Source organism: Colias croceus, chromosome 9 (assembly GCF_905220415.1).
Source record: "Colias croceus chromosome 9, ilColCroc2.1".
NCBI lineage: Eukaryota > Metazoa > Arthropoda > Insecta > Lepidoptera > Pieridae > Colias > Colias croceus.
The window spans coordinates 9,774,490-9,887,949 of NC_059545.1; the positions used below are offsets into that span (position 1 = coordinate 9,774,490).

General features: G+C 32.5%; 11 protein-coding genes, 2 long non-coding RNA genes and 1 other non-coding gene across 23 annotated transcripts; 9 read left to right on the forward strand and 5 right to left on the reverse strand.

Moving 5' to 3' along the window:
• The first annotated feature begins 1,729 nt into the window (after nucleotides 1–1,729).
• Trnat-cgu lies at nucleotides 1,730–1,801 on the forward strand. The gene has a single exon. It is a non-coding gene; the product is annotated as a tRNA-Thr (tRNA).
• A 2,525-nt stretch (nucleotides 1,802–4,326) lies between these two features.
• LOC123694148 (39S ribosomal protein L52, mitochondrial) lies at nucleotides 4,327–5,496 on the reverse strand. Its single transcript, XM_045639466.1, has 3 exons — nucleotides 5,326–5,496; nucleotides 4,943–5,091; nucleotides 4,327–4,559 (listed from the first exon to the last, which is right to left on the reverse strand). Exons 1-3 carry the CDS (start codon nucleotides 5,363–5,365, stop codon nucleotides 4,380–4,382), a joined length of 369 nt encoding a protein of 122 aa, XP_045495422.1. The 5' UTR covers nucleotides 5,366–5,496; the 3' UTR covers nucleotides 4,327–4,379.
• A 2,347-nt stretch (nucleotides 5,497–7,843) lies between these two features.
• Nucleotides 7,844–26,975, forward strand: LOC123694149 (protein lifeguard 1-like). Of its 7 annotated transcripts, none has more exons than XM_045639468.1 (9): nucleotides 7,844–8,023; nucleotides 9,954–9,969; nucleotides 10,102–10,148; nucleotides 18,827–19,017; nucleotides 22,056–22,151; nucleotides 23,875–23,981; nucleotides 24,252–24,411; nucleotides 25,080–25,209; nucleotides 25,502–26,975. In XM_045639468.1, exons 3-9 carry the CDS (start codon nucleotides 10,118–10,120, stop codon nucleotides 25,732–25,734), a joined length of 948 nt encoding a protein of 315 aa, XP_045495424.1. In that variant the 5' UTR covers nucleotides 7,844–8,023; nucleotides 9,954–9,969; nucleotides 10,102–10,117; the 3' UTR covers nucleotides 25,735–26,975. The 7 variants fall into 7 exon arrangements, with proteins under 7 accessions (XP_045495424.1, XP_045495425.1, XP_045495427.1 ...); XM_045639474.1 differs by lacking the exon at nucleotides 7,844–8,023 and adding an exon at nucleotides 9,711–9,883; XM_045639469.1 differs by lacking the exon at nucleotides 9,954–9,969.
• A 2,107-nt stretch (nucleotides 26,976–29,082) lies between these two features.
• LOC123694252 (protein lifeguard 1) lies at nucleotides 29,083–34,164 on the forward strand. Of its 3 annotated transcripts, none has more exons than XM_045639639.1 (6): nucleotides 29,083–29,145; nucleotides 29,453–29,548; nucleotides 30,937–31,043; nucleotides 31,718–31,877; nucleotides 32,347–32,476; nucleotides 32,850–34,164. In XM_045639639.1, the coding sequence occupies exons 1-6, from the start codon at nucleotides 29,137–29,139 to the stop codon at nucleotides 33,077–33,079; spliced, it is 732 nt and encodes a 243-aa protein (XP_045495595.1). In that variant the 5' UTR covers nucleotides 29,083–29,136; the 3' UTR covers nucleotides 33,080–34,164. The 3 variants fall into 3 exon arrangements, with proteins under 3 accessions (XP_045495595.1, XP_045495596.1, XP_045495597.1); XM_045639640.1 differs by lacking the exon at nucleotides 29,083–29,145 and adding an exon at nucleotides 29,174–29,289; XM_045639641.1 differs by lacking the exon at nucleotides 29,083–29,145 and adding an exon at nucleotides 29,259–29,285.
• Nucleotides 34,165–36,366: 2,202 nt separating this feature from the next.
• Nucleotides 36,367–43,337, forward strand: LOC123694597. The gene is made up of 9 exons (XM_045640069.1): nucleotides 36,367–36,526; nucleotides 37,338–37,451; nucleotides 40,118–40,237; nucleotides 40,517–40,665; nucleotides 41,424–41,585; nucleotides 41,775–41,881; nucleotides 42,110–42,221; nucleotides 42,742–42,892; nucleotides 43,076–43,337. The coding sequence occupies exons 1-9, from the start codon at nucleotides 36,368–36,370 to the stop codon at nucleotides 43,274–43,276; spliced, it is 1,275 nt and encodes a 424-aa protein (XP_045496025.1). The 5' UTR covers nucleotide 36,367; the 3' UTR covers nucleotides 43,277–43,337.
• A 1,471-nt stretch (nucleotides 43,338–44,808) lies between these two features.
• On the forward strand, nucleotides 44,809–48,711 carry LOC123694665 (beta-alanine transporter). Its single transcript, XM_045640159.1, has 8 exons — nucleotides 44,809–44,897; nucleotides 45,323–45,522; nucleotides 46,114–46,309; nucleotides 46,582–46,840; nucleotides 47,088–47,337; nucleotides 47,457–47,842; nucleotides 47,997–48,175; nucleotides 48,358–48,711. The coding sequence occupies exons 2-8, from the start codon at nucleotides 45,323–45,325 to the stop codon at nucleotides 48,670–48,672; spliced, it is 1,785 nt and encodes a 594-aa protein (XP_045496115.1). The 5' UTR covers nucleotides 44,809–44,897; the 3' UTR covers nucleotides 48,673–48,711.
• A 599-nt stretch (nucleotides 48,712–49,310) lies between these two features.
• On the forward strand, nucleotides 49,311–52,115 carry LOC123694237 (probable cytosolic oligopeptidase A). Its single transcript, XM_045639615.1, has 2 exons — nucleotides 49,311–49,509; nucleotides 49,930–52,115. The coding sequence occupies exons 1-2, from the start codon at nucleotides 49,421–49,423 to the stop codon at nucleotides 52,016–52,018; spliced, it is 2,178 nt and encodes a 725-aa protein (XP_045495571.1). The 5' UTR covers nucleotides 49,311–49,420; the 3' UTR covers nucleotides 52,019–52,115.
• Nucleotides 52,100–55,430, reverse strand: LOC123694238 (dynein axonemal assembly factor 4-like). The gene is made up of 4 exons (XM_045639616.1): nucleotides 55,241–55,430; nucleotides 54,197–55,052; nucleotides 53,772–53,971; nucleotides 52,100–52,358 (listed from the first exon to the last, which is right to left on the reverse strand). Exons 2-4 carry the CDS (start codon nucleotides 55,029–55,031, stop codon nucleotides 52,125–52,127), a joined length of 1,269 nt encoding a protein of 422 aa, XP_045495572.1. The 5' UTR covers nucleotides 55,032–55,052; nucleotides 55,241–55,430; the 3' UTR covers nucleotides 52,100–52,124.
• On the forward strand, nucleotides 55,429–58,249 carry LOC123694239 (phosphotriesterase-related protein). Of its 2 annotated transcripts, none has more exons than XM_045639618.1 (6): nucleotides 55,429–55,707; nucleotides 55,905–56,156; nucleotides 56,501–56,758; nucleotides 57,073–57,237; nucleotides 57,530–57,574; nucleotides 57,931–58,047. In XM_045639618.1, exons 1-6 carry the CDS (start codon nucleotides 55,686–55,688, stop codon nucleotides 57,933–57,935), a joined length of 747 nt encoding a protein of 248 aa, XP_045495574.1. In that variant the 5' UTR covers nucleotides 55,429–55,685; the 3' UTR covers nucleotides 57,936–58,047. The 2 variants fall into 2 exon arrangements, with proteins under 2 accessions (XP_045495574.1, XP_045495573.1); XM_045639617.1 differs by having other exon boundaries at nucleotides 55,431–55,707; nucleotides 57,530–57,747; nucleotides 57,931–58,249.
• Nucleotides 58,250–59,134: 885 nt separating this feature from the next.
• LOC123694530 (zinc finger CCCH domain-containing protein 15 homolog) lies at nucleotides 59,135–62,996 on the reverse strand. The gene is made up of 7 exons (XM_045639990.1): nucleotides 62,757–62,996; nucleotides 62,264–62,465; nucleotides 61,841–61,941; nucleotides 61,269–61,403; nucleotides 60,746–61,012; nucleotides 60,138–60,362; nucleotides 59,135–59,347 (listed from the first exon to the last, which is right to left on the reverse strand). Exons 1-7 carry the CDS (start codon nucleotides 62,829–62,831, stop codon nucleotides 59,171–59,173), a joined length of 1,182 nt encoding a protein of 393 aa, XP_045495946.1. The 5' UTR covers nucleotides 62,832–62,996; the 3' UTR covers nucleotides 59,135–59,170.
• Nucleotides 62,997–63,616: 620 nt separating this feature from the next.
• On the reverse strand, nucleotides 63,617–64,340 carry LOC123694414. The gene is made up of 2 exons (XR_006751805.1): nucleotides 64,039–64,340; nucleotides 63,617–63,653 (listed from the first exon to the last, which is right to left on the reverse strand). It is a non-coding gene; the product is annotated as an uncharacterized LOC123694414 (long non-coding RNA).
• A 1,211-nt stretch (nucleotides 64,341–65,551) lies between these two features.
• On the forward strand, nucleotides 65,552–93,927 carry LOC123694162 (transmembrane protein 64). The gene is made up of 3 exons (XM_045639498.1): nucleotides 65,552–66,273; nucleotides 82,885–83,040; nucleotides 93,446–93,927. Exons 1-3 carry the CDS (start codon nucleotides 65,734–65,736, stop codon nucleotides 93,569–93,571), a joined length of 822 nt encoding a protein of 273 aa, XP_045495454.1. The 5' UTR covers nucleotides 65,552–65,733; the 3' UTR covers nucleotides 93,572–93,927.
• Nucleotides 93,928–102,996: 9,069 nt separating this feature from the next.
• On the forward strand, nucleotides 102,997–112,994 carry LOC123694163. The gene is made up of 7 exons (XM_045639499.1): nucleotides 102,997–103,182; nucleotides 103,260–104,060; nucleotides 108,587–108,701; nucleotides 109,019–109,298; nucleotides 111,095–111,157; nucleotides 111,332–111,405; nucleotides 112,269–112,994. Exons 1-7 carry the CDS (start codon nucleotides 103,002–103,004, stop codon nucleotides 112,321–112,323), a joined length of 1,569 nt encoding a protein of 522 aa, XP_045495455.1. The 5' UTR covers nucleotides 102,997–103,001; the 3' UTR covers nucleotides 112,324–112,994.
• On the reverse strand, nucleotides 105,082–105,834 carry LOC123694164. The gene is made up of 2 exons (XR_006751777.1): nucleotides 105,654–105,834; nucleotides 105,082–105,481 (listed from the first exon to the last, which is right to left on the reverse strand). It is a non-coding gene; the product is annotated as an uncharacterized LOC123694164 (long non-coding RNA).
• Nucleotides 112,995–113,460: the final 466 nt, after the last annotated feature.

The window sequence follows — 113,460 nt, forward strand, 5'->3', positions numbered from 1 at the left end:
ATTTGCGACTTCGATTAGCAAGTCTGAAATGGTATGTAATGGTATAAGAATATTTTATTTCTGAAGCAAGTATGAAAAATCAATGTAAGGAAATGGCCTGGAAAGGAGTTAGTCTGTGCGTAGATAATGTAACGTGTAATTTTTTAAATTGCATTTTGTCGTTCTTAAAGGATAAAGTAAGTAAATTAAAATTAAAAAATGAACGAAGTAGCAATAATAAGTCCAGATAGATAACAATTATGTACGGTCTACTTAAAACTCAAAAAGCTTTACAGTACCTACCTTCCATGCAAAGATAAAATTATATCTACAAAATAAATACTAGGTATCTACCTATATATATAAAACTCAAAGGTGACTGATATAGTAATCTATCAACGCACGGCCCAAACCACTGGACGTATCGGGCTGAAATTTGGCATGCAGGTAAATGTCATAACGTAGGCGTCCCCTAAGAAAGGATTTCCCGAAATTCTTGCGGGAACGGGGAAAACGGGGATGCACGTACAAAGTCGTGGGCGGAAGCTAAGCATAAGTATAAAGGCAGATACTTCACGATAATAGATATTAATAATTTTATAAAGATAGTAACTAGTAACTACCTGTGTACGTTGAAATTAAATATTAAAATTTTGCATATATCGTTATATAAAAATTTCAAACGAATATGAAACAAAATTGAACCAGAAGTGAACTTGTTAAGGATAAAATTAAATTAATTAGAAGCGAGAAACTGCGCAAAGTTGGCTTGCAAAAGGAATGTCGCGGCGGAAAATTGCATTCTGAAATTGTTGTAAAGTTCACTGCAAATAAGTTCCATACGTGCCTTATGCAGTTGAACATAGAGTTCAAAATATCTATCATTATGAAAAATTACGAGTGTGGAATGTTATTTTGAACCCTTTTTGAAAGTTTTCATTAAATATTTCTAGGGTTGCCTGTATACGAAATTCAACCATCTCTGCTAATGATTCTAGACTGCGTTCCACTGCACGTAGGTATACTTACCTAGCAATGAAATAGGTACGTCATATTATTATACAGCAAACTGAATTGCAATGCGAGAATAATTACGTACGACAGTTGGTTTAGGAGACATCTAATATTTACATTAAAGAAATAAAACATTTTTATTAGATACATAAGTAGGTAGGTATATAAAATGTTAACACAACGAAAGACATTGCTTTAATTCAGCTATAACACCTTCGATGCATAAACAAGACTCAAATGCAACAAAGAGATGCAGAGGCTAAAATATTCGATAATAGAAGCAGGTACATTACAAATTCATTTACTATCAGTTCTCTTAGCAATATTAAACTGTAGAAATATCAAGGCCAATTCGAATCCAGAGCATATCCACTGAAACGAATTTCCGAGATCAGGTGCTCTTAGCAAATTGGTGAATTAGAATTTCGCTTCAATAGAATATTCTAGACTTCGTTAGAACGTTTCAATATATTTGTTAAATTACGCATGTTATTGATTATTATTATATGAATGTAATTTTATATGTAATTTTTCTAATTAAAATATTTACTCAGCGCCACACATTCGAAAATCAAGAAAAGTTTTTTTTAATCGTGATACCGTTTTGCATGACGTTGTTTTTTATCAATTTTAAACAGTAGCACCTAGTACACCTCAGTAAACAGTAGTACATGGCTCTTAAAGCAAAAAATGTAACCCATATACAGTGTTACGTAATTTGGGGACCCCATTCATAGCCTCTTTAGCTCAGTGGTAGAGCACTGGTCTCGTAAACCAGGGGTCGTGAGTTCAAACCTCACAGGAGGCATTACGTGTAACGTTTTTTCATTATTTTTGAAGTATAAAGAAAGAATGGTAACTAGTTTGCATCCAGTATCTTTAAAAGTACGAAAGTCTACTAGTCTCTACTTACTTATAAATAATTGTTGTCATACAAATAAAATTTTATTGAATAAAAGAAATTATTACTATACTAGCGGTCCGCCCCGGCTTCGCCCGTGGTACATATGAAAAATAGATGTTGGCCGATTCTCAGACTTACCCGATATGCTCAGAAAATTTCATGAGAATCGGTCCAGCCGTTTTAGAGGAGTATGGTGACTAACATTGTGACACGGGAATTTTATATATAAGATAATAAATTACTCGACAACAATTGAAGGATAAAATTAAGATAATAATATTATACAGATTGTAATATAGGTACTTACCTACTTAATAATCTTATTTGCATAGTAATGAAATCAACCTCAAGAGTTTTAAAAGCTTTTGGATTTATCAATCTACGCACAGCTTCAGTTTCTATATCCAAGCTGTAATAGTTAATTGAAGTGAGGCTTCTAGCAATTTCAGTGGCATCGTTTTAATGGACTGGTAAATGATTTACAAGCCACTGAGGGCATTTCAGAGCGATCTGTGAAGGGATCATCAAAGGTACGAATTAAAATCAAATTTTGTGACTACAGTACAGTACTCCAGTGGTATTTTCATTAGTTACTACGTTATAGGGGAAACTTGCCTAATTCGTACCACTTAAGGAGAACCTCAAAAATTTTGGAAATGAACAATGATACACAGTTATATAAATTAAGTAATTATAATTTCACTAATGTTCTATTAGTATTTCAACAAAAAATAACATATATCTTATAAACTTCTGAGAAATAAACAATTTTCAAAAACTTAAAAAAAGTACGATTTAAGACCATTCATCTTAAATCGTACTAGTATATTCTTAAATCGTACTTTGAGATCCTATCATTGGTTTACAGTCTTAAAAATCACAATCTTAATAATCTTCTCCTCTTTTTCTTAATTTTAATGTACCTAGATTAATTCTTATTAATACAGCGGATGGTCTTTGCCAAATCCTGACAGTCATCGCAGTAATAACATTTTGTTTTTTTAGTTCTCCCTGCACATAGCTCATGTAGGTAATTGTGAAGTATGGGTAGGTACCCATACTTCACAATTACCGCATTTAATCATGTTTTCTTTAACGTCTTCTTGACATATTTTGCAATACCAACTGTCATTTTCATCTTGTTCTTGTTTCTTTTTCTTGTTTCCTTTTTGAGGTGTTTTCGTTCGTTCGTACAGGTACGTTTTAAGAAGTTGCTGCGAGTACGAAATAGGCACAAGTATCAAAAGAATTTCAAATTTGCCGCAATAAAAACTGTCAACGAACAAGCCGGCTTTACTATGTGAAATATATTCACAAATATACGCATAAATATAAAATAAACAGTTAAACAACTTATGAACGGTATACTTGGAAGACAGTTCTTGTGAAGTGTGCGAAAAAATTACTCAAAAAGTAAGAAAAAACTTACTTGATAAATATTTTAGTCGGGAGCAACGTAACAGGTATTTATTTGTCACATGGCAATATGGCCGACTATTATTGACATTTTATGCCACCAGAGGCGCTGGTAACTATTACCCAAGCCGAGATATAGACGAGGTACGATAAGCGCAGGTACGAATTAAGCAAGTTTACCCTACTATACTACCTATATATACTAATACCTTCATCAAGGTTTCTACGATTTAGCAATATTATTAATCAATTTGAAGATGTTTTTTGTTCTTTCAGGGTATTCAGCAGCTTCTAAGACATTTTCACGAACAACATCGAAAGAACATCGAACGAGAGGTGTATTTCGTATTTCTTTGTAAATTAGGGTATATCTAGATTTTTAGAAGATAAAATAATGAAATTGTAGGTCCTTAGAACGCTCTAATTACTCACTTGCGTGCAAACATTATATTGTACGAATATTCACTCATTTACATTTATGCAAAAAACATTTGCAATTGTGAAATGTCGTCCTTCACTTGTGAGGGTTTGCGTATTCGTGCGAATGTAAGTGACCGACATTACACATAGATAATACGATGAAACTCAAAACACGAAAGTTACGCCGCTACGGCACACTAGGAGCGAAAATTGTACGAAATTTTATACAAACCGCTTACTACAATCGCTAGCGAGTATCGTGTGCGTAAACTCATGGTAGAGCTATTTAGTATGTTGTTTAGTATGTTAGTGCGTAAACTCATGGTACAGCTAGTTTGTTAAGGCATGGTTTATCAATTGAATGCATGGTTTATAAGTGTTTAATCCTGTTATAATGATTAAGTTTTGCAGTTGTTTTGACAGTATTTTTCCTGGAAAATTACAAATTTTCCATTTCCAGTTTTATTAATAAATTGTATAATGTATTAATTCTCATAATAATGAACAAATGAAAGTGAAAATAGGGTCAGGTATCTAGGGATATAATATGAAGGAATTATCAAGGGTCAGATGTCACCAATAAAACAACTACATAAATTACTTTAAACATTTATTAAACTACTTAAACTACACAATAATCTACTAATTATTTCTTCAAAAATTTGCCCTTTGGTTTCAATCTATTCTTTATAATATTATCCCTTTCTTCTTGTTCCAATCTAATGTTGTCTTGATATCTAGTCTTGGCAAAATCTAACTCAGACGTGAGTTGAACAATTTTTGTTGCATAGTCCTGTTGTTTGAGCATTCTGAGTTTTTGCTTTTGCTGAAAAATGAAAATTAATATGTAATTTATTTTTATTCACTTTTATAATATTTAGATGAAAAGTATGAATTTCTTATGTATTATTGAATGGAAAACAGGATACTGAAATTTTTGGTATGTATACCAACAAAACAATTTTTAAGATTTTGTTTATATTTTTTGCAATTATAATATGTAATTTTTATTTTTATACTATCCTTGCTTCTCACTCATGTTTTAAATGCAAAACTGTGTTTGTTACGATCTTTCATGTTGAATTGAGCGATTTTATAATATGTTTGTACTTTGTAGTGACTAAAGATAGTTAAGAGTATAATGCTTGTTTATAAATACTTGATTTGATAACAGAATAACATTTTCAAGTTGCTGATTATACAGTTTACCAGTAAAGGTGTTGGTCTTCCGTCCAAGAATGTGTAATCTGGTCCATCGGTTAGAATACCTTCGGCTGTTCGATTTGCTGAGAGCCCTTGCGATATACGCCACTGTTTTGATTGCAGAGCCGCTGAGCAGCACAAGGAACGTGAAACCACTGGAATTTGATATTATATACTTTTATAAGTGACTGTTACATACAGTAGTTTGATTGAAAGGTACAATATAATGATTGCTTCTTGATTTGAATTAAGAGAAACTGCCAAAAGGGGCAACTTATAATGATGTCAAGGGTTATTAATTAAGTTTTCAATTTCTACAAATAAAATATGTAAATTGTAAATTTTAACATTCAGAATACTTAGTGTATTTTATAAAAAAAAATACATACCATTCATTTGGGTGCTACGCAGTATTTGTAATAAAGCCATAATTTCCTATTTCAATCACACCAGGACTTAGGTCATAAGTATAAATTGGAAACATAAATTATTGTAGACTGTTGTATTTTTAGGTTTGTGTTAGGTTAGAATTGTTAGAATTTAGAAATTGTTTCTTTTTTTATCTTGACAATGACATCTGACACTGACAGATTGTAGCTTTTTTTTATAATGGTAGATCCACACAATCAAGCCTGAAACCATAGAGAAAATGGAGAAATGAAGAATTAAATTTATGAATGAAAATGATTCTAAAATATTATGAATATAGTAGGTACAAACTACAAATAAATTTATTTATTAAGTACCTAAGTTTAAGTTATCAAAATATTGTTAGAAACTTCATACAATCAATAAATTTGCGTTTCGGGCACAGATATTTAAACATTACTATATTTGGATGTCTGTGGTTTCGGGACTTCCCTATTCTATTACAATTTGTGATTATAGTCTAGACAATGTAAGAAACAAGAAAAATTGGAAAGTATCTAGCTGTAAGTACCTTTTTTTTGTAATCTTAATTGGCTCATCAATATAATATTATGAAATGTTATATTTTACTCTAAATATGGCTGTGGATGTGGATTACGGATAAATAAACAAATTAAATTAAATTGAACTTTAACCCCTTACCGCATACAGAGCCATATATGGACGACGAAGTTTATGAATTTTTTATAGGCTAACTATAAACAATATCTAAAAAAACTACCTTACATCTTAAACAGCATTTCATCGAGAATTGGAATGTAATTAATTTATACAGTGTAAATATTATCCATCAGATATATTATAGATTTAGTCTAGGGCGTGCGACGGTTTGGGTGCGCGGAAAAAACCGTGATTTTCAAATTAAGATTTCAATATCAAAAAGGTGAGTAAAGCCATGAAAAAAAATATTTCTTCATTCTTTAGTCTTTCTAAAATAAGGTAAAACATTTGGTTAGGTTGTTTTTTTTGCTTTAATCATGTTTTTTTGTACTTTTCCAAATCTGTCATATTTGGCTTCGTATGCATTCCGTCCAAAATATATTATGTCATATGTGGCTGGGTATGCATTCAAGCACAGCATTCAAGGATACTTTCACTGATTGTTCCAGTATCGATCCTAGACACTTTTATCTCACTATGCTAAGCATGTAAATATTATATCATCATCAATAAATACAGACTCATGCTATATGCCACTGTATGATTTTTAATTAGCCGTTTCAGAGCAAATGCGAAAGTCAGGGAAAGCTCTTATTACCAAAAGACGTGGTCGTCTCTCAAAAACTTAGAAACATCGGCATCTCTGGAGTCTCCTCAGTATTTCTGACTCGCCAATTACCGCAAAAAAGCTACGAAAAACTCCTGCAGGACATCTAGATTTTCACTTTGATTCTGTACGGTCTGATGGGATTAGTCATTACCGAATTTGGAAGAAGAACGCCCGTCAGCTATGCCTATATTGTTCCAATTTCGTTCCTTCACGTTATGTGAAAAATATAACGTGTTTTTATGTTATAATGACAAACGTAATTGTTTTAAGCAATTTCACGAAGTATAAGTTGGCTGTGATTCTGGGTGTTATTTAGGTATCCATATAAAGTACTAACATTTCGCCCGCGGCCTCGCCCGCGTTTTCAAAGAAAACCCCGCATAGTTCCCGTTCCCGTGGGATTTTCGGGATAAAACCTATCCTATGTGTTAGTCCAAGTTACCCTCTATATTATGTGTGCTAAATTTCATAGAAGTCGGTTCAGTAGTATTTGCGTGAAACAGTAACAAACAAACACATACACATACATCCACCCTCACAAACTTTCGAATTTATAATATAAGTAGGATAGGATTTATGTAAAGTATATGTAGCATATCAGTTGACTAAGCATTCAGGATACAAGCTTAAGTTTAGTTTGGGGCTTAGCAACCGTGTGTGTGAAATTAATCCGGAATATGTTTTTATTTTATTAATTAGTTACTTTTTTCTAATTGCATACGAAGCCATATATGACAGAAAAAATACAACAAACACTGCATACGAGTCCATATATGGCGCCGTTATATATTTTCTATAATATAAGTAAATAATTTTTTTTTTCAATTTGATCTCATAATGTAAGGTCTAATAAACACTTTTTTGCAAAAAAATAATTTTTATTTCATCTCCTTAATAATTCATGCAATAAGGGGTTAATTTATCATTTGTCTCAAGTGTTCTTAAAATTGCATTTAACCACAGCATTTAATTATTTAGTTTTATTAGTTCATCGTTTCACATTACCATTACTATCACTATACTATACTATATAATTATAAATTCAAGAATTATTAAGAACAAGTAAGACGTAAGACCTAGAAGTGTAATCCAATTTCGTATTAAATTGTAAATTGTTTAGAATCACAATAATTTTAAACCCAACCATATCTGTGGCCAAGCGGTGACTGGCAACGTCATGTATGATTCATAATCATAGACAATTTCATACTGTATTGTTTTGTTTTCACTTTTCAGTGCAGTGAAAATCCTGTTCAGAAAGTGTTGTGCAAAGTGTATTTCCGCGTCGAATAAAATTTTTTGGTGCTATTTTAGGAGCATCCGTTGACCGTTCAGTGATTTGTAAAGCGTTATATATTTTCGGAAGTGTGGTAGTGCAAGGCGTCAAGGTAAATACTATAAACATTTTAATAGTCAAATATGTTTCAAAAATCGTAAGTTGTAACGCGGCAAGGTCGGTCTAGCACATTCTAGAATCTAGAGTGTTTAGGGAACATTTGGCCGTAGATAACCAAAAAGGATCCAACCCACAAAATGTTACTTTTGAGTTATTGAAGTTTGAAGTTTAACCTGTGTTTGTTCATATAAAGACTTGCTTGTGTTAATTGCTTCCTAAGGAAAAGTGTGTGTGTCAATGTATATTTTATTCTTACAAACAAATTTTATTGAATTTAGTTTTATTTCTTGAAATATTCAGCTAAATGTGTGTTAGGATCCTTTTTGATAAAACCTATTTTCAATTATGATAAGTGAATTTTCATTTCGCAAAAACGATTGAAAGTAGCTAATTGCTACTAAGATCCTTATTTTTTTTTAATTTCATAAATAAAACAACTAACTTTCAATTTTTTTTTCATTATTTATATAAAACATATTAATTCTATCCGATTTACTATTCTTCTTCGTGTGCGAAGTCCGGTTCATCGCCATATCTACATCGACATGAAGTCTTGGATTGCCCCCTTGATTGATTTATAGAAATCCAGGCAGTATTTAGATAAATAGTCAAAGATTGACTCCAAATCGTCTAATTGGGCGGGCTTTTCTTTAACATTTGGCCATAGTCATTGAAAATCATTATCAGATACCTCCGAAGATTTACCTTTCGAGCCCGCCCATACATACAACTTTTGCATCGACTAAACTGATCTGTCGAGCTGTATTCTCCTCTTGAATTCAACATGACTAAACTGTTTAGTCGATGGAGGTGCGCATACAATCGATTTCAGTCTTAATAATTTATATCCCCAACAAACCTTACAGTCTTCTATAGGCAATTCTTGAATGAAGGTAATAAAGATCACATGAGCGGGTGATCGATAGTTGTGCGAGTAATTTTTTGTTACTTCGACATATTCGTCAGCTTCGTAAATTTTTTCAGGTATTTTCAAAGTGCTTCTATTTTCGAAAAATCGGTTTAAAAAAGGCAAAGATGTGTGACCCGATCAAGATACTTGGAGTGTGAACTTAATGCATGCCTAACGCCTCAAGCTTTAAATACAATACAATATTCAGTCTATCCAAATGTTCTGAATCGTTTTTGTTATTAAACCAGTATACATTTCTACAAAATTCAGTTTAACAAAAGAGATCCATGCTTTCTGAATCTTTTTAGTGATTTATCTATTGCATCATAATATCATAAAAATTAAATATCTAAAAGGATCCACATGCTTTGGATTTTTTTAAACATTTTAGTTTTGTGTTAGTTTCTTAGACTGAGCGTTTTACAATATGATCCAAGAAGAATGGATCGTTTTTACGAAACTAAAATATGGCTTCTCCATACATGTGGGTTGGTACCCAGTGTCAATTTAACGTCAAAATATTCATATTTTACTTGGATTGTTTTTGCTAATCGAAAATATAGACCTAGACGAGCAGTTTGGTATATTTAACTCATTTTCGGTCATGTTGTGGGTTGGATCCTTTTTGCTTATCTACGGCCATTTCAGAAACATTACTGATTTAAATATAGATTTAATCGCTGTATTGTTCTTATTGCTTTCATCTTTAAATCCAACGTGTGACACTTCTATTTATGGGCAATTTTCTGTATTGCATCACTATTTAATTCGTCATACACAATGGCGTACTAATCGATACAAAAAATAAATTCACAGGTGTATTGTTTGCAAATGTACACACGAAAGTTTTTTATTTCATATCTGTTGAATTTTACGTGTTTTGGGTATTTTTTCACAGCTCGGTACTTTACTACGCATTATTCATCCGTATTACTTTCTCTTGTTAGACCAGTGAAATTTTTTATATAGGGAATTACCGTAATATATTTCAAGACATTTTTTATTCTTCCAGCCAAACAAATCAGTTCGTAAGTGGTGTGAAATTTATTCAAAACGGCATCCGAAAAGATAAACCCTTCTGAGCAGCCGAACTACAACACAATGTGTATGTATGATGTTTCGTATTATATATATTAATGCATTTCTTTTCTTTTGTGCAGCAAAAATCTGTGGACAATGTTCCAGAACCCAGGGGTGTATCCAGGAGGTTTTTATTTTCCCTTCTTAGTTTGTTTTCACAACAGTGTTTTCTACAATAACATTGAAATTATTAGACTACACCAGTGTTGTTAAACTTAATGTGTTTTATGCTTATACCATTGCACAACAGTTCACAAACATTTAAGTGATTAACTAATAGATATTAAGTGTAAAATTATACCATTGCACAACAGTTCACAAACATTTAAGTGATTAACTAATAGATATTAAGTGTAAAAATGTGTACATTATAATGTCTCGCTCATACTACATACTCCAAGAAGCCAAATGTTCATAAATTGACTATATTATATTATACAAAATTTGCTAATTCCATAGAAAACACTGTTGTTATATTTTGATTGTTGTTTGTATATTGTGTAGCTTATTGTATTAAAATTTTGAACCAGCATAAATGTTACACACATTTGCACATTACAAGGCCATGAAAACGTCAATAATTAACACAAAGCAAATTCTATTTAAATTTTGCTATAGGATATACATTTAATGATAGTCTACATGTATTGCCTAATTAAGTTAATATTTCTGGCTAATTGACTTAGTAATCATGTTTATTAAAATTTTAGTATAATTAAATCTATCTGTTGAAATAATTGTATATTGAAACACAACTTGTGGATGCTGATAAATTATCTTTATTTTTATAATACTTTATTACAAACTACATTGTGCGCACACGACATTACACCACGAACCACAGAGACAGGAGGAGGGCAAAGACAATTGCAGTTTACAGTGATACCATGCAGACTATACAATAACCAAAATACAGATTATAATATTTGCCTATTACAACACTATCAAGTATTGATTATGTGGTAAGCACTAAGCTGAACAAACGTTAAATAATTTAATTTTATATGAAAGTAGTTTTTACTCTCCAATCCTGCATTCGTTATGAATAACTAAGGTCTACTAAGAAATGAAACAAACAAACATTAAAATAAATTACATAGTAATTATTTCTACTGGAAGCAATATAAATTATGATAATGTTGGAAGCCAAACTGTCTAATCCAATTAGATTTTTCTAGTAACTTACTTATTATCTATTTAGGTAATAAGAAAACAAAGATAATGTCATACTTTATCAATGAAACAGCTGTTTTGATAGAATATTCTTAAATTATCTATGCAATATACTTTTGTTTTGGAACACAAAGTAGTCTGCTTTTGGCTTATCAGATAAGAGATGAGAGATGAGATAAGAGAAGGAAAATATGTTATACAGTGACGTGAGATTTTCAACATTAATTTCTAACTAAATGAATTCTAATGTACAATTTGCAAGCATTGCTCTGAAAAAAGGTTTTCATACAGAAATTTTTTTTAACACTCCCAGTTATATAATCTTGAAGAAAGTTATATAAATCACAACAAATACTTCCAATATTTGTATTATAACCTGACAGACCTTGTAGTTATTGACTAAACGTCTACACTTCTATTAGATAAGCTGCAGTTTCCATATACACTACTGAAATAATGTGATGTCCATCAGTTTTTGTTTGTTTTCTATTTTCATCATACACTTTTTCTTTATAAAATGTAATATGATAATATAGCATACTAGCGGTCCACCCCGGCTTCGCCCGTGGTACATATTTCGCAATAAAAGGTAGCCTATGTTCTTTCTCAGAGTCTAAAGATTGTCTGTGCCAAATTTCATCAAAATTGGTCCAGTAGTTTATGCGTGAAAACCATACATACAAACCTTTCCTCTTTATAATATTAGTATAGATATAGATGGCATATCCATAAACCTTTGATATACCTAAATGTAATTACCACCTTTTTACCTTATAGTTAAGTATCATTGAGAAACTAATGTAGTTCAGCACATTATTCAATTACATGCAAGTTGTACATTATATCCTCATAATGTGAATATAATGCTCGTCATATTGTGACTCATTCACTGATGTTCACATTCTCTAGATGGTCTATTTTTATTTTGTCTGTCTGATAAAGATATGTATGAACCTGCGTGCAATGTTTGATAAAAGAGTATTTGTGTGTATTGATATTACACTAATAAAAATACATATGGTAACTGAACAATCATGCTGTATTTTTATATGGCTGCCTTAAAGAGGATTTATGGTTGTTACGGTAGTTTAACCTAACCTTTTTCGATCTTTTTTCTCATTGTTATTTGCTAGTACATAATATATTAATGGCATAAGCTGGGAAAAAAAAAGCAATGTTACATTGTTTGAGCCTGTTGGCTTCTCTATGGTCTTCTTGCCATAGACATTAGACACTGGATACAAGTTCTTTTAAAAAAAAAACAATCTCTCTTTGCCATGAACCCTGTATGAGGACTCAATTTGATACTTATTTGCATGATTATTTTGTATCATGAAGTTTTATCCGAGGCATTTATATATTCTTGTTCTTACGATTTGTTTTTGAACAGCTATTACATCACATTCAGGTTTTTCATGTCTCGGGGCAATGAAATGTTACATCACTAAGGAGTAATAGCCTAGGTTATATTTACAATTTTAATATTTTCTATTATAACACGACAAGGCTAAATAATACGTAATTTATAAATAGCCTTGAAATAATTCACAAACGTACAATATTGTGTGAGTTTTGATTGAGTCGCGTGTAGGCGAAAGCGGACGTCATACAATAATTAGCGTTTTTATTGTAAAGGATTTTCTATTTTATTTAATGTCGATGTGATTGCTTTTACTATGGTAAAAACGTGGTTCTGTTATACGCCTATAATTATGCTGAAGTAATTAAAAATAATTCACATGCATTTTCCTCATGTTCTTATTGTTTGAAATCCTTGTGAGCTAAGTGGCATTCTGAAGCCCTCATCGTGTTTCTGCCCCCAAACCATAATGTATTTATGCAGTATATTGGAAAAATGATACCTAGTATAGCTAAATAGGTATAGGTCGTCTATCGCCATCATATTCCTACACTGGAAATACTACTAATATAAAAAATCATGGTAACCCCTCCTACTTCCTGGTCAGTCTTATCTAATTTTAAAAATCTATCTGTTTTCGATTTTTTTTATTCGTCGGAAATTTCAGGTGCTTAAATCTATAAATAAATTGGTCGCTATAATTATTTTTGCTATATTCTCTTCTAAATCGTATCAACTATATAATTATTCTTGCTTGAACACTGGTATATTACATTATATTTACCGTGTCGTGTTTATAAAATGTCGTCCAATTAGCAGTGTTAATTTACCACGAGTATAATTTATTATTGAAACACAATTGTATGTTGATCGATACATTTCAAACTTTCTCTTGACGCATGGCTTGGTTCAATTCATTCATAACTTTAATAAAAACTTTGTTACATTTCAAACATTAGTAATCTCTAATTATAAAATGCAACTAAGTTACAGATATCGTTAAAACTCAATTAGTTTATTTTTTCAACTAGGTAGAGTGATTTGAAAGCGTTTTTCCATCTTATTCTTACCAAACAAAGGTTTCGTAATGGTCACATCTACCTACATTCTTGCATATAAAAAAGCTTTACTCATATACAAATAAATGTATTCTAGTAGATGTCTCAGTGCATATTAGGGTGGAGCGTAATATTTTTTTTTGGAATTTCGAAATGGAACTATTGCCAAAAGTTGTCAGATATGATTACATTTAAAACTGTATATTTAAATTTCTTGATATATTTATGGAAATACTGCCCCAAGCCCTCTGATATTTTGAGAAAATACACTTTTTAGACAATATTTAGATGTTTGATGGAGATTAATAAAACAGTAAATTTTCAATAAAAATTACTTTTATTAGCTTAGAAACTACCCGTATTATCATAATTATAAAAACATGGAACTAAATTATGGAAAATTATAACTGGTGTTTCGACAAAAAATAAAAAAATCAATGTGTTTTGTAATCTTTTTAGTAAAGTAAATTTTTCTTTTTTGTAAGTAAATTTTTTTTGTTTCAAAAACAGGCATAATTTTACGTGATAGAAGGCGGGTTCGTATGAATCCATCCCTTCTTATTGGACCACACACTGCAGCAGAGGCTTCTGTTACTATTTTAACACACCTCTCTGTAGCTTGGGTGTGACAAGGGTACTTTTTTAGAAGAGGTATTATAAAATGATCAATTTTTTCAGGCGTCTCAATGCACTCGAATATTATGCTTGTGCTTATGTTTTTTTCAAATTGGAGGCTCCGTGACGACCACATCATTCCAAATGACGATGTCAATGTAGTCAACAGCATTGAAATTTAATTGAGGAACCTAAAATTCACTCACGCCCCTAACTGCTGAATCACGTGCCTTATGGATCTTACGTAGTGCCAAAACTCTTATATTTTTTCTTTCAACAGCCAACATAGCCAACAAAATATTCTCTGTATGACCAAAGAAACCATTTCGTTGTATGACTGGATCTACTATCATTTTCAGGTGTTCGGGGAGGTACCTCGAAAGAATAATGATTTTATGCATATGTTTTGCACCATAAATACATGTTGGTTGTTTCAATGAAAAACCACATAGGCGCGTAAACATTCAAAATAAATGTTACCAAGTGTATTTAGGTTTTCCGTAGGAGACGTTGTCGAAACGTATAATCTAAGTAGTCTGTTTGCCATCGTGAGCCACCTGGAATGAACAATTTTGCCAGGATTCTTTTTGGATAAACTTATACTACAATGACCGCAATTAATAGCCATACAAATATCATACAGGTATCTACTGTTGATCGGAGCTCAAATCTTGTACGTTAGAAATATCTGGCACAATGGTCGACGCGCACTGAAGTTTAAAAAATTTCCGTTTTTTGCCAGTAACTAGCGGGACCGCGGGGGTCGCGGGGGTGGTACTAGTGATGTCCTAGGCGATAATATTGAAAGATTGACTTTTATCTAACCTAAATTGTATTACAAAGTTTTAGAAATCTTATTAAATTATAAAAAACAAAGGGAGAAAAATTCTCGAAATTTTTGAAATTTCTCAAACTTGAAGTTACTTGGGGCAGTATTTCTAATTGACCAATTTCAAAAATATTTTGGCTATAGAAGATCTATACATTAACACAACTTTTGGTAATAGTTCCATTGCGAGTTAACAAAAAAATTTTTTTTTCATACAACGACACTCCACCCTAGTGCATATTATCTCAAAATTATAAAACCGGCCCTATCAAAACCGACTGCTCTATAGATGGTATCTTGTTAGTGGTTCAAATATTGTGATCGTAAGCAGGAAGTAGCTTAATAGAACTTGATGGGTGATATCGAATTTGAAACTAAATTCTCGTTTTAATTTAAAAGGTTTTTCCTTAGGGCTTAGGTCGCTCAAGTGTTGATAATGTGAATACTTACCTACAGTGGATAGTAAATCAAAGTTCGACATTGGACATTATATTTTTCTCAGAATATTGTTACATTACAATGCACTTACATAAATTAATTTATCCAACAATCTACTAGATACTTGATTTCCAGTAGTTTGAAGTTTGGTTTATCCTCCCTTTTTCCTTTTATCTCGGGAAAATCTTTGCCACTTTTAAATCCTTTCCTTATTTGTCTCTAAAAACGCGTAAGCATTTTAACTAAGAATAAAACTTGTTCATTAAATTATTAGTTATTTCAAAAGTATAACGAGTATTGCGCCATCTGCATCGTTCCACTTCCGAGTAGGTGTAGTATATCACAGCTTATGTAACATACGGATAATATTCTCCTCTTGTAATTTCATTTCGTAGTTTCTGGTCTTTGGATACATTAATACTGTATTCATTATAGTAGGTTTTAACCAGGATAGGAGAGAATACCCTTAATAATGTTGTGTCAATATTTTTAGTGTTATGAATATTTTATTAATTTTCATGGGAAGGAAGGACAGATTATCTTCTTTCCTGGACGGAAATCATATTTCGTGTAGATAACTACAGTTGAAAAAAGACTATAATTATTATGAAAGAACGTATAATATTTCTATATGGTTCATTTTGTGACTCAGTTACATTAACTATAATTCACATTAATTGGATTATTATTACTTATTGATTGAATACTTAATGTCTATTATCGCTGCTGATATGGCCTCTGATTTATTAAATTTGTGACTGATTGTCTCTGGTTTTATCAAAATTGTTATTCATTGTCTCTGGTTTATATCTGTTAGTGGGGATTCCCTCGCAGGGAGATGTATGTAGGTATGATCTCATTTTGGCGAATATCCAACTGTTCTAAGAATGAGTCAACAGTTTTATAGATTTCTAGCTAAATGCGCATTGTAGGTCTGTGGGTCGTCAATAATCGCCTTAACTATAACGAAAGGTTGGTTAGTGAGGAAAATACATGTATGAATGAACTATTCTCATACAAATAAATATAATATTATAGACAAAAGACATGTAATACAATTTAACTGTTTTAAATATTAAGTAGCCAGTGATAAACTTGATGCTTATATAAGAATGTACAAGTATGATTAAATTTAAATAAAACATTATCACATCGCATCGTTATTTGATTGATCAAAACCGGTTTGGACGGATTCCACGTTCGAATAAAAGACCTTTAAAAACACGCACACCTATTTTATATGCAATAACATTTTTTTTTTTTTTTTTGGAAAAACAGGTCATATTTAAACCCTCCATCTTTCACGATAATATCGAAAAATAGCAATAGCCTATGTTTTCCAATGACTACATAAATAAATTTAATATAATATGAATAACGTTGTATCTTTTTTGCTATTTGAAGCAAAAAATGGCCACTGAATTAGCTCCATTTCAGCGATAATGATGCGCCAATTGAACTAATGCGTATTACATGATGGAAACTCTAATTAGGTTGTGAATTGCATTCACGTTTCGCACAACCATTACACTGTATCCCTTGGTATCAGTTGGTATCTAGTACGCATGTGCATGATGCTGGGCGAGGCAATATAACCCTTATTGACGGGGAACAACGTTCGGAGAAACCTCTGAATCTATCTAGAATGTGTCAGTCAGGATCCGAAAGCCTTTTGACTTAGGTGTTGTGTCTGTAATTTTGGGAATAGTGAACAAATGATGAATATGCAAGAGAAAGGTATTTGTTATGGAATTAGTTATTTGTGTAGTAGCTCTGTGTTTGTGTGTTTTTATGGGTGTATCAATTGTGAAGAAAATGTTGTTTTGCTTAGCTCCCTCTGTTTTGTTCTAGAATAAATAAATAACAACTTGGTAGAGAAGCTGCATTGTTTGATAAATGTTTGATATTCATATCATATTGATATAAAGTGCAATTCTCAGAAGAATGCGTATGTAACGTCTTGTGCAATAACGAAAAGTTGCATATTATGGCACATCTACTTTCAAATATGTACTTAATTGAAAATGTTTTTGCTCCTTGAACTCTTCAAGTATTTTGATGCATTAAATTTAAGCTGGTATTCCAAAATTGAGATTCCAGAATTTTAAACTAAACAAAAAATTTTACACGAAAATAGATAATCGCGCAGCTGCGAACAATAAATTTTCTTATTACATATACTTATATATGTAAAGTTTAAATGTCTCGAGGTCAAGTAAATTTGCACTAAGGTATTTCACATAAATATGCTTCTCTATCTTTCTGGAACTAATAATAATTTTCATGTTTACATTGGTTAGTCTTCGTAGTAAGATTTAAAAGTAAGGGAGGTTGTAGTTTTCGATAGATTTGCTTTTTAGGGTGGTTTATCGTCGATCCGTGATATGGAAGGGAAACAGCGACCTATGCTCTCCTTTCTGTTTAATTCTGATCTTATTATGAGCATATTCATTTTATTTCAAAGATTTCGTTAAATGGACAACACAGCACACTACACACATGAATTAAATACATTATTGTTAAGTTACATGCTATTTCTGACTTTAGATTCTGATTACAGTCGATTATTTCCCTGAAGCCCATAATTCGATACAGGATGTTCTGAATATTTATTCCTAGAAAAGTCAATGTTTACATTGCCTTCAAACATAAACAGTGACGTCATACCGGCGACATGGTGTCTCGTCCCGATCGAAACAGTGACCTTAATATTTATACCGTCGAGACTATGGAGGGTGGCGTTTTATTACTTTCGATAAGTTTGTAAGGTTTTAGATGGTATTTTGTTAAGAGATTTATTTATTTCAATAATTTTTGTAGAACTTATTTCAAAGGGTGTACAGAATGAAAAAAATATTTAGATTATAAATTAATTATAACTCATGTAACGATTATCCATCATCATTGATACAGAGATACAGAAATATTGATTTACAAATAATACTTCACCGCAAAGTATATTCACAAAACACCGCTAATAATAATAGATTCAAGGCGATTACCACATAAATGTAAATATTAACGAGTGAAAATGAAACCACCAATGCACATATTCACACCAATACATTACCTACACATAGCTTTAACCAACTTATTAATATTTATTGATTGCAATTTGTAGATGCAATCACAAATAGCAACGAAAAATCTTAATGAATTAAAAATATTGCAAAAAAAAAATTTAAATTATTTATACATCGATAACACAACACATCACAAAAATTATATTTATGACGCAAGCTAAGAATACACAATTGCACTAGCGCACGATATATCACAACGCACCACATAAGTCAAAGAAAATTCATCTAACGTTTTGTATACGATTTCAGATCAACAAGGCGGTTACCCGCAGGGCGGTTATCCACAGGGCGGTTATCCGCAGGGCGGTTACCCGCCACCGGGCGGTTATCCACCGGCGGGCGGTTATCCGCCAGCTGGCGGTTATCCGCCTCCGGGCGGTTATCCACCTCCTCAACCGGGATTTCAACCTGCGGGCTATGGCGGCGCGGGTTATGGCGAGGTATGTTAAACGAGAACTTAGCTTCTGCGAACGTAGGGTAGTTTTATTTGACTCAGGGCCGATTTTTCAATGCTTGGATAAAACTTATTCGTCGAATAATGTATAAAACTACCATTTTAAAAACGTATTCTAATTGCCTGTATTTGACTGTTTACGTGACATTTTAATATTGTCGTGTAATACTTTATTGGACGGATAAGTTTTATCCAAGCATTGAAAAATCGGCACTCAGAAAAATGAGGCCAAGAGTTCGATTATAGACAAATTCAAATTAGGTACATCTATTTGCAAGAATATAGTTACAAAAATAGGTGTTATTATTACAATGTTAAAGCGCCAATATATTCTACCCATCTGGGTGTGCAAATATTTAAATGGAAATAAGTTAAATTACACTTATTCTTCGCGTCAAAAAATTGTTAAACGTCACCAATTCTTCCTTGCTAGTTGCTACAGATACCGCAATGTAATAAGTTCTTGAATGTCATAAAATTGTTTCTCCATAAACCACTTCATCAGTTTCTTCTTAAATATATTTACTGGAAGATCCTATTACATATTGTAATAGTCATATCACAATACATGCTATATAAAAAGTGATTAAATAATACATACGTAATATAAAATGCTCATCCTATTACAATAAATGAGACAAAAGAGACACATAGATTGATTTGAAAAATATGATAATTTTTGGTAAAAAGTATCATAATGGGTATCGACTGAATTAAACTGCGTATGTTTGCAGTTTAATTTTCACCCATCAATATATATTATTTTGAAAGGTGCAACTTTCATGTACTGTCACTTTCGCGAAAACGAGTATGCCATGTTTTAAGAAGATTGTGGATAACTTAAATATTAAATATTATTATGAATATTTGCGATTATGGATGACTGGTTTGGTGGCAGTTCTAAAGTAAGTTACACTGCACGATGAACTTTGTTAAAATAAAATATAATTTCATAATTGAATCATTCAAAGTAATAACATGAAATCACAGACCTAACTAGTGATAGTGTTATTTAACACTAGCGTGCCACGCGGTTTCACCTGCGTGGCTCCGCTCCTGTTGGTCTTAGCGTGATGATTAGCCTTCCTCGATAAATGGGCTATCTAACACCGAAAGAATTTTTAAAATCAGACCAGTCATTCCCGAGATTAGCGCGTTCAAACAAACAAACAAACTCTTCAGCTTTATAATATTAGTATAGATTTATAATTTTAATTTGTCTCTACATGGAAAACAAGTCTCGGACACCCAATACTTTATTCGGCTATTCTCTGCAAATGTAATTTACTTAATTGTTTATTAGCAAAACATTTGTGATTCAGCTTTGTAGAAAGGCGGGCCCAATAAAATTCAAATACATAAAAGCTTATTAATTTTTAGTTTTATAGAATTCAAATCCATACTAATGTGCTAATATTATAAATGCGAAAGTAACTCTGTCTGTCTGTCTGTTACTCAATCACGCCTAAACTACTGAACCAATTTTCATGAAATTTTGTATGGAGATATTTTGATACCCGAGAAAGGACATAGGCTACTTTTTATCCCGGGAAAATGACGCAATCCCGGAAATCCCACGGGAACGGGAACTATGCGGGTTTTCCTTTGACTGCGCGGGCGAAGCCGCGGGCGGTAAGCTAGTAGTTTATAAATAAGAAAGTTTAAAAGAAAAGAATGAAATAGCTATTAGCTATTCCCAATAAGTTTTTCAAATTCCAAATGAAACAATATATAGATATTACTAGATTTATAAAACATTCATACTAAACACCGCTTATAAATAAAATAACATGCACTAAAAAGAAGCGCAAAGAAAAGTTCGAATAATTATACCAAAAAATGCATAACTCCATATCCATAACTGGTAACTACCTGATGTCGTGATCGATCAATAGCGGTTATTTTAAAATTTCATGTTAATGGGTATTTGATAACATCTAACAGTTCTAGGTCACTTGATAAGGTAAAATAGAAACATAAAAAATGTGGGATATCCTGTCAATTAGCGTATGGGAAAATATTATATTTCATGTTTCATGGACCATTTTATGGACAAGTAGGTAATTATTCTGTACCATGTCATATTACGCAGGAGACAGGTTTTTCCAATATTATGGCAATTTTTCCGACACGTCGTGGGCTGATTCTCTGTTATAAAGAAACTTGATTGATTTTTCCACTGAAAAATGAATTCCGAAAAATTGTAATTGTTCTCGCTTTTTATAGGACAAAAGTTATATCGTTTAGAATTCAATTTCAGTACTGGCAGTAAGTTACATGACACAAGATTTTTATCAGAATTGTTCATCAGTCTATTCTTTATTTCTACTGCAGGGAATGCATACACATTAAGTTTTAGGACGTAATGCAACAATACGCTGCAATTACTAGTACAGGTGAAGGTACACTTCACGCTTTGCGTCGTCATTCTTAGTTCGAACCGCCAAGGAGTGGAACTCCCTGCCAGCGTCTCTGTCTTTCCGGAGAACTAGAATAAGTGTTCCTTCAAGAGGCGAATAAATAGGCATTTTCTAGGTAGACATGATTTACCACCATAGACCGCGTCACCGCTTTCCATCAGGTGGGACTGTGGTCAGATGTCTATCTATCCGATTTAAAAAAAAGTACTACGTTGTTGTGTCTGTGGTGCTGTCCAATTTTTTTTCTATAAAGCATTACCCGATTTCCTTACAAATTTTATGTTTTATTTACTTGTCCTTTCTATTCAGTCCAATATTATATTTTACTAGCGCTACTTCGCGGTTTCACCCGCGTGTCTTCGCGTAATGATATTATAATATAGCCTATAGCCTTCCTCGATAAATAGGCTATCTAACACCGAAGAAGAATTTTTCAAATCGGACCAGTAGTTCCTGAGATTAGCACGTTCAAACAAAGAAACTTCAGCTTTTTAATATTACTATAGATATGTATTTTTAACCGATTTAAAAAAAAGAGGTTCGGCCGGTATATTCTTTTTTATTATTATTTATGATTTTGAATGTTTTTTCTTTTACATTACAGCCGGGGTACGGTGGTCCCGCAGGCCTCGGTGACGATGCGGACGTCAAAGGGTTCGACTTCAACGAGCAGAGCATCAGGAAATCATTTATACGAAAGGTGAGTGGCTATAGAGGTAGAATGCAAAGCTGTGGAGGCTAAAATATTATAGAAAAACAAGATTTACATTTTGCTTTTACAATTTTTGTTTAATCGGTGGTAAATGTTAAAAATACTTATGTAATGACGATTCGAAAGTGCTACTAAATAGTAGTCTAATTGAATAAATGAATGTTTGAGTTTGAGTTTGAAAAGGCGATGTAATTAATTGCTGTTTTAGTTAAAAAAGTTTGTGTGCCGAGCACACGTGTCAGAAGTGAAACTTCTTTGGCAAGATTCAAAGATACCAAAATCGTCGCCTTACTCCATGACGTGACGATATTGCCATTGCTTACAACGCACTATGTGTTTTTAGGCCCGAAAAAGTTTCAGTCTTGTTTTATTGGAAATATCTAAAGAGCTTCTCTTTTTAAATGCAAGAGTAGAACACCCAGAGTTTTATTTCAAAAACACGATTTTTAAAAAAATATTTAAAATATTGGAATTTTCGCGGCCGACTGAGCTAAATAAATTCGTATAAAAAAAATAGATACACTAGATAATTTATTATGTTGCTAATATATGAAGTGATTACAGGCGCAAATTATCCCTTTTTGAAATTTTCGATATTGTCGATAGAGGCGAAAGTATTGTAATTTTTACTGATTTTCGTTTTTATTTTTTTATATTATATGCAGGCGTTAGTAGAATCTCTGTTTAGTACCAAAAGAAGCCTTGAACTGAGGTCTACATGTGACAAAAATACCACATTCTAACCACGAAGTTATTACGAGATATCGATTTTCAAAGAATTCAATGTCAGGGTTGAGCAGAGCTTCTACTAACGCCTGCATATAATATAAAAAAATAAAAACGAAAATCAGTAAAAATTACAATACTTTCGCCTCTATCGACAATATCGAAAATTTCAAAAAGGGATAATTTGCGCCTGTAATCACTACATATATTAGCAACATAATAAATTATCTAGTGTATCTATTTTTTTTTATACGAATTTATTTATCTCAGTCGGCCGCGAAAATTACAATTTTTTTAATATTTTATTAAAAATCGTTGAATAATATTAAAATATCGACTATAACTAACGACTTAAACCATAAACAAAAACTTGGTAATAGATAGACGATTTATATAATTGTTAAAAAACAGCTTTGACTTTTTTTTATTAGGGACAACCCTGACATTGAATTCTTTGAAAATCGATATCTCGTAATAACTTCGTGGTTAGAATGTGGTATTTTTGTCACATGTAGACCTCAGTTCAAGGCTTCTTTTGGTACTAAACAGAGATTCTACTAACGGCTGCATATAATATAAAAAAATAAAAACGAAAATCAGTAAAAATTACAATACTTTCGCCTCTATCGACAATATCGAAAATTTCAAAAAGGGATAATTTGCGCCTGTAGTCACTACATATATTAGCAACATAATAAATTATCTAGTGTATCTATTTTTTTTATACGAATTTATTTAGCTCAGTGGGCCGCGAAAATTCCAATATTTTAAATATTTTTTTAAAAATCGTGTTTTTGAAATAAAACTCTGGGTGTTCTACTCGTGCATTTAAAAAGAGAAGCTCCTTAGATATTTCCAATAAAACAAGACTGAAACTTTTTCGGGCCTAAAAACACATAGTGCAACGCGCATAAAGAAGTTTCTCTTGAATAATTAGGATTTCAAAGAATATTTATAAATGTATATTTTTAATATAATTTCGCAGGTATACGCCATCTTGATGTGCCAACTGCTGGTGACGATGTCGTTCATAACACTGTTCACGTTCCACGCGCCGACCAAACTGTGGGTGCAAAGGAATCCGTACACTTTGTGAGTATTAACTCGAAAATAAATTTTAACTCGAAGTCTTACTTTTCTAGAGTTATATTATTTTTATTTGTCTCCCTATGTAAATTGTAAACTAATTAAAAAAATTGTCGCAGCTATGTCTGTCTGTCTCAATTGCCCACAAGCTTATGTTATGTGGCTTAAATACATATTCCATTTAGCAGCAAATAATTCTGTTGTGTTACAATTGGATAAATAATCTTCATTGCCTCTAGCATATTTTTTTAAATAAATCATATATTTCCATTTCAGTTGGATAGCGTTCGTGGTGATGTTTGCCTGCTTGATAGCGATGTCGTGCTGTGGAAGCGTGCGTCGTCAATCGCCCACAAACTTTATTTTCTTGGGCCTTTTCACCTTGGCCGAGAGTTTCCTGCTGGGCGTCACCGCTTCGGTTTATCAGAGTGATGCGGTATGTTTATAAGATTTTTTTTTTTTTTTTATAGCGTTCAAATTCTTTATAATTGATTTTTTTTTTTTTATTCAACCCGCGTCTTTTCGACGAACCGTGGCAACGCCTAGCCTCTCGCCTCGGTACGGGAAAAGAACGAAGGTTCGAATCCCGCGACGTGATCGATTTTTTCTATTTAAAATTTTATCATGTTTATGTTTGGCGGTTCTAAAGCTACAATTTTAAGTTCACATGACAATATACACCACTAATCCATGATTACAAAATTATATGATTAAAAAACAACAAAAAAATGCAATCAACTGGTTTGTGCATTCATCCTTAAGTCAAAAAAGTGCAACATCAGTTAAAAGTTTAGCAGAATATAAACCAATCATAAATTATTTTCATTGAAAGTATGGCAACGGTTAGTTATTATTATTGAAGTGAAACTTCTTTATCGAGGTTGAGAAAAGATTTAGTGTAACATTTTTTTCGTTACGCGTGACATTTTTCCGTTACGCGCCATCTTTTTTCTTATCCCTACCACGCGTGATTCGACGTATTTCTGTAAAGTTGCATATAGTAAATTATTTTTTGAAAAATAAGGTCATAAAGAAGTTTCACTTCTTACGTGTGTACACTAGTACACGCACACATTTTTTTAATTATTATGCATCTTATTCCAGGTAATGATGGCGGTGGGTATAACAGCGGCGATCTGTCTCACGCTCACACTGTTTGCGATGCAAACTAAATGGGACTTTACGGCTATGGGCGGCATTCTGCTGTGCGCTACCGTAGTACTGCTGTTGTTTGGTAAGTGGCCTTGTTACAATTAATATTAGGTATTGGAATATATGTGGGTAAATTGAGGGCAAACCTTTTTTGTGTGATCTTTGTAATTAAATTCAACACATATTTTGAGTGTTTTTTTTTTTGGCTAAAAGATTAACAGTAGTACTTCGCGTAGATTTTTGTACTGACCCCTCTTTCGAGCGTTATCTAATTACAATTAAGATATTTTAAAATTAAAATATCTTTATTATTTTTTTTATTTATATAAACAGTTCTAAACTAGCTCAACTAATTTTAAAAAATAAATTTCCAGGTCTGATCGCGATTTTCATACCGAAAAACCAAGTGGTCACCCTAGTGTACGCTTCTCTCGGCGCCATGCTGTTCTCAGTGTACCTGATTTACGACACACAACTCATGATGGGAGGAAAACACAAATACAGCATTTCACCCGAAGAATATGTCTTTGCAGCTCTAAATTTGTATCTCGACATCATCAACATCTTCATCTACATTCTAACAATTATTGGCGCGGCCAGAGATTAAATGATTTGACATTTGAGTTTGTTTTTTTTTCGGTTGGTGAGCTAACGTAGTGACAGATGGAGGGCTAACCTGCCAGTATGTAATGAATATTGAGTATTCATTATCTGTATTTATATGTTTTTTTATTTAAAGCGATTAGTATTAATGGCCAGTTTCGCTCTGCATTTGGTTTAGTAGGTAATGAAATTCTAATTTCAAAATTGTTTTTTTTTTTGCGGTGTTCGTTTTTTTTGCTACATTCCATAGATTAGCGTTAGCCTCACTCAACCAGACAATAAATTAATGTTAAGAGTTTTTTTTTTGTTATTTTTTGTAGTCCGTGGACTGATGTTTAATGTTTCTACTTATTCGAATAAATGTACAGAGTAGTGTTGGTACGAATCTTGTCTAATCTCTGTAGGTTATAATGGGTATTGCATTTATACGGATAATGCTTATGCTATTTTTAGGCTCAACATCACATTGGTTTTATTTATCTCTTTTTAGTCTAAGAGACGAATGTCGATACTCTCACTTATGATATTAAATTAATGTATAATTAACAAAAAATGTCGGTTTTCAAAAAGTATTAATAACGACTATAGACCGTTGCAAAAATTATTTATTTCTGTTTTAAATTTGCTAAATTTGTACAAATATCTTGTAGCTTTCTGTATGATAGATACCTGCCTCTACTTATTTATTAAAGTGGATGTTTAATATAATAGAATAGATTTATATAAAGAAATAAAAGTTTATTCAATAAATATATATTTTCATTCATCAAATGTAATTTAATCGGAGTACATTGTTAGTTATTAAACATAACTTCTGGTTGTGAAGGATTTCTTCGGATTTGAGAAAATACGACAATAGATTTTCTTATATGAGATTTATTTAAGCTAACAATGTACTCAGAATTCTATAGTATAAGATAAACACGTTACTAAAATTGCATCTTCAAATAATTAATATATTACGTTTACCGTTACCTTGTGGTTTTTATTTAACTGCTTTTCAATAATTAATATCTGTCACCAGAATTTAAATTTCCACTAATTAAAGATACGCATTCATAAGAACAAATAAAAACGTTTTTAAACAAAGAAGAATCTTAAAACAATACAAACGTCATTTAAAACGTCGAAATGTTAGGAAAATGCAATTTTAGTCATAGACTTGTATATTTTTGTATTTCACAATAACATTTCCTTCCATTAATCGTACAATAAATACAATAAACAATAGCGATGGTATCTAAATACATTTTTTATTTTTTCTTTCCATTATTTTCATAGAAATAAAACCCTAAATAAGTGAATTATGATAAACATGACTGCAAATATTCAAAACAAAAAAACATTAAAAATCTCTTTGTTTAAATCGTCTGAATTCGTTCTGCTTCGGATACACAGACCTCAAAAGAAAATTGTACAAATATCTTGCATCATGCATACGACACATTTTAGATAAAACATAGTATATAAACCTGCTTCACGTGACTTCTCCTATATTCATCCATTCACTGAACTATCAAGTATTATCAATGATAGTCATTTAAAATTTATTAGGGCTTAAAAAATAGAAAGTGTCAGTAAAAGCTGAAATTGATGTAATTTAATACATAGTTTTTTTTTTCTTTTAATAAACATGTAACATTTAAAATCACACATTTTTGTCTTTTTTTTTCACAAATTCTAAAACACAAACATGCTAGTAGGTATTTATTTTTTGTTTTTTTTTTAGGTTTTTTTTAGTTTTTATTAGGTGTAAAAGTGTTGTTAATAATATGTTCTTAATTATGTGTTAATACTTGATGCTATAATGCATATAATAACAACCGTCATCATTATGATTCTAATAAATTCAGTGATAGATGTCCACTATGATGTTGTTTTATTTTGAAACCCTTAAAACATAGAGCATATTATTAGATTTCTATATTTAAAAACTAATTATCTAAGTAGTTCATGTAGAATCTTTCAACCAATCCTGATGCACTCGTTGGCACGCTTTGCCTAGTTTTTATTAAAATACGATCATAATATTTAATTTAAATTATTTTTACTTTCGTTTAAAAAAAATTAGAAATTTCAAAAAAAGTCAGTTGTAGGTAGTATGCCTACGACTGGTTTCTAAAAAAGTTAACGTAACTACCAATTTGTTTGAATTACAGAACAAGATCAATCTAACGATGCAGCTGGCTTTAGGTGATAGCGAGCCTGCCCTGCCTTTCAAGCCAGAGGTCGTGGGTTCGATTGCCACCCAGAGCAAATATTTGTGTCATGAACATCGATGTTTGCTCTGTGTCTGGGTGTTAATTTATCTATATAAGTATTTAAAATGATATGTTTATCAGCCATTTGGTTTCCATAACACAAACGAAAGCATAATATGGGATCAGATCGTGTCGTATGTGAAAAATGTCCTGAAATATGTATTTATTTAAACAAATGTCTGCTTGCGCTCTTTTTCATTTCGCGCCGACAGCGACGTGACGCTTCCTCAAAGTCGATAGTTCAATGCCTCAATCGCATTGAAAACGCATGATGGAAGTCATTTTTTTAAATGTCTATGAAGATCCTAAATTGTCGAGGTCGAGGTAAAATGTTTAAATGAAACTCATTTTTATCGGTCTATTTAATGAAGATAATTCTACAGCGAACGGTGAAGGTGAACAAATCAAGATAGATATATTTTAAACTAGCTGTGCCCAGCGGTTTAACCCGCAGTGCCTCGCTCCTGTTGGTCTTAGCGTCCGTCGTTAGGTCCTCGATAAATGGGCTATCTTAAATCGAAATTTTTTTCAAATCGGACTAGTACTTACTTAGTTCCCGAAATTAGCGCGTTCAAACAAACTCTTCAGCTTTATAATATTACTAGCTGTTCTCTGCGGTTTTACCCGCAGTGCTCCACTCCTGTTGGTCTTAGCGAGATGATATTATAGCCTATAGCCTCCCTCGATAAATAGGCTATCTAACACCGAATTTTTTTTTCAAATCGGACTAGTAGTTCCCGAGATTAGCGCGTTTAAACAAACTTCAGCTTTATAATATTAAATAGTATAGATATGATATGACTAAGTAATTAAAGTTGTGAATAAACTTCCAAAGTACTCTACATAGATTGTTGTGACGTCATAATGACTAAAACTATGATTTATCACTCTACCACACAATTACTGATTAATAAAACAATATCAATCACCTAATTTTTGTCTTACGACTGTGATTCAACTTAAAACGGAGCTATATTTAATTTTTTACATACTTTACCTTATCATTTCCACGAATTTCCAATAAACTGCGAAAAGAACGCAGGTAAGGTTGGCCGTTGGTATCGTTTCTTTTATCGAAGAAACGAAAACCTTATCACCAGCCTATCAGTATCATAACGATAAACTGGCACAACAGTCGCGTCTACATGGCCCAGGTAATATATGTATTTTAATTATAAAAGTGTCCATATTATTCACGGAAACTCTTCACTTCATGTGATATATAGATAATACATTTTACCTGTAGTTAACAATCAGTTTTCGTAATAATCGGTTGTGTTTCAGTGCTCTAGAAGTAGGTATGTGACATAGATATTGATAAACTTTAAAAATTGAAATAACAATATGCACTTATGATTTCATAGTTTATCATTAGTCGAGGAAACTATTTTTTATGTTGTATTCTTCAATAAAAATAAAGGAAGTAATACTGTTATTGCAAACGTATTTTTACCGTTTCAGCAAGTTGTCTACATGGATCCATCAAGGTTCGAAGATGGCGGCATGGAGCAATTCGACTTTAGCGAGCAATCAATACGAAAGGCATTCATACGAAAGGTACCTAACTACACTACTTAGGTATATACTATATTATTTATACAAATGACACCGGTATAACTGTAAAATATAAATAATGCTAATATAATAGATATAGTAATAGTTCAAAGTCTAAACTATCTGTGATTAAAATTACATTTAAATAAGTTTAGCCGTTTTACGGGATTCTATACCTACAATACAAAAATACGAATGTTGAACTAACATTTCATTCAAAACATTCTTGAGGAAAAATAATATAAAGTATCTACTTACCTAGGTAATAAAACCTAACGTACTATTCATAAAATCTGTGTCTGTACTCTGTAACTATGCAGATACCTTCTAATAATCCATCTAGGTAAGAATAATTAATGTTATTGTTTCTAATATTTATGAAACACATACATATTATTATTATGTGCATATAAGTGATATACTTTGAACTAAAGAATGTAGGTATTTGTTGCTGTAGGTACTCTACACGATTCAAATGTAGAGAAAAATCGTTTCATAAAATCGCTCCGTTGCGATGTGAAAGAAACTTGTAAAAGAAGAAAGTACTTGTAATGTATACGGTATACGAAAGTAGGTATTTTTCGAACATATTTTTTTATCTTTACATTATACGCAAAAATCTAGATTAAAATACAACTATGCGCGCCTAAATATGTATACTTATATGAAATATGAGTCATAACTTTATCTTCAAAATAATATGCATTATGTTTGGTTGGTTCTAGGAAATTTAGTACATATGTATTTACCTGTGCAAGTTATCATGTATTTCGAGTATGCAAATATGGGGTATTACCAGATGTTGTATTATTAACATTTCAAAAAACAAAATGATGAGATTACCATATAAAAATTAAACAAAAACTGCAATCATTTTTTTTTATAGATTTTTATATTTTAGAAGTTCATGGCCTTTATCATGGCCGTTCATGCCAAAATCTTTTTTCCGGATACATACCTAATATTATATCATTATATCGAATCTCCTTCATAATATCAAAAAGTATTAAGTATTTCAAACTATATTTAATAAAATATATAAAATGGCATAACAATTTTCCATGAAAACCCAAATTCCTCAGTGAATTTGAAGACTACAATGTAAAATATATAAATAAAAGTTTAATCTAATATCAACATGTCTTTTTTAACACGCTTTTATTAGCTTCAACTGTATGTATGTAAGCAACTGCAGTGTATTACTAGTGGTCCGCCCCGGCTTCGCTCGTGGTACATATTTCGCAATAAAAGGTAGCCTATGTCGGGTATCAAAATATCTCCATACCAAATTTCATGCCAATTGGTCCAGTAGTTTAGGCGTGATTGAGTAACAGACAGACAGACAGAGTTACTTTCGCATTTATAATATTAAGTATGGATTATTTCCACAGGTATACTCCATACTTATGTGTCAACTGCTGGTTACAATGGGATTCATTGCTCTATTCGTTTTCCACGAGCCAACAAAAGTGTTCGTGAGAAGCAATCCTTATCTATTGTAAGTACATATTGTTTGTGAATATACTAGCTTTTATCCCGCGGCTTTGCTCATTTGCAATTTATTAAATGAAATACGTTTATTATGGATACATAAAAAGATACAAATAAAATGAAACAAGTAACTTAAATGTAACTTAAATATAGAATGTAGGCCACAATAGGCCTGCCACTCAGTGCAATACACTGATTTTCAGTGGTTGCCTTTACGATATCAAATGACAGCTTATCAAATTCAAATTGATGTTGACCTTTTGCATATAACATCATAGATACAAAGTCAGATAATGTTTTTTATTGTAAAAACTAAAAATTATAGCGAAAAAAAATGTATTTAGCTCTATATTTTAGTCTCTATTTCTTTGCCATATATTTTAACAGACAGACATCATTACCTATCTAAGTATGTATTTCCAATAATAAGTACTGCATGTATGCAAATTTATTTCTTAGAATTACGAATCCCTTCAGTACAACTTGAAACAGCCTATTACGTAGAGACTTGAAAATTAAAATAGGCCTCTGATTATATTTTCATTTAATTTACTGTTAAAATCAAACCATCCTAAATATAATATACATACTTATATTAAACAATTGTTCAGTTATATACTTATACCGAATATTATACTAATCTAAGATACTAATATATAATTATTTTTTAATAAATTTCAGTTGGATAGCGCTAGTAGTGACGTTTGTTTGCATTATAGCCATGGCGTGCTGTGAAAACGTGCGAAGGACAACACCGATGAATTTTATCTTCTTATTCATTTTCACACTGGCCCAGAGTTTCCTATTGGGCGTCGCTTCTAGCACGTATGAAGCTACCGAGGTATGTGTTAAATGCACTAAATGGAACTAATAAAATTCATCACCTTCCTAACATAAACTAACAATATTAAAGTATTGAAAAAATAAATAAGTGAGTTTGTCTATCCGTATATCCGCAATGCTGAAAAAATATGCATACACATGCAGTCGAAAAACATAAAATAACACAACAAGAAATCCAGCTGAAAATGTTGCAGCATAGTGTTATCTTGTGTTCCCGAATATCTAGGTTCGTAAATATTATTATATAAACAGTACTAACACATTATGTAAACATTTATGCATTTTAACCGATTTTAAAAGCGATTTAATCATTACAATTATGTATATTACCTACTCATCTCAACATTTCACACAATAGAATCACGTCAAATTACATATCGGATATATACTTACTCGGTGTAATTAAGTGTGATTAAATTGCTTTAAACATTTGCATGTCTTCTGTATAAACTTTCAATAATTTTCAGGTATTCATAGCTGTGGGCATAACAGCTGCAGTATGTCTGGGACTTACGTTATTTGCTTTCCAAACGAAATGGGACTTTACCATGATGGGCGGAGCGCTCGTTGCCGCGTCTATGGTACTTCTTATGTTTGGTACGTACGTACTTTAAAAATAACAAGCTTAATATATTATATTATGAAATGCTTTTCACATAAGGTTTTTAAAATTAAACTAAGTGAGAATGACGTTAGTTGTTACAATTAACATTTGATTTATTATGTTTTACTACTTGATCTAGTTATAAAACCCGAATTGGTTGCAAAGCAAAAATTCAACATCTAAATTGAATCAAAATCGAAAATTAAATCCAAATCAAATCAATTTCGATGGTAAGGGTTTTGATAAATAATTATTAGTTACATAAATTATGATCAATATTTACGAAATGACTCAATCTTTAATGATAGAATACGTACCGGGATATTGAAACTGCGTGCTATTATTTAACTAAAATTCCTATTACAGGTTTGATAACAATTTTCATCCCTCGCAACGACATAGTTCGCCTAGTGTACGCGTCCTTGGGAGTACTACTCTTCTCTATGTATCTAGTCTATGATACACAGCTAATGATGGGCGGGAAACACAAGTACAGCATCTCACCAGAGGAATATATTTTCGCAGCTCTCAATCTTTACTTGGATATTGTGAACATATTCTTGTATATTTTAACTATTATGGGGGCATCGAAATAGTGATTAGTTATTGTTTTTTATTATTTACTCGTATAAGTAGATAAAAATCAAGATAGAAAATGGTTGTAAAAAAATATACCGGCTGAATTAAGAACCTCCTCCTTTTTTTGAAGTCGGTTAAAAAGACAGGCTTTTTTCATTCTAAACGGAAAAAATGTAGCTTTAATCCGCTTTGGTTGTACTCAGTACTTACTTACCAAAATGTCTTTGATCATCTTATCTTTGAATTATGAAACACGAATGATTCATTGTTATGAAGAATCTTATCGAGTTTATGATCACTTGTCTTTTAATCCAAATAAATAGTTATCTAGACATATTGATGTGTTAAATTAAGTATGAGTTACTTACTTGAAATGATAAATAAATAAATTACAAAATGTCATACTAATTTATAAAATAAATACTACAAATGTGTTCTTCTTAATATTGTATTAGATTCTATATTAGATATCTAGTATGTAAATAGCACACAAAGAAATGTTACTTACCACAGCTCTAATGTAATGAAAATATCATAGCAAATAAGTATACAAACCAAAGTTCTTTGATATGTGCGTAATGATAGGGTAATTTGTTATCTAATTTTACATAAATGGGGTTCGTTACAACGCTGCAATTTACGTATGCTTCTTGCTGAATTGCTCTCTACTATATATGAATTTATGAGGGTATGTGCGAAAACCGAGAGCAAAATTTCATCCCCCAATTTTTTTTTAAAACGTATCAATATTGCATCCAAATCGGTGCTGCCGTTTATCCTAACATAATAAACAGAGAGATAGATTTTTGCATTTATAATTATTACTGAGAGAATTTTTTGATTGTGTTACGGAGCATTTTGCATCAAACGATACACAGACACAGAGCTAGAGGTAGAGCAAGAGCATTCTTTCGTTATCTTATAATCTTTTAGTGCAAACGAAAACTCGTATTCAGTGTTGTTCAGTATTAGAAGTTAGAACGTTGCATTGCATTATATTCACGCAATAAGAACAACGAAAGAATGCTCTACGCCTGTTTACACTAAAAGAATTTCACATAGCAGGGTTAGAATGAGCATTCGCTCGTTTGATTTAAATGCACCGGCATACACACAGTGATACACACAGTGATCCAGACAACTAATTACTAATTAATGATGTTTTACAAATTGTTGATTGTATTGTCAGTATTGTGTAAATTCGTAAATTGTACAAATGTCAATACCTATTTAAAAATATAGTTTACATAAATACTTAAGATAATTTTAGTGTGTAAGTATGTTACTTGAATTTTTATTGAAATAAATATCTTTAAATCATTTTTTTTTTATTCTCCTACCTAACAACTACTAATTACATGCCTACAAGATATTGTGATAATTAGGTATTGATGTAATAAATGTCGAATCTCTACAATCAATAATCTTGATAAAGATCAAATTATATAACACCTTGTGTACATATATCATACTGTTGTACATGTGCAAGTAAATTATATTTAAACCTAGTACATAATTCTATTCTGATATATACAGGGTGTAAAAGAAGTAGTGAATCTGTCGACTGTCATACGGAACCCTTGGTGTGCGAGTCCGATTTGCACTTCGCCAGTTTTATTTTACCAATATTATTTTAATAGTCATTTTCATAATTAATAATAATTAACTAGTACTTAAGTACCTATAATCAGATAATATAAAATTCCCTGTTTAACACTATTTAAAACTGCTGCTCTTATGACGGATACAAAACATAAGTATTTTAAATAAGGGAATTCACGGAATATTCTCGAATCTTTGAAATTTTATGGAAAATAAATATTCAAAGGTAAGTTAAAACTTTAGTTCGGTCCGGTCTTAATTCATGTACTTAAATTGCTTTACTTATTTCATAATTCATGGTCTAAATTTAAACAGTTTTTTTTTAAATACAATTTTTTTATCCAGTAATCAAATCTGGGAATTCAACTAAGTTCTAAAAGCTATATTGTAGAATAATCTAGAAGCCCTTTTTTTTTTTTTTTTTTTTTTCTTTTTTTTTTTTTTTTTTTTTTTTTAAGTGGGGAAATCTTGCATAGATACCCACGGCGTCCGGGGAAAGGGCCGCGGGTTATGTCGGATTCCTACCGACCAAAACCCCACTGTGTTCCGTCAAGCCACATAAACGACGGGGCCACGGGTATAGGTAGAATTCTTCCGTGACAATCTAGAAGCCCTACAATTCCACTATCCGTGTTTATTCAATGTTATCGTCTACTAAGTAAATTAGTATTTACTTTCATGCGAATAACTAAAATAGCACGCTTATCGCACCTGAATTCATATGAAATTATGATTATTAGGAATAAATTATTGATATTATTTTTACGTCATTTCTATAGTATTTTTAACCAATAGGAACACTTTGGAAGTAATTTCTTACAAATAAATTATGAATTAAACTTATCTAATACCTAAGTCATGTTTTCTATCTACATAAAATAATATTGACAAATCACATAAAAGTTATACCCAAGGTGAAATACACTCACAAAAACATTTGTTTGATATAAAGAAATAAAAGGGAGATATTACGGTCTATTTTAAATTTTACCTGACGAGTAAAGCCGCAGGATCATAACGTATAACATATCAGAAATATAAATGAATAGTCTTTAGCACCATTTCACAGTCTTAGTATAGGTATGAGTTTGTTTATTTAACTTGAACGATAAGCAGTTATAATAAAAAATTCAATTGTTATTATTACACACCAAATTGTCAATAGCTTTATCATACAGAGTCGGAGTTTATCAAAAAAGTCTTACAAAATATTCTATTTAGGGCCCCAAAATGTATGTATTCTGCTCAATGTTTTGTGTAACATGCCTATTGCTATAGGCGTAAATACATAATGTATGTTAACAATTTTTAGTAAAGTATAAAATTAATCTTATTGTATTGAATTAGCTTACAAAACACTGACGAAATACTGATAATATATTTTTGTTACTGTATAGTATTATCAAAAATATATTATCAGTATTTCGTTATTTGACCATAATATTTTTATTTGTTCCATCATCATCAGAAAATGTGTCCTACCTTTAAAAGGCCCCATAGAATGGTTTAATCGAGCTGACCAAGTGCGGGTTGGTATATTCCACATATTGATATTGACAATGATTTCAATTTATTCACAGGTGTGTTATAATGTTGAAGACACAAAGGCACTAAATGGGGCCTTATAATACTTAAATCCGACCCTGCCGATACTGTATCGCTATCTCTAATTAATGAAACCGCAGTGTCGTCTAGTCTTCAACATGGCTTTCTTGATAGCGATCGCTATTTTTATTATAATTTTAATATATTATATTCTGTATAAAGAGGATTCTAAACCCATATTTGGGGTGTATTTAGTGCCGGGAAAGTGGTACTATTTGAAACATGCTGTGTTTTCGTGTTTGTACTATTTTAGAAAAGTAAGTTTGTTTTTTATTATTTTCGAGTGATTTTAAATTCGTGAAAAATTGCGGTGTCATTTTTAAACTGTATGGCACTAAGTAAGTACCTACTTATATTTTTTTCGGGGATGTATTTTCTTGTTGAATCGAAAAATTAAAAATAATAATAATAGCAAAAAATTGTGAAGATGTTTGCTGATATTTCACGAAAAAATTTGGTATTAAGTTAAATGATTGCCCGGCAAAGGCATGGAAAATTTGAAATTTATAGAAATGTCTTATATAGGCTTTTCACGAAAATCGTGATGAAGCGGGCTTAGTGACATTGTAGAATGTAGATGATAATATGATTTGACTTAAAAGATTATGTTTTGAGTCATTAAACCAACATTAAACCGATCATGTGAAGAAGTATTCAAAGTAAATAATTAGATAATTTACTATGTCATTAAGGGTTAGGTACTTATAAAAATATTTCATATGAATTAAATCGAATTGAATACATAGCTAAGACTAATATTATTTTTATAAGATTTATATTTTTGAATCACCTTTTAACTCATAAATAATATCTTGTGATAACTGTTAAATATTTCTTACTTTAATTTAAATAAATTACTTCCATAATTAATTAACAATTAATTTTTGATAGATTTTTAAGTGAAGATTTACTTGTTTTCTTGAGATATCTAACAGATAGAGGTATCTGGTAAGTAAAGTACTTATGATTTATCACGAGCTCTATTGAAAAAATGTAAATAACTTAGAATCTCACATATTTTAAATATTTTCTATGAATATAATACATATAGAATTTTATCTTTTACAGTATGCCAATAAATACAAGGCAGCAGGTCGTGATGGCAGGGCGGGGCAGGGCGTCAAAGCTATAGCAAATCCAGCTGAAATGGACCGAGCGCAACCTCTAAGTGACCACGCCAAGGTAAAACAAAATAAATAATATTTACACTGTAATTATATTATTTTTAATTGATTGATTCATTTATTTATATTGACGAGTAGGTAGGCACTGTCATTCGTAGCTATATATTGAGGGTAGAGCCGAAAGTTCTAATAGCGCCCTTTGGTCAAGCACTTCATTGAATTTTCATTTAACTAAGCAATTAACAGGTAATTTTTACCATATCTAACCTGCTTAGTGATTTCAATTTCATGACCTTTTTTATGAATTAATATGTAGTATCTAACAGGAACATTAATTATAAACAAAATGTACCATGTTTAATAGTGTCTACGTCGATGTAACCTTTTAGTTTTTGCATGTTGGGGCCCCTTACGATCTGCGGCCTAGAGACTCTATAGCTCTACCATAGAATAACTACAAGGCAACTACGGAGTTTCTAGTCGGTTCTTTTCCGTAAAACTGCTTTCCGTATCCGAATCCGAATGTAATGACGATTCAAAAATGCTTCTAGAAAAAAGTCTAGTTGAATAGATAAATGTTTGAGTTTGAAACCGACAAAGCACCCCTTTCATTGCACTAACTAAGTACTTACTACCTATCGAATATCTTTATTGGATATCTTTATTTACTATCCAATAAGAATAACACAAACAAAGTGATCTTGTGTTGTAACCACATCATGTATGTACCTAAAACCACAATGTTCTTCTTGCGGTCGATTGACATAATATTTTTAATTTTATACTGTTTATTGTTATAGTAATAACAAGATTAACTAATTATGGAGTGTAGCTTATATAGAGACAATTCTTGAATAATATGATTGGATTGGATTGATTGACTAGTAGGTACTAGATTGTTACTGAAGACGCCTTTTCTTTTGTGAAGAAGATGCATTTCACATTAATTCTTGCAGATTTTTTACGTCTGTGCGCTTGTCTCCAATGTATAAATTAAAAAAAGAACCTATAGGTAGTCATATCATATCGTTATACTAATCACTTTACCTATAAGGTACTTAATAAATACGTATTTATTTGTTGTTGCTACATTTACACATTATATTTTTTATTATTTTAATTATGCTAGCACCCCTTCTACTCCCTATTCTTGATTACGCTGATGCATGTTTTCCTGATTTATCAGTAGAGCTAACTGATAAACTTGAGCGACTCCAAAATTTTTGTATTAGGTTTATTTTCGGCCTTCGAAAATACGATCACGTTTCTATCTACAGAAAAAAGCTCAAGTGGCTCCCCATCCGTTTTCGCCGGAATCTCCATTTGTTGCAATTACTGTTCCGTATCTTTTTTGATCCTTCTGCTCCTATTTATCTTAAAAACAATTTTTCCTTCCTGCACAATGAAAACTATTCTCTTCGCTCGGCTGATAGACTCACCTTGAGTGTTCCTGTTCGACGTACTCACTTCCTCGCTAAATCGTTTGTTGCCACTGCTGTCAATCTTTGGAATTCTTTACCACTGCCTATTAGACAAGCTAAAAATATATCTTCATTTAAAAACCTTTTGCGACGACATTTTCTCACCTCTGCTTTCAACTCGGCACATTAACTATGTATTTTCATATTATTATCTATACACAGATATGTATATGTATGTATTTATAGTATTTTATACTTGTTTTGCTAGTTGCTAGTTGCAACTAAAAAAATAGTCATGGACACAGCACTACTGCCCTGCCTCACTTATGGGTGCCCAACATGGACCTTCGACCACAAAACTAGATATAAAATCCAGACTTCCCAAAGAAGAATGGAAAGAAGCTGCCTAGGCATCAGACTTAAAGATAGAATAAGGAACACCGACATTCGGAAAAAAACAAAAGTACGTGATGCCTTAGGTTTTTCACTGAAGGGTAAATGGAAGTGGGCGGGTCACTTGGCTCGTTACAAAGACAACAGATGGACCCTCAGGTCAGTGAAATGGTCGGGGCCAAGAGGCACCAGGACAAGGGGTCGACCAAGGGCCCGATGGGCTGACGAAATAGTAGCAGTCGCTGGCGGAAATTGGCTAAACTTAGCCCAAGACAGGGACAAGTGGCATTCTTTGGGGGAGGCTTTTACCCGTACGGGGTCCATATAGAAACCTACCTAGTACTTAAATTAACTTTATTTAACTGTATTATCTTGATTGGTATCTAAACTGTTCTAATACTGTACTTAAATTGTAACTGAAACTGTAACTATATCTTATGGACAAAATAAAGCTTTATTTATTTTTATTTATTTTATTTATACTTGTTTTATGTAGTATGTATGTATTTAATTATATGTATCATGTATATAAATTATAGTTATTTATGTATATGCGTAAATTGTATATATTATTATTAAAAATATAATTGTGTATATTCGAGTGTAGTATATTTATTTATATGTAACAGTATCAATAATTATATAATATCTACCTGTATATCTATAATTATTATTATTTATTTATTTATCTTGTTCTTTTTGTTCCTTGGCTTTTTTTCTTCTTCCTACCATCGAAATTTCAGTAGCTTGTTACCTTTTGCCCAGGTTGCCTGGAAGAGATCACTTCTAAGTGATAAGGCCGCCTAATAAACTGTACTGTTCTTTGTTTTGTATAAATTAGTAATAAGTTTCCCATGTTTGGTGTATTGGTTAGTAATAAATAAAAAAAATAAATAAATATTTTTTGCAGGCATTCGACGCAGTATTCTTTATCTCATCAAAAAAAGATGAGTCCGACAAAGGCATCTATGTTGTTATGGGGTGCGAACGTCGACCTATGGGCATGTGTAACGGCTTATTTTATATTGGGGTAAGTTAAAAGTTTCAGCAATACATAAAAAAATAACACCAAGTAGGTACTTACTGGGATTCGGAAGGAATATTCGATCATTAAAACGATAAAAAAACAATATTAGAATGGCAGAAAACATTTATTTCCATACTCACACACATACAAACATACACAACGAACATAAAATAGAAAACGATAGAAAAAATATCTAAAAATAAAAATACTTAGTTAACTAAAGGCTGATGCTTGCTGCTTTTTCTGTACTACAAAAATAATACGAAAAATATTATATTTCAGTTGCCTGAAAAAGGTCTGCTCTGTAGTAAGAAGATTCCCGACACGGTCCTGTTTGGGGCAGAAATTGGTGAATTTGGTGCTGAAGGTATTCAAATAATTCCAGTAGAGCCGATGAAGAAATGGACATTGTCCTACAAAGGGCAGATGTGGTATGTTAATTTCATTTATATTCTTTCTTCACTTACAGAAAAAGTAAAAATTGCATCTTGTTTATAAAATATAGTTTAAAAATTATCAGAGAATAATTTTTTAAATTAATGATACAAAAGCATATTATACAGGGTGTCCCACTGTTGGTATACTAAGCTCAAAGTTTTGCATACGCTGAGTACGTAAAAAATACTTATAAAATTCCAGACGCAGTTTTTTTCAAATAGATGAATTCTTTAAACTCTATGTGTACATCCATAACAAGCAACCCACCCAGCTTTGCTACCAGCATGTGACCTATCGTTTAAGATTATGTTTTCATAGACAAAATGTTCACATTAGCGAAGCGGTATATGCCGGCTGCGCGAAGCTAGAGAAGAAAACATGGATTTTCAGGAAAAATTTAGCAAACAATTTTTCATGTTATTTTGTTGTTTAAGTATTTTTTACGTGATCAGTGTATACAAAACTACAAGTTCATTCGCGCTTAGTATACCAATAGTGGGACACCCTGTATAAATAATATAATATGTAAATAATTTCTATTTCATGGAAACTGTAATATTTTATTATATTAAAGTAAAAGATATACTTAATAAATATAATAGGTACCTATAGATGGATATTTTATTACATGGACCTTGGACAAACACGTCTAATTAATAAGCAAACAATTTTTATGGATATAATATTATGTATTATGCACATATTGTACAGGTATTTAATCATTTTACACATTTTCCTTTTTTCACTCTAGGTACCAAAACGACCCGGAAAAGGTGGTAGACGTGGAATTCACAGGCGAATGGTCAGCCACCAGCAATTACTTCGACTACGACACCGACCTACATCCGCCAGCTGTCATCAAATCGATAGCTAGAGAGAAGTGGAGCAAGGAGTACTTCCAAGGCCTGAAAACGTGAGTTGAAATAATACCTCTATATTATACAGATAGTTTATTATATTAGATACTAGCTTTCCACTCGCGGTCCGCACACCCCGTCTAGTTGATTGTTTGATTTTATATTAGGTACATTATTACATAGGTATTTAATAGAAACTTGATAGTAAATAAAATATTATATTATCTAATTAATTACTAATCCAGGGCACATCAATCACACTACGAACAATTTGGAACACTGAAGTGCAAATTCAGCATCGAAAATGAAAACTTTGAATTGACTCTACCATCCTTCCGGGATCACAGCTTTGGTAAGTTTTAAATATAGAATTTCAATTTGTATCCGTTTATAAAAAATCATATTCTTTAAAGTAATTTTGATCGTGAGGAAGAAACCAATGACCATTCCATTAAATCAGCCAGTGTTCGAAAATAATTCGAAACATATCGACACACGTATTTAAAATTGTTTTTTTTTTAAATAAACTTATATATATTACTTATTCTACTTCTAAACAAGTTAATAATATAATTCCCAGGACACACCCGCGACTGGTCGCTAATGCACAGATACGCTTTCCACCACATTTTCCTACAAAACGGCGTCAGTCTCAGCGTGGGCGTGATCTGTCAACCCTGCACTGCGTCCAGGTACTTTCTGGTTTATATTGTACCTTCTTAAAAAATGTTTATACATATTATAAATTAGAACCGTTTGAACTTTGAAGTAGCCTATTAAAGATTAGTTATAGGATCTACTGTGTTATTTATTTCATTAAAATTCGAATAAATTTGAAAAAAGAAAATAAATCGTACCTATTCATAATCACATCTAAACACATCTATGAGTGTTTCCTCTGATTGTTGGGTTGCCTGGTAGAGATCGCTACCTAGCGATAAGGCCACCCTTTGCTGTTTCTGTTAATCTTGTCTTTGCTTTATGTATTTATGTATTTTCAAAGCAATTTTCATTCATTCACTTTTTTTCACTTTTTCACATCTTCACATTTTCCACGGTAAAAGTGAAACTTTTTTTCACACTATAAAAAAAATTATCGTATTTGTACGATAATTATCGTACGTATTGTGCGTCACGCGACATGCGCTACACAGACCAAAAAGTTTGAGGCGATGTAATAAAAGTTTCACTTTAAAAACTAAATATTTTCAGATTCGAAGCCGGTGTAGTATCCTTACCAAACGGAGAAGTGCATGCGATTGAATGGGTAGACTTGCAACTGTATCAACACGGAGAAAATGGCATCGCACCGAAGGATTATGCTTTTACTTGCAAGGCGGGAGAAAATGAGTATACCGTTCAGGTGAAAATACAGATTATTAATCTTTATTCTTTTTTTTTTCATGTAGCACTGGACTACGCTTTCGCTACGCGTTAGGTGGGAGTATAATATTGAGTATAATGTTGTGGTGAATTTTAACGTTCTAAACGGTCGATTTGCAATAAATATCTAAATACTTAATCATATTTCATCCATAATTAACAGGTACTAGTAGAATACGAATCAGTCCACTACGTATCCGAAGAATGGGAAGCTCGAATGGTAGAAAGATTCTGCAAGTTTATTGTAAACGGAACTCCAGGCCGTGGTGTATCCGAATTCCACTATAGATACAAAGATGGCCGCCCAGAAACTGCCGCCAAAAATGATCCGGAGTGGTATAGGAAAATGTGCCATAAGATTTGAAATAAAAGATTGATTTTTCATTGTTACTGATGTACCGAATGTAATAAATGTTTTTGATAAATCGTTGTTTTTGTTTATCGTTCTTTTGATACTGAAATAAAAAATTTCACTTGAATAGGTATATAAAAAAGAAACTAATTTAATTTAGAATTTGAGGAATCAGGTATACCTAACCTAAATAAATAAAGTTTACTTTTGTACTTTTGAAGAAGTTTTATATGAATGAATGAATGAATGAATACTTTATTTGCACCAGTAACAAAATAATAACAAAAAACACAAACAATAGAAAAAAAGTACAAAAAGGCGGCCTTATCGCTAATACAGCGATCTCTTCCAGGCAACCTTAGGTCAAGGATCATGAGAATTAGGTACGTAATATATTGATTTATAAATAAAATCCGAAGAATGAAACAAAAATTGGGTAGTCGTTACGAATTTCCGTAGAAGATCGTAATTTGTAGTTAGATCAAGCTTCAAATACTTACATATTCATAAAACTCAGATGACAAAAAAAATAAAAATAAAGAAATATAGTCTAACTACATTACTTATAAAACCTGTATTTTAATGGAATTCTATGAAGATACAAATCAATTAGGTATTTTGTCAAGTTTTAAAATATTTTCAAACATTTATTTGATCTTTTAATGCTTTTACTATGCACATAATTAAGAAATCTCTATTTAGCCTCATTAACAATGTATTCCTGTATTGTAACCTTGAATCGAGGGGTCAGTTGTCCTTTCGCTGCTCAATTATATCACTAATCGAATTGACTGACTGCGCAATGCGAATGAGATAATTGCGCACGCGCATCCCATAAGCAATATTGGGTGATGTTATTGACAGGCTTTTGTTTATAATAAATACGGAAGAAATAAGTAAATATGGAAAAAAAATCTATTTCCACTTAAAATATTAATGCTAAATTGCCGGCTAATAGATAATCTTCACAAATTATGTAGGTTAGAAAGGAAAAGACGCGAGGAAAAGGTTTATTCAAGTTTTTATCTTACAAACGTTTCGTCAAACACTAGTCTACCGTTTGGATAATGGGATTTTTGCAAAAACCAATCAATAGTAAAAAAATATGCAGGAATTTGGCTGAACATCATCAAGATTCTAGATTAAGGATAAGATCTTGCGATATTGTTATCTATATGTTACAGTTTAAACCCGTTTTCCGTTATAACGTGTTTTTAATGGATAGAACTAGTAATGAACTAAGAAATCGCCTTGAAAAGTAGAATAAAAAAATTTCAAAGGTTTTATTTGTATCTGATTGTAATAAAAGCATTTCATTTCAGCTAGAAAAAACAAGTTGTTACAAAAGACAGTTTTAACTGTAACGTAAGTAAGTACGTAAGTTTTTATGTATAGTTAAAAGTAAAATGAGAGCATTATACAAATAATAAGCCAAGATATAACATACAACAGCTGTAAAATTTTCAGACAGTCTATTTTAGAACACCCTGTATAACATGAGAGCGCAAGGGTCCCGTGTATCTAGGGTCATTACGATGCTAGTTGTCCGGTCCAGGCTGACTAGTTGTGACCACGTCCCTCAACTTGGATGTATTGACCATACGCTCTTTAATCATTCAGTTTATTCAGTAAGGTATGTACAATTGAAATAGAGTAAGGTAGTTCTAGAAAACACGTTTCATATGGAAATTTAGTAAAAAACTTAGAGGGTGTTTCATGAAAAGGAAAACTTAAATTCTCTTCCATATTACACTTTAATGGCAAAGTTTTGCAATAACACAATTTTGACTTCGCATTCGCAATCCGCTACACTCATTTTATTCTTCTTTTCTCTAATACTCAACCGCATGAAAAGATACCAAAGAATCAAGTTGTAGAAGAGTTCTTCGAGTCGTGTATGTGTGTGTATCGAGAAAAAGTTGAAAAAAAATCAATTCCGTTCAAAATCTATTAAATTACAAGATATTGTTTTGATTTACCTTTAAAACGTAGCCGTGACCCTAAAAATAAGATTTCACGAAAACAAAGCAAGGAACTTCACTAAATTCACTTCAACAGATGGACTTCGACGCAATTCTGCAAGATGTAGGCGAATTTGGTCGCTATCAGAAACTGGTGATCTACCTGGTGTTACTGCCAGCTGTAATACCTTGCGGCTTCCATGCATATGCACAGCTCTTCATGGCTGGTGACGTAAAGCACTGGTGCAAGATACCTGAACTGGAGGGTTACGATGTAGAAGTTGTAAAGAACTTGAGGTACTTAGTGATAAGAGATTCTATTTACGTAATGTTTTTGTAAACATTTCGTATCTTTCTGTATTTTTAACACGTATTTATTAGCCTAACCTGTACGTTTGTATTTAACCGTCTTCTATATAGTTTCTATTTTGACCGATTTAAAACGGACAGATTTAATTCAAACTTTGTACACTTATCAAGGATCGTGGTATGTAGAACGCAGAGCTTGCAAAGTCTGGAAAAAAATCCTAATCTTGTTAGAATATATTTAAGGTAGAACAGTGTGGTCAAAAAAAGGCACCTCATTCGTTACTCATGAATTCTAATTTAAAGGCTCTACATTGATACAAGCCCGGATATTCTCATTGTTCTGATTGATTGAATAATTACAGTTCTAATCAGATTTAGAAAGATTGTTTTGAAATCCTTGTATGTACTCTCGCTTCTTGTGATTGAATTATTTTCTTCAAATAATTATATTTAATGCAATGACGTAATTAATAAAAAGGCTTTCCAATTTACACAAAACGAGGATGGGCGTTTTTAAAGAGCCATTATATTATGTCGTATTTAAATTGATTCTGTAACCTGTTATTGCACTTATTTTAGTATACCATTGGAACTTCGGAACGGTGTTCAAGAATATTCCCAATGCAATATGTACGATTTGAATTACACCGACATTTTAAACCGATACACGACACTCGAAGACGCTGCCATAGACGGAGAAACTGCCGAAATTGTACCTTGTAGGAACGGATGGATGTACGAAAACGTGGTTTATCAAAGCACGGTGGTAACAGAAGTGAGTAGTATTGAAAAGTAAATACTAATTATGTAAAACAATGGTGTCAACTGGATAACATTCCTTTGAACAGTTCTTTTGAAGATAATGTATAATCTAGATTATTTAAAAGTTCTTACGGTCCAGTTCTTCAGTAAAAAAAATATTGTGTCAGAATGGTATCAAGTCTTCATAATGCACCACGGTACTTTATTGTCTTATTGAAAGTTTTACGAACGTTATACTTAGAACTCTTTGAGAAACGTTTTTAAATATTTTCATTTTCTTTTCAGTGGAATCTAGTGTGCAACAAGAACTTTTTTCCCACACTCGGTCTGGTACTTCTAGCAGTTGGTGGTATCATTGGAAACTATATATTTGGTTACCTTCAAGATACAATCGGTCGAAAGCCGTCGTTCTTCATATATCTTGTGATCGAATGTATATTTGGCGTGGCTACTGCGTTCGCGCAGAATTATTATGTTTGGATTGTGTACAGATTTGGTGTGGGATTCACTGTACCGGCGATAATGGCCACTCCGTATGTTTTGGGTTCGTATATTTATTTGTGGAGGTAATAATACACTTATCTACTGTCCAGTATGGTCAATTATTTCCAGTTTTGAAAAAGCTTAGTTTAAAAAAGCTTGATATAAACAATTTTCTTATTTGAAGGATGAATTAATAAACCTTTTTTTTATTGTAGACAATCCTGTGCAGCTTATATCCAACTTATGCCGTATTATTGAATCCGTTCTTATGACTTACTTTTTTATAAAAATAAAATATTACTTTTTAGCCATTGAATTAGTGGGACCAAAGTGTCGAACCCTCTGCACAATACTCTCAAACATAGCGTACTCCATGGGTCTCATACTCCTGGCTGGTGTGGTCTACCTCGTTAGAAACTGGCGGCACCTAGCTTTGGCTACGACGCTTCCTTTTATATGCTTCTTTCTATATATTTGGCCAATGCCAGAAAGTCCAAGATGGCTACTCGCGAGGGGACAATTTGAAAAGGCTGAAGTTATCTTGAAGAAAATGGCCAGGTCCGTTTCATATTTTTACATGATACCTACATATTTTATTAAAATAACTATTACATAGGTAATTTAAGTTGTTAAAATGTTTTAATAGCTTACCTTCTACCATTATATTAATGTTTCAGAATTAACGGAAAATCTTTGCCAAAGAACTACATGGTCCATCTTCGGCGTAAATACGAATCTGACAAACTGAAACAAGATCTTGAAAAAGAAAAATCTCGAAAATATGGAATTTTAGATTTATTTAGAACTCCGAATTTACGAAAGAAAACAATAATTATCACATTTATTTGGTTCACAAACACAAGTGTGTACGTCGGCTTGTCATATTACGCACCGGTTTTGGGAGGAGATGAATTTTTAAACTTCTTTCTGGCGGGAATCGTAGAGTTGCCAACTTATTTATTTTTATGGCCGTCTATGGAACGTCTAGGTAGACGATGGACGTTGTGTATGAGCATGGTGGTTGGCGGAATCGCATGTTTGACCACATTTTTAGTGCAACATGGTAAACGCAACAAATTAAATATAAATTTTGTACATAACTTGTCTTTCGGAAAAAATATTTAAGCTTGTTTAATGTTTTTTTTTTTCTTTTTCGATCATTCGCAAAAATAATCATGTTCTCATACTAATATATTTCTAAATATTATTTATTTCAGAAGAAAATGTAACACTTGCTTTGTACTGCGTGGGAAAGATGGGTATTTCGTCGTCATTTGTAGTGTTACCACTTATGGCTTCCGAACTATACCCGACAGTAGTAAGAGGGCTGGGCATGAGCTTAAGTTCTGTTTTGGGCATGTTGGGACCTATATTTATACCACTTGTTAATTATTTGGTAAGAAGCATTTAGAATTATTTATAGAAATAGAATTCCTTTTTAAAATGTGTATAATTACACACATTTTGGCAAAAAAAATCACTATTACATAAGGAAATGATTCCTCTCATAAGGTTCAAGTAAAATTAGAAGACTACAGCTTACCATATGAGACTACAGCATTAATAATTACGTTTCAGGGCTCTGATATTATGGTTTTACCCTTGATCATCATGGGAGCGTTACTGGTCGCTGGTGGAATAGCAAGCTTACTTCTTCCAGAAACGCTGAACCAGCATCTTCCACAGACTTTAGAAGATGGAGAGAAAATGGGCCTTGATACAGATTTCTGTTGTAATCCGCCAGTTAAAGAACCTACAGATGAGGAAGAAAATGATAGTCCCTGCAAACATTGTAATGCTCTGTGTTCGTGTCAAATGGTCAATATGCCTTTAAATGAAAATGTAAATACTGAAAAAGATCTAGATGCTGTTGAATTCATTTTAGTTAAGTGAAGATAGAATTTTTAACGTAAGCAAACATTAAAATTTACAACTTAAAATTTTGCAACTTAAAAGATGGCGTTTTATTTTACTACTTATCCCTTTATCATTTTATTAAAAACAAAAGGAATTAATGTGGAATTCATTGAATATTTGAAAATATTGCTGTGATATCTTCAGTGAGGTTGAGAGTGTTATAAATCTAAATAAAAAAGATATCACTTTGATCATATAAAACATAATTCAACTGCACCACGAAAGCAAAATAATTTTGTAATTTAAATTTAAAACAAAGTATTAAAGTTTTACCACTTACGGGACCTTATTTTATTACCTACCTTGCATATTAATTTAATACCTAGGCAAGGTTTGTCCATCTGCAAGAAAACTTCCGCAAGAAATGTCCGACAGTCTGTCTGACAGCAATTTGCAAGTCTAGGTACTTGCAGGTGGAAACGCGGAACTCGGAATTAGACGTGCAAGCTGCAGATGGAAACGCGGCCTAACAATAAATAAACCTGTACACACAAATAGTTGTGCAAATAGCACAGCTCTGTAGCTCTGCAGCAAGTATTGTCTATTGGTAACTAATACTTAATCTGTGGTCTATTGCGCCATCGACCGGTTGTCATTCCCTAATGTCATTTGTCAATATCATATGTCCGAATTGTAATCGGCAATTTTAATAATTATTATAAAATTAAAAAATATGAAATAAAATTCATTTTATGTTACAACGAATACGAAAAAATATTACATTATGGCATCTTTTCTACGCAGTAATATTGTCACACGATATTTAAAACGACCTTTTCTACAAAACAAACGCAATTCTGGATACGTTGTATTGTAAGTTTTACAGTTTATATTTATTTTAATTCTAGTTTTTAATAGACAGATATGCAATTAGAATTAAAGAAATGAATATGTTGTATCTTTTAGAAATTCACCTATCTATACAAAAGGTAACCTGTTAAAATTAAAATAAAGATAACCAATGTTCATAAGATTTTTGCATAATATTTCATATTAATATTTGCCCGGTTATTGCATACCAGGACACAACTTCTTCTTTACTTTAGTCTATTGTCTATCTATTGTCTATTTTATATACATTTCATACTATAATTATTATAACATAAAATTAATCAAATTTCGACACCAACACAAAGTTACATTTTTATCTAGATTGACATCAAATATTTTTCATTCTTATTTGACTTATATTTTGTAAATACGTCTTATACACTCATTATAATTTGTTTACAGAATTCCCGAAATTGGTGAAGATTCAGATAATAATGTTCTACTTACTGAAAATGGGTTACCCGAATTCAATGACATAACGATTGAAAAGTGTATTGCTGCTATCAGTAAACTCAGTTTGGAGTATGAGAGTGGAGTACAAAATATTGAAGAGTCTTGCAATGATTGCAAAAACGCATTTACTGAAATCTTTCAACCTTTAGAGAAACTTGACAATCAACTAGAATTAACATGGGGCGTGGCTAAAACCTTATACTTGGGTAACAGCTCACTTATGCCCACTAAATCCTATATACAAATTCACCAAAGAGCCCATAAAGCTAGATCAACAAAGTTTAACAGTGTACCCATTTATAATGCCGCAATTAACGAGAAAAACCGTCTCAAAAAATTAACTGATGAAGAGCAAAGGTTGTTAGATAAGTATATTCTAGAAGGTAAACTAAACGGACTTGATGTAAAAGGATTAAAACGTGAGAAATTAGACAACATTCTAAACTTACTACAAAAAGAAAGACAGTTGTTCCGCGATAAGGTTAATATGGCTACTAAAGTCTTCAGTAGTTTCATCAATGATGAGCAGTTGGCTAAGGAGTTCCCAGAAAGCCTGGCAAAAATAATGTCAGTTAATAACAATGCTAGCAAAGGGCCGTGGAAGATCACATTACAGCCACATATTTATGAACCATTTATGGAGTACTGTCCTGATCCAACATTACGGTGGAATGCATGGCAGGCTCATGTCCAACGTTGCTCTGGTTATGCAAATAAAGATTTTGAAACCAGTACCCATGTGCAGCAAATACGTGGCTATCGGTCAGAACAAGCTAAGATGTTAGGATACGATACATATGCCGATATGAGCATGGAAACTAAAATGGCCGGGTCCGTCGAAAATGTTTACAACTGCTTAGATATGTTACTGGAAAATGCGCGTCCGATGCAAGATGTCGAACTTGAATCATTACAAAACTTTGCAATCGAAAGAGGCTTCGATAAGAAATTAGAGCATTGGGATATTCCTTATTGGCAGAGGAAGCAGAAGTGGTCTTTATACAATTTCGATGAAAACAAAATACGCGAATACTTCCCTCTTCCTAGGGTTATCACCAGCTTGTTCAACTTGTGCAGTACATTATTTAAAATACAAATTGTCGAGCGATCGAATGTGCACACGTGGCATAAGGATGTTAAATTTTACGATATATATGATGAATCCAGTAACACTCCTATCGCCGGGCTATACTTGGATCCATATGCGCGACAGGATGAAAAGATTCGCGTATACGACGACGCTGGTTGGCATGTTTCGATCCGCAACAAATGTGCTTTGACATCAACAAATCCTTTATCAGCCTTAATATTCAATTTCCAAGCACCTACTGACAAGCAACAATCTCTATTGACTTTCAAAGAGGTAGGTGCTTTATTCCAAAGGTTTGGGCATTCTTTACGTCATTTGCTGACGAAAGCTAATTATTCTGAAGTCGCGGGGTTGTCTAATGTAGAATGGGATGCAGCAGAAGTGTGTGGTCACGTAATGACGCATTGGCTCTATGACCCACATACTATTCGAGCTATCAGTGGACACTATCACACTGAAGAACCCCTGCCTGATGAAATAATACAGAATTTACAAAAAGTCAGAAGTCACATGACTGGTTACAATTTATGCAAGGAATTGTACAAGTCTCGGTTAGATTTAGAGTTATATTCGAAAACTACTTTCTGGCGAGACCTGGTAAGGGAATTATGGCCAAAATACAATGCAATGCCATTTGACAAATATGATTCTCATCTTCTGTCCTTCACGAGTATATTTTCGGAAGAATGGGGTGCTGCGTATTATTGCCATTTGTGGTCGAAAATGATTGCAGCGGATATTTACAGCGCTTTTGAGGAAGCAAGAGAAGGTGACCAAGATGTTCTGGCCATTGGAAAGAGATACAAAGATAGTTTCCTGTCAGTAGGTGGTAGCTGTCATCCGAGCGAAGTATTCAGAAGGTTCCGTGGAAGGGATCCTTCACCGCAAGCTCTACTTAACAACCTTGGGTTATCTAAACAGACAGTAAAGATAACTGACGAGAAGTAATATTGTACGAATTGTAAAATAATTTCTATAAACTGTTGCAATTTATTTATGTTAATGCAAAACTAGAAATAAAACTCTTGATTTAGTGTTAGATTTATTTTGGTGTTTAGTCTGAGTCTGGATTTTGTTCCCATGCTCTTTCCATATCATAGATATCATTTTTGATGTTTTCGTCATCTGGTAGGAGTTTAGAGGCGGCTTTCATTTCGTCGATAGCTTTATTAAGATAGCCTAATCGAGCTAGACCAGCGGCTCTTCGTGCAATGCATTTGGCCCGACTACGTCTGTTTCCTTCGCATGCTGGTTTCATCAAATCTAAAGCAGAAGAACAATCTGTCACCTGTAATGTGTATGTTAGTATTCGAACTTTTAAACATTTTACAAACTTTAGCGAACGTAGTCACGGGCAGATTGAGATATTCTTAGATTACAAAATAAAGTACAGATGGAGCATGACAACCGCCCGTCGCGTCGCCCTTGTCAAAGAAAATACGAAATCAAAAGCAAATACGTCGCTGCACCAGTGCTATAGCTCTCAGTTATACATCCTTCCTCTATGGCTATAGCGCATATAGTGTCATGCAATACGTCAAAAAGGGTTTGCAATATTAGTAAAAAAATGCAGTCTTGTGATAATAAAATGCTGTAAAATTTGTTCCCGAAAACAAAAAAAAAAAGATGAAACATCGTTTCACAGGTTTTCTGTAGATTAATTGGCTGATTTATTTCTTTATACGAATAATAATTTTACAGATATGAAGGAATAAAAAATATTCAACGTACGTTGCCAGTATTTTGAAAATGAATTTGCCATTTTTATTGGTAAAACGGTAAATTGGTTAAAAGATCTTCAGGGTAATGCTGTTGGATTTTTCGACCGTGAATATTTGTATAGTGCACTAAAGGTTCATGATAATTATTAGATTATTTTAATAAGCATAATACATTATTTTTTTACTTTTATAAAGCTTAAAAACGTTAATTTATGTGAACTCCATGATGAAAATAAAATGTCCCGTATTCTCGACTAAAAACTATCGCTATTCGCATTCATATTTTTTGAAAAATAAAAAATAATATAATTATTAATTATTATAGTTAATATTGAAACTTTTTTTATGTGAATATTTTGTCCATATATAACTTTAGTAGGCAGGTACTTTATATAATAAAATAATTTTTACAATATTACAAAAAAAATATCATAAACCCGAAATTATATTAAAATAAAAATTAAAACTTGACTGCTAATTTATGTATATAGCCTACGTCACTACCGCCACTAACAATATAATTCAGATGATTGCAATGAAACCTCACGTCTCAAAATCGGTCCAACGGTTTATACTGCAGGGCGTGTCAAAGAAATATTATACTTACATACAAATACATACATAAACTCGAAAAACATAACCCTCTTTTTTCCGTAGTCGGGGAAAAATTTGGGAAATTTTTCTATATCCGGTAACATTACACGCACACAGAAGCACCGTGTACGTACAGTGCAGCGGCGAAATGACAGCACACATAGCTTTATTGAAAATGACGATAAATCATTCGGTTTAGTTCGGCAACGCTCCATCTGTCTTTTATTTTGTAATCTAAGGAGATATTATCGTCAATAAAATAATGAATACAATCACGTTTGAAATCATAAATGAATACTACACCATTTAGGTAGTTATTCATCCGTCAGCGCCTGCATGTCCTCCAATTAAGAGAGAGAGATTGTCTAGGAATAATTAAAACTTACACATTTATTAAAGTTTCCCAAAGCGAAGTGTGTAGCCGCTCTATTCGCGTACAAAGTTGGTAATTTATCGGACAACGTGATGCCGTGTGTGTACGCGCTAATCGCACCCAGATAGTTGCCGTTGCGAAAGAACTCGTCTCCTTTCTCCTTACACCACTGCGGATCTTGTTCTTCAGGACGTAAATCTTCGGAAACGAAACCTGTTAAAAGTTGATCATACTGAAATATAGGATCGTATAATTTAATAATTACTTAATTAAATACAATATGCCTGTGCGCGAAATCTGCCCAGCGGGTCGGTAGGCGCGACACGTTTGTACGAAAATCGCAGCACCTAACGTGTTAAATACTTTACTCAATTATTATTCATTAACTGTTAACGATTGTTTACCAATATTTAGGTATTTAAGTAACATATAATATACCAATAGCTCTTCTAGCTTGTGTAATATTCTTCAACCAAGCTTCTTCCTCTTGAGCGGTCGATTCCCTACTCGGCGTAGGAAACGTCCTCGGCGTATGTTTAATCTCTACTTGTCCCGACTCGCGTAATTTTGGTAATATACGTTTAGCTACTTCGTCTTTCTTCTTTTCAATGTATTCAGACTTGACTGGAGTTTTAACCGGTATTTTGACGATCGGTCGAATTGGTTTTTTTACTGCTTTTTTCTCGACTTTTGGGACGACATCTTCATCAGGCAACTCGACTATTGATACACCTCTGTTTGTATTATTTTCACAATTTTCAATTTTACATTGCTGTACGTTGTTGAGCCTCCAATTTTCCAAATCGTCCATAGCTTTATTTCGTTCCGCATCTCTTCGGGAATCCATCAGATTATGCTGCTTGTTATCGATGTCCATCGCTTGTTGAACAGTAAATCTATCTAATTGACTTTTCTTGATAGCCCTTTCCTCAGATGCTGCTTTAGCTTTTTCTTGACATTCCAGTAAAATTTCTTCACGCAGTTTCGCTTTTTCATTTTTGCTTAGTGTCTTTTCTAACACGTCCCAATCAATTTCCTCTTTTTTTATTAAATCAAAAATAATTAGGTTGTCTTGTAGTGTACATTTACTTTTAGCACTATCTATATCATGCTGCAAAAACACTTCAAACAAAAATGGATTGAAATGCGCCTTTATGTATTTATCGGTGGTAAAAAGATCAACTTTTTCTCTGTACACCGGGTCCAGAGGAATTCTTACATTGATAGTGTTTAAAGTTTGTGTCCACGTAAAATCCTTAACCATTATAGGCATTTTGAATCGATCACTTTAATCCTGAAATAAATCTTATTACTGTTTCGATAGTAATAATACAACATATTATACGTTACCATGGCATTTGCGTATACTTTTTAGTAAGAGGGGTGTGGTTATGGGGTGGTTATGGGTGTATGTTTATCTGGGATCAATGGGCTAAATTATTTATTTATTAATTATATATACTTAAACTCGTTGCAAGTTACCTAATTTGTTTCATCTTTTCGTATAATTTGAATCCTTCATATTGATGAAAAATACTCGAAAATATTAAGTAATATTTGTGTCCAATTTCTACGGCCGACTTATGCATAATTTTCTGGATTGGTTATAAAAGCTGTCTTGGCTGTCTTATCACTCTGACATTTGCACTGATAAATATATTGTCAAATAGATCAGCTGGCATCTGTAAACAATGTAAACAATAATAATTGTGAAATCAAGGCTTGATAAAATGTAAATATGTAATATTAGGAAAACAAGTTGTTATCAGTTATGAGTAATAATTTTAATAGATAAACAAATGATATAATGCAGCGATTTTATTATCAGGCTGATAAAATTATATCTTGTAAGTCCCAGTAGAACATCTTCTTTTCGAACTGTCTCATTTTTCTTTCGTATTGCTTTTTGTTCATAAATAACAAGAAAATGAGTGCCATAGTTCAAACAGGTAAGTTCAAAACTTAAATTTTAGAATCTTAGAAAAGAAATCTTAGAAGAATCTTAGAATTCTATCTATGTTTATTATGCTAATTAAAAATAAATGCACATTTCAAATTGTTTATTTTTTTCATATTATTCATTGAATTACATTTTAGTGAATATTTTAACTTCGCTTTGATTTAATACCTACATCTATTCTTTCAGTTTTAGGGGATGTACACCCTAGTGCATTAGGCAGAACTCTAACACATGAACATCTATCAATGGACTTCACCCATTTCTACAAAGAGCCACCAAAAGAAATTGCAGATAAATTTCAGTCTGGATTTAGTCTCGAAAATGTGGGGTTTCACAGGCAGTATCCATATAGCTCTAAAAATAATTTAATATTCAATGACTTGAAGGCAAAGGAAGCAGTGTTAAATGATGTACTGGCTTATAAGAAATATGGTGGAGGTAAATCATAGTTTCTACATTTCTATAGTTTTGTTCTCCCAATAAAATTTAGTTCTTAACCCATTGAGCCCCAAGCGGCCCGATCGGTCCACGACACAATAGATTTTCTATTGTGTATTAACAGACATTTATTTTTTCAATAATGAGACTTATTTTAGAAGCACTTTCGAATCGTCATATATAATGATTTATATCATAGTATTGAATCTAAGAATTGTAATAAAATTACAATTCAAACTAAATTAATATTATCACTGCTAGAATAAACAGAGTAATCACTGGACAAATTCTTTGACAATTTCTCTATATTTTAAACTCTGCCAACCTCTATTTTCACATTACAGGAACAATAGTTGAGAACACAACAGAGGGGATCAAACGAGACATTGATTTCTATAAGCAGTTATCAGAAAAAAGCAAAGTCCATATAGTAGCTGGTACTGGTTATTATATAGCTGATGTGCAAAACAACAGTACTATGGGAAGTACTGCAGAAGATATGTATAATCATATGCTAAAAGAGATGACTGAAGGTTGTGTTGACTATCCTACAGTTAAATCTGGCTTTGTGGGAGAGATTGCTAGTGTTTGGCCAATTAAAGGTAATATCAGTTATGTTAGTATTAATTCATTGTTATTTATCATATAAGTTAAGTTGAGTATGCAGTGACTGGAAAATTTTGAAACATTTCTTAATGTTCTCTTTTCTAAAATAAAGTAAAAATATAATACGTAAGTCAAAAGGTACAGAAAGCGTCACATATTGGTAAAGAAAATACTGAATATTGCATTGGAATATTGAATAAATTTCGATTTCAGTAATTCATGCAAAAAAATTCAACAAAAAAATATGCTCTTTATACATACCTATCTTTTCTACATACCTATTTTACCGAATCGTATTTTCAACTTCCAGAATTCGAAAGAAAAGCAATAAAAGCAGCTGGAGAACTTCAATCACAAATTGGTTGCGGAGTTAGTTTCCACCCGCATAGAGAACCGGAATCGCCGTTCGAAATTATCCGTCTTTACTCAGAAGCGGGCGGGAAAATGGATAAAGTTGTCATGTCTCATTTGGATCGTAAGTTTGCTAGTTGAAAAAATTAAAAAAAATAGCAACAGATATATTTTCCTAACGAATGTTTACGCACCTATTTAAAATGAATAGTTTTTAGTGGAGTTGAGATTTTCTCTTGTTTTGTAAACTTACCAAAAAGTTGAATACCTACTTAACTATATATTTTAATTTAATGTGGATTTTTAATGTAAGCTATTGCCAAAAACGAGTTATCGTGCAACATCGTATCGTATCGTTAACTTAACTTTGTAAGATAGATTATTTCAAAATTAAACTTTCATATTATTTTTTGTAGGTACGCTGCTTGACTTCGACAAGCTCGCAGAGTTTTCCGAACTAGGTACATATTGCCAATTTGATTTATTCGGCGTGGAAGTATCATTCTACCAATTACATGTTCCTACTGATATGCCTTCGGATGCTCAAAGGATGAACATGATTAAGGGATTGGTTGATGATGGCAAAGAAAATAGAATTTTGATGTCTCATGATGTGCATACTAAACATAGATTGGTAGGTACTTATTTTTATTTTTGTTGTACCTTAAATAATGTACGAGTTACGCTCATTGAGGTAATTAAAACGCACTGTATAATGCGTCCTGACATTTCTGAATAAGTATAATTAATTAATTAGTTTACCGTAACACGGCGAACAGGTTTTTACATAGATAAAAAATTCAAATTTATTTTTCAGATTGATTTCGGAGGTCACGGATATTGCCATATAATTAATAACATTCTACCACGGATGACAGCTAAAGGCTTTTCTCAAGCTCAAATCGACAAAATAACGATTGAAAACCCCGCGGAATGGCTTACTATCAAGAAGTAGAAAACAGTCACTTAATATAAGGAAAATGTTGCCATATTTACATTGTTATTTATTTATTAAGGAAACAATATATTCTAAAAGATTTTTAGACGTTTGTTGTTTTACACTTTTACAAAGGAAGATTTTTCGTAATCTATATTGTTAAAGTATAGGTATTAATAAAATTATTGTTACGAAACTATATTTGGTTTTAATTTCTCCTTGAATAGCTAATAAGTGGTAAGGCCTGAAAATGGCTATTGTATGCAATATCGACAGAAGCTTAAAGGTATTTTTTAAAAATACAATTAGAAAGTTGGCTATACACTAATAATAACTAAACAGCACCTACCTGAATTACTTGTTACATTGATGCGAGTTTAGTGTAGCGACACCTCGCTCTGAATCGCGCAAGCGAAATGTTTCGCTACAGAGCTATATATACAACTTTCCGACATCATCCATCGGGGCCTTCACGGCCGGCCAGTCGAGTAGACTGGTCGAGGATCCTCCCTTTTTCGATGGAGGAATTCCACCTTCCTTCCTCCACATTTAGTATCGACAACAGGTTAATTTAGGCCATTGAGCTATGTTCTGTAAATTATATATACTATATAGTGCTGTTTGGAACAATACCTGCCGCTGAGTTCCTTCATCGTACCGCACGCCACAAACTAAAATACCACCCACACCACCTTGACTCCTGGCGATCGACGACTGCGCGCTTCAAAAGAAGCTTCTTTCCGCGCACAACGAGTTTATGGAACGAACTTCCTCATGCGGTGTTTCCAAACCGTTACGACTTAGGGACCTTCAAGAAAAGAGCGTACTCCTACCTTAAAGCACGCACTATCAATGTCCCCGGCATTGTTGGTGCCTATGGGCGACGCAGTGCACTTAACATCAGGTGACGCGTCTGCTCTGTTGCCTCCTCTTATATAAAAAAAAAAAAAATATCATTCCATTGATTCATGCATGGTAAATTTAGTATTCTCATTTCTATAAATATTTCTCTCTTAAATCTCCTTTCTCTTTGTACATACTTTAACCAACCACAGTACAAAAATACCCAAATAAAAGTCACCCACATTATAAACCAAGTTTATTACAATATCTGTACAGGTTAATCATCAAGGTCCAGGTTTTCCAGTTCCTCGTCCAGGTCCTCAGCGAGGAAGAGGTTCTCATTAATTGGCACAGCGCCCATATTCTCTTCTTGTGGCTTCTCGTCACCATTTTCTAGATCTTTACCTAGTTTTTCTAACCTATCGTCAGTCGCTTTCGTGCCTGAATCGTCCACCTGGAATTCATATACATTTTCATTAAAGTTATTGATTCAAACGTGCACGTGCCATGTGCTGTGACCGACCATCAGTGCGTACCGTCGGTCCTGACGATACGCATCAAAAATAATTGTATGACTATGACACTAATGCGCATGACAATACGCGTGCGTATGGTCGGTCTAGCTATGAACGGTTTTATGAATTTCCATTCATACGACAAGCGCGACTGACGTACGCACTGATGGTCGGTCAAGCTCTGCAACCAGCCTTACTTATATTACTGCTTTAACTTTTTTGATCTTTCATTTTAATGTTGAGTATTTTTAGTTATTTACTATTTTACACAAATGGCAATGGTTAATTTGAAATTTAATATATGTAGCAAAATTTTTTTAATAACTTTGTTATGTTAGTAAGATATAGTATTTTTGACCTTACTCAATGTTGAATATGGTATCAGTAAAATATAATCTCTATCCTTAATCAATTTTCTTATCTTTCAAATTATAATAATTATAATGTTACAATTATAAAAAAAAAACAATACATTAGTTGACAAATATTTACGTAAGCATGGGGGGAGGGAGTAAGAGCTTTGCATACTTTTGCTCACAAGGGGGGGGTAAATGATCGTTATGAATCTGCTTACGTAAAACTTGAACGGCCCCTATGCTGAATATGCTTGATGTCTCGTCTATATTTAATTATTTAAGGAAAACATTAGTTGAGTATTAATGTTTTCCCTAAATAAAGACGATGCTTAACATCCATATAAAATTTCACAATAGCTTTTAATATAACTACCTCGCAAGCCTCCATGCCGATGAGCTCCAGCTCGATATTCCTATATTCCTCCTTCTCCTCTTCATCCTCATGGAACTTCCCAAGGTCGAACGCCTCGTCTCCATCATCATCAGCATCAGCAGCCATCGCCGGGTCGAACGAGAACATCTCCCGTCCAGAGAGACCGACCGCTCTTCCCGCTTTGTAGTCACTGCGGCGTTGTTCTTCAACTTTGTTGAGTAGTTCCTGTGAAATTAGCATTAAAATTTGTTAATCAATACAACTATCTTTTGTTTGAATAGGCTATGAAACAATGGGAGCAATTTGAAAAATTTATATCAATCATCAATCGTCGGCATTGTCCAACTTACATCGAAGTTGATCAAATGGTTTGGTAGCATTATAAGTACACTGGATCAACCATCATCGATTAAAAAAAAGCAATATACAAAATTGACTTTACAATTAACATTCAACACACACAGTATACGGAATATTTTAATCTGTAAAGATCAGAACAAATACACTATGTTTTTATCTCTTTAAAAGCCTAGCTGTTAAAAACTGCAAGCCTACATGGCAAATTGACAATCCATATAGTAAATCTTAATAAAAACTCCTTTTCATACCTGTTTCTCTTTAATCTTCTTCTTCTTCCACGCCAAGAAGGTTTCCAGCGTGATCTTAGTCTGATTGGGTCCAAGAGCCGCTCTCTCTCTCTCTATTAAATCGACAAGAGATATCTCATTCTTTTTCTCTTCCATTTTCTTCTTGTCCCGTTTGAGCACAAAGCCTGGTGGTAAAGCGTGCCTGTATATACATTTGGTGCCCGCTGGACACTCCCAGAACCAACCATATTTCGATTTTTCGACGGCGTCGATGAAGTGCTTGCAAATCTGTGGAATGAATAATTGAAATTTAAAAATACATCTTCTTATTTTAAATCCTCGAAAACTTTGTTAAATGAAGATGTTTATAACTGAAATACAACTAAATTTTTCAAATATGTAATGTACACATGATTTCAGCCATCAAAAATAAACAGGTTTCATATTTCTTGTAGGAAATATTTTTTGTTATAAATATATGTTTAGAATATTTTTTTAAAAGTACCCACAATATTAAATAAAAAATTTTTAAAAATATACATACAATATCAGTCGAAGGCCGCTGCTTGTTACCCTCTCCGTGTTTCTTCTCTACCACTTCCTTGAGTTTGTCCTCATCCCAGTTATCCATGTTGTCTTCATCGTCACGCATATCCACATAGAGTGATCGCTTCTCGGCCTAAAAGACGGTATAAAAAATGTAGCTATATCATTTGTAGGTCCAGAATGTATATAGTTTTTCAGCGTAAATCACTACATAGTATAAAACAAAGTCGCTTTCTCTGTCCCTTTGTTTGCTTAAATCTTTAAAAATATGCAACGGATTTTGATGCAGTTTTTTTTAATAGATATAGTGATTCAAAAGGAAGGTTTTAGTATATAATTTATTAGGTTTTAGACAAAGCGGGCGATGCCGCAGGTGGTAAGCTAGTAACATTATAAAAAATTTAAATATATCTTGTATTTTTATTTATTTGAAGAAATTCGACAACATCGATCTATTTATGTTTGTAAATGACTTATAAATTGGTAATTGTAAGTTATTACATATAATGTTTGTGGCTATAACTAATTTACAAAAGGAAATTTAAGAAAGAAAAATATAAAGTAATATACCTTTCTTTCTATAGTCAAGTCGTGTGAGAATTTACACCTATCACCCTTTGCACATTGTCCTTGCTTGAAGAATGCACATACAACTGATTTTGGGTCAGTACCTGCAAAAAATAATTAATGAAGTTAACTTAGCATAGGTAGGTACTGCATTTGAGATATTTTAAAATAAATTATTTAATGAATAAAGAGAAATATATGGGATTTCTATAACATTTATAAAAGTGGTATTCTAAATGCTATTAATTTTTAAAATTTTCATGCTATTACAACGGCAGTATTTGTTAACAATATTGTAAATCAGATCTAACAGAATCTAAGAGCTTACTAACCACAATATGCAAGCAAAATAAAGATATTTGATTTCAATGAGAATAGACTTTATTTTTAACTATTGTATAAAAGTAAAATATGGTCACATCATACCTTTCTCAACTTTTTGTGTCTGTACAGGTTTGAATAGCGCTGCTAATTCCTTCTGCTCCTTCAGTTTTTGTTCCTTTTCCTTCTTTTTATCTTGTACAGGCTGCGCGGGGTGTATACCTCCACTTTTTACTTGTTTTTCTACTTGCTGAATAAACTTTTGTTGCTTTGCACCTTTTTTGTTTTTGAGACCAAAGGTCTTGTCCTGGAAATTTCATTTTAATTATATATCTAATGATTAAATTCTATTTATAAAAACATTTGGGTTCTGTTAGTAGACTGGGTTGAAATATCCAGTTAGACTGAGCATTTAGTAAGTTAAACAATTGAATGAAAGCCTATATTTCAGTGGATAAGATATACATAGATTCATATAGTATCCTGTAGGTATTGTATACCCTCATTATAGGCTATCCCAGGTAACAAAAACTGTATAACACAATAATAAAAAATGAAAAACAAAATTCAACACAAATCAACAACAAATAGTACTTACTTCAATAACTTTCTCCTTCTTTTTTTGTTCAGTCTTCTTGCTGGCTCCAGCACCACTTGCTTTCTTCGGCGGCATGGTTAGTTTTTGTAGAGAACTACTCAACTACTATTATGAATAAATAGTTAGGGAATTAAGTTAATTCGGCTATGCCGTTACTGATGATTGGCGTATTACATCAGAGGTTGAGAAAATAATATTTCTTCAATTTCCGATTTCACACCGTGGTCGGAGGAACCGAGAAATAGGTACCTAAGTATTTTGACACGAGACAGATTGACTCTTTGACAGATTGTCAAAGTCATAATAACCACAGAGCAAGTAATCTAATAAAACGCCCTATTCACGGTCCATCCCCGATGTACGTCCCGCCAAGGTCATACACGATCACAGTACACGATGCACGATGCAAATACAGTGCGACACAAAAGAGATGACAAAAAATGAGGGCGCCACCGTCGCTCATATAGCAACACTGATACTGCGACGCAAGCAATCTTGATACTATAGAATAAAAATCAAAAAAATAAAAAGTAATAAATACCGCGATTTAAAGTTGTTTCATTCATCATCGTGTAAATTTAAGACAAAAATACATTAGTATTTTAAATGACCTACCTAGGTCAAATTTTACTTAAATGTATTTGGAATTAGTTTATAGAAATCGGTCAAGCCATTTAGACTGCAGAGGCGCACATAGAATCAAACATACGAACAAACAAACATACATACATACAGCTCAAACCTAAGGCTCAAACACATTACGCTCCTTCTGGGTCCGTCAGGTAAAAAAAACAAGGTGATTTGAAAACTACTTAATTTTATTTATTTTTTGTAGATATTCTCCTTCATTTTTACTCCCATGCTCCACTATCCTGCGTACTGTGCTTTCAGAAACCCCTATAACAAACGAATTAAGATGAATAAAATCAAATAGTACATTTAACATATTTATTTAGTAGCTTAAAACTATTTTTTTTTATGTCGGAGGCCAAGACTCACTTTGGATCTCTGCGTCCACTCTAGTAAGTAGCAAGTAAGGATTCATAGATAGCTGTATGAAAATAGTTATCACTATACTATTTAAGGCTGGTTGGATTGGATATAACTTCTTGACTCAAACTGTGCTGGTCGCACTATAAAAACTAGTTTTTGTTTACATACAAATAACCTCAAATTAAATTTCAAAAACGTAATAATCGCCATAGATACGTACATTAAACACTCGTCACTAATGGAATATTCTATTTTACGTAGTACTGAGCAAAAATAAATAGAATCTCACCGGTATAATCTGCTGTACGTCTGTAAACGTTTTCCAAATATTTTTCTCGTTTTTCAGCTTGAAATTATGAGAAACACCGAATGAAAACTTTATATATGGCATCACGGACACCGCTACGTTTAACCTTTTTCATGATTTCTCCTTTTTTTAGTAAATTTCTTGTTTAAAATAACAATTTTATCTCAACTTCACCAAATAAACAACAAATTTTTATTCAACTTGACAGCTGCATTGATAATTCAGGGTTGCCAGATAATGAAAAAAAATTAGTTCCAAATTAATTAATTTCATCTCTTTTATGTCGCACTGTACATTTTATTTCACATACATTTTGTATTCAAAGCAAATGTTCGAAACACGTTCGAAATGACATCCTCGATTTGGAATACCATTTTATTCTACATCGAGCTATATTTACAGTCTCTAAATGAACTTTCATTAAAATTAGCGAAGTACATAAAGCACACAATCAAATAAAAAGCAAAACCTTTCATATTAAATGTTTGGAATAGTCATATTTCATACAAAATGTATGGGAGCCTTTCATGTAACATTTTTGGATATTTCTCGTTTTATTTTAAAAAAATTATTAAGTATTGACATTTTACTCATTAGGTATAGTTAGTTTGGGTCAAGTTTGGGTATAGTACATTCAATATCAGTTTAAAGTTTTGTTATATCTGTTATAGTTACGGAATAATCGCCTGTGCACACTTAACGATTACACCCTGCATAAAAATGAAACCCGTTTTCCTTGGTCACGGCATCACGCGTAAACGGGTGGACCGATTTCGATAATTCTTTTTTTATTATATTCCTTGAAGTACGAGGATAGTTCTTATGTCAAGAAAACGTAATATTGTACCACGGGCGAAGCCGGGGCGGACCGCTAGTTGATTATAAACGTCAACGTTAAGTGCGTGCAAGAGTGCGTGGCGTCTGGAAAAAGTAGTGTAATCTTGGGATATTTTTCCATAATACTATGTTATTAATTATGCTTATTTAGGCTATTGCTTAGGCTATAGTTCCCGAGATTAGCGCGTTCAAACAAACAAACAAACTCTTCAGCTTTTTTAATATTAGTATAGCTGATAAAGAATAAAGGAAAAGCAATGAATGAATGAATGAAAAATTGTTTATTGTACACCATATAGGACAATAATTTAAAACACATAATAACTTATTTAACAATGTACAGAGGGTGGCTTTATCGCTGACAGCGATCTCTGCCAGGCAACCCAAATGACTAGGACAAATGCTGAGTATGGTGGACAGTGGTGCATAATAAATTAAAAAAGTGAAAGAATTTATTATAATTATATATGCTACACATATATGTATAAACATTTATATTGGCTTGTATTTAATGTGTATTGATAAAAAGAAGAAGTTAAACCTTTATTGTACCAAATATTTTATAGGTATTTTTGGGCGCAACTCTGGATGTCAAAACATACATTTGACGTTAGATAGTGTCGATTTGTTATCTGTCAAGTGTCAACCCGTTTTAATTCAATATTATTCTCGGAGTTGGCAGAGGACGTTACGCTCACGGTCGATCTCAAATTTTTATCCCGTGCTGAAATAAACAGTCGTGAAACTAGGCCATGGCGAATGATATTCTATTTTATTCGCTGTCCTTACGTGCTTCATGAAATAAATATCAAAGTATTAACATAGAAAAACGTGCTCAAAATGGAAATCGTGAATATTGAAGACGGCCAAGCCGACCCGACAGCGGTAACGCGAAAGAAAAGTTTCTGGGCTAAAATAAATAATAGAACCACATACAGTTACTTAGTTAACATTGTTATTTCGATTATACTATTAACATGTTTAGTTTTAATATTATACTTCTTCAAAGAGTATTTAAAGACAATTTTATATTGGGTGGACGCGCAGGATCCGAGAATAATATTCCTTCTATTTATGGGATTGTTTTTAATAGTTAGTTTTCCAGTGACTATTGGATATTTAGTGTTGATAATAACAAGTGGTTATTTGTTCGGTATCGTGAAAGGTTTAGGAACCGTCGTAGTGAGTGCAAATTTCGGAGTAGCCGTGGCGCATTTTACTCTCAAAATGTTGAGAGCATATCTGCCTCTCGATCGCCTGTTGAAGTCCGATACAGCAAGGGCTCTCCTGAAAGTGATCTCAGGTCCTCAAGCGTTCAAGATCGTGTTTTTCGCGAGATTAACGCCCATACCATTTGGGTTGCAGAACACAATATTCGCTGTAAGTACTTTGATACTTCATTGTTTTTAAACGCAAATATGTGCGTACGTAACACTACCTTGATTGTAAAATGATAAACAAGTGGTTTTAATTGCGCGTGCTATAAAAATCGTAGTGACACTATTATGGCCGCTGTTATTGTTATTTTTGGCTCAAAATGAATCTTCATATTGACTTAGGGATAACAAATACAAAGCAAAGAATGAAGTGTTAAAATTTAAATGGCCAGTGAAAATATTAACAATATTATAATGTTATAATAATGCATAGGTACATTTATAATAAGTATATTTGATTACTAGTGTCTATTTTAATCCAATTTATTTCACTGTAATAGTGCTTGATAAGTAATTGACTTATTTAATGACCTTTAACAGGCCTCAATAGAATTATCTATTGGACAATCTTTTATTGTTTTGTACTCTTGTACATGGTTTAATGTGAAAATGAAGTAATCTCCATATTATATTAAGTTTATTTTATTATTGTCTTATTTACTACCTATGTATTTTCTTACTACCTTCTTATTAGATTATTATTCTTGTTAACAGTTACAGGGTAAATGGTAAACCAAACAAACTCATAGCATTATTATAGCTCCTTATTTCTTCCTATTATTTAACAAAGAATCAAAATGAATGCACGAAACATAATATTAAATTCAGTTGGAACAAATATATTTTTTTTATTCTGCTGGAGTAGCTAGTGTAATAATTTTTTCCTTGAGCCTTATCACACTTTACACATGTTATTCTGACAAAGAAATGGACAGTAAGGAAAAATATTTTTATTGTAAGGAAAGTATTTATAAATTTATATGCTGACATTATAATACATGTATGTGAGAATGTATTAAAAAACATTTGATACTAGCTGTGCCCTGCGGTTTCACCTGTGTGGCTCTGCTCCTGTTGCTTTTAATGTGATGATACATAGCCTAAAGCCTTCCTTGATAAATAAGTTATCTAACACCAAATGATTTTTCAAATCGGATCAAGAGGTCCTGAGATAAGCATGTTCAAACAAACAAACTCTTCAGCTTTATAATATTAGTATAGATAATGAGTAAAATTGCTAATAAGTTGATAAAGTTTCACATCAATCAAAAATCTTCAAACTGATAGTGTTTCTTATAAGTTTACTGTATGATTTATTACCAGTTTTTGAGAATAAATCAGAGATTTGATAAAAAAATTATGTTTAAGCAAAGATTGTGGATAAAACAATTTTCACAGATAATTGTGAATTAACAATGAGATTTCTTTTATGAAAAGCTTTTTCTTATCTCATGGCTTTGAAAGGATTTGAGTATAACTTGGTTCTGTAATTTCAAAATCTATAATAACTATTTTTTCTTACAAAAGAATCTCTTTATAGGACATATTATTATCTTAAATGGAAATGGGTATCTTATATTTATTTATTATTTTATTATTTAAAATGAATGTAAGGCAATGTCAGACAGTTTTGCATTGTTGTTAAAGTTTATTTACTTATGAACATTTAATTTATATATTTATTATTCAATATTCACATTTATCAATTAATAAGAGTTATAATTAGCAATTATTTTTGTTGCATTATTAACAGGCAAAATAATTAATATTGTTCAACATATACACAGGGTGTCCTACTGTTGGTACACTAAGCTCAAAGGAGGTTATAGTTTTGCATACGCTGAGTACATAAAAAAATACTTCGACAATTTTTTTTTGATGTAATTTTTTTGTTTAAGTATTTTTTACGTGATCAGTGTATGAAAAGCTACAAGTCCCTTCGCGCTTAGTATACCAATAATGGGACACCCTGTATATAATAAAACACAAGATAAAAAAATGTTGTGTGGTTTTATGAAACCACGGTAAAAGTGAAACTTTTTTTCACACTATAGACATTTAACTAAAAATTATCGTATTTGTACGATAATTATCGTATGTATCGTGCGTCACGCGACATGCGCTACACAGACCAAAAAGTTTGAGACGATGTAATAAAAGTTTCACTTTAAAATCTTTAACATTGTAACATTTGTTATTATTAATTATCATATTGTGTACTTATATGATAAAATATAACATCTTAATATAATTTTTACTATTGCGGAGGCAATATTTACTAAGATTATGAAAGGAAAGTTTGTTTGTTTGTCTATCTTTCATGTTGTAATAGAGTGATTCTTTAATGTATTTTTTTGTGTCAGACGATAGTCAAGCGACTAAAGTGAGACAGACTACTTTCTACTGCATTGAAACATTTTAAGCTATTGCATAGCTTCTATCGCGGGCCTTGAGCGTGGGGACCGAATCGAGAAATTCCGTAACGAAAAAACCTCACGCTCCCCACTCCGGTGGGCTCGGAGGTGAGGCTCGAAGGCATGCTATGCAATAGCTTTACCGCGGCAGTCCCCGAGTGCCACACGTCTTTTTTTTTTTCAATGGGAATTTCCTCTGACTACATGGGTGGATAGCTAGTAATTAATATTACTTATTGCATGTTTAAACATACTTCATATAATAATTATATGTAGGTACTAGGTACTTATAAGAAATACATATTTTAATATCAGTTTTCCTTAAGCCATCCACAATTATTACTAGTTAGGTACTAAATATTGTATAAGAATATTGAGGAATATTATTTATTGAATATATTCAATAAAATTATAAATGTCAGTAAAAAAATACTATGTACTTTCAAAAGGTTAAATCAAAGTAAAATGGGAAATATGTGTTTATAATGTTTAGGGTAATAAACATTATAATTGTGAACATTTACCAGTTTCAATAATGATTTCGTATGCAATTTTTATTATTAAACAAGTCGTGTTTTTTTTTAATTAAAGATTTGTGAATTACAAAGAATAATTCGAGTTTATAATTGACACGAGTAAATGGGTAATTGTAGCAGAGGTTAATTACTTGATCGGTTTAAATGGGGCGTCGTAAATGCTTGTTGTAATTAAGCTCACTGATGCATATGGCAATCAGTGTTGTTTTTATAAACATTCTGTCGTATTGTTGATATGCTACTGATTTTATTGGAATCCATCTTTGTTGATTGATAATGAGGAAACAAAGACAGAAAGGATTTTATTGTGTTTTGAAGTTACCTAGTGTATTTTTTGTGGAGATTAAATAAATATTTAAAAAAAAATTATAATAAGTAGGTATACGTACGGAATTACGTATTTTATCAATTTTAAGTTTAAATATTTTCTTTTCGTACTTAAAGTAGAAGGAACCTAAGCGATTCCGTAATGTTTTTTAAGCTATTGCATAGCTTCTATTGCGGGCCTTGAGCGCGGGGACCGAATCGAGAAATTCCGTAACGAAAAAACCTCACGCTCCCCACTCCGACGCATAGCATGCAATAGCTTTACCGCGGCAGTCCCCGAGTGCCACACGTCGTTTTTTTATGTAGGTAACATAAATACCAACATACCTAAGCCCCCTTTTTATGAACTCAAGCGCTAAAAAGATTACGTATTATACCTACTGGTTTCAAACAATACATTTAATCCAATTGGAAAAGAAAAATACAGCGCCGCAACCTTGTAGAAATGCATATAACTCTTCGGGGAAAGAAATTTGCATTAAAATTATATGCTTGCACTATTATAAGCACGCAATGCCGCACTAATAAAAGGCTTTAATTATACTCACACGTACGTATACAAAATATACTATACATATAATAAATCTGTAGAAGGGTCAATTCTGTACATTGAAAATATTGAAAAAATAAATAGCAGGGGGTGTTACTGGATCGATACCAAACCCAAATATGTGATTAAAAAAATTTTTGTCTGTCTGTCCGTATGTGAAGGCATCACGTGAAAACTAACGGTTCGATTTCGACGAAACTTGGTATAGTTAATTATACCTTATTATCTTGGGCGTAAAATAGGATACTTTTTATCCTGGAAAAATACGTAGAAAAAAATTAATCTTATTTTTTTCAGTTTTATCCATAAACGATTGTTCTGTAGAACCGCGAATATACGTTGTGTATTATTATAGGCCTAGCCGTATTTGGGTCCAATAGATATTTATAAGATGTCATTGTCAGAGTTACTTAAAATGGAGAAATAAACCATCCACGCGAAGACCGACATCCGCGCGGACGGAGTCGCGGGCGGAAGCTAGTACAAAATATACTCACACAGGAGCAATACCTAGGTGCTATATTGGTAGAGAATACCTAACTATTTACTATTGTATTATTTTAGGCGTTAACTTAAAATCCAGTCTCCCCGTGAACGTATCGTATGTCCAGGAGACCATCGGGATAAATAATAAAATGAATAAATCACATTAAAAATCCGTTAAAATCTTTAATTTCTAGAATTCCTATTGCTGTGTTCAAGATTACTTGTTCTTACACTAATACACTTTAAGATCGCAACCTCCGTTTACAGTTTACACACGATAATTACTGGCTCAGGCTTGTCAGTCATTATCAATAGTGTGTTTTATGTATCTGTCTAACATTGGAGACTCATCACCTACTGGAACATAAATCGGTTACCTATGAAAAACATTTACCCCTAATTGGACGTCGGATTAATACTTTTTAGAGTCTGCGCATGTTTATGCTGAATCCTATTGTACATATTTCGTCGTAAACATATGAATAGATGTGGAAACTGTATCCAATTTTGTTTAAAATAAGTTTTAGAATTATGCGAGCATAATGTACAGGTGTTCTTGAATACTGACACATTCGATTCCATACAAATTTTAACGTGCTTAAGAGGGCTTATTCAATTTAACGCAAGTCAAAATCTCCGCGATCTATTACGATAGATCGCGGCTTGCGCTATCCTTTTACTATGAACAGCATAGGTCCACAGGAGAGCGCCGAGCAACATGTCCTCTCTCTGGGAAGGCTCGCTGCCGACTGATTTTAATCGGGTCGCGCGCAGTGTTTTATAGTACTTTAAAAAAAATTGTAGAAAAATAATAGAGGTACCTTAGTTGATTTTTTAAATTTTATCTTATAAGTAATACGTTCTTTTATTGCAATATGTATAAATGATGTTCAACTAAGTCAAATATCTTGGTGAAAATAATCATTTTGTCGACTATAATTTCTAAAAAAATTCACATTGTTCGGATTTTAATTTCGTAAGTTAGGAGTCCAAATTAAAAAAATCTTTTAACTAACTATTTTAATAAGGATTTTTGCAGTTAGTTAAAAAAAAATGTGTGTTAGATCTGTCAGCAATTTCAGATATTTTTAGCTTCGAAATTGACACTAAAAGTGAAATCAAGTAATCATCGGCTCAGTTATCTTGATGGTATTCACAAATACTGTATTAATTGAAAAAAACTCTTAACTATATAGACAATAAAATTCCCTAAAATTATTAGTAATTCATATGTTTGTAAGATAAGTGGTTGATGGACAATCTGGTTTGAAAAATCACATATTTGAGCCAAACAGCGCACGGACCGCGTACACGGCCTTAATGCTTATCAGTTATCACAGAACTATAGTGGTGCTTATGCTTCTAAAGTCTCGACTCTAGACCAATATTGTTTTTAATTTACTCATATGTACAATATTATATATTATTATGTTATGTCCTCCTATTGACAAGATAAAAATTATTTAATGTACACATACCGCATATGATACTAGTGACTAATAATACATATAATAGCCGGATAAGATAGAATACCGAGTAGAGGATCAAATTTATACTAGGTATTATATCTATCAATGATTCTATATAATCGCAACAGATTATTTTTGAACCTGCTGATATTGAAAGATTAAGGCGCAAACTGATAATATGATATATTTTCAAGTTCCATGTAATTGTGGTGATCAAATATTGTTGCTATGTAGGAGATGTAGTTATCTTAGCTTTGGAATCGACTTCCTCATTCAAGGTTATCGAACTAATAGATATCGCCAATAAAATACAGAACTTATACAAACACATGCTAGAAAATAATGCAAAATACTTCAGGGGTTGTCAGTGATAATGTTTAATTCCCTTGCTAGATGACTTGTACGTTTGCCCCATATAAAATGTTATTAATGCAATGACAAGGCAACAGAATATGGGACGCAAAACAACCTCATAACATCGATATTGCATGGTAGTCGTGTCATCCATCATCGCAATCTATTAAAGAGCAAGGCTCCTGTCATGGGAGCAATTTGCAGCTTTCTCTGTCATTTGCTAGTTCTATGTTACCATTTAGTGCTTTTACCGCACTTGTTTTAAAATTGAATGGTTTTCTTGCATACCACCTGCAACTATCTGCGATTCATCCATATCGTTTTCTTTATTGGTTCTAAGTGGTTGTGGTTTCTTATTGGTTAGTAATGTAGCTACCGTTGGTTTCTTATTAGGTTTTACGTTACTATATACGTAATACATATACTTATTTATTTATTATTAGGTATCTATTCTTATATATATACGTATATAATATGTATATGTACATATTTTTATTTTATTTTTATTATTCTTTTTTTTATCCTTTTAAATCAAACACCACCCATCTAATTTTAATTCGTATGACAAATCCTATCCAAAGGTTGCCTGGCAGAGATCGCTTATAGCGATAAGGCCGCCTATTTAACATGTTATGATTTTCTTTTTTGTTCTTTTTATTTTTGTGTTATCTTTTTTGTGTGTGTTAAATAAAGAATTTAAATAAATAAATAAATAAATAATACAGACTTGTTCATAAATCAGAGTTACTTTGCAAATCTCAAATACTACGTAATTATCACTTGGAATTTTTATACAAAAGGAAGTCTCAAAACCACCGTGCACTTCTAACAAGGATATTTATCCTTCAACGCTATTCATCATTATCAAGGCCAAGGTTAGTTGTTATTTGTACAGCGATAGTCAGATTATTTATACGGAACGATTCATGTCACGACTGGCGATGCTATCACTAGGGAGAGATAACGGCATTTTTAGTTTTGGTCGGGAATTACCGCGATTTGGCTAAGCCTCCACCAAGGTTTTGGTTTAGGTCAAGGAATGTCCTGAATGTTTCGACTAGTATGCATGTGAAATGGATGATGACATTGTAAATACCTTAGTAATACATGCATAGATCAAAATTATATGGAAGCAGAGATATCGAAATAGTAAGAAACTTTTTTAAGAGACTTTTTTTAGTGCGTTTGAAATATAAGCGTCTATTTAGAAAGAGGCCCATTTCCAGGATCCTAATTCCTAGTCAACAATTTCTCACGGAAACAACCAATGAAACAAGTGGCATATATTTTAACCACGGTCTGTATTTCCTTGATTAACTTGCAGGCGCAGGCTACAAATAATATAGTTAACTTAAGAAACTATGTCATATATAAACACTGGTTTGCGTCAGAGTTTTATGAGCGCATGTCTTAGATTATTGTCTGACATTTTCCTGCCATTAATGTACCGTGTAATTGTCCAACGTTTGTTGTTCGCAGGCCCCTTAACGTTTAAATTAGGTATGATGAACGAGGAACGAAGGGTGATTGATTGTAAAACAAACAACTGATGGCCTACCATACCGGCCCTAGCCAGTTGGCTTGAATTATGAAGAACTTTGGTGGTTAGGTGTGCAGTCGAACGCGATGTAGGCTGTCCTTTTTAACATACTGCAGTCAAGCCCCGTTTATGGTAAACATTTTATGAGTAACAGTTGATCAACATTTTACTGGATACTTTTTGAAATGGTCTTGTTCCTCTGTCGAGAACTTTTGAACATACGTTATCAACTGTGCGAGATGTTGATTCAACTTTGATCTTAAACAAATGTTTACAATGAATTTAGGGTGATGGAATAGGGAGTGCATATTTTATGTCGCCCATATTTGTGACCTGTGATATGGCTTCTTTTGAGATTGCAACTATCGTGATATAAAATCGTATAAACAAGTATATAAAATCGTATCAAACGCATAAAAGACAAAGGTCTAACGTTTATCAATACAGATAAGGTAAATAATTTATAATGGGGATGACATTAGTTCCCAAATCTCTGGCAATCCAAAGTCCAAAAGCGACTTATCTATTAACGAATACAGATTAATTAAAATTGTTATTTAATCAATGTGGACTAATGAGATAGCGGGAATCCCCTTTTTGTAATACAAAACAAATAAGTAATACGATATGCCAAAAGGGAGAAGGCCCTTTTTCGGAATACGAGAAAATACCAATGTACCTATACTATAATATAATAAATTAAATTATAAAAGGTATATAATTAATAATAATTAATCAGCAGTGATGCATGTTTTTACTAGCTAATGTAATAGGTACAATCTCACTATTTTCCTGTTTTTAATGTAAGTGAATAGGTATGTTAATAATGTTCTATTTAATGCGAGTTTCGATTTTTATTATATTTATAAGTTATAACTTTGTTTCAATAAAACAGTGGATTAGATTTGGAAAGTGGAAATTTATTCATAACAATAAACAATGTATTTTTATACAACTCTCGTGTCTATGACACTTCAGTAAATTGGACACGGTGTAGAGTGTAGACATTGCTTTAATTAGCTATGAACCTTTTGTGAGTGGTGTTGAGTGCATCATTATGCAAAACTTGAGTCGAAGAAATGCTGATGAGCTCAATAATTTGGATGCAAATGCAGAGGGACTATTAAAAACTTGAGTGCGTGTAGAGTGGGTGGCGTTTAAGGTTTTGTTGGAAAGTTGTACGTATAAAGAGATAAAAAAATTGAAGAGGTTAGAAATACATACTTATAAGAGTCATGTTCTTATTTCCTAGTAATTATACCTGGAGAAATTTCCATAAACAATAATAATATAGTTTAAAAATGGAAAAAAATTGGGAGGATTTTATAAAATTATTGTGTTCCTTTATATAAGTACACAGTTTGAATTGAATCTGTCTGTTTAATGTAGGGCAAAATCGAGTCTAAAGAAATCGGTTACATACAGACATACTAACATATAGGTAAGTGAAACTAATAAAAGTGTTAAACATGCGATACTTCATCACGTTGATATTTATGTAAAACTGTTGTGTTTATAACTAATTCAGTTACTCTAAATAGATTTATCGAGCCCGACCGTTAGGTATGTTCTAATTTAGAAACCATACGTTTTTATGATATGTAGGTAACACTGAAATAGAAAATATATTTCCATCTTTATAACCGACTTCAAAAAAGGAAAAGTTCTATTTACGTATATATATTTTTATTTCCTTTTTTATGTAAATTTATTTGTAACATCTTGAATGCCACTAAATTGCTTAAAGTAAATTCTTATTACATTGAGCAATTGTTATTATTGAGAAAGTTTCCTGCACTTTCTCTAGATCCAAGACCAGATAGATGCAATAGAAAATAATAATGATATATCTATAAATGTACCTAACTAGCGGTCCGCCCCGGCTTCGCCCGTGGTACATATTCACGTTTTCTCTACATAAGAACAATCCTCGTACTTCAAGGAATGTAATAAAAAAAGAATTAAAGAAATCGGTTCAGCTGTTCTAATGTTATGCGCTTACCAACACATTTTGGGATTCATTTTTATATTATAGAATAATATCTACTAACGAAATATTTTGCGTTAACAATTTTATCCTCTGGTATTAATAAACAAGCATGTACTTAATATTATATCCTCGTGACATTATGACACCAGTTACAGTCCCCTAATATTAGTGTCAGCTAATAAATGTGTCAATATCACTAAATTATATGTAGGCACGATTGATAATGCTCAGGCGCAAGTTGCGTGGTAACTGGTAACGGAATAAAATATTTGTTTAGGTTATTTCAAAATATTTGATCGAACGAAGTTGGATGATAAGGCTTATAAATTGATAGATAGGTATGTATGTTCTTAAATACCTATCATAAGTTTTGTGATATGTCTAATTATTGTTGTTGTATTTATTATTACCTATGTAATGATTTTGACGGTATTTTAACCAGCCATATTAATCTTAATCATCGCGATTAACGTAGTCTTCTCTATACCGAAAAATAGTTATTTTTGGGTATTTACGCGATCCATATGTTATTGTATTAACACAAAAAATATAGATAGGACAGTACATATTACAAAGAAATAAAAATAGCACGCGCAGACAAAAGCCATGTCTTAAGTTATACAAACGCACTATTCAGCATAACATCACTATTGTATAGGTGACTGTAGAGATCCATAGATACGTAGTTCAAAATGATAAAAGTACACAATTGTATAGTGAGTATAAAGAAGTTGATAGGACATTAGCATTTTGGGAGTTGCACGTCGAAATGTGGCTAATTATTGAACTTCCCTTTTTCCCTCACGATAAACAACTTTAACGTCTAATCGTATGTACGGTGGTGTGCCGTGTTTAAAGATCGAATGTTGTGTTGGTAACCTATCTACACCTTTTTACTTATAATAATATGGTACCTATATATCATTCTGAACTACAATGCACTGCGTCAACAAGAAAAAGTTCGCACGTGAAACAACGTTATCGGTCGCTCATTTAGCATTGTCTGAGCGTTGTTGGCGCCAGAGATAGTACGTGATACCCGTAGAGGCAAGTGGGTCATGGTTTCGTAAATAGGTTGCCTAAATCGCCCCGGGGGCCTTGTTTGCGAGAATCGACGGTAATGCCCAATTGTGTCACTGGGACTGGACTGAGACGTGTTTGTCTTATTTTGATTTGGATCACTAATTATGAGGGAAGTTACGGATATAGTGCCTTTCGGTTATGATCATAGAAATAAACTGGTTGGTGCGCTATGTTATCAGACGGTAGAAGTTATTCTAAAATTTTTATTGGTGACAATGGCTTTTTCCTGAAAAAATAAATCAAAACTTGAAACTATGTTTAACAATTAAGAAATCAATGTAAATGTTTTTGTGTTCAGTACATACTTTTACTTACCAATTAATTTGATGTATGGTCTTGAATCGTGATGTAGTAATGGAGGAAACATGCTGCGGTCATTTCAAGCTAAACTTGCGCTAGTTTTTCCTTTTTCGTAAGTATAATTACTGTCCCACCATAGTCTTTGAATTTATTTTCATCTTAAATGAAGTCCAATTACTGAACCTTGGATTAGAGAATATGTTTATATCCACTGATTTTAATGTTTCTGTACGAATATTTAAGTGTCCATTTTTAACTCAGTTCAAAACAGACTCGATATCAATGCAGTAAACAAACTGGTCCGGTATTTTTAACATACGTACGTTATACGAGTCGGTCGGTATGCAGTGGTGTAAAATAAACATTTTATTTGTGTACCCGTGTTATATTGGACATTTCCATTGGACAAGCATCACGTTTATAAATATTTGCGTTTTGATACCGCGAGTTTGATGATATGTTAACTGATTTGATTGCTTTCTGTGTTATGTTAGCGTAATGCGGGTAGTTGTTTAGAGGATTTTAATTTCTAATTAATTGCTTCAATATGATATGACTGATAAAGGTGCTATTATAGGTTTTGGATGTGTCCTGAATCCTGATACAAATGTGTTACAAATAGCAAAATATTTTGCACAATTAAGTAAATATACATATAAACCGCCGAAATCAACCAAACGCAATTTATTTTTATCTTGGTAACTTAAACGGACGCGGCGATGGAATAATTTTTGTAACACAGGAAAACAAATTAAATTTAGAATTGTTTACATTTTGCACATGGACGTTTCAATAAATAGCGGAAAATGAGTTACAGTTACTACTCGCATTTAAATTTCGTCTTGCACCACCCACATACGAGTACAATCTCAAAATTTATAAACATTTCACGCTGAGTGCACACTACAGGCATAGTATAAAGAGAGAAGTAGGCCAACTCCCGGCGTTTAGGAGCGTACGGTACCTAAATTCGCCCAGGGCTGTCACCTTGTCACGTTGATATTTTAAATAATAATTGCATAAACAAACACCGAACATCCACAGCAATGGCACGGCCTGCACGAGAACGGTCCATGAGAAGAAACCGAGCGGCGTTGTGTGCGTGCTTACGTACATGAACATGGGGCGTGGCCAAGCCCTCCGCGTACATACAAACGGCGCGATGTACCTTTGTTCAAAGATAACATATTTCTCTCTGTATAATATGCTACAGGGTATCTTCAGATAGCCTCAGAAGTTGCATCATCAACTGATCTATTATTAAGAGCATGAGTGCCGTTGAATGCTAGGCTTTAAAGTTTAAAGTAGACCTTGACTTGTGAAAACGGTGGCAAAACTTGGCGGAGTGCATCAGAGCCCTTAAACTACTCAAGAAAAGTATTTGTGGGAGGTTTTCGGAAACCTTTTTTCAGTACAAGCAAAAAGGGTCTATAAACATTTTAAATGAAAACTATTTGGTGGCAAATAACATTTAAGTTCCTACAGTGCTGGGATATGGTGTTGAATCATTGAATTTGTAGTTCGTAAACATTTCTTAAATATCAGTCGTGGCACTGTTTTGAAATACTTAGTTAATTACCTTGTTTGTTTTTGTGTCTATCAGAAGTTATTTATCCGTGGGCTGCATAAAATTACTTCCAATGAAATATATATTTTCAGTAGCTTATCTAGGAACTATGAAAGTTAACGTTATTTTCTTATACGATTTCATAAAAAATACATTATTAAGTAAATATCGGCAGTCCGTCCTGGTGTTTTATTGCATGGCACCATGCCACAAGGCTAAGATTTACGGCCAATGAAGTGAACGTCTTTATTACCACGACTGAAAAGTTTCATCCATAAAAATCTGGTTTATCAGAAAATTGTCGTAATTAATTGCCTCGATTTGTTTTTATCTCGAAGATTGCGCTATCTTTAGATATACGCTTATTTCGATTGAAACAGATCATATTAATATGGGTTCTGCTGTGTTTGCATGCAGATCATAATTATTATAACAATATAGGTAAACAGATAAACTAAACACTACAGTATATAAAGTTGCCTCGTCTTCACGATATGCGAGATAAAGATAATATTACTTAGTTTAATGAGAAAAGTAATTTGTAGCAGATTTAGTCACATTTCGATTACAAATTACATATTCTAAGAGAAATGCAACCGATATATGTATTATAAAAGTATTTTAAGTATTAACACAATCTAATTCACTACTTTGCCTAATTGACATCGAACCAAAACTGACCACTGAAATTGATTCTTCCATAATTTGATTAGAATTATAGAAAGTCTGTTATACAGAACTATACTTTACTCCTTTGTTATCCTCCTTCACATTATAATGATTTTTTTTTTGTTATTTGTAGTAGGTATATAAAATTAATGGTTGGTTTGTGAAATTTATACATATTTTGCATGTTGTAAATACCTGTAATTGTTTGTTACATTTAAGAGCCCTTTGTACTGAAACTTTAGGCATTTTAGGCGCTGAGACGGCTCGCGACCGCGTTGCGCAGGAGCCGGCGCGGCATGAACTCCGGTGACCTATGAAGGCGGGCGATTACGCCACAGTATAAATAAATCAGTAGTTCGATTTTATTTGCTATCGTAGGAATGTTGTTGATAAATAAATTTACTACTTATCCTATACCATTAAACGAGCAATATTTGCATATTTATATATATCTATTTTGTTTGTATATTAATGAGTTCTCGAAAACGGCTCTAACGATTTTATAAAAGTTTCAATTTAAGGGTTTACAGGGACGAAAAATCGATCTAGCTAGGTCTCATGGAAATCGTTTTAGCCGTATTTCACGCACAAAGATTTACCCGCGCAATACGTTTCGTAATTTCACCGGTATTCTTATCACTACATAGTAAGTGTAAAACAAAGTCGCTTTCTCTGTCCCTTTGTACGCTTAAATCTTTGAAACTACGCAACGGATTTTGATGCGGTTTTTTTTAATAGATAGAGTGATTCAAGAGGAAGGTTTAAATGTATAATAACATCCATTAAATAGTGGAGAAGTACTGTTATTTTTGAGGTTTCTAATGTGATGTCGTAAAAAATTACATTTTTTCCGCTTACATTGCAAACGCAGGCTGAACCCTACGAGTTTTATCAAAATAATGTACTAAGTATTATACACATTGAAAAGGTCTACAGAAAAGTCCGCGATGGTATATGTCTATCTTTTATGGATAACCCACAATAACTTTTTTTGTCATTTACTTTTTACGACAAATAATGGCTAATTTTCGAAGCGATTTTAACCAATACAACATTAATCCTTAACCAATTAAATACCTTGAATACATTGTTCATTTAATAAAGATCTATATGGCCCTTTACACCGTATGATTTAAGTGAATATTTTCGAAGATATTACAGATTTAAAAATTGCGGGACGTAGCGTTTGCGGCGGTACCGGCCGCGGCCGGCCGCCCGGCTATATAATATTTTATACCAGTGCGAAGCCGGAGCGGGCCGCTATGTTTTTATATACAACGTTCACAGTTTTTCTGTAGTGTATTTAGTATCAGCATTGCACCCGTGTGAAACCGGGGCGGGTCGCTAGTAAAGAATATAGAAATAATTGTTACGTAGCCGAGCGGTTATAGTGTCGGTTCCGGTTTTTTCCATTCAACTACAAAATGATTAAAAAGATTGAAAATACTTCTTTATAATCATCAAAAAAATTAAAATAAAATTTGGGTGAAATTTTAATAATAAAGGAAAAAATAAACAATAACAAAAATTATTTTTATAGATTTATTTTATGAATAGTATTTAATATTTATACATATATATTTAATAATTATTAATATAAGGCAGTTCAGTAAAGAAACGAATCTTCAATGGCGGCGCTTATCATTATACTTATTTAATACGAGGTAAAACTGTACTTTATCGGACGTCGAGTTGAAATGCGTAAATTTTTTTGTGGTTAGCTATTGTCCTATGGAACATAAATATGAAATTTCAGTTGACGGAACCTTTTACTTTTTGAGCTATCAATTTTTGAAAACCAGAAAATTACTATAGAAAGTTACTTCATGTTGTTTTTGTTACGCATATTTATTGTTTACAATTTGGGATATTTCGCTCCTGTTTTTACACGTTCACTGACATTAGCAAAATGGCGGTAGGATCGCGTCAACTTGTTTTATATAACCGCTATGAACGGCGCTACGGCTATATAGTATGTGTTTTTAGGCCCGAAAAAGTGACATTCTTGTTTTATTTAAATATCTAAGGAGCTTCTCTTTTTGAATGCACGAGTAGAACACCCAGAGTTTTATTAAAAAATATTTAAAATATTGGAATTTTCGCGGCCGACTGATCTAAATAAATTCGTATAATAATAGATAATTTATTATGTTGCTAATATATGTCTAGTGTGATTACAGGCGCAAATTATCCCTTTTTGAAATTTTCGATATTATCCATAGAGGCGAAAGTATTGTTATTTTTACTGATTTTCGTTTTTATTTTTTTATATTATATGCAGGCGTTAGTAGAAGAAAATAGTAATGCAAATTCGGTGATTTACTAAATTTTATTAATTGATAATCATTGAATTCGTTTTGAAATAGCCTGTACTTTGTAATTTTTAGTGTATAAATAGATATTTATAAAATGTGGTGCTAATTTTTTTTTGTTTGTAATATATTATCCCGCTAACGCTATTGTATTTTCGTTGTTTTATTTCAAGTGAACACCCATACAATTTTGTCACGAACCGCCTCTGGTTGTTGCTCTAAGGTAAATTGTAAAATGAAAATAAAAATTATCATACTGATTTAGCTAGTCTGTTAAAATAGATAATATCTAATTATTCGAATATTTATTTTTTTATTGTAAATGGGAACTTATTAAATACTTACGCAATACACTTTCTGATCTTCTTCACTTTAGGTAGGCTTCTTTTCCTAATTTTGCATTTTTTATTCGCCATTTTAATTAAATCACAACTTACAAAAAGTATTTATTTACAAACACTGTTTAAAAAAAATAGGTTATTATTGTGTACTTCGATACGAGTATTTTTTTAAGTAATTTCTATATATTACACTTATTTTGAATAAACTTAAATATTATATACGCAAACGGCGACTACAACGTGGTTGCGAGCAAAAATAGCACAGGTCCTCCTTCGATGACGTCCGGCTGGACTCTGTCGGCACTGGGGTGGTGCTCGCGAGTTGCAATTTACGTATTAAATTTTATATAGAAAAAAAATAAGGGCTAAATTATAAATCTATCCAAAAATTTCCCTGTAAAACCTGATTAGTAAATGAAATGTAAAATTTTCATAAACATAGCGTTCCCCTAATTCTCATAAAACTGATTATGCTTTCAAAATCGATGTTACTTCTGAATTTTTTTTTATCGAGTGAAATGTTTAATATTGTGTTTCTATCCAAAAATTCCACTAGATCAAACGTTTATCTGTACTATATATTTTTTTAGGATTTTAAATATGATGATTTCTCTGAAAATAACATGATTTAGAAACATGAATTTCAATCCATGGCCCCTTAAGTCTAAGTTAATAGTTAATGCTTCAATGTAAACAAACGTTGGTATTTCTAATGAATAAATAAAATAAATATACCTACATGTCATCAATATTATAGAATGCACAATAGAATAGAAAAAATTTTTTACATTATCCTGCAGTACCTACATATTCCCTAATTCGTGTTCTTTCACCAGGTGAGCGATGTCCGCGGCTGCGGCTACCACATAGCTACATTGCTGGGTCTGCTCCCGGCGCAAGTGATCAACGTGTACCTCGGCTCAACATTGCGGTCGATGCACGACGTGCTGCACGAGTCGCACGTCACGGGATACGTGGTGTTCGCTTTTCAGGTACAGGGTTGTGTTTCGTTTAGTGATTAGTATCACAGTACCTATAACGGTTTAAAGTCGGGTGACGGGTCTGGGTTTCCGTGCGTAGTGAGAAGCAGTTTTTTTGGTGTTTTGTTGCAACTTATGATCTCGTTGATATTTTGACATAATGAAGTAAAATTAACCTTCGCTATTTATCACCCAAAAATCCCACTAAAGTTTGGTAAGGCGTCTTTGATTAGATATAGACCTACTTACTAAACAGAATTACAGACATACTGAAAAAAGTTATTACTTAATAAAGATGATATTTCAAATATAAAAAACAATTACATTGGAATCACAGACAGACTGTCTCAGTCTTTGTCTACTCGTATATGAAATAATGAATATTAATGCATCCCTCGAGGTTTCACTTCATATCATATTCAAGTTATTGCCCAAAAATAGAATACAGAAAATATAAACGTTACTTTGTCTGGTCTTAAGCCAGTAAAATCTATTCCGATCGATACTGAAGCTCAAGCTATAGTGTTAATACTTTAATAGGATTAATTTGTGCAATATTGTATGAAGATTAATCTTTTATCTATACTAATACTAGCGGTCCGCCCCGGCTTCGCCCGTGGTACATATTTACGTTTTCTCTACATAAGAACCATCCTCGTACTTCAAGGAATATAATAAAAAAAGAATTATCGAAATCGGTTCAGCCGTTCTCGAGTTATGGAATTACAACGAAAAGTGGCATTGATTTTTATATATTAGATTATAAAGCTGAAGAGTTTGTTTGTTAATTTGTTTATTTGAACGCGCTAATCTCAAGAACTACTGGTCCGATTTTAAAAATTCTTTCGGTGTTAGATAGCCCTTTTAACGAGGAAGGCTATTGGCTATATATCATCACGCTAAGACCAACAGGGGCGGAGCAATGCGGGTGAAACCGCGTAGCACAGGTAGTCGTTTATAATTCTGTCAAAGTGTGCTCTAGTTATTATACACAGACGACAATCAAATTTCACTTAAAGCGTGTCCCAGACAGCCGCGGCCTGCGGTGGCGGTGGCGGTGGCGGTCAGTTGGATGACTTGAAAGTTCTAGGAACGACATAGACAGACGCGGCCTGGACGCGGTCACAGCGCGGCTTACCGCGGCCGCAAGCCCCGCCCTCTCCGCCACCGCTTCTGTGTGAATGAGCGCGCGGACATGAGGCGGTCATTACGCGATCAGTTGTAAATTTTTGCAACAGGCCGCGTGTACCGCGTGAAATTATGCCTATAAACACTGAGTTGTTCATTCAAACAGTGCAAAATTACCCAGTTTTGTATGATACATCATATAAAGACTAAAAAAACAACAGAATTAAAAACAAAACATGGGCAATAAAAGCAATAAAACTTCGTACGATTGGCCATTACTAACGTCCACTTGCAGGTGAGACTCGAGAGCTAATGTGCCGCTGTAGGTTAGAATGACCGCCACCGCGGCCGCGGCAGTATATTGTTATCACGGTCAAGCAAGAAGGCAACAGCAGATCGCCACCGCAGGCCGCGTCTGTCTGGGACACGCTTAATAAAGCCTTTCAGGCAAGAATTTCCCAAAAAGCTATTCTCACACGGATTTCCGTGAAATGTTCCCAATGTAATGCGGTTTGCTGAAAATAGCTTAAACTGTAGTGCTAATGAAAGATAATATCGTTTATTGGTACTTTGGTTTGTAAAGTTTGGTATCGGATGTATTATCACGGAACTGTGCTTGATACTACCAGATGTGATTTTGATGCTTGAGGGTTGAGTGTTTGAACGTGCTAATCTTGGGAACTACTAATTCGAATTGAAAAAAAAATTAATGTTAAATATGTAGTCCATGTTTTTGGCTGTATAATATCATGTACGATGGGGGTGAACCCGCGTTGCAAAGCTAGTAAAGAATCGAATTAAAATCGATGAAAAGTCTTTAATCTATTAATATGCTTCTGCCAGTGGCTTTCCTCGATTTGCATATTTGCATAAATAGTAAACTAAGCCACTTACTGACCGTAAAATTTCCATAGAATCGCGTCAATCTACAGCTTCGTTGAGAAGTGAAACGTGACACATAAATAATACAAAATCGCATTTATAGTCTGGATAAGTTTATTAGGTTCCGGTTTTGATATTGAGCAGTGTCTTGAAGATCTGACTGCCTCACAAGAGTTTAAAAATTATCAAAGTTTGTAAAAATATATAAAAAACTAGCTTACCGCCCGCGGCTTCGCCCGCATTCTCTAAAACTATTTGAAATTTAAACTATCCTATCTCTCAAGTTGGATCGAACTGCACATGGTGTGCGAATTTTATTATAATCGGTTATGTGGTTTAGGAGTCCATTGAAGACAAACATTGTGACATGAGATTTATATATATTAAGAAGATGAATACTAGGTGAGATAGAGTAAAGCAATAGGTTTGCCGTTAAATAGTTCTACTATTAATCCATTCCATTATATTTTATCTTGTTAATAATAAAATTGAAATTAATTAGTTTAAATTAATCCAGGCTTCATTTCTATTTTAAAACAGAAGGCAATCCTATATTTGGATTCACTCGAACTGAGAAAGTTCCACTCTCGAACCGTCGATAATTCCAGTAACAGTATTTCTATGTTTTCTTCGGTTATAATTAGCAATTCGTATTAGTATAGAAATAAATACATTAATATTCATCATTTATACTTATACAACATTTTGAAGGACGAAGAAATGAGGGTAAGGTTTATTTATAGTCTTGCTATTAAATGCGTGAAAGTATAACCCTAATTTTCAAGCTCGGTTTCTATATTATTACTAGTTGTCCCGGCAAATATTGTTCTGCCTTACCTTTACCTTTTAAGAGTATGAAAAATAGATGTTGTCCGATTCTGAGACCTACCCGATATGCACTCAAAATTTCATGAGAAGCGGTTATGCCGTTTCGGAGGAGTTTAACTACAAACACCGCGACACGAGAATTTTATATATTAAAAGATATCTGTATCAGTCTGTACTATTACGGCGGATAATATCAATAGTGGTCTGAAGGTCCTTCATCAGCTTACCATTCTCACAAGATCATCCCTATACCTATGTCCCCGAATAAGGTCGCCTAGCTATGAACGTTAATGGGCTCCTTGTATTACTTACTTGATGACTCATACAGCCATTTCTATGACAATAAAATAGCTCATGAAAAACGGAGCTTCTTTATTAGAGGTAATAATAAAGACGATAATGCAATAAAATGTATCTAATCTGACTAATCTGCAGGTGTTATTGCAACTATAGGCCAACGTCATAAACCCTGCCATTAAATAGTTGTTTCATCCAGATATGAGTTGACAGTTACTAGAATAAACTCAAGTGAAGTCTGGATTTAACAGGGAATTGTACCTTTATAAGATTTTCAATACTTAGCAACGTGTTTAACGCCATCAGATGCTTTTTCCAATTTAATGTCCATTGTTTTTTTGCGTATAATTGAAATCGCCGGTCCAGCCTGCATTTAAGAGTAAGCCAATTTCCGATCCTAATTTTAGATGATCCGTCTTGGAAACCAGACTTGAAACCAGTTTATTTATTTGCTTTTGTTTGTTAGCGTAACGAGGAATTGATCCTTGATCTTATGCTTGATTTTTAATTATTATTTATTATTCATTGTTTTTTGCATTGACGTCAAAATATAAAAAGGTTATTAAAAATTGTTATTATAAGTTATAACTTAAAGATTTTTTTGTTTATTTTTTTTTATGTAATCTTCTTTTTATGTGTAACTCAAATTAATTAAGACTGAATAAGACTCAAATTCTAATATGTATTTTCTCTTTCGGTCGCCTTAAATTCAAATTCAAATACTTCCCATTTTCTTCTCCTGGATATTCGATGTCAGTAGTTTCTGTTGTAGTGAAAGCCTCTCCTTAGGCATTCTTTATAATAATATAATATTTAATAATAATAAAAAAAAATGCTGGAACGACCTACCGCCGCCTATTCGTTCCCAACAAAGCGTATTCTCTTTTAAAAACAAACTGAAGTCTTATCTTCTTGACATTCAAAAGCGCAATCAGAAATTTTAACCCCATCAAACTGTCCTTTATTGATTAATTTTCTTTTTGTCAAAATACACTCACTTTTACAAATTTCATATAAATATAAATGTGTATGTATCAATATCTGAATATATTATATTGCTGACTTTTATTTATGTATATTGAATTTTATGTGCACAAAATTTAATTTAATATTACACAATATATATATATTTTATTTTATTAATATATATATATACGGGTGATTATACAAAAATGGGGTAACTTTTAAGGATATTTTGTTTACTGTATTTTTTATATCAGATTATTACAAATTAGGGTGTATATGATAGCTAATCTAATGAATATATTGTTCCAAATCGGGCCAGCCACTTTTTTAAGTAGATTGTGAGATATTTTAAATTTTCTGGATTTGGCCTCCAGGGGACTGACAAGGCTAACATAGTACTGATAAAAAACACAATTGTGTAATATTCTTAAAGAAATTCAATGAAAATTACTACAAATCTCTCAGTTTTAATAATGGCACATGTCTTTTAAGTATTAAAATCACTTAGTTACATTTAAAAATGATAATTGACAATATATTGTGATACTGGGAAAAAACAATGTCTCAATTTTCAAAACAGCCTTCTGACATTTAACGCAACGTGAATATTCTTACTCTCTTACTTAACTTACTACTTTGACTTAGTTTTACTTAATATTTCAAGTAATTCACAAACAATAGAAACAAAAAAAACGGCCAAGTGCGAGTTGGACTCCTAACAAACCTATTTTTATTATGTTTGTAACTTAAAATTTACACTTTTAGCAATTTTTCCTTTACCTGTGTTATAAGACGTTGCTTTTTACCATATTTTAAGACTGTATACATGGCAAGCATCCTATGTATTTTTTTATTCCCTTGCGAATATTTAATTTTGCGGAAATTTGCAGTATTAACGGATGTAGGTATCTTTTGATTTCCTTGCGTTATAATTTTCATTTTTTTACAGCCCCAAGGGTTCTTAATGTTGAGTATTCAATATAAATTTCAAATTGATACCTCCACGCGCTTGAAAAAAACGTCTTAACAGGCAAACGGACAACAAAGTGATCCTATAAGGGTTCTGTTTTTTCTTTTTGAGGTTCGAAGCCCTAAAAATCTAACATTTATTTATGTTAAAAGTACTAATTTTCATAAAATTAAAAACCAAAGGCTTGAATGAAAGTCTCATCTGAGTTTTCATAAGAGCCTTTTGACATTTTTATAATGTTATTATATTAATTAACTTTTATGTTATTTTGAGGTAATTTTACTTCACAATATTATACGTATACGTATTTATCTAATAAATATTATAACAAGCTATGCCCTGAAAGCATCAAAATCAATAATTAAAATAAAATAAGATCTTTTAAATAAAATTATTAGTACTTTGTTTCAATAGCTCTTTTCTTTGCTACTCTTTTTTAAATGTTTCTTCCCTAGTCAAATTCAGTTTCTTTTAGCGTGGCGCATGATGTTTTAAACTGAAACATCAAATAAAAATGCTTATATCAATAGCAATCAAGATAAAAGTTTTCAAAAACGATAGAATCATCAGTACTATGGGGTCGCGTCAGTCCACTGGCGCGATATCTGACATAGGACTGATGCCAGCGGATTGATAAAAAGGGACTTAATATGATATTATAATCACAAATTATGTTTTTTTGCCTTATTTCTGATATCAACAAACTATATTTTTACAAATCATAGTTAACCATGTATGAATGAAAATAAAAATCAGATTAACAATAAAATAATGACTCACCATAGGACTGAAACGTTGACTGGCGCAGCACGAATTTAGAGGACAAACACAACCCTAGCGCTGGTACAGTTATGACGGCCATCAAAATATGGGATGCACAAGTAACTTCATAACCAACATTAATATTTAGACAGGGATTTGACCTCGACTTGGTGATATTTAGCGAGAATTTCAAATTTAAAAAACACACAACGGACTGACCAATAAAAACGATGACAAAGTTTATTTTTATTTTTTAAATAAAATGTTAAACATTTCGTTATGAAAGTTATACTATATAATACTATGCATATCAAAGATTGTCCTGAATTAGTAAGTTTTCTCAAATCAATGATAATGTTTATAAGATAGTCACTTGATTGTTGGTTTTCGGAGTTGTGACATGCCAAAGTACTGATTATTTAAGTATTAATTTTGTTTTTTTATCAATTTGTATTTTAAATAAAGAAGTGAAAGTGAGTGACCAAATAAAGGACGCTTTATTGTTTTAAAATAGATTGTTATTTGATTAAAATATAATAAGACTTTGTATAAATTGGCTGGTGACATTGAGTTACCCCATTTTTGTATAATGACCCATACATATATTATTCATTTACTTATTATATTATGTATTTATAAAGTATATATATCGATTCAATTATATTTTTACTTGCATATTGTTGGATACCTTAGTCTGAACCTTGGATCATTAAGTAAGTAAGTTACTTAATGATCTTAGGTCTGAACGGAAATACATCTACTGTCAACAAGACATCCTAAGGCGGCCACTGAAAATCAGTGATAACACACTGAGTGGTTGGCCTAATTATGGCATACGTACTTATATCTTTTATGTTCCTTTTTTCTTAACTAAATTGTATCTTTTTTTATGTGTCCATAATAAACTTATTTCATTTCATTTCATTTCATTAATTAAGAACCTCCGTCGTTTTTAACGTCGATTAAAAAACTAACCTTGAGTCATTATTCTTCTTTTCTGTCTTGGTATTTAACGAATATTACTTGTACAATTAAATTACGTTGTCATTTCTTTTTTATATTTTTTAATATCACGTGGACTTTACAACTTTAATAATTTCTTATGAATGGTAAAACAGACCTTATAATAATAATAATTAATTCTGTTTAAATTCTTAAAAAAAACTGGTCATAGTAACCGTAAGTTATTACTCTGCGTAATAAATATCACGTCAAACCGTATTGGAGCTAGGCAGAAACAAACATACAGACATAAAATTATTTTTATCCATATTGGGACTATATTATATAATTTTGTGTAAATCCGCTGTTGAAAACTAACATATCGTTACAATTAATGGAATATAAATATTATACACTAGCTTTCCGACGGCGGCTCCGCCCGCGGTTTCAAAGAAAAACTCGCATAGTTCCCGTTCCCGTGGAATTTCCGGGATAAAACCTAGCCTATATTACACGTGGATAATGTAGCTTTCGAATGGTGAAAGAATTTTTAAAATCGGTCCAGTATTTTATGAGCCTATTCATTACAATCAAACATACAAACAAACAAAGTTTTAGTAGAATATTATTGATTAACAATTTATGATTAATAAAAAATATACGTTGGTTATAATTTATTAGGTACTTTAGTATTAGACACTAACCAATACTCAAGAGAATTCTAAACATATTTTATCAACTGAAAAGTACAACCGTACAACCGTAGGAGTCATTGACTCTTATTTATCGGTTTTTATCACATTACCAAAATGACCATGATCTTAAAAGTGCACATGAATGCCTCTCCCTTTTTACCACGCTTCTGTTAGCTTCACCTGTTTGTTTGTACCTATTTAACCCACTCCTTTAGACTCGATTTTGGCCCACTTTAAACGGCCAGATTTCATTCATACTTTGTACACTTAATAATTGGATGAGTTTAAGCGTGTCTATTTTTTAACTAAATCTATACTAATATTAATATACTAATATTATAATAAGCTGAATAGTTTCTTTGTTTGTTTGAACACGCTAATCTGAGGAACTACTGGTCCGATTTGAAAAATTATTTCAGTGTTAGATAGCCCATTTATCGAGGAAGGCTAAGGGTTATAATATATCATCACGCTAAGACCAACAGAAACGGAGCTACGTGGGTGAAACCGCGGGGCGCAGCTAGTTATTATATATCAACTCTTCAAAACTTGCTTGATGTGATAAACAGAATATATAGGTGACTTTCCAACTAACAACTTTCTAAGAACAAACCACTTGATAACATTTAAAGGACCTTAACGAATGACGTACAGTGGCTGGCACACTGATTGAATGCAAGACATTGACACCAATTGCTTTTTATTGTCGCATTTGCCTTTTGTATACAATTGAATTTGGCCAAACGGTTTATGTTTAGGTATGTAGGTAGTATGAACGCAAATTCCAATTGGTTCAAATGGTAGCCTGGTTTTTCTTTTTTTAGGATTATAAGCGACTTAATTTTTTGAGTTCTGTACTCTTGTACCATCTATTTTTTTAACTTAACTTGGTGCAGGTATATTTCTCTTGTATATGAATCGAATATTTTTTTGAGTTATGAAAAACAGCGTTAAAAATAGAAAAAGAAAACCTATTAAAATCTAAAAATAAACTTGTTAGTGATATTTAACGAAGTTATTTTTAGAATTCAGTTCATCAGAAATAGATTTTACATTAATATCGCTATTTCTTTTTTATACATCTAAAATATTTCAATTTTTATGAAAATCATAATAATATTGTGTTGTTATTAATTACTTAAAATCACAGGTATTCCCCCATGGACAGAATTAGAGGCAATATTTTACTGTTTTTATTAGGGTATTAATTTTTATTATGTTGAAGTTGGCCACACGCAAGCATATTTTTCTTTGTTCTGTGAAAGTAGTTGGTACTGTGGGGAATTATAATTGTTCATACTTCGTACTAATGTCCTTCCTTGATGGTAAATTACCACGATTAATTTAATTTATAACTAGTTTCTAAATTATTTCAGTCGCACGACTTTGCTTTCATACAGTTTTATAAGCGTTGTTTCTTTGATTTTCGGAAAGGTGATTACAGTTTGTGTACAGTAAAGTAACCATGTTTACTTTTAATACAAATAAATGTCACGATGATTCGTTAAAAATTGGTCATTCTCAACTTATACATGTCCTATAAAGTTTTATGCGTAGATTGTGATTTTACAATTAGACTAAAACTTTTGTTTATTTAAGAAATTATAGCGGACATGGCAAATCTCCTTTCGCAGTTGTCAACCGAAGGCTATAATTTCCTTGTTTCCTTGCTCTTTTATTAAAGAGCATGACAATTTGAATACCATAATATTATGGAGTTTTAGGAAGTCCTCATTCACAAGCTGGTACACCATTAATTAAACACTGGCAGGTGGAGTGTGGAAATATGTAGAAAGGTGGTAGAAAGAATAGTCATAGAGCATGGTTGATATTTTTGTAGGAATGTCAACGCAAAACATCAAAAAATGATAAAAAGGGTGTGAATGTGATAAGTAATTTTTAACATCCTTTCAAAGGAATAAAATTAACGACATAGACTATCTTTTGACTGTATTTCATCATGATTTTTTAGTACATGACTTGGAATTCTTAGTAATTTAATCAATTTTCATTTTAACCCATTGAGCGGTGAGCCCCAAGCGGCCCGATCGGTCCATGACACAATAGATTTTCTATTGTGTCTGTGGTTCCAGGGCCTGAGTTATTAAATCACTTAATATTAATCTGATTAACATTGTTGTTATCGTCTTGTAGCACAAATAGCGTATCCTTCAATGCGCATTTTTGATATATTTTCGTATGAACTGATAACTCTTATCAGTCGTGCCCTGATGATATTGTTACCGATTTGCATTTTGCACTGATGATTGACGGATTAAGATAACTGCTATATGATTTCGTAATTAAAAAATATTGCTTTATAATTGTAATGCGTAATCAATTAATCTAGATGTTTCTATGTCCATGTCAGTGTGATTAATAAAAATTTAATGTTAAGTATATGTAGTTGTTAGGAGGTATTTTATTTAAAACTAGCTTTCCACCCGCAACTTTGCCCGCGCAGTCAAAGAAAAACCCGCATAGTTCCCGTTCCCGTGGGATTTCCGGGATAAAATCTATCCTATTTCCCGGGGAAAAAAGTAGCCTATGTCCTTTCTCAGGTATCAAAATATCTCTGTACCAAATTTCATGCAAATTGGTTCAGTAGTTAAGGCGTGATTGAGTAACAGACAGACAGACAGAGTTACTTTCGCATTTATAATATTAGTATGGATAGTATGGATAATGTGGTGACTAATAATTATTTTTATTGAATAAAATTAAATGTTTTAATTGCATTTAAATTGTTATTTCCGACCAGAAAGTTGTTTGCACAAGCTTTTTTATAGATCATCACAAGATATTTTTAAGGAGAGTAATAGTTGAAGTAGTATGGACCTTTATTTGATTAATTTTACGCAAGTAAAGTAAAATAAACAACTTTGAACGCAATATAAAAATAATTATTTAGGTTTTAAAACTAACATGATATCCTTACAATTTTCAGATACTAATCGGTATCACGCTCATGGTGTGGGTGGTGCAAAAGGCGCGCAAGGAGCTCACGATCGCCATCATGGCGGCCGAGCTCGGCAGGGACACGCTGTCGACGACCAGCAGCTCGTCCAGCTAGCCCACGGCCCACACCTCAGAGGTGGAGAGCGCCGACAGCTAGGGACGCGCCCCGGGGTGCTTCGCCCCGATAGAGACATATGTGTGAACTGTGATATTATGTTTAGTCTGTGGCGGGAGAACGCTGGAGCACGGATGACAGCTGTCACTTTTGACGTTTAGTTTTTTTTAAGTTTTGGCTGTTCTGCTGGTCAGCTGTCAAATGTGTTATGATGTGTGAGTGCAATTTTTGTTTGTCGTATGAGTTGCAAGTAAGAATGCAATATATTGTCTCAGTTTTAAGGTTTAAAATCTTGGTATTTGTGTGGAATTTTAGACGAAGACTTAATTGCCACTAAAATATAATATTATACAACAAAATATAATATTTACCCCTCTAAATAAATTATATTCTTGGTTATTGCTATCAAATTCGGCCCAATTCAAACAACATTCACTATATATAAAATTATATACATATATATATAAAATTAACATTGAAAGTAGAAATACGGTTGTTGTGTTTGAAAATAATTCTGCATAGAAAAATAAAAATAATTAAAAAGAAAAATAATTAAGCGAAACGAAAATATTAGCTATATAAATTATTCCATCGAATACGGCTGACACAACGGGTCAATAAAATCGTAAAGGAGAATGGCAAACTCCCATAGGACTCTGGGCCTGATCGTTACACTGATGATTTATGGGTGATTAAATAGATAAAAATATACAGACTCTATGAATATAATAATTAAAGATCTTTTCTATGGGATAGCAGAGATATTGCGATATTGATTAAGATCAATTTTGAATATAACGTTACTAAGGCCCTTCTGCCATTAGGTACGATACTTCTAGAATACGATACTCGCGTAGAATACTAGGTACTTAGATATTTGCTGGCTACCCGATGCTCGCATATTATGCGACTGAAAAATGACTAAATTCATAATTATTGTGCCTCGTTTTTGTGGACCGACGTTATAATAATAATAATTCATTTAGGTATTTATTGCAACAGTTACGTCGTTATGTCGAGCAATCAGCAATTCCAGTGACGAAGAAGCTCTTGCAGTTTTTCTTTTTTATAGAAATAGAAGACGCCAACGTAAGAGTAAGAAGTACTGGATTCATCCATATATTGAAAGAAACATAAATTGTAGAGTTTTTGTAGCCGAACGAGAACTACAACATGATGATTAGATATTTTTATCTTTCTAACGAAGAGATACGCGCGAGAGTCGAGACGCGATGCAAAAGCGACCGACACGGTGAGTAGTGCTTATACTAGTCGCGGACGTGTAGGATACCAGTAGCGTAGTGTGCGAGCCTACATAAAAATGTATGTGAGATACTCCGCGGCGACTAGTCTCCGAGACTTGCAGGATACTTGAATCGCCTATGCGTATCGTAATGGGAGAAGGGCCTAAAACTTCACTCAAATGTCAAACAACAAACATAAACAAATCACTCATAACTGACACAATTATGATTAATAATTTGACATTTTATTAATGGCCAGCTACCTAAATAAAAATGTTAAAATTATTATTGACTAGCTTCCGCCCGCGACTCCGTCCGCGCGGATGTCGGTCTTTGCGTGGATGGTTTATTTCTCCATTTTGAGTAACTCGGACAATGACATCTTATAAATATCTATGGGACCCAAATACGGCTAGGTCTATAATAATACGCAACGTGTGTTCGCGGTACCTACTACAGAACAATGTCTATGGATAACTGAAAAATTGAGATTAATTTTTTTTCTACGTATTTTTCCAGGATAAAAAGTATCCTATTTTACGCCCAGGATAATAAGGTATAATTATACCAAGTTTCATCGAAATCGAACCGGTAGTTTTCACGTGATGTCTTCACATACAGACAGACAGACAGACAGACAGACAGACAGACAGACAGACAGACAGACAGACAAAAATTTTTTTAATCACATATTTGGGTTTGGTATCGATCCAGTAACACCCCCTGCTATTTATTTTTTCAATATTTTCAATGTACAGAATTGACCCTTCTACAGATTTATTATATGTATAGATTAAGTAAAACATGTTTATATTTTATAGAATGATCTAAATAAATTAAGATATGTGTTAAAAATAAGTTAAGTTTTGCTTCTGATTTATAAAGCATTTGAATTCAATAAAATTAAAAATAAAATATAGACATTCATTCGTATTCGTAATCGATATATTCGACTTTTTTACTCCTGACAACACTGACAATCTCTGCTTGATAAGACCGGTAGTCATAGAAATCTAAATAACAATGCCGGTAGTGAACACATTATCTTTTTTTTCAAAGATTTGTTTTCCCATAGAATCAGAAGTAAATATTTTACCAAGAATTACTAAAAATAACATAATGAATTTTAAATATATTATGATTTCTGTAACAGTTAGGCCCAGTTTCGCCATTCTCCTTTGGAACATTTGAATATTCTTATCTGAAGAACATCGATTGTTATGCTATGTATCCACTTGTAAATGTTTTATCGTATTCTCTATGTTGAATAATATTTCAGTTTTATCATTGAGTAATATTCCAATAATGTATCTGGGAATTTGTAAATATAATCTGGCTAGTCACTGATTTTGTATGAAGATGGACTATAGATAAAAAGTATGGGTGGCCTATTCGAGATGAAATTGGTTTTAACTTTAAAATGACAACAAAGCTGTAAAGTTGACAATTTTCTAAAGCAAACTGAAAAGCAAACCTTGTGGTGGTTCCTTTGTGTTAATGACAGAGGAAATTATTTAATTTGTCCTCTCATTGATCATAAAGTTTTTTGATAGTAGTGAATGCTGTTGAATACCAGTTTCGTTTTTTCCCTATCATTTGATGAATATTAACACAATATTAGTTTACATTCCTTCAGAAATTGTTTTCGCGTACCGAAAAATGTCCACCAACAAAATGTTTACAAATGTACGCGCGCCGCAAACGCATGTACATACGTGACGTATATGCGTGAACAAAGGAGTCGATGTGTGGATACCATAGACAATTTTTTTTATGTATGCAAGATTATTTTGTTATGCGGCGAATTGTTATTTTCTTTAAAACGACTAACAACATAATATTGTAACAGGTTGTCTATTCTTATATATGTTACAGTCAAAACCCTGAACCAGTCAATAACGTTATTGACCGGTAAAATCAGTTAATAAGGTTATTGACTAAGGGCGTCGGTTATTATCCTTATTAACTGATTTTATCTGATTAAACCAGTTAATAACGTTATTGACTAAGGGCATCGGTCAATATCCTTATTAACCGATTTTAAGTCGAGACATCTAGTCAATATAGGTTTTAACCGACGTGCCCAGTCAAAACTCATAAAAAGTTAAGGACGTTAGTGAAATTATACTAGAAAATGACCAGCAGGTACTAACAAAACGAGCCTAAACTCGGCACACCTAGCTCTACTCGTATAATAGTTCCAGTAGCAGTCTTCGAAGTACACCTGCAGGTCATTCCATCAAGTCCGGAGGTAAGGTCTCGACATAACTAACAAAACGAGCCCAAACTCGGCACACCTAGCTCTACTAGTCTATTAGTTCCAGTAGCAGTCTTCGAAGTACACCTGCAGGTCACTCCATCTAGTCCGGAGATAATAGGTCTCAACATAACTAACAAAACGAGCCCAAACTCGGCACACCTAGCTCTACTCGTATAATAGTTCCAGTAGCAGTCTTCGAAGTACACCTGCAGGTCACTCCATCAAGTCCGGAGGTAAGGTCGTGACATAACTAACAAAACGAGCCCAAACTCGGCATTCCTAGCTCTACTCGTCTATTAGATCCAGTAGCAGTCTTCGAAGTACACCTGCAGGTCACTCCATCAAATCAGAAACTAACGCAATTCGGAAATCCCACGGGAACGGGAACTATGCGGTTTTTCTTTGACTGCACGGGCGAAGCTGCGGGCGGAAACCTAGTTGTTATTAAACACAATTGCCATCTTCAAAAATATTTTGGGGCACGTATTCTCGCGCGGTTGCAGTTTACAAACAATACCCCGAATTAATTAATAAAACATAAAACTCTTAAATATTGCACTTTAAAAAGTTTTATGAACCTTTTTAAATGATTTTCTAGTATAATTTCACTAACGTCCTTAACTTTTTATGAGTTTTGACTGGGCACGTCGGTTAAAACCTATATTGACTAGATGTCTCGACTTAAAATCGGTTAATAAGGATATTGACCGATGCCCTTAGTCAATAACGTTATTAACTGGTTTAATCAGATAAAATCAGTTAATAAGGATATTAACCGACGCCCTTAGTCAATATCCTTATTAACTGATTTTACCGGTCAATAACGTTATTGACTGGTTCAGGGTTTTGACTGTAACATATATATTTTCAAAATAACTAAAATAATGGTATAGAACTATGCGTGTTGATATAAATAGTATTAAAATTGAAAGTATCTGCAAAATAATTTACAATGAAAACTGTTTAGATGTCACGTCCATAATAATTGCGTAAGTCAAACACAAGATTTTTCCTGATTCTCCTAAAAAACAAAAGAATTCCAACAATTGAATTCAGCGAGTTCGTTAACCACAGTCGTTATGTGTCTCGTGTTGTTTGATTTCAGAAATATTTTTTATGTATTTATATGTTGGAATTGTTCCAAAGCAAACGGTGCGACGCCACATGAATATGTGTATACCGTAATATACTGAAGAAAGGTTTTACGAAGCTCGAGTTATTACTTTTAAATTGTTACAGATAACATTTTCTTATTGATTCGTTTTAATATTTTTTATTAGTTTTCCATCGTGCGTTCAGAAATGGTACCGTGTTTAAAGAAATGCTTATCTAAATAGTTTCATAATGTAACAAATGATTTGAGTTATCATTTAGGTAATGTCTCTAAATGCAATAAGTCATTAATTAATAACCCATCTGTATCTAAGTTTAGGACGTATTTATGCTAACTTCTACTTTTTACTAACATTTTTTGAATTTGCTTTGCCTTCAAACCGGACCTAGATAAGATGACCAATTATTAATAACATATAGATACCTGTAATAGGTATGATACCAAAAACATGAAAACGATAAACTTGAGTACCGAGAAGCGATCACCGGTAGATAGTAAAGTGTTATGTGAATAATGTAAATTGTATCGGGCCTAAAGATTAAACAACGTTATCAGCTTATCGCCTCTAATCGGATCACTAAAATGTAAAAGGTTAAATTAAAATATAGAATCGCGACATATTTAGTCCAAGGACTAGTATAAAAACTATAGCAGTAGGTAAAATAAATTCAAGCGTTACCTTATTGTTTTTATAGCCCGTGTCCTATGAGTATAGAAAAATCAACTGAATTGATTGACTTGGCTGTATCAATCAAAGCCTTTGCCTGACGTAGTAATCGTTGTTTTTTGGCGGTTTCTAAAAATAATGCATAACTGTCACATGTTTGATAAGATTATTACATACTTCTGTGTATTATCTCTTTATCTCGAAAAGTATTCTTATCTGCAATCGAGTCTTCGTCACGATAAAATCCTTGACAAATCTGAGTGAGCTGTATTTTTTTTAATCTGTATTCTTTTCCTTTATGGCCGTGACGTGTATGAAATATTTGTATGTATATAAATGGGTAATAATCAGTAATAATGTACTGTTAAAGATAAAAACAAATTAGTGATATTTTCGAAAATTGTACGACGAGTAGTATTAATATTGTTGCCAAAATTTGTCATAGTCAAAAGAGGCAGAATTAGAAATTTTTCTGGAGTGTAGGGTAGCGAGATATAGAGATTAAATAAATTATTTTGTTTAATTGATTTACTATATTTGAAAAAATATTGTATTGTTGCAGCACTTATCCATTTCATTATGTTTCGTCTCAAAAATTTTTAGAAATCATTTCGTTTTAGTTAATTTCGATATTTTTTATAAAAAATGTGATATAACGTACAAAGTCTGTTGAAAGGGACCAGGGTTCTTAGTTTGTCACGATAATATTAGCGTTTTTATTTTACTATATTATACGTTTTCGTGAAAGTTTTTTTTTTTTTTGTATCGGCTAAATTAAAATAAAACCTCTTTTGACCGTGACTGTATATAACATTAAAAAATAAGACATCATTATAAAATATGTATAACCAAGTAGGTAATATATTTAAAAAAGTTTATTACTCTATGTCTACTCTATGTCGTGATTGGCGCCAAAATATCTATGGGTATTCCAATAAAAAAAACATAGGTACTGTCGGCAGAGTGAAAATATTTATCGAGAAATTGTTCTGTATGTGCGTTTATTACAATAGATTTGGTAATAAAATATAATGCTTAGAGTTAGATAGCATAAAATAAATTGTGTAAATATATATACTTAATATTGTGGTGGTTGAAAGCGCGGTCTGATTTCAAATATTATTTTTTCATAATTCGATTTTATATTAGTGTTTTTGAAATAAACATGGAAAACGAAATAAAGATATTTGGAAGAACGCCTGACGCCATACTGTTTTCACACCCAATGTATTAGGTATGTATTTAATTTATACATAACATAAGTAAAACTTCCTATCATCAAGTATTTGTTATTAGGTATATTGCAATTTGCAACATTTTTACCAATGTTAAGTGTTGCTAGTTTTTATTTAGACACGAAATTAAAATTTTACATTAATTTATTAAAAAAATGATTAACTTTTTACTTTGATTTAATTGAAAGTTGTGTTAAAATAATTGTTTTATTTACTTCTTTTGAGATTACTAGCTTACCGCCCGCGGCTTCGCCCGCTTCCTCTAAAACGATTTGAGATTTAAACTATCCTATCTCTCAAGTTGGATCGAATGGTGTGCAAATTTTATTATAATCGGTTAAGTGGTTTAGGAGTCCATTGAGGACAAACATTGTGACACGAGATTTATATATATTAAGATGTCTGATTCTGTGGTATAAAGCGATGATGAATGGATATTCAAAAATATACCCATAATTATTTTAATTTAGGAGATAGTGTGGGTAAGATGTACATTGTTGACGCATGTATTCTTCAATTAAATTAATTAGTGCAATATGAACTATATGTATATAACGTTAAAGTATAATTTTGATATTCATATGTATTATTATAAGTAAAATTGTTTCTACCTTTATGTATCCCAAAGACTGATATTTTCTTATTTTGTAAGGTTCCGTACGCGTATGTTAGACTTGTCATTATATTAAAATTATATATATATTTTTTGTTCATTCAGTTCTAGATTAAATACTAATTTTTCATGTTAGGAAAATAATTTTGTACGGAACCTCTATGTATTCCACTATCACGTATGCCTTAAAATTAATTTTGATCTTCCCTTTTTATCCAACTGATTGTCATAAGTATTTTTTTTTTTGAGAAAATAAGTCTGCTGTAAAAATATTATGATAATAACATAATCTTTCAAAACAATGACCAGAAACATCGACCTGTGCCATACTGAGATTTTGTATTTATCTTCAAACCATAGAAAAAATTACATGATATTTATTCGTATTATTTTAGCCAAATATCAATTTATTTATTTTTGGAGTATATGTGCCAAAATTATTTTCGAAACTAATATTTTAAATAAAACAAACTAATTACTGTAATTTTAGTTTCACAAAAGTTCAAGCAGATTTTACATGTTCATTAGGATGTGTAATAATAATTTAGTAAATAATCTATGGCCCGGATTATACAAAATATAAGGAGATAATTTCAGCACAGATATAAGTATTGCGAATTAAATACACCATAGAGTATGCATTCAAAAATGAACATTATTTCAGTAAAGACACGAATCACGTATTGTAGTGTAACAATATTACTTCAACCAAATTTCATAGTACCAAGAAGCTTATATCTAATTCACTGGAGATTGCACTATGAACGTTGACTTGTCACGGGAAGGTATGACCTTGAATGACGCCTGGTTGTTTTTTTGTCCCTTTCACACTTAACTTGGCAAGTTGGTGTGAAAGGGATGAAGGAACAGCCAGGCGTCATTCAAGGTCATACCTTCCCGTGACAAGTCAACGTTCATAGTGCAATCTCCAGTGTATTAGATATAAGCTTCTTGCATAATACATTTAATTCCATAAGTTCATATACTTCAAATATTGTCTATTCTCCTGAATAATAATTCTAAATAACATTTTATCCTTAAATGTGTACTATAATAATTATTACTTAATAATAAGCAATGTGTGATGCTTAAAAAGCTAAAAATAATATGCTCAGTCTTATAAGGAATGTACCTATTCTATATTTTGTAATAATACTTTAACTATAAAATTATATGTGCATTTATTGTAAACGAATTTATTTTGTGTTGTTTTAACTACCCACTGTTATGTTCAAAAACCTATGTTTAATCAAAATAAATGAATGTTAATATTTTGATGGCTTTTATTTATTACATAATTTGCACGTAATAACTCAGCCCCCGGAATCACAGACACAATAGATCTATTGTGTCGTGGTCAGATCGGGCCGTTCAGGGCTCAATGGGTTAATATTACTAACTAGAAACTAAATCAAAAGCCTATTATGGTAAGTCATGAAAATTCTTAGAGCATTAAACCAACTTAATGCTTTATGTGAAAATTATGAGTGTTTTACAACCAACGAACGGGTTTAGAAATGTAGAACGGTGTGATCAGAAGCTTCTAATTTCTAAATGAGCTTCTAAATTTACTGACCAAATTAAGGAAGATGTAATAAGAACATTCTCAAATGATAATATAATAATATGAAAAATCTCTCGGGATACCCATAAAGGATACTCGCATAAAAAAATAACATACACTAAAATTTTAGTAACTCAATTTTTTTTTTTTTTTATAACTTTAGAAATTTATTTAAATCGTTATTTAGCAAACACTATCAAACCGACTTAAGAGTTCAGAGAAGAGGAAAGCCATAAGGACCGAGGTTGTAACTTACAATCCATACTTAATATTATAAATGCGAAAGTAACTCTGTCTGTCTGTCTGTTACTCAATCACGCCTAAACTACTGAATCAATTTTCATGAAATTTGGTATGGAGATATGTTGAAAGGACATAGGCTACTTTTTATCCCGGGAAAATTACGCAATCCCGGAAATCCCACGGGAACGGGAACTATGCGGGGTTTCCTTTGACTGCGCGGGTGAAGCCGCGGACGGAAACCTAGTACTGAATAAATTCGAAACTGTAAAATTTATTGCATGTGAAATATATTTATCTCATATTAATGTAAAAAATTACAGATTACTTTGCACAAGAACATCATCAACAACAATATTTTATTATAATTATAATAATAACCGTGGGGTTTTCGTTTAGTAATTTTAACAACGCATATTGTTTTTTAATTTGTCCTGTATGAAGTTTGACGTTTGATTCTCGAACGAAATTTTGAAATGTCATTTTCGTTATCATGGCGGAGGACGAAGATGGTGTTTCGGACAAAAAATCGCCTCAAAATTCAAATAATTCGGAAACCAATGACGGTAACCAGCCCAGTACATCAAAGCCTGATCTAGGTATCGAAGAGGCTAAATATGATACCAAGGAAAATGGTCATAAATCGCCAACAGAGCCGAGTTGTTCATCATCAAGTGAGTGTTTTGCGGAGTTGTTTTTTGTTCGTCTATATATAAAGGCATTCTTGAGCTAGCATGCTTTATTTTTTCAGAAACGGGAGCGATGCGCAAGGAGGATAACCCTTTTTCGTTTCGACACTTCCTGAAGCGGGATCTCTCGTTACCGGGCAATTCAACATACGAGAACACCGGCGCAAGACCGAAGGTTTACGCGAACACAGTGCAGCATTCGCCAACTAGACTAGACAAAATAGACATTCATAGTGATTCAAGACGTGACAAGAATCGCTCCAACGAAAATAAAGCCAAAGAAAAGAAAAACGACCTTGTGATACATCGTAGTAGTGAGGACGCGTCTTCTAGTAGTTCCGTAGAGATTCCTTTTAGTGTAGTTGAAGAATCCGAATCTAAGCATAATTATTACGCGGATAGTTCAGACGGGCCGTTCTTCCACCGGCCGAACTTGGCATCCGAGCCTTTGGGCATGCCATCCCTGCCTGACTTTGTTCAAGATCATATTTTAGTGGAGCAAGCGTATTTAAACTCGAACGGACCTATATCAGTGGATCTTGACAATTTACCAGATTTTACGTATACCAATTCGAATTACAATGCTGGTTCTTCTTCATCGCTTGGTAGGCGAAACAAGAATAGCTATGGTGGCAATAGGAATTATGACTATGATGCTTATCTGGGTGCTGCGTCCACGTCTGCCGAGTCGGGTCCGTCGAACCGCAGCATCCCGCTGGACCTCCCCGTGGGAGCGGAAGCAGCTCCTCCACCTTTGGACTTAGTGCACCTTAACTTGGATCTCACAGAGTCTGTGAATCCTGCTGACAGGAGGAATGTCTCACCAAGGAATAATTTCCCACTGGACCTTCCACCTAATGCTGGTAAGTGTTGTTGTTCAAAGCGAATGTTCTTGTACTATAACTTATTTGGGGTTTCTTTAGTTAACTGCCGCACGTATTATAGGTTTTTTGTGGGAGGGGAGGGGGGAGGAGGAGGGGGGGACCCTCCCCCCAAAAGAGGAAAGTTAGGAAACCAATAGTTTTGGAGAAAAATCAATTTTCCTATTCTAACCTCAAAATGTATGGAATTGGTGTAAAATTATTTTAACTAAGCATTAGACGATAATAACAAAAAAATTACGATACATAAATAAAATACAAACAAGTTGTGTAAACCTACGTAGTTTTTTTTATTTGAGTGGGAATCGCCCTAAAGTCGCTTCTGGCGGCAGTTCAAGAGTTAACCTAACACGCTCGTCGCTTCGCTCCTCGCTACCTATTTGGATATTAAAATTAAAAGTTTAATAGTTTTTTAACCTACGTAGATTTATTTTTTGTTTGAGTGGGAATCGCCCTAAAGTCGCTTCTGGCACTCGCCGGCCGCTGCCGCGGCACGCTCGCTTCGCTCGCTCGGCTCGTGCGGCAGTTCAGGGGTTAACCTAACACGCTCGTCGCTTCGCTCCTCGCTACCTATTTGGATATTAAAAATAAAAGTTTAATAGTTTTTTAACCTACTTACGTAGATTTTTTTTTTGTTTGAGTGGGAATCGCCCTAAAGTCGCTTTCGGCACTCGCCGGCCTCTGCGTAAAGTCACAGTACAGTGAAATGGAACGTCTTGGTCCGCTTTTTTTGCACAACAAAACGGATAAATGCGCTTTTTTCGCACAAAAAATTATTAACTTTAAAAATTAATAACTAAAAAACTACAAGTTTCCTAACGATAATATTTTGGAATTACAATCTTACATTACCTAGCTATTGTCTGGCTATCGAAAGATGAGACTGGAAAAAGGCGGCAAATTCAAAAAATCAACATATGGCAACTTAGGTTATAGTTGGAAATCTAATTTTAATACTTTTATTTATTATTTTCTCTTACGAGCAAAAAAAAACAACAAACTCTTCATCTTTATAATATTGTTTTATGTAATGTACTTAGTACAGTTAACTGATTCAGATAGACAAAAAAGAACACCGAATGAAAGCAAGAAAAAACACAATAAAAATACAATTGAAGTTTGTTTAATCAATATAATCATATTAAATGTAAAAATTCAACCGCGAGTGAATAGTAAGAATCACTATCATTATCTCTGACTCTTATTATGAACCCATTTCTGCAGTTATTACATTTCGTTTTTTATACTATCTTCAACACGAATAACATGATCCGGTCATAGAAGAAATCTCGTCAAGATACTGATTTTGTGTCTGTAAACATTTTGAACGAAACAGATCATTCATTTTTTTTTATTGTTGCTTGAATAGTTTATAACTGGACTATTGGTATCATCCATGTTACCTGCAAAATAATAAATATTAAACAATGCAATCAAAATGAATAGTATCAAAATATCAAAGTCACACTTAACAATGCATTGAGATATTTCACGTAAACACTCTTATTTTTCTTTGAAAACTACATCTCTTTCAACTTGTTTCTTTTCAAATTTACTAATCATAATAAAAAGAACCTTTTTTAAGTCGCATTTCAATGTTTTCGTCTCGTTTTCAATTAGAAATCACTAAAATCGCGGAAATCATTTTCACTTTGACACATCAACAACTCAGGTTTTAATGACAATTACGTAATTATAAGTGTTGCCATATAAATTTTCGAAATAAAAACCCAGTCTAATCTTTCGTTAGCCAAACTTTAACTAACAATATAAATATTTCCAACAAATTCGTGCGGCAGTTAACTAAAGCCAACCCACTTATTTATATAACATTATTTTAGAAATGTAAAAAAGAGGAAAGAACTAATTATTAGAACAGATCACAATTTTTACCAAATTGAATTATTATTTTAAGAATTGTTCAGTGACTTATTTTTCTTTACTTCTGATTCATACTGTGTTACATAACTAATATGGTCATTGCCGTTATAGATTTAAGTCAATCTTTACAATAACTTTGTACTATATAGGTAATAATATGTATAACCAATTTTTTCCAATTGCCATCAAACTTAAATACAATCAAAGACAACTGAAATTTATTTTAAATTTATATTTCAACTCAGTACAGTTTTATAAAAGACTTAATGATTCATATTATCATGATTACTTATAAATTTTAAATACTGAAGTACGATAATAAAAGCTGGGAAAGCAAATTTGGCTAGAGCTAAGAAAAACTAAATTATTTAAAACTAAATTGTTTGCAATTGTTTAAATTATTTTAATGAAAGCCTACTGATCCTAAAGTAAACAAAAAATACTAATAAAATCGTTACTTTTATCCCCATTTTTAAATTTAAATAGTACTTGACAATTATCGTAGGGTAAAATCAAGGTAAAACAATATAGCAATAATTATATGCAGCAAACATAAAATCATCTACAAATTTGCTACCTTGACCTCAGAAAAACAAAATATACATAAACATGTACATTGTATACATATTCAAACTATGTTGCGTATTTTCTATGCTAATTGTTCATAATTCAAACTTTCCATTTGACTGGCAATTTTGATTATATATTTAGTAGCTTTTGCTTAGGGCTTTGCTCGCATTATTTTTTGTTTAAATTAATAACTTTGTTTGCACAGGTACACAAAATTATTAATTAAAATAAGGGGGATTCTGTAATAAACACATGAAGAAATATAGATATTCAAAGATTCAATATTATTTAGTTTTGTCGCTCTGCCCTGTAACCATTTACTTTAAAACTTATTTTAATAAATGGTTATGGTATGCCTAAATGGTTGTCACATGCATTTTAGCAAGTATTTTTATACCTCTTTAATATTATGTTGTATTTTCTTACATAAGCATCGTCATCATCATCATCAAGGTTTCATCAAAATCTGTTCTGTAATTTTTGTATGAAATAATAACAAACCCATTGATCCATCGCTACAAATTTTCACTTCTATAATTAACTAGCTGCTCCGCGCGGTTTCGCCCCCGTGGCTTCACACCTGTTGGCCGTAGCGTCATGATATATAGCCTATAGCCTTCGATAAATGAGCTATCGAACACCGAAAGAATTTTTCAAATCGGACCAGTAGTTCCCGAGATGAGCGCGTTCAAACAAACAAACAAACTCTTGAGCTTTATAATATAAGTATAGAAATAGATGAGTAGGATATATCTCATGTTCATCATGTTTCCATACTTTATCTTTTTCAATTCTATAGTTCCAAATCCACAAAAAGGAAAAATAATTATTCCAAATGTACTTACAAAATACTTGTTACGTAAAAGTATTGCTAAGCAATATGAAGTTGCTAACATTTCCTGAAAATGTATTAGATATAATCCATACTATATTATACTTTATATACTATATAATATAATAGTTATTATAAATGTGAAAGTACTCTGTCTGTCTGTCTATTACTCAATCACGCCTTAACTACTGAACCAATTTGCATGAAATTTGGTATAGACATATTTTGATACCCAAGAAAGGACATAGGATAGGTTTTATCCCGGAAATCCCACGGGAACGGGAACTATGCGGGTTTTTCTTAGACAGACTCGCGGGCGATGCCGCGGGTGGAAAGCTAGTATGTTACATATTAAGTCGCAAACATTTCCTGAAAATGTATTATATATAATATGTACATATAAACTAGGAGAGGTTATTTATTTTGACCTATTTGTATTGATATTTTAATTTACAGTTTGCATTTATTTGCTAATCATGAAACAAAATAATTTTATACAAGTTCAATCATAGTATGAATAACAATGTAATTATTTGTGTATGAATAACAATGTAATTATTTGTGTATGAATAACAATGTAATAACAATGTTATAATATCATTATTATGAAGGATTGTTGAAAAAAAAGAGTGAGTGCCGAGCACACATGCAAGAGGTGTTACATCTTTGGCTTGATATGAACATACCAAAATCGTATCGCCATGACGCGACCCTGAAATTTTACTCTCAACGCGCATCAAGAAGTTTTACTTCAAAAATAACTAATTAAAAAAGATATGGGACTGTCTTTTAACTGCACGATCATTTCCTTATAAAAAAAAAGATTTGATATATCAAACGATTCACATATACAATATCAAAAACTTGAAATTGGCATAAATTAACTATGAGTATGCATTATGCATGTCTTGCAAGATTCTATTGAATTAATTTAAAATGAATTATATTTAATTATATTATATTTTTTGTTTGTCCTGCATTCACACTGCCATCAAGCAAATCAAACAAGCAAGCAAAATCATCTTTATGTATAAAAAAAAAACCGCATAAGCTACGCTACTGCATATTTGCTTAGATTCAGATAATATCTGTCATATATTTTGAAAATATCTTCCTGTGTGGAGCACCTAGTCAATTATAATGAAAGAGAGAGTGATAAGCAATAAGTCTATATATTCAAGTAATCTTACATAAAAACTAAAAACTATAATTATTCCTTTTCCAGGTGCAGAATCGATGCGACTACCAGACTTCCTGCCAGTGCACCCAGGTAGGACGTCGCCGGAGCCACAAGCACAGAATGAACAGATACAGCAACTTGTTGAGTTGGAACGGACTAGGTAAGGTTCTAGATAACTTGTAATAGTGCATAGAAAGGCATTATAGTGTGTTCTGGGGCATAGGCGTAGGGGGCGTGGTAAAATGTTAAAAAAATGTTTGTTTTTTTCTCTCTGAAAGCATGATGTTGATTATGTACTTTACTTTTTTAATAGGTCTTTAGTTGTGTGTTTTTGTAAGGATAAGTTATTTCTATTGTTTATCACGTGATGACAGTACAACTGAATATTTATTTGACTGCTTGATTTGTTGTTTTGTAGTAAATTCTCTCGTAAAATTCTTTTGTTTTATACTTACTTAATCATACAATCTTTTTCAGGTCGGAACTATTTATGGAACGCAATAGGCGGCTTCGCGCCGAAGAAGAACTGAATTCAGGAAGGGAAGCCCTGCGTTTATTACGAGCTGAACTCAGCACTGTACGGGCCGCTGAGACGGCGCTGAGAAACCAACTCAGTGACGTCAGACTCGCCGAAACAGCGCTGAGAACTCAGCTCAGTGATGTTAGACTGGCTGAGACGGCGCTGCGAACGCAACTGAGTGACGTCAGACTGAATGATGATGGTGTACACCGAGAACATAACCTCTTGGATGTAGCGGTGAGTGGATAAGTTTATTTTATAAAATTGGAGATGGCACTGAGAATGTAGAATGTTACATATTTGATGTACAATAACATATTGTTATGCATAAATATAAAATAGTTGATAAGTATAAATCTTTTGAATTGTCTGGTTATGAGTGTGTAAATTCCGTTCAAACAGGGATAAATAGTAGTTGTTGACCACAAGTAAAAGATAATTAAAGCAATAAAGTAAATTCGTGTAATTAAAAATTAAAATTTGCTCTATAGATAGGGAGGCGAGGTAGCTAAATGGCGTAATTCAACGGCGTCGTCGAGACTTATCAAAATCGAAAGATAAAATAATTTCGAAAAGAAAAGCTTCTATGGTAAAAACCATTTTAGCGGTGGGTTTGGCGTGTACGGATTTTCAAAAATGTAAAAAAAAACAGTTACTTGGGCATTCTCGAGCGCGTCAGATATTCATACTACGTATGCTCCAAGGGCCTCTGATAACAGCGGTATACTAATCTGCCGGTTTGCGTGGTGGGGCTAGGCTTATAAATTCATCAAAAATGCACAAAAAAAAAATTTACTCGAGCGCGTCAGATTTTCGGAAGGGGTGTTAAGTAGGCCCCAAGGAAGCTCCCCTTAAAAAAAACTGACGATTACGGCATGACGATAAGTTACGATGAATTTTTGAAAATGCAGAAAAAAAAAGTCCTTTTGAAATACTCGAGCGCGTCAGATTTTCATAGGGGAGGTTCATCTCGGTATCCTGAAAGCATATTTTCTTAATCTGACAAAAATCTTGGTGGGTTCTCTTAATCTGACCGAAAAAGGTTTGTGGGTTTCTTTTTTTTAATCATCGTTATTTCATATCAATTTTTCTTAACACCCTCAGTTTTCGAGATATACTCAAAAAACCGGGAGTTTGAATTTTTATAATGCTTCAAGTAAAAAAAGTTTTAACTTTGGACAAAAATGAAAAGAGACCTTTTTTTGTAAAATAAAATTACCTTTTTTGTTTATTTTTTTGGAAAAAGTAAAGTTCGCGACTTATATGCTGCAACGCGTTTTTTGGAAGAAGAAATGGCTTGTGGCTCCTCCAGACTTCCGGTCATGCGGAAACCGGCAGATTTTGTATTTTTAGTAAGTTTTAGATTATATTCTTCAAAATAAAAATAAAAACAATCGCGCTCGAGAATGCCGGATTAACTTTTTTTTTTACAAGTTCGCGACCCTATAACTCGGCGGCGTCAAGGACTTATGGTCAGATTAGTTAAATTTAGTCTTAAAACACTAAAATCAACCCCCAATATCTTAATCTGACGCGCTCGAGTATTTCAGACTATCGATTTTTTTTTACTAATCTGATCGTCTATCCTAGGCGCGCGTCACTACATATAGAGCTAAATAGTTAACAAGGTTTTTCTATTAGGTCTAAGGTATCTCTCATATCTTAAACTGCCACGCTCGAGTATTACAGAAAATTCCCCTCTTCGCCTCCCTATCTACTAATAAAAACGCTCACAACGCGTTGTGGCGAGAAAGAGATGCCACAACCCATTCTTAACTTTAATGTGTTTACCACTGCTTGCATCATGCCTGCAAACTTTTGTATGTTATGAATGTTTGCTCTCATATAGTTAAGGTACATTTGCATTAGCCCTTGAATTAAAGTCGCAACGAATTTTGCACTGTGGCTTTTTTTGTGTTGTGAGCTATTTTTTTTCGCTCAATGAGCGTCGTTGTTCTTTATAATAATTTATCAGTTATACTACTTCAGAAAAAATATCAAGATTTTAATAAAACAATACCCTATATTTACAGGCTCGGCCCAATGAGACAGACTCTACAGTTGCAGAGTTGAAGAATGAAATAAAACGACTTCAGGTTGGTTTTGTTAATATTTTTATTGCATATTCTGTATATTATTTTGGGTATTACTTTAAAAAGTCTTAACATGTTAGATACAAATTTGAATTTTATATCCTCTTAGCTTGACAAATTATAATTTAATAATTTTATATCTTATTTTATATTTTAATGATTTTTATTTGTTTTCAGGAGGAATTATCATCGTCTCAAGAGGAGGTCCGGACACTCCGAGCTGCGTCTACTATCACAGAAACCTCACTACGGTAAGTTTCACGTTTGTATGTTACGATGTAAGTCTGAAATCGCTAAATCAGCGATAAAGTGCACAACACGTTGTGGCAATTAAAAAATGCCACGACATGTTCTGAACATTAATTAATTATTTTATTTTATTTGTTTATGGTATAAATTATTATAATATAAATTTAGTTTGTATTGTTTGTTTGAATCGCATTCCAAAATGGATGGATTTGTATTTTGTATGAATGGTTAATTGTTTCAAGTAATAAAATCCTATCTGTCGTGTTACTATCGTGTATACAAATGTTTGTTCGTGTAGTGAAAAATTATTTGAAAATGTCGTCCTACACTTGTGTATTTGTGTATTCGTGCGTATGAGTGACCGGTATTATATTAAAGGAATTAATGTTCAGAAAGTCTTAGATTTGGATTTAATGTTGTATTTGTTAGTGGTGGTTGCCTATAATTGTGACAGCACTATGTCTACGATTGTAATTACTTTAATGCTTTTATCTCTGTATCAGTGTATGTCATGTTGGTGATCCTTAATGAAATAAATAAATAAATAAATAAAGAACGCGTTGTGGCATATTTTCATTGCCACAACGCATTAGGAACCTTATAATTAGTCACGAATTTTGCTTCCTGGCTATTTTACCATTTCCACAACGCGTTGTGAGCTATCTTTTTTTACTCAATGAGCGTTTTCGGTCTTTTCATACGTTTCTGTATAGTCGGTCTTTCGTCTTATATCGGGCTATAAAATTTGGTCAATCTTAACCAACATTTACCGTCCGCGTCGTGTTCTCAATTTTGTTAAAAATATGTTTATATAATAACTTGTAAAATATTTAATTTTATAATAATTATGTTCTCTTATTTTCAGGGAGCTCTTATCAAATTTGGAGCGACTGCGGACACAGAACCGAGACCCCACTTGATATTAATTTATCCAACTATGTATAAGCGGATCCAACGCTCACTCCTAACTAAAGTGACGCATTTTATTACAAATTACTTTATTTTAAAATCGTGAGCAGCTTGTTTTTTTCAAGTCACTTTAGTTACAAGAGTCATATTGTATATTACTCATAATTTGCGATATATTTTCTCATATATGTGCGTTACATGCGTTAGGCATATTCGCTATCGCAATCAACTCATTCAGATTTGTATAAATATACAAATTTTTTTCTTTGTTTATCGTCTTGATAATGATTAAAGGTAAAATCACTGCTAGATTTTTTTTTGTTTGTAAATAGTTTGGTGAAATTGTGCGACGTGGTGAAATACTCAAAAAGCAGCTTACTTTAGTTTTTAATTACGGAATCATCATATTAATATTAATAAAAATATAATAAATTCTTGTATGCCAAAGGCAAAAATGTGTAATTGGATACTTTATTCCAATATATGATTATTTAAAAGTTGATTATAATTATTGAGCTTCCTTCCTAGCTTGAAATTTTGTTGAAAATTATCATGATCATTAAATTGTACATAATATGTAATGGTACAATTGTAAATTATCATAATTTAGGATTTAAATATCTCATTTTCTTTAAATGTCGCTTATTATATTCAGTTTAACCCATAAAATGATGATGATTTGACTTTTAAAAATTAAAATCGAAAAATACGCTATATTTTTCTGTTTCAATACAGACGTAAACAACTTCTATTTAATAGTATACTAAAAATATCATAGTATAATCTATTATATAAATATTCATACTTCATCATCCTCATCATAAACCAAATGAGAACTATAACATAGATTTCATAATGTGTAAATAACTTCTGTACAAATAGGCTCTCGTCTATGAATTATTTATTGAATTAGAATAAATAATACATAAATCAACTGGTGGGAATAGTCGTGTTGAGAGAAATCATGGAAAATATGTTTAAGTATCAAAAATGGGGCTCGGAATCTAAAATCTAAATTATATTGGTGTTTTTGCCGTTCTAAATGTGACAGATCATTGGATTACTAATTATTATTAATTGAAATTGTAAAGTACTGTATAGCAGTAGCTATGGTGACTTTGGAGAGTTTTCAATACTTCTAAACGTAT

Bases quoted from the DNA above. Each gene is read 5' to 3' on its own strand.
- LOC123694148 (XM_045639466.1), bottom strand. From the start codon at position 5,365: ATGGCTTTATTACAAATACTGCGTAGCACCCAAATGAATG. The intron at 5,092-5,325 runs GTATGTATTTTT...ATCAAATTCCAG, and splicing joins GCGTAGCACCCAAATGAATG to TGGTTTCACGTTCCTTGTGC. The intron at 4,560-4,942 runs GTAAACTGTATA...TTCATTTTTCAG, and splicing joins GAAGACCAACACCTTTACTG to CAAAAGCAAAAACTCAGAAT.
- LOC123694149 (XM_045639468.1), top strand. From the start codon at position 10,118: ATGTTCCAGAACCCAGGGGTGTATCCAGGAG. The intron at 19,018-22,055 runs GTATGTTAAACG...TTTACATTACAG, and splicing joins GCGGCGCGGGTTATGGCGAG to CCGGGGTACGGTGGTCCCGC. The intron at 23,982-24,251 runs GTGAGTATTAAC...TTTCCATTTCAG, and splicing joins CAAAGGAATCCGTACACTTT to TTGGATAGCGTTCGTGGTGA.
- LOC123694252 (XM_045639639.1), top strand. The intron at 31,878-32,346 runs GTATGTGTTAAA...AATAATTTTCAG, and splicing joins GCACGTATGAAGCTACCGAG to GTATTCATAGCTGTGGGCAT. The intron at 32,477-32,849 runs GTACGTACGTAC...TTCCTATTACAG, and splicing joins TATGGTACTTCTTATGTTTG to GTTTGATAACAATTTTCATC.
- LOC123694597 (XM_045640069.1), top strand. From the start codon at position 36,368: ATGGCTTTCTTGATAGCGATCGCTATTTTTATTATAATTTTAATATAT. The intron at 40,666-41,423 runs GTATGTTAATTT...TTTTCACTCTAG, and splicing joins TCCTACAAAGGGCAGATGTG to GTACCAAAACGACCCGGAAA. The intron at 42,893-43,075 runs GTGAAAATACAG...CATAATTAACAG, and splicing joins AAAATGAGTATACCGTTCAG to GTACTAGTAGAATACGAATC.
- LOC123694665 (XM_045640159.1), top strand. From the start codon at position 45,323: ATGGACTTCGACGCAATTCTGCAAGATGTAGGCGAATTTGGTCGCTAT. The intron at 46,841-47,087 runs GTTCGTATATTT...ATTACTTTTTAG, and splicing joins GGCCACTCCGTATGTTTTGG to CCATTGAATTAGTGGGACCA. The intron at 47,338-47,456 runs GTCCGTTTCATA...TTAATGTTTCAG, and splicing joins ATCTTGAAGAAAATGGCCAG to AATTAACGGAAAATCTTTGC.
- LOC123694237 (XM_045639615.1), top strand. From the start codon at position 49,421: ATGGCATCTTTTCTACGCAGTAATATTGTCACACGATATTTAAAACGA. The intron at 49,510-49,929 runs GTAAGTTTTACA...ATTTGTTTACAG, and splicing joins AATTCTGGATACGTTGTATT to AATTCCCGAAATTGGTGAAG.
- LOC123694238 (XM_045639616.1), bottom strand. From the start codon at position 55,031: ATGCCTATAATGGTTAAGGATTTTACGTGGACACAAACTTTAAACACT. The intron at 53,972-54,196 runs GTATATTATATG...AACTTTTAACAG, and splicing joins ACAAGCTAGAAGAGCTATTG to GTTTCGTTTCCGAAGATTTA. The intron at 52,359-53,771 runs GTAAGTTTTAAT...TACACATTACAG, and splicing joins TGGGAAACTTTAATAAATGT to GTGACAGATTGTTCTTCTGC.
- LOC123694239 (XM_045639617.1), top strand. From the start codon at position 55,686: ATGAGTGCCATAGTTCAAACAG. The intron at 56,157-56,500 runs GTAAATCATAGT...TTCACATTACAG, and splicing joins TTATAAGAAATATGGTGGAG to GAACAATAGTTGAGAACACA. The intron at 57,748-57,930 runs GTAGGTACTTAT...TTTATTTTTCAG, and splicing joins TGCATACTAAACATAGATTG to ATTGATTTCGGAGGTCACGG.
- LOC123694530 (XM_045639990.1), bottom strand. From the start codon at position 62,831: ATGCCGCCGAAGAAAGCAAGTGGTGCTGGAGCCAGCAAGAAGACTGAA. The intron at 61,404-61,840 runs GTATATTACTTT...ACCGTCTTTTAG, and splicing joins ACTTGACTATAGAAAGAAAG to GCCGAGAAGCGATCACTCTA. The intron at 59,348-60,137 runs GTAGTTATATTA...TATGAATTCCAG, and splicing joins TCGGCATGGAGGCTTGCGAG to GTGGACGATTCAGGCACGAA.
- LOC123694162 (XM_045639498.1), top strand. From the start codon at position 65,734: ATGGAAATCGTGAATATTGAAGACGGCCAAGCCGACCCGACAGCGGTA. The intron at 66,274-82,884 runs GTAAGTACTTTG...TTCTTTCACCAG, and splicing joins TGCAGAACACAATATTCGCT to GTGAGCGATGTCCGCGGCTG. The intron at 83,041-93,445 runs GTACAGGGTTGT...TACAATTTTCAG, and splicing joins ACGTGGTGTTCGCTTTTCAG to ATACTAATCGGTATCACGCT.
- LOC123694163 (XM_045639499.1), top strand. From the start codon at position 103,002: ATGGCGGAGGACGAAGATGGTGTTTCGGACAAAAAATCGCCTCAAAAT. The intron at 104,061-108,586 runs GTAAGTGTTGTT...TTCCTTTTCCAG, and splicing joins GGACCTTCCACCTAATGCTG to GTGCAGAATCGATGCGACTA. The intron at 109,299-111,094 runs GTGAGTGGATAA...CTATATTTACAG, and splicing joins ATAACCTCTTGGATGTAGCG to GCTCGGCCCAATGAGACAGA.